General features: G+C 35.4%; 4 protein-coding genes and 1 long non-coding RNA gene across 5 annotated transcripts in view; 2 read left to right on the top strand and 3 right to left on the bottom strand.

Annotated features, from left to right (window-relative positions):
• The window catches only part of LOC149796837 (uncharacterized), a 7,957-nt gene extending 1,842 nt beyond the window's left edge, over window positions 1-6,115 (top strand). Inside the window, exons 3-6 of the mRNA XM_089960654.1 lie at window positions 1-50; window positions 942-1,022; window positions 1,596-1,698; window positions 6,059-6,115. The exon at window positions 1-50 is cut by the window's left edge and continues 49 nt beyond it. Coding sequence (XP_089816780.1) covers window positions 1-50; window positions 942-1,022; window positions 1,596-1,698; window positions 6,059-6,115 — 291 coding nt within the window. The remainder of the gene's footprint in view (window positions 51-941; window positions 1,023-1,595; window positions 1,699-6,058) is intronic.
• Window positions 6,116-21,482: 15,367 nt separating this feature from the next.
• Window positions 21,483-23,883, bottom strand: LOC149796836 (uncharacterized). Its single transcript, XM_089960291.1, has 4 exons — window positions 23,825-23,883; window positions 22,738-23,007; window positions 21,878-21,953; window positions 21,483-21,571 (listed from the first exon to the last, which is right to left on the bottom strand). Exons 2-3 carry the CDS (start codon window positions 23,003-23,005, stop codon window positions 21,904-21,906), a joined length of 318 nt encoding a protein of 105 aa, XP_089816417.1. The 5' UTR covers window positions 23,006-23,007; window positions 23,825-23,883; the 3' UTR covers window positions 21,483-21,571; window positions 21,878-21,903.
• Window positions 23,884-28,450: 4,567 nt separating this feature from the next.
• On the bottom strand, window positions 28,451-30,624 carry LOC149796835 (uncharacterized). The gene is made up of 4 exons (XR_016421470.1): window positions 30,523-30,624; window positions 30,143-30,241; window positions 29,156-29,236; window positions 28,451-28,586 (listed from the first exon to the last, which is right to left on the bottom strand). It is a non-coding gene; the product is annotated as an uncharacterized LOC149796835 (long non-coding RNA).
• A 47,544-nt stretch (window positions 30,625-78,168) lies between these two features.
• LOC149796834 (large ribosomal subunit protein eL31-like) lies at window positions 78,169-93,732 on the top strand. Its single transcript, XM_089961480.1, has 5 exons — window positions 78,169-78,208; window positions 84,186-84,297; window positions 85,102-85,227; window positions 92,180-92,292; window positions 93,670-93,732. Exons 2-5 carry the CDS (start codon window positions 84,191-84,193, stop codon window positions 93,699-93,701), a joined length of 378 nt encoding a protein of 125 aa, XP_089817606.1. The 5' UTR covers window positions 78,169-78,208; window positions 84,186-84,190; the 3' UTR covers window positions 93,702-93,732.
• Window positions 93,733-112,520: 18,788 nt separating this feature from the next.
• LOC149796833 (uncharacterized) lies at window positions 112,521-116,037 on the bottom strand. Its single transcript, XM_089961479.1, has one exon. It carries the CDS (start codon window positions 115,825-115,827, stop codon window positions 113,836-113,838), a length of 1,992 nt encoding a protein of 663 aa, XP_089817605.1. The 5' UTR covers window positions 115,828-116,037; the 3' UTR covers window positions 112,521-113,835.
• Between the last annotated feature and the right edge of the window lie 28,142 nt (window positions 116,038-144,179).

Here is a 144,179-nt window from a genome sequence, read left to right as displayed (position 1 = left end):
CGGCATGGTATCCGGCTTCATTGGGGGAGGTGGTCAGAGCGGTTTCGGAAGTGAGTGCCTTATCATTAACTTTCAACTCTGCTGAGAAGTTTCATGCATTTATATTAATACCCGTACTATTATTATACATTTCTTCTGACAATAATTCATTTGTTAGGCAGTAGCAATGCTTCATAAGCATGAGTAAATTATGTCTGCTCTTCTACTACCCCATGACTGAGAGAGAGATCTAACGGAATATAACATGATATTTTGTCTTGATTATTTATTACATGGTGTGATATTATTCACAGTAAGTAATATTCTACATTAATAAAGTTTCAGTCTTGTAGGCAAGAGGCACTGAATATGAATGTTGCCTGTCAGATTATAACATTTTGGTCACTTTAAATGGGAATCTAATTATCTCTATTTTTCTTGCCAGGAGAAATACTAATTAGCAATGTAAACTGATGATCTTAAAATGAATGACGATTTAAATTACTTGATTTTGTTTGAACCCTAACACCAAAGACATGTAAAATTCAGTCACCCACATTATCATATCTAAGAGTGATTTCATTTTCTCTTTCATTTGTTTCAGATCTTAATATTCGATTTACTTGTTTCGTTTCTTAATGATCTTCAATCTTAAACAGCAAACTAATAACAAGACGTTTAGCAACAGGTCAGCATCGATTTAAATCATCGCAATTTAAAATGTTGGTAAATGGATTACTAAATACGATTATCGTCCCTTTATCTGGTAGAAATGTAGTATCATAAACTACTTTGCATAGACATTACGCAAACGTCGATATTAAATAAATTTCGGGGATACGTACGAAGCAATATTTGGAATAAGTTGTGAAAATAGCCGAAATAGCTTAGGTTCTGTAAAGTTTAACACCTTTCAGACCCGCTATATTCACTTTGTTATTGCTGCCTCTTTCTCATTGCAGTTATCTTCCTGATTATTATCCTCATAATATTTATGCAAGGCTCTCATCTTGGAAAATAGAAAGCAGACATGGAAGATGTGGGTAAGCATGTTTCGTGTATATAAACTACGAAGCGTTTGCTATGAATATAATCACAATTTCCCGTAAACGTACATAAAAGAGAACATCTAGAACTCGCAATCATTTGTCTTTTTAGTCTCCAAACCTCTGATGTTTTAAAATGGTGATTACTTTGTGTCATTGCCTGTGATTTTGACATTGGGGTCTTTAGAAGCAAGTGTCCGAAGTCCATGAATACATCTATGTTCTTCCGCTAATGGCATTTCTACATCAAACATTTACAATAGCATAGTTAAGCTTCCTGTTTTTAGGTTATACAGAGACGTTGAGATAATACAAACAATACCTATCCTTTGTCTAGCATTAAATTGTAATCGTAAATGAGATACACGTACATTTTAGTGCTTTTACAACCACCATATAAATGAAGGTAAAGAAGAACGTGGTCTTATATTAACATGCATTTTATACACATGCATTGTCTCGTCTAAGTAAATTAATCTAAATATAGAACTTGTAACGGGGTGTATGTAAATAGAAAAAGGATTACATCTTATACTATGATGGCTAATAAATGACTTTCAATCTTTGCAGGAATACCATGTTTCATAACTGGAATCGGCATGAAAATTGGAACCTTTATAAGCAGAACTTCCAGACGTACAACAAAGACAGACTGTTTCACGTATATTCAAATGTACAATTTGTAATAAATTACTTTGGATTTGGAATATTATTGTTCTTTAGATTATTTTAGAAATGTCATAGAATTAATTGAGATGATTGCACAATGAAAATGTTTCTTTCTCCCTCTACCTGTCATATAGTTATTTAACGTTGTACTTTCCTATGGACTAACATTTATCTACCGTCCTTCCGTTTCGCTGCTTAGTCATATTACGGCCTCTACTGAACTTAAATTTGTTCTCTTTATAGTTCGACTTGTCGTGAATCGGATTTTGCGTATATATTGCCAACATAAAAACTATTTTGCCACTGTTATGAATTCGCTATATAAAATGGTAACGATTCTCAGGTTATTAAATATATCTTGTTACTATTTTAGTTTCGTCTTCACCAATCCTCCATTCACGTAAACTCTTGACTCAGATTACATTCTATGGAATAAACAGTAGTACTTGATAAGGAAATTGGCGTAGTATGTACAAATATATCGGTATCTCTATGTTTTGTGCAGAATGAGTTACCATTGATAAACATAAGAATAGAACAGGACCCAATTCATAGCTTTCAAGAATTCACATGCTTTAATTAATTTTCAAAATCCAACTTGTGAATATAAGACACCATGCATGTTTATGGGGACATTTAATAGAACAAACGATCTAAAACTAAAAAGGTATATCAATTGCCATTAATGATACGGTATTTGATGTTTTTGATGTTCTGGTTTTTAAATACCTAATATGTGATTTCCAGAATACTTGAATAAATTATTCTGCAAAATGTCTTATTCCTATAATCTAAGATCTAATTTTAGCAGCAATTTAGAATTACCAAATGCCTTGCATAGAACAAAGGAAGTCTACATATTCTGATTCTAAAACATGGAACTAACTTCATGCTTACGTTAGATCTGCTAATTCAATTAAATCATTTAAAAAGAATAAAAATATTTCGATTTACCGCGAAACTCTTTTCTAATTTATCACTTGTTTCTTTTTCAGATTTTATATTAGTAAATTTATAAACGTATGTATAAAATATCCTTTACATACACTCATTATGAACGTCACTATACCGTTGTACTTAATAATTTCTAACAGAAAAGTGTAATACAAATGCTAGCGGTACTAAATGCCACCTTTGTTGAACAACCCTAAAAAATTTTCTACGGGAAGTGATCACTAAGTGCAATATATACATGAATTTCTTGCTTAACGTCACTTCAAAAGATGCTTATTAGAGTGGTGACGTAACAATTCATAAGGGCAGTTGCAACCGACCTTCACAATCCACTATGGTATATATTTGACAACGTGGCAACTTGTATACAATCATTTTCATGCCAAACCAACGAATACGAAAATTCTCGTGTTACATTTGAGGTGTCCAGTCGATGGATTTAAGGATATTATTTGTATTTAACTGATTGAGATACATTGATTAAATCAGGATATATTCATCTTCTTCTTCGTATTATTATTATTATTATTATTATTATTATTATTATTATTATTATTATTATTATTCAATTCGAAACAAATCTCACACAGAAAAAGTAACAGAAAAGGATAACAAATATAATAAAACAAACTTGAATTTCTGTATTGAATGTGCTGATGTGCGGGTAGTCTTGGATGAGATGATGTGCAAACATTTTGGATTTATCACAATCATATAATCCAGAATGTCCTTGAATGAATTTACAATAATACCAAAATAGAAAGTTAGTCCGAAATGTAAATAAGCACTATACAATTCAAATAAATAATTTTAAATACATCATTTGTCTCCTATAGGTTAAGAAAATTTAGAGCTGATCGTAAAGTTAAAATGAATGAACCTTATATAAAAATCCAAGTGACATAAACATGACGAAGAAGAGGGTTAAAAGTTCGATTTCAGCCCCTCGAAATTCAAACATCTGTCAACAAACTATTTATAACTTACAAACAAGGCACGATATGCCTTCTAGAATATTCTAAGATCAAAATGACATTTCAACATGTTTACAGTATCCTGACGACGATCCTAAATTGATCTATCCAAATCGATTGACAATTCTTTTATTTCAATTTAGTAATATGTTATACATTTCTCATTGATAACAAAAGTCGCAACTGTTTGCAAGTTTTGTTAACAATTAAACACCTAAGACAATAAAGACAACACCAGATCCGTGCAACTCTGGACATAATTCAGTATTACTGTCAGTACTCTTTTTGATCGAAACAAACATATTTTACAGCATTTACACGAAATTCGAATTATTTTGAATGTTGATACCAAAGAGGTGGACCAGACATCAGATAGTTCTCTGAACATCCAGTGTAGCGATGAGCGTCATCAACGCATTTAGTCAGAATCATTTTATATTACTTTTTCTTATTCCCATAATATTATATAAAGCATATATATATATATATATATATATATATATATATATATATATATATATATATATATATATATATATATATATATATATATATATATATATATATATATATATATTTCACTGAACATTTAATGTATCGATGAGTATCATCAACGTATTAAGACTGAAATATGTGATATTGCCTGCTTTATTCCCAAAATGTTTAATTTTCCGCACTGTATTTGCCTAGATGTATATATACAGGAGAACATTATATGGGGAGCCTAGATATTGTTTTCAATACACTATTTGTATATCAGCCTAATAAGAGCCTTGTGCATTACAAAGAACACATCATTTTATGTTCTATTATCATGTTTTATTTTATTTATCATCTGTTTTTTTAAAGTGAAACAAAATTCACAATGTTATCATTAAATGGTGATGCAAATACGTAAAATGATTTTGTAACGTCGTTAAGACGATGTAATCCAGTAATTGTTTTTTAATACTTCATACCTATCTGCTGCTCAAAGCAGCGTCCTCTCATGATCCCTGCCAAATCGTTATATCCAACTGGGTGTAATCTAGTTGCTTTGCATGCAAAAACAATTATGGAAGAGATAGTTATTGGCAAGAAATGTGTCTTAATTTTGAACATATACAGGTTATGTTTCTCCTGTTTATATATATATATATATATATATATATATATATATATATATATATATATATATATATAGAGAGAGAGAGAGAGAGAGAGAGAGAGAGAGAGAGAGAGAGAGAGAGAGAAAGAGATAGATAGATAGATAGATAGATAGATATATAGCTCAAAACAGGAGAAACATAGCCTGCATGTAGGCATTCTTTGAATTGTCCATTAACACATAATGTCAGATCCAAAGCCAATATCCTGATGGCACTGACATAAAATCTTAATGATACGGAAGGATATTGTATAGTTTCTAATGTAACCTTTTTAGCGTTGGGCATAAACTTACTGAAATACTGAAATATCTTACACTTATAAAGAACGATATATACAAGTGTAAGAGATTTCAGTATTTCAATAAGTGAATACCCAACGTTAAAAGGTTAGAAACTATACAATATCCATCCGTAGATATCATTAAGATTTAATGTCAATGCCATCAGGATATTGGTCTTTTATCTGACATTATGTGTTAATGGACGATTCAAAGAATGCTTCTGTAAATCATTAATTTACAAGTATTCTGAATGACTCAATACTGATTCATTAGCGAGATAATCAAATTAACGCTTTGATATGAATCCATATAAAACAATTTTCCTCAGCTAATAAGGTCGCTCAAACTGTCCTAAAACCATTGGCACTAACAGTTGGCGTCATTTGAGTCATCTTTGTGTTTATATGATTTATATTTTCTTAATTCCAGGTGTATTTAGTAAATATCTCTCCTTCTTTAGTGAATATTTCCTTGGACATAGCTCTCACTCCTTTCATATTTTCCTTCAAATATTTTCTAATGTTTTACTTTTGTCTTCAAGTATTGTTGTTCCGTTCGAACTGTCTGTATTGTCTAAAATGATTATATCTGCACTTATTTAATCTTCTTACTACTGTTGCGTTTTAGTCTTTAAATAAACCAGACAGTATTTCATCCAACCACAGCATAATTATGCAGTAAATATATCAATAAAATCCGACTCAAAACGAAATTTGTTTACGTAATCTGGACAGTCTACTGTTCCAAATCAAATACTTCAAATACCTGCTCCAAACTGTGTTGCAGTAAATATGGGAAACTCTGCAATCATTAAGCCTCTTTTCATAATAATATCTCAAAAATGTAATGTAGTGAAAGTGACATTTACGGTTAAGATGGATCATGTATTCTAGGTCTTCTCAAACCATTACTGTGTGTACCACAGCAAACAATGTGACATCACATTCATTGGACACCTATGCTGAAAAATGATTTTGTCTTTATAAAATGTTCTGTTCATTTTTCAGATGGGTGCTTGGTATTCCATTTATAATTTGTTAACAAGGATAATCGACTTTTACTAGTTCAACTTTGTTTGAGACTATTTTCTACGCACAATATATGAAAGGTTCACCGTACGTTAGAATTAACGAAATAATTCAGTGTTCGATTATTATTCAATGAAATATGTTCTGTCATAACTGGATATGAAATGGTTCTGATGTCAATATTACACTGATAATTTTTATATATCGTGTAGTCACCGTTTACTATGTATTTTAACTGCATATCATGTGAAACATGTAAGTATTCTTCAAAATACGAGATATATACATCGATTGTGTCGTGTTATACTAGTATTTCAGAGGTTCAGCAACTTCTGGAGACATCAATTATATACACTTAATGATAATTCTTAAATGTTTCTAAACATTATGCACATATCACTTATACAATTTATTATTTTGCACACATTTATATTAATCCTATTTAAATAGTTTATGGTTAGAGAATCAATTTACATTTGATTGACAATTTCATTTTATTAATGAAAGCAAGAATTATTATTATTATTATTATTATTATTATTAGCATACATTTGATTTGTCTCTCCGTGGTCTGAACACTCTTCTGTTTCACTCAGAGGAAAATGTATAAATAGGTGTTGAAAACAAGTTCACCTACAAACGAATTATACTGACTAAAATGAGCTTAATGCCCAAGCGAGCTGCGTCAAGAAGCTGTCCTCTTTACGGATAGCTCCCTGAACAACTATCTCCTGTAAGGAACAATACCTTACAGCGGGTTCTGACCAATCAAACCAGGTATTGATTATATGTTGAGAAATACACATACCAATAACCAAACGAGTAAAATCAAATTTTGTATAAATAATAGTGTTATAGACCTACTCAGAATTGATTATGAATACCATAGCGACATTTATAGCTTGGTTATTCAAAACGTAAGGTAGATAACTCACGCTGGAGACAATTTCTACGGCTATTTCAGATGCCTGGGCTAAACATCGTCAGAAGCAGATGTGGATCAGATAATGGCTTTGGGAATTGTATATGAATGGCCAATTGGCAGCGGCAATATATTATGTTTTAGCTCACTTTTGTGGAGTACAAAATGCATCGTCCCTTGTTATAAGCGATATGATATAAGCATCTGCAAACTGTATTCTAAAATTTCTCCAATGACTACATGGGAACATTATTACCGAAAGCTGTAAGGGATTATGAGGTAAGATAGTTGATACATATGGAATATATATACAAAGGGCTATCTTTTGATTATAATCTCAAGGATCTCTTGTGGATGTGATGTTAATGATATCAACTGTAACACACTTAATTAATGCGCTGAAATAATGACTGATATTGACAAAATTACAGCAAAATAAAATGAAAACAGTAAATAGAAATCAACGCCTATTTGAGATATCTCCAGGAAAACTTGTTAAAGACCAGTCATGATTCAGCAGAGAATGTATAGTCGCTGAAAGCAACGCCTTGAGACTTTAACAAACAGTTCATAATACAATGCACAACAGAATTACTTTAACAGTGTAAACTCTGTTGAAATATGTATATATCTTCTGAAAGAAGGAAGCAAAAACAACAGGAATTCGAAACAAAGATGGTTTTTTATAGACACGATGCTGTTAAAATAACCATAATAATTAAAAATATATATGTATTGGCATGATTCTCTTAAAATATGTTATGGTGCATTGTAGAGGGTCGGAGTATTTGTACACAAATCAGCATTGACTCCAGTAGTAAAACATGCTCAATAGGCTCAATACAAATATTTTTTGTATTATTATTATTAATATTATTATTATTATTATACTTATTGTTATTATTATTATCATTATTATTTCTGAAGTAAATTGCCATTATATTGTTCAAATAAATCATAATTAGTAAAGGTCCTACATTACCCCAATTCGCCTGTGTTCAACACAAATGATCGTATGAAGTAGTTTTACAATCCATTGACATCAATGACCCTTTTCTTACCTCTCCAGTCAGAACAATTGACCAATATAGAAACATTACAAACCTCAACATTCCTTTCAAAACGTTTTCATGTAAGGCCTCAATACATAACATAGCCATAATCCTCAAGAAAGCAAGACTTTTCTTTTTGAAACGGATTGGAAATCAAGCATACCACTATGTGGGATGGATTGATTCTCATCAAATAGATAATTCAATTGGTCGCCTTATTCACCACTTGAACACGAATGCTGGAAATGATGGGTAACATCGGCTTTACATCAAATACGCATCAATAAGTTCATGACATATTTCACCCATCAGTGTGATTAGTCATGTCTGAAAGAGTAAAATCAAATATTATGACTTTTATCCCATCGTATAAATATTTCACAAGGGAGATTCACTAATTTCTTGAAATTTCTCCCTTTCTTTCCTTTTCTTGTTCTTGAATCTGAGTCAGTGTCTATATATTATTATGTTCATTTTCCAGCACACTAACGTTCATATTCGTATCCAATTATGCATGCGAAAAATTGTTTCTTACAGAATAGAGAACAAAACTTCAAGTTTCTTGAACACAGTAAATGCGTCAAATAATATCAACGTTATGTCGTACGAGGTATCACCATAGAGCAACATACACGAGAGGTAGACAGATACAAATCACACCAAAAGACAAACAGAGAAGAAGTGACACATTGGGAGACAGAGAAACCTAGCATGTGCAAGCACAGTTTGATGGCCGGATACGTCATGCGACGTATGTTGATCTACAACTAATAATGTCTTTATAAATATATATGACAACATGAAACTCGGATATAATACATGTAATTAAGTGATATTTAATTATTAATGGAGTCTGGTTACTTTTCAGCTATGTTAAAAGATTATACTTTGTGAACGTGATCGATCATTTATTGCGAAAATAATTGATCCCCTAATCCATTCATTCAAAAAATCAATAAATTAATTTACCTTTTTTAAGTATATTTCAAAATGTAAAAAATGAACAGAATGCAATGAGTGCTTCTTGTGATCTTACAACTTGCACTCTTGGTTTAGTAGTTTGTTCATCATTTCCTTCTGATCTGTCAATTTCCATTTCTGAATGTTCATATGTTCATATACTGTACCGCGTATGCATTCATTCGGTCTTCTCTTATTACCAATAGCCATTTAATTGCACCTACGCATGTTTCTTACTTTGGATATATGTGCGAAAACTTAATTGAATCGGGTATTAATCGCTTTCGCAAAATAATTACCTTTTAAAAAATGTCAGAAAAGTCTCAAAACGCATAGTATTCAATACCTAGGCGAAGACATGTTTGACAAATTGCCGACGTTTGTTTCAATTTTGTTTCCGTGGGATTTAAAGTTCCTTAGGGACGTATAGGAAACCAAACGTTTATTTTATGTTATTTTGGATATTATTCTCTCTCTCTCTCTCTCTCTCTCTCTCTCCCTACAAAAAATGACTAAAAATGAATCCTTCGTTCCAATGGTTGCTCAATTAAACTAAAATTTCAAACATCCTCCTACATAGCACTCTGTCTCTGACAGTTTCTTTCTTGCTACAATACAATCGCTTTAAAGGGACGGTGGATATCTATCCCTCTAAGAGTTTGTATAAGAGCCATATTTTTTTAATTATCTGTACATGTTGCTAATAAATGTGCAGAATCATAGATGTAGAATTTATGGTTTCTCAAAATCATATATTAATAGTTTTTTAATCGTTAAAACATTGATGATATCAATTGCAAGAAAGATAGAAGAGATATGGAGATCGAGAGAGACATACTAATAGCGTCTTCTAAAACAATTTGTCTTATAAAGAATGAGAGTCTATATATTGCAAATAACTTGATTCCTTTCCATCCATCTGGCAAAAATAGCCTGTCACCTTCAAACATTTTCATACGAGTGTCTTATCAGTCTTTGCAAGATGAGACCAAATATAGTTACATTCAGTCGACATTACATTAAACTCACATCCAATCAAAGAAATATATTGCGGATAATATGAGCATCCACACTTTAACTTCATTCTAATACAATCCAAAATATCATATTTTGTTCTGAAATATTAAAATAGATTTATCCTGTTCCATCGACCCATTAGAATGATTTAGGGAGTAAGTACAAATTGTTCGAACCCGCGTTTAGTTAATATATTGATTCTCTTTTAAATATATAAATATGGGAATAGATGGAATCTATCTTAGCGTGAACTTTGTAGGTTTTTTTTAAGATACATATGTGCCCACGTCAGGAGACTGATACGTCTGTTTATATTGAAATGTGCAATGATGTCGAATAATTTAAAGCTTTTGGAAACGAACAATATAGATTTTCGTGCCTTAAAAACATTCCGTTTGTTATAGAAGTTATCACATTTAAATGTTCTGATTTGTCTCTGTCTTTCCACCTCTACGTTTATATTTCTTTTCACTGATTGACAGCGCTGAAATGTTTTATGACGTTATCTTATTAAGAAATTGTTAGTTCTAAGTTTATGTATCTTAAAATGATATAGTAGCAACATACAGAGCTATTTGGATGTTTTTAATACATTGGCCTACTCTCATACTGGATGTGCAACGTTCATATAACTTCATTAACCATGGAAGAAGAAAACAGCTATTTCTCTGTATTAAGATATGTGGATCACTTTTTCTTTGTAATCACACACACAGTCAAACAAACACGCACTAAACCATATATCCTTGGTCATATTTATGATCCATGGAGCAGATGTTTCCTCAGCTAGAATTCCTTTTAAAATTTAAATAGTTTTAGAACACTTTCTGGTTTCAAATTATAGAACCACCTGTTCGACTGTAATTACTTAATTTTTTAGATTGCCTTTCCAGTCGAATGTATGATATAAGAGCAGATCTCCTTGAGTGTACGTAATAGAGGAGAAGTCAGAACTGCAGATGTATGCATTTTTATCCCATTTCTATTTGTTCGAATGTGTATTGGATGTCAACGGTGTTTTTAGGATCTTTGAGACTTGACACTTCCCTTTGACAGACTGTCACTCATCCACACTTCCGCCTGATGAATGAGCAAAGTTTAAAATATTGCATATCTGATTACACCAATTCTCCAGGGGATAGATTGATGTGTTTGGCTGTTTTTGGTACGTGTTGCGGAAATGACTATAAGTTTGGTGTGACTACGTTATTATGTAATCCTTATGGCGTGTAATTTCTATATAAACTTAAGTAAGTAATACTTTCCAAATTCAGTTCTAATCAGGAACGATAAGAACACGTCTCGAACCATGGCAGGTAAGTAAAACATAGGTTAAATACTTACTTTGAACGTTATTTACATGAGACATTAGCCTGTTTACCAATTATTAGTAAATTGTATTAGATGCTTTAACATTAAGAAATATGTCAATCATATGATTAATAACCGTTTATATTTGTGTATAGTCATTCAAATTCTCACAATTATCATATCTGTTTAAAGCATCAACCAGCCAGAAATTTTCATTTAATACCATTTTCCGATGAATTCGATAGCTTACAATGTCATTGAAACAAATTTTTTCCTCCTTTATATTAATTTAAGTTAGAACCTTTAGCCAGGGTATTTATTTATATATTTTGCTACTTTCATAGGCATAAACACGTTGTTAGTCCTCTGCATACTTGCGTTGCTTTCAACCGTCGGCATGGTATCCGGCTTCATTGGGGGAGGCGGTCAGAGCGGTTTCGGAAGTGAGTGCCTCGTCATTATCTTTCAACTTCACTGACACGTTTCATACACTTATGTTAATACACGTACTAATACTATACATTTCTTCAGCCAATATTTCATTTGTTCGGCAGTAGCAATGCTTCATATGTCTGCTCTTCTACTACACCTTGAGAGAGTGAGATATTTAATGAGATTTAACTTGATAATTTGTCTTCATTGTTGTACATGGGATTAAATTATTCACAGTAAGAAATGTTCTAAATTGAATAAAAATGTAGTCTCTGCGATTGTAATATTTTGGTCAGTTTACATGAGGGTAGTATTGTCTCGTTTCTATTTCAAGGAACAATACTTAGCACTGTACAATGATGCTTTGAATAGGAATAATGATTTAAAGTACTTCATTTTCTTTTAACCCTTCACCAATGACATTTGAACTTCAGTCACCTACATAAGATCAAAGAGTGAGTTCATTTTCTCTGTCACTTCGTTCAAATAGTAACAATCAAATTACTTGTAAATTGTTTTGTTTGTTAATGAGATTTGTTCTCAAACAGGAATAAACAACAAGAGGTAGTTTAGCCACCAAGTCAGCATCAATTTACATGATGGAAATTGAACGCGTGTGTATTTGAATTTCTGAATATGAGTATTGTCCCTTTTTCTGGCAGTAATGTAACATGTTAGAAGCACATTCCACTGACATGACAAGGAAATTGATATTTAATAAACTTTGGAGAAACGTGTGAAAAAATATTTGAAATAATTTGTGAAGCATAACGACACTAATTTTGGCTCTTGACTACTTAAACACTTTTTCACACAATTAGTATTCACTTTGTTATCGCTGCCTTTTTTCCTTGCAGTTATCTTCCTGATTATTATTCTCATAATATTTATGCAAGGATCTCATCTTGGAAAATAGAAAACAGATATGGAAAATGATGGTAAGCATGTTTCACATTTGTAAAATATGCAGCATTTGCTGTGAATCAGATCAAAATTAAACTTAAATAGAGGTAACATCGTCCACTTGAACTATAACGTCTTTTTAGTCTCAAGAACTACCAACGTTTGAAATGAGTGATTACTTTGGTTCGTATCCTTTTTCGTCTGTCTGCCATTAAATGGTAATCGTAAATGAGATACACATAATACATTTCCGTGCTGTGAGAACCACCATATGAATAAAGGTAAAACATGCATGTTCTCATATTAATACACATTCGGATTTGATACAACTGTTAAGTCTTTTCTAAGTAATTTAATATAATCATCGGATTTTTATCGCGATGTATGAAAATAGAAAAAGGTTTGTATCTTACATCGTGTTGGCTAATAAATGACTTTCAATCATTGCAGGAATACGATGTTTCATAATTAGGATTGGCATGATATTGGATCCTTTGTAAGCAGAGCTTCCAGTCATAAAATAAACTCAGACGGTTTTAAGAATATTCAAAATGTAAATGTAAATTATGCAATAAAATACTTTGGATTTCAAAATAGTATTGTCCTTTACTCTATTTGAAATTGTCATATGTGTAATTGATGTCTAGGTATTGTCATATGTTATGTTTAGATGATTGCACAAGGAAACTGTCTCTTTCTCAGTCTCTCGCTCTTTCTTCCTGACAAATTAATTTTCTTCGCATAAATAATGTATCAAATTCAGAAACAGCTAGAAAAACAAGAACTTTTATATTTATATGTTTGCATTTTCTAGATGTATGTATCTAGATAAAAATGTATATCTACGATGCTACATATCTATATACATACCTCCATACTAACATGCATCTACCTTGATACCATGTTGCTTTTTTACCATATTATGGCTTCTTACTTGTCATCTTCATGTTTCGGCCTGAGGTGTATTGGGTTGCTTATATATTGCCAATTCAAAGCCTATTTCACCACTGTTATGAGTTCGTTATTCGCCATTCCTTATAAACGTATTCACTAGTCTATTCCAAATAAGATGATAACAACTTTCATGCTATTAAACTAAATCCAAATGTGTTGTACATTTATAAATCCAAGGGGTATATGTCCAGATTTCAACAATAAATGTATATGACATGTTGTTGTTCCCAAAGAACTAGTTTATTACTTTGTATGGTACTAAATTAGAACTCTTCACAGATTCCAATAACTGTGTACGTCAAATGTCACTAGTTCACTTCTCGAGAAAGATACATTCAAAAGAAAATGAACAATATTGACATATATCAACAATTTATCGCATAATGTATACGCCGTATATGAAGTTTGTGCAGTTTAATATTTGTGATTTATAATCATATTAACATATCAGTTTATGCTACTCTGAATGGCCAAATAAAAGTCATGAAATTATTCTGCAACATTTTAATTACTGATCGGCTGCGACTTTTCTTGCCCTGCATTGAGGAATTTACACTTTAAGTATTACAAATCAACAATTTCACGAAAAGTTTCCAAGTGGGATTGGGAAAAAGGTATAATTTTAACATATAAATTCTTGAAGGCTCTCTATTGGATACAAACCTCTTCTTTTATCTATCAGTGATTGTTCATTCTGTACTCCACATACATATGCTTTAATATTTGCATATTTTACGACAATTTCTTTATTAAGTAGCAAATTCTATGCATGGAATGTAAACTAAGTTTAGACTTTACATGAATTGAGGTTTGATCAAAAAGAAACTAGTAGTGTAATAAGTAGATATAAGAATACATGCATACCAAACAGGCATTGGGGTGGAACCCTCAATGCAAGCAGAGAAGTGGACGACCAAGAAACACCTGGCTACGCGACCTTGAGGCTAACATCACCAAGATGGGTTACACCTAGAGTCAGCTCGAGGGGATGGCAGAGAACAGAAGCCTCTGGCGATCTTTTGTGGGCGGCCTATACCCCGGCAGGGCTGACGGGCAAAACTGCATTTATTATAACTTGAACAAAATAAGAACATATATCAATTGCCATTATTGATACGGCAGTTGAAATTCTGGTTTATAAATGTTTCAAAGATTTTCAGTGTAAATGTCTAAATCATGCTGCAAAAGTGTTATCCCTATAATCTAACAAGGAATGTGAACCACAATTTAGAATTACCAAATCTTTTCATTTAACAAAAGCAATCTACATTTTCAGATGGTAAATTATGGAACTTCATAATTAATTTGATATGCTAATTCAATTAAATCCTGTACACAAATGTATGCGCACTGCGATTTATCCTAAAACCTCTTTTCTGCATTATCGATTCCTTGTTTTTTATAGGTTATATTCGTATATTTGTAAAAATATGTATACAATGTCTTTAAAAAAAACACATAATATGAACGTCGATATACTATTGTACCTAATAATGTTTAATGGTTATGTGTAATACAGATGCAAACGTTGCTAAATGCCACATTTGTGCAAAAATCCTAAATATTTATCTAAGCGAAGCGATCACCAACTACAATATATATCTCGTTTAAAGTCACTTCAAACATAGTTATTAGAGGAATGACACAAACATTCATCAAGGCAGTTATGACCGCCTTTCACAACATATTATAAGATTTATTTGAAAATGTGTCTACATTTGAACAATAATTTGCATGACCCAAAAATGTATAAAACTTATGTGAAGTTACTTGTTTTATACCTTAAGATTTTAATCGACAGCTTCAAGGAAATGAGTTGTGTTTAACTGATTCGCTCTGATTAAATTAGAATATTTTCTTCTTTTTTTCTTCTTTTTTATTGTTCTCGTTCATGTTCTTCTTTATCAATTAGAAAAGCTTTCGCACACTAAAGATGTAACAGAAAAACAAAACAACGCCCAAGGTAGTAAAATTCAAAACTTGGTACATTTCCCTAGGATACAAAGTGAACATCTGAAAGGAACATACAGTATTGTAATTAAATTCATATAATTATAAGGGGTTATGCACAAGTACAATATAATAGAGTATTGCAAATGAACTCCAGTATTGATTGCGCTGATGTGTCAATAGGCTTATATATATATAATGTCTCTGAATGAATTTACAAAAAACCTACATAGTGATTTAGTCAAAATGTCAATTAGCACTGTGCAATTCAAATGAATGCTCTTCAATGCACCATTTCTCCCCCATACGTTAAGAAAATTCATAGCTGAACATAAAGTAGAAATGAATGAATTCTGTTGATCAGAACCTTATATAAAAATGTAAGAGACACTAAAATGGCGAAGAGGTTAAAACTTGCATTCCAACTTATCGGTATTCAAATATCATTAACCAAATTATTTATAATTTACAAACAAGGTAAAGATCAAAGTGCCATTTCAGTATACGTACAGTATCTTGACGACAATTCTAAAATGATCTATCCAAATGGATTGATAAATATTTTTTTTCATTGGGGTAATGTTTTATACATTTCTCATGGATAATTAATGTCGCAATTGTTTACATCTTTCTTGACAACTTTAAACCAAAGACAATAAACACAGTAATACCCAAATTACGATAAATTCTTTACACTAATTACTGTCCGTAACATTTTTGATCCAAACAAATATACTTTATGGCATTAACACGAAATCCAGAACGTTTTGAATGTTGATACCAAAGAGATAAGGCAGATATCAGAGAGTTCTCTAAACAGTAAACGTGACGACGAGTATCATTAACGTATTAAAACAGAAACATGTTATATTACTTGCGTTTATTCCCATAATATTTTATTGTTTAAATCTTATGTGCTTGGATGCATACAAACGTGCAGAAAAACTATATGGGGGGGTCTATATCTTGTTTTCAATACACTATTTTGATATCAGCCTAATAAGATTGATGTCCCTTACGATCGCGCATCATTTGTGTTTTACTAAAGTGTTTTATTAAATTTCTCAGCTGTTCTTTAAATGTAAGAAAAAATTCACATTGTTATCAATCAATGGTAATTTAAATGCGTAGAATGATTCTGCAACAGAAGAAGAAGTAATCCAGTATTTAATTTTTTTCTTTCCTATTTGTTCCACAATGCGTCCTCCTTTTATGCTCCCTGTTAGAACCTCAACTTTTTACTGGGTGTAATACAGTTTTTTTTACATCTAAAAGCAATCATGCAATATATATTTGTACTCGAGAAATGTATCATCAGCTTTAAACATACTGTGTAGGGTTTTTTGAGACCGCAATAACGAATACCTGGTACTTTATACAATGTCGTCTGTGTATATTACATCCATATATGAATCCGTCATCCATCTCACAAATGCGTAAACAACATAGTATTGTATCTATTGTACGAATAGTTTATTAATAAGAGCAAACCATCATTTACCTTCATTCTTATGTTGGTTAACCCAACATCCAAGTGAACTATATATGTCTATTATTACTTTTGTACAACCTTCTGCTCAAAAGGAAGTGACCGCTCTTGTGGCATAGTGGTTAAAGCGTCACACTCGGATGAGGGAGGTCGTGTGTTCGATCCCAGACCGAGTCATACCACAGACGTACAAAAATGGTACATACATCTGCCTATAAAGAAAGTCTTTTGTCCAGATGTTATTCACTTGTTCTCTTCCCCTAAACTACACACTTAGTGAGACTATTTGTACATTATATGACTCACAGTACTAATTCAGTTCCCATGTAAACCTATACAAACACCATGCTATTAAACACTCAATAACAATAAATTTCCGAGTGCTCATCTTCAAACCTGTATTCATAATCCTGGATGAAAGCTTCTGTCTAAAGAAAAGGATATAAGATGCAGCATGTTTTGTCCTGTCTTGTGTTTGAAACATGTACGTTCAATTAACCACCCATGAGTTAGTTCCTAATTTCAGTAATGAGTATTATAACCTCAAAAATAATGTCTCCATATGTTTTTAGTTACAGCTAGTATAAGTTCTCATAGATTCCTTTACTAAATCTATCTTTCATTATCAAAACAAATTCTCGGGCAAACACGTATGTACTCCATTTTATCTTTAATAGATTCCAGACTGGTTCCCATTATTCAATACAATTAGTATCGTGTGTGTTCTCTAAATCGTTGATTTTACTGAACTCCTAGAAATAATAGTTACACGCAATCGTTAACCAATTTGGGCAGTTATACCTCTTTGCAATTAAATTGGTGGATATTATATTATATTGCAAGTCCATGATCACCAATAAAGAAATGTTGCATTTTATGCATTGGAGCTTTATTTACGAAAATCAGGAAAAAATATTAAATAAAACTGTCTAATGAAGAATCTCCCTTTTATTATCACAATTCATTTCCCCTCAGTTTTAGATTAGGATGTATTACCATCATTGTCATATGTGTAATTAATACGTAAAAGGTCTAGGTGTCCATCTGTATGTGCATATATTATCACAAAAAAGGAGATTTAAATGAGACAAATAACCTTAAATTCATCCAGTATACATATAATTCAAAACAAAGGTGAGGAAGGCATAGCACATTAAAATACAACATATGAAGTTTCAAAACATTCACTAAGCAAAATTAGTGGGATGCAAATTCATGAGAGGTCATCACCATTTAGCATTGTGGTAGAGGCCCAAGTGATCGTATCTGAATCATAATGTTTTAAAACACAACTAGTAAATATAGTGCTTACCACAATTACTCTGAAAATGGTAAATTGTATAAATGTTATATATTTGATTGCATAGATATTAACCAATGTGTAAAATAATCTAACCAGCATAGTCAAATCGACCCACTCTGCACAAATCACCCGCCCACCAATGTTGGCAATAGTTGATATATCTGAATATGAATTTACTATCCCACTCAAAGTCCCTTTTTTGGTTTAAAAAAGGTACTAATTCTACCTGTTATACACATATAGAACCATATAATTGCATTTACAGTAAAGTTAACTGCACATGCATATGTTGGGTTAGTGTATCGCTGTAGATCTTTATAGGACTCATGGTATGAATGTAATTCCACTTGCACCTGTGCAAACACCATGATATTACAAATTCAATAACTTTAAATTTTTGAGTACTCATGATCAATTCTATATTTATCGGTATACCTGCATCGTGGATAAAAGCTTCAGTGAAGAGACAATGATATGAGCATTTTCTGGACGTACGTATGTTTGAAACAGGTGCTTTCAATTCCACACTGAAGAGTCAGCTGCTAATTTCAGTAATGAGTGTTACAAGCCTAGGACTACTAAGCGACTCTAAATTTCATCAATAAACAATGCTCTCAGTTACAACTAGGACAAGCTCTCAAAACTTATTTTCACTAAAATTATATTTCAGTACTAAACAATCATTTCCAGCCAAACCAATACCCACCATACTTTAATTTCACCCAGTTCTGGACTGGTTCCCATTTTTACATACAATTAGTACCGTGTGTCCTATAAAGTTGTTCTTATTATCCTGATGTATATCATAGCGGTTTATATCATGTCTCTTCTTGTTGCTGTTTTGCAGAATGGGAATATTATACATGCACATGCGATGTTGTAGCGCGGTCACTACTTTCTGAATACGGCATCTGTCTGATTTGATGAGTGATATTCTTGTAGATTTGCCAGTGCAGCTCGATGTTATTGTCCACACATTTTAACAGCTCTCTATTTAATTTCATAAGCTGTGTTGTACTTCTTGTTGTCCTATGGTCCCATTAATGACCTCAGCATGATTTGAAAAGGTGTTTTCAATTTCTAAAATGTCCTGCATAATACAATATAATTCATAGTCATTTGAATGAATTTTGTATGCATTTTGAACTGAGTCTGAGAAGGTAACATGAAAGATAATAATCTGTTTTTGACAATCTAGCATAGATGATGCTGCTAAGGTCTGCACTATTTGAATGTTGTCACTTGCGTAAAATTTTATCTTTACCGTGGTCTGACACGTGATGCGATCAGATGCTGCTTTCTGACCTTGTGGGTAAATCTTGAGATATTTCTACATGCTCAGAGATCAAATGATATGCTACCGTAATGTTCCACCCGATATCATCTTCGTCCTTGTAATCCAGAGCGTTGCTTTTTATATCCTAAACACCCTGTCACGACACTTTGCATTAACATGTACGAAGCAGCTATATTTAGTTTGATCTATTAACATATCTGCCTATCGAAATGAAAGATGTAAGAAGGTTCTTAGAGATAAACAATAAAAATCATCAAATACTCTGAGGAAAAGGCTCTTTCCTGAGAAATATATTACGAACAATTGTATTTAGTCATATACGTTCTTGAGACCGGAATTTGAATACTAACTATGCATGTGTACTATGCATATTACTTGGAATGGTGATCATAAGAATCATAATATGTAATGTTAGATATCTTTACGTCGTAAAAGGACAATATTATTATTGTTATTATTATAATTATTATTCTCACACAGATATAATTATATAAAGTAGCAGAATACTTTGATCCAAATCTCTAAATCTAAGCATCTTGTGAACGACGGTTAATGTGAATAGATTATGAATGTGTATTCGAATCCTTATTTCAACATTTTGTTTAATTGTTCGACTGCCTCTGAACATTTGCCGATTGTGTTTCTGACAGAACTTGTATGAAGAATTCTTGCCGTAAAATAATTAAGTTAATTGAAATATGGATGAAGATAAAGTATATCGCTTTACTTTAAGTGACGATTAATACGTAGCTGACGCATATCTAATCAAGGGCGGGATAAATATGATTAATGGACTCGTTTTCCAGCTTTAACACTTCTTGTTCTGCTTGGCATTTATGTATCAATTGTTGTAATAAATTTGAGTAAGAATGGTTACTGTCAAGACTTCGTTCCATCTTTTGCGGGAGAACGATAGTTTTCATTGGTTCCTGGGTGCAGGGAGGGTGACGGGTGCACTGATTATATATACAGAGACAATGGATAAGAAACATATTACTTGTATACCTACGGTATTGGAACTGATATCTGATATGTGATATAGAGCACATTAGAAAGTATTTATATCGATCTGAGAAGTTTACGTATAAGAAGATTGTATATATGTTTTGAATTAGATGTATTAAAATCCACGGCATGATGCATAACTACGTCCCAAATAGATATATAACATTTATGGTATAGAGAGTGTGTAAATAGAAGTACACGTCTGTATTTTGAGATCAAATAACAAACAGGAAGAGAAGTGGAATGGGTCTAGGATATGAATCTTAAAATTAATAAGACAAGGCATATATGTCAATTTCCTGAGAATGTTCTGATCTAAGACAAGGCATATATGTCAATTTCCTGAGGATGTTCTGATCTAAGACAAGGCATATATGTCAATTTCCTGAGGATGTTCTGATCTAAGACAAGGCATATATGTCAATTTCCTGAGGATGTTCTGATCTAAGACAAGGCATATATGTCAATTTCCTGAGGATGTTCTGATCTAAGACAAGGCATATATGTCAATTTCCTGAGGATGTTCTGATCTAAGACAAGGCATATATGTCAATTTCCTGAGGATGTTCTGATCTAAGACAAGGCATATATGTCAATTTGCTGAGGATGTTCTGATCCTTAACATAAAAAGGGGTGTATTTCGCCAGTTCTACTTACTTTAATATGAACGGTTGATTGAAATGACAGGGTAACAAGAGAAAGGAGTGAACTTGTTAAGGAATTTATTGGTTTGATTATTATTAATAGGTTTAGTGAGAGTCGTTTGTTTATTTGTATTCCAATTTTATAAACTACTCTGATGACGAGAGAAAAAGAGACTCTTTATTTATATATTTCACAATCATAATAAACATCTGATTTAAACACCGACGTTGTTCATTTCCTTTGGTCTCGCGCCTGCAAAAATGAAAAATAATGTTCTCTTAAACGAGACACAAACACGTTTATAATTATTTTCCGACTACTATTTATATTATTATCTTCTTCAAAACATGAAATCTAATACAGATTGAAAGGCTCACATATATTTATTATGAAGATGGAATAATATGGGTATCAAAACCACTTAAACATTAAACCATCTTCATCTTTCGTTTATCTTCGCAATGAATTTATTATTATTAGTGTTATTATTATTATTATTATTATTATTATTATTATTATTATTTATAAAGATTACAAAATACATGGGAATCGACTTACCTCTTTTAATATCGCTGCAGTTGCTATCACAAGAGATTTCTCAGCAACGAAAGTATGACTACGACAGCGATAAGGGCTGAAATGTGATAACAAATAGAAATTAGAAAAGAAACGTAAATTGTATGCATTCCTAAACCAATAAATGTTTATGAGTATATGTAGCATTCCTGTCTCTGCTATAACTGTGGGGTTTTCTTCTTTTTGTTTGTCCTTTTTCCTCTTCTCCATTGTGTTCATTTCTTCTATGCTACTACTTCTTCTGACTGCTGTGACAAGACCATGCTATCAAATTTTGTTCACACATTATTTAAATTAAATTACGAGCTATTTCAATGAATAGTCACAGCAGTGAACAGTATTTGCATTATGAGTGATTGACCTTTCATTGCATCAAACTGTTATTAACATGCATGGTGTGACACTTACATCTAAAGTTATCATTAAATAATCGAACAGTTTTAATTGCTTTTAACTCTGAGATAACTACAGACAGCATTCGGTAGTTCAGTAGAGTCATATTATTTAAGTATTGTTCTATAACATATAGGAAGAATAATGTAAAAGGGTTGCTATTCTTAAGTTTAGATTTATAAAGCCATATGATTTTCTTTGACGAAAATTCCTGAAAAGGGCAAATTTTGCAGTATATGTTACTTTTTTGCAGATATATCAAATCTTCAGTAAGAAAAAAATATTTTGAGTATCCATTCAATTTTGTTAAACAGTATATTTTTGTGTTGCACTTTCAGCGTTATGGTAACGCTGATTCTGCTGTTTCGTAATTATTGCAAAACCCATTTGCAATCTTCTACAGTTTATCTCACGTTTCATAAAGTATTATATCTTCGAACACAACTTACATGATATACCTCCGCCTCCAAACCCACTTCCTCCGATTACTCCTGGGAACCCTCCAAAACCATATCCCCCGATCCCTGTGCTTAACGGAGCGGGTACAGGTACAGGTACAGGCTTGTAAATGGGTACGGGCACCTGCTGGTAGTAGGCACTGCCAGAGTTAACACCCTTGTAAGATGAGCCATAGGAGCCATAGGAACTGTATGTACTACATACAAGCCCCAGGGTGCAATTAAAGGCAAAGAGATATAAGCACGCTGACTTGTTCATAGCTGAAAGTGTAATAAAAAATATTATTATTATTATTATTATTATTATTATTATTATTACTATACTATTATTATTATCATTATTATTATTATTATTATTATTATTATTGGTGTATCTATTTATGATCTTGTTGCTGTTATTTACATTCTAATTTTAATTGTTTCAGTCATCAGAAATTAAGACAAGTTTATATATTGAGTTATTTCATGTCCTCTATCAAACTTCTATGTGGTTCCTCGGAACTTAGGTTTCTCTACACACCAATTAAGGATAAATAACGCAAATATCTATGGCAAGTGAGTTCCTTCAAACATTTTGCATGAGCAATATGTTCTTGTACTAGATAATAACATCATTTATTGATTAAATTAAAATATTCAGCAGCTGTCGAGAAGACATAGCCTCCTTATCTGTTTCTATTTTCAGGAGAATGTAATAGTGACCAAACTACGGGAAAATGTTGTTAGATGTATCTCAAGAGTTATTTAAATATACTCCATTTTTATATCAATAGACTTCATATGCATAATTGCGATAATTGGTAAACGAAAGAAAAAACTTGAAATCTTGTTGATACATTCACAATTCGATAGACATTAAGTGAAAAAGAAATCAATGTATATACAGTCCAAAAATAACACCGAGATGTGAGTTTCCACGGAAAAAATGATGTAACTATGTAACTTGCATATGCATAATTATTCAAATGAAATCTATATCTGAATAAGTACACTGTTCTTTCTTTAAGTACCAATAACATAAGTGCTTATATTCATTTGCATGATATCTACAATATTTACGACAGAAATAAGTACCTACCAATTGATTTCTGGAGTTCCGTCTTTCTATTTCCTCGGTCTATGATGTTTTACACTTTGTGAGTAGTGTATAATTTGTTTAAAACGGACAGCTTTATATCGGCTCAATTCACTCCCATTTTTCAAATCAAACGGAAATCACAGACGGAAGTAAAGGGAAGTGAGTTAATCTAGAGCACACGCTTGATTCACCACTTACCACAAAGCACTCCTTTACCAATGATTAAACATACTATCATTTTTACTAACGAAGAGAAATTCTAAACATTCGGCTTGCCGTTTATATTTCTGTTTGATTTAGCGGTTCTACCGAAATTTGAATATCTCTTCTTGTGTTTTACTAGAGAATGTTTTGTTTCGCCAAACAAAGAAATAATATCAAAATTTGAACACCTGAACACCGAAATGTATACTTATGTATTTACTTTCCATCACTGAAAGATGCAGTTTTTACCGTCTCTTACATTACCGTCTGATTTTACCTTTTAGCTTTTACGACTCTGTCTTTGTTTCTCGACTAACATTGAATTGTGAAAAGTAGTTATATCTATTTTAATATATTGCCAAAGAATTCTTGCAAAAACAGAGTTATATCTTTAAATAAATATTTTTCAATGCAAAAGCTTAATACATTAGAAGAGGAGAAAGTGCTCCGTCAAAACGTGTGAAACTGAAAGAGCTCAAACTACTCAAAGTGAATAATTTCATTGCAATGAGACGTATTCTAAACGATAAGTCTTTCGAAGCTGGTTACTTTTTTCGCGTAAACTAAAATCGTAATTTCCTAGACACATAGCAATTTCCTAAACATCTATCAGGGTCCAATTATGACAGTTTTCTATAGCTAAATAATAAATAATGAAAGCTATAACGTTCAGGTAGATAATTAAATTGACATTCCTTATTAATGCTATTTGCAATTCTTATCTTTATTCTGTCTCCATATCAATGATTTGACTCATTTGAGGGACGAAGAATACATAGTTATTTCCCGAGAACCCTTCATTGGCTTTGTAGTCACACACGCATACACACACACGCACGCACACACACACACACACACACACACATATATATATATATATATATATATATATATATATATGCAGCAATCATATATGTTGGTCCATGTCCAGGCTTGACAGACCTACGTAAATGTCTGACAAAGAATTTGTGTTTGAAAATTAAAATAGTTCTACAATATTTTCTAGTCGTTTTTCGTTTAAATATTTGTAGGATTTTCAGTGTCATATAGGATATGCAAGGACGATCTCCTTGAGTGTACCTCGGAGCAGAAGTGGTAACTGCAGCAGAATACATATGTAAATCAATGCTTTCTAAATAAATGATAACTGTAGCTTCTATTACTAAAAGCTGGGCATAATTCACTCATTCTAATTTCCGCCTAATACTATTCGATGCGCAAAGTTTACAATAGTACTATCAAACTGCATATACTGTTCGTATTGCGGAAAAAAACTAAAATGTGAGTGTGATTCGAATAATATGTAATTCAACAAGTCATGTACTCCCTGTATAAATTTAAGTCACCGATAGTTTTCCCGGACAGTCATAGTTAATTACGAACCATAAGTGCAATAATCGAAGGTCGGTAAAATACCAGTATAATAAGAAATGATTGCATTATTCTTTGGAGGCATCACGACCGTATCAAGGTTATGGAGGCAGTCTAAACAGTTTCTCGTGCAAGGAACATAACATTATTTCTCATACTCGTTCATACATATCGTCCATATTTAGTACGAGCCGTACTCATATTATGTCATTCTTTAGACAATACGCCACTTTCAGGTCTTATAATATTTAATATGAATCAAGTCATATCTATACATTTTTAACCCGCACGTCTGATGACTGAGTCAGAGGTGGTAGAAGGACAGAAAGACCTAACTGGATATAATGTGAAAATATGTCTTGATTACATATTTGATCTAGCATAACTGTATTTAAATAATATTTTCATTTTAAATGACCATCAAAATAACACGAAGTTGTAAAATATTTGAAAAATTGTTGCAACATGGTGGAGCTGTGATAGAGAGGGTTCCATGTTCCATATGGCTTGTAACAATCTGGTTTTACACTGTCTATATTGTCTATGTTTCTAAGCTAAATTATTTATCATTGCAGCTAACTTCATTATTCTTATCCTCTTAATGTCTAGAAAGCATTAATTTCGGGAATTAAAAACCAGACAAAGCATATAGACAAGCATATGCGCTGAATGAAAACTAAAATCTATTTGTTGATGTAAAGGAGGGAATATCTCTAATTTGAAATAGATGTTTCTATTTGGTCTTAAATATTACTGACTTTCGAAAACAGCGTATCATTTACATCATTGTCTGTGCGTTTGCCATAGTTTTCTTAGAAACCAAGCGGAACGACTATTATATTGAATATTTCTTGAACTAAGGGTATTTCATATTTATAAATTGAGTTAGTTTAGATGGACATGCTATTTTGAGGTCATACAAGGAGACTCTGAAATAATACATTTTAAAAGGTATATGACATTAAGTATGTACCCTTCAACCGATTTCCTTTGAGGCAAATGTGTCGCTAAAATCATTCAAGGAGATACACATATTTCGCATGTGGTTTTATGATACCAATGATTGCAATGATGTTGAACAAGCTTGTTCTTATATTAATTTAAACGTTTATTTAATAAAACTTCAGTTATTTTCTAAGCCAATGTGGGCGAAGAGTCTGGCTGATACATGGGTGTATGGACATAGATGAACGTTTACATGTCCCATAATATTTGGTTTAGAAATATGTTTCATCTTTTGCAGGTTTACAGGGCTTCAAAATAAAAGTCAGGTTACAACTGGTATCATTGACACATTTGCTTTCTTTTCACTGTAATAATGTATCTAAAAGGGTAAAGTCAAAATATAATGGAAGATGTGAATCTGTCTATCAGCATCTATTTACACATCTAGTTAACGAAACATGTCCATATCTTCCGAATAATCACCTGACCTCTGACCTTTTCTGCTTAATCATATTATGACTTCCGTAAACTTCATTTCTGCACTTCACGACCTGAGATGTCATTTAGTAGATTTATCAGCAATATGTTGACCATTCAAAAATTTTTTATTAATTGTTTATGAAAGAAATGTTAAATCTACACATATTCCCGAAAGTATCTCTTAATCATTCTTACGTAGTGGTATGCCATTTTTGACATTAAAAGGTACATACAGCAGTTAGAATCTGAACTCGGTTTTTAAATTGCATAATTTTAACCTTGACAATTTGAGAATATATACAACATGCCAATTTCAGATATCATGTAAACACCAACAACGTAGAGTACTGTCAACAGTAATTAATGCCGTCAAACATGCAGGGACATTGGTTATACTAACACACTTGTGTACGGATACAATAAAACCGTAATAAATAATTAGAACAAAAAGTATAGCCAAGTGTGGACAAATCATAGAGAGCAATGTGTTTAAAAGAAGGTTAAAAATATGTCAGACACGACTGATACATAGTCGAGCAATCGAAAAGTAAGATTTACTCAAGGACAAGGTTTTTAACACCGAAGTTTTTCTAATACGAAACAAAACAATATGTTGACAATTCAGCCTGGCAGCTAGATAACTCATTCAGACCTATACACGGGAAGCCTGAAGTCTTAAATGGCTATTGGTTAATTGAAACGAGATTTATGTTTAATTATTGACAAAGGAGTGCTCTGTGGTTAGTGATGCATCGGGTTTATACTACATTTTAATCCACGTCTCCTACTTCCGTCTTTGACTTCCGCTTTAGTTTACAAGGAGTGGTTTTGATGAATATAACGAATACGGTTTCTAGAAATTACCCGATACAACCAAGCTCTAAAACATCTTAGACCGTTTGATTGGAAGAAGAAATAAAGTCCAGGAATATTCTGTCAGTTATATTTTAGTATCGTTAGTATTGTTGATGTCGTACAAATTAATATCGTTGTACCATGTATTTATTAACGTATTGATGTTATTTTGAACAAGTATGCATATTTAAGAACCAAGAACCATTGATTTGTGCGGGGAACTTCTTATCTTTATTTTATGGCTGAAGTATACGAAGCTTTTCTCTATTAGTTTCCAGTGAATTATAAAAGATGAGAAAAAAGCAAGTGTTAAATCTTATATATTTATGAGCCTGAAAGTAGTTTCCATTTGATATTTAACATACTGGTCGATAGCTTTATTCAAAATGACTAATGCAAATTCATTCCAGAGGTAAAAGAGGCGTTCAATTGGCAACATATAATCTACAATGTGAAGATCTGCAGAAGCCATAACATGACTAAGCAGCAAATAGGTAGGAAGGCAAATAAATCTTTGCCCATAGCATGTACAGAGATAAATAGCTATTTAGATATAAATAGATACCGTATGCAGATACGTACGTACCGAAAAGAAAAATAGACTAATATACAGGTTCGTGTGTTTCTAAATGTTTACCTATTTCATATATTATTGATGCAGAAACAATCAATTTGTCAGGTAGAGAGAAGGAGAGAAAAGATCAGTTTCATTGCACAATCATCTAAGCAGAACATATGCCAATTTCAAATAGTGTAAAGGACAATAATATTCTGAAATCCAAAGTAATTTATTTCAAATGTTACATTTGAATGTACTTAGAACCGTTTGATTGTGTTTCATAGCTTGAAGTTCTGCTTACAAAGGATCCATTCTGCATGCAGATCCAAATTAGGAAACATGGCATTCCTGCAAAGATTGAAACTCCTTTATTAGTATATGATTCACGATATAACCTTTTTCTATTTTCATACATTCCGATACACGTCCTACATTTAAATTAACTTACTTAGACAGGACATTGCAGTTTTTATAAAATACAAATGTGTAGTAATATAAGAACACATTTCTTATGGTTGTTGTCACAGCACCGAAACGTATTTTGTGTACCTCATTTACGATTACAATTTAATGATAGATGTAACTGGAATGTTTGTATTATCTCAACGTCTTTCAATAAAACCCAAATAATAGCATGTTCAACTAACCTACTGCAAATATGTGTCCAAAGAAATGCCTTTAAACATAATGAATGTATTGACTTGGGTCCATTGCTTCGAAATTACTCTATGCCAAAAGTACAGGCAATAAAACAGGCAATGAAATAATGCGATCACTGTCTTCAAACGTCGATTGTTCTGCTATTACGAAGACAAAAGATGTTAAGTTCAAGATGTTCCCTTTAGGCAATTCGTACATAAATTGTGATCATGTTCGCAACACATAATGTAAATTTTACATACATGAAACATGCTTACCCTCATCTTCCATGTCTGCTTTCTATTTTCCAAGATGAGAGCCTTGCATAAGTATTATGAGGATAATAATCAGGAAGATAACTGCAATGAGAAAGAGGCAGCGATAACATATTGATGATAAGTGTTTATATAATACAGAACCTACTGTGGCTATTCTCCACGAATTATTTCAAATGTTTTGCCAAATGTATTTCTGAAATTTATTAAATATTAGTTTCCTTGTGATGTCAATGGAATGTGGTTCCGTGATGTCATATTTCTGCCAGAAAAAAAACGGATAATAAAGATAGTAATTAAAATACAAACGTGCGTATTTACTATGTTGAAAATCGTTGCTGACTAGGTTGCTAAACTACCTGTTGTTGATCAACGCTGTTTGAGAACAAAGGTCTTTAAAAATGAAACAATGACAATTTACAAGTAATTTGAATATTAGGATTTGAACGAAATAATAGAGTAAATAAAATCTTATTATATAGGTAATTGACTTTCAGATGACATTGGAGTTAGGTTTACAACAAACAGAAGCAATTTCATTTATTGTTTATATTGGAACTATCATTTTACTATATTAAGTATCGTTTCTTATAAGAAATAGAGAGGACAGACATTCCCATTCAGACTGACCAAAATGTTATAACCTGACAGACACAATTTTAATTCAATGCCATTTGCACCCCACCCACCCACCCCCACACACACACACAAACTGTATTAATTTAGAATATTATGTACTGCGAATAATATAGTCCGTTGTAATAATTCCTGAAAACCAAATATGTTATATCCCGTTAGATGTCTCCCTCTCTATCAGTCTCACTCAATCAAGAGGATGGAGAAGAGCAGACAATTTACTCATGCTTATGAAGCATTTCTACAATCTGGAAAAGGGATATTGTATGAAGAAATGCATATTATTAGCTTGGGTATAAATAGAAGTGTATGAAACGTATCAGTAGAGTTGAAAGATACTGATAACACACTCACTTCCGAAACCGCTCTGACCACCTCCGCCGATGAAGCCGGATACCATGCCGACGGTAGAAAGTAACGCAATTAAGCAGAGTACTAACAACGTGTTCATGCCTAGGAAAGAAGTAAAGTACATAAATATCCTGGCTATAAAGAAGGTAGAAAGTTGTTTTCATAACATTGCAAGCTACCAGATTCATCGTAAAATAGTATTAAAAGGCTAACTGATGATTTAAGCAGATATGACAATGTTAAGAATGTAAACAAATATGCAGAGCTCAAAAGGGTTTTTAATCAGATGTTAGACGTATATTTTAATTTTAAAATGTCTTATGTAATATCCTAATAATTGTTAAACACGCTCATATATCAAATAAATAACGTGTTGTACTTACCTGCCATCGTTCTAGAGCTGTTATTATCTTCCTGATTAGACCTGACTGTCTTTGGAAAGTATTGCTAAATTAAGATTATATAGGAACTGCACAACATATTGGATTACATAATAAGGTAGTCACAGCAAAATTTTAGTCATTTCCGCAATACGTACGGAAGAACGTCAATCGGATCTATTTAACTCGGGGGTGGAATCGATGTAATCAGATATGTAATATTAGAAACTTTGCGCATGTCTGTTTATTAGACGGAAGTGATAATCTATAAAATTTTAGTGACAAGTCCCAAATATCCGAAAAACACAGTTGACTCCTTACATACTTTCGAAGAAATAGAAAATGAGTTCAAAAGTGCATTAATCTGCAGTTTGACTTCTGTTTTGATAGGTTCCCTCAAGGAGATGGAATCATATATCATAGATAAAGTTCGCAAAATGGTTTAATAAATTATGCACTTAACTGCAAATAACGGCATTGCGTAAAAGAATCGAGATATTTGCAAACGTACACTGTCGTGCTTTAAAAGAAAAGTTGTTTTATCATTCTCTCTGATTTTGTTTCTCGCTCTTCATGGTTCTCTAAATCTCTATATCTCTTCTCACTCTCTTCCAACTGATTGCGAAGGCTTTTATCGTGTTTTAATGATTAATAGATAATTTCTGGAAACCATGAGTTCTGCATATATGATTCTTAACGTTACATATTAGCGACATACACATATATATATCAAAAGATTAAGGGCCATATATAGCACAAACGGATGGATAGATACCAACCATATCTTTAAAGTGATAGTAAAGCAATAGTACTGTAGTGAGAAAGAAAGTGTCAGAGATGGGGATAGACAGTAGTTGATGAGTTTTCTCCTCAAGCCCAATCTCGCTGTTTTGCCCACCACCTCAAGGAACATGACTTTGTAAATATTTTAAATTTGCCACTGCTTGCAAACAACGGTTATTGCTAACAATGTTATAACGGTAAATCATTTTGAATGAGTATTAGTGAAAATTAACGATAGTTCAAGAAATGGAGTTGAAAAACATTAAAAGTCAAAGTGACAAGTAAAGTATGGTATAAAAGACTAGAGATTACACACTCCAAAAGATAATCAAGCACATCATAGCTATTAAAACTTCAAATTTGTCTGATATTTATATTTTATACCATAAACAACCTAAATGGAATGTAAAAATTACACTATATAAATAATATATATTTAAATCATCTATTTGTTATTTATTTATTTTTTAAAGATAATTTAATTGAAATTTTGCTGAAAATTTAACGCGTTAGCAAGCATAATGTATATATAGTAGATAATTCAATATTCATAGCTTGTGGTGAATAATATAGAGCCACAACGTTCAATAAATCAATAAATACTAATTTGTATAACCGAGTTGTCATTAGTTGCTATTGATGTCATATATTCCGTTGACCTTGTCAAATCTGATAAATTTATACCTGATAAATCTTTAGGTCAATCCGGGAATAATTATTTCTGATTTGCACAATTAAAATCCGAGGAAGTATCCAATAGGGTTTTAAAAGTGCATTTGAAGGTGATCTACTATACAATGATTGCTAAAATATCAAGTTCATCATTTGAAGAAAGAAAAGGTACTTACCAAAACCAAAATGAAAAAGACACCTTGTCGATTTTTTGTCCACCTGCAGATTGTAAAGATTAAAAAGAATATTACGAACGGAGATAACAAAGAGACAACCTATGAAGTTAAATAGCACAGTGATTGGAATAGATTAATGCAAATTAAATCAAGGATACGTATGAACCCTTTCTTGGTGCAAAATATGTTACATTTTTAGATTTACATTACATTTGGCTATTCTTGTTGTAGATTCTACAATCGCTTTTTCAACCATGTTGCTGTCACGGCTTAAACTGCTTGTAACCATTTTATCAGCACTAAATGTAAAATGTAAATCATCATCTATCTGAAAATAATTAAGGACATTAATTTCGTATTTGCAATCGAAAAATCAGCATTTGTGTTATCTTGTATGTCATTATGTTTATGTTACTCTGCAATACTGGTAGTTTTCAGTACTCTTCTGTCCTATGCAATATTCATATTACCCTTACCAATAATTAATCATGTTCTAGGTCTTCAAATTTATAAAAGAAATTAGTGAAAACAGCAATTTAAACAAATTCAGCAAATATTTTTTCTCTAGAACACAAAGTGAAAATTTAATAAAAATATATACTATTGTGAATTTTGTCTCTAATAATCCTAAAAGACGCATCACACGTCCAGATATGTAGAATATTCCAAATAAATTCAATATTATTGAAACTCCTCATGTTATACAATGATGCAATCCAGAATGACTTTGAATGATGTCAAAATAATTAGAAGCATAAATCCGAAAGCCAATGGGTACTTTAGCAATTTCAATCAAATTTTAAATCAATACTTCGTCTAGAATTATGTCTGACAGAAGTATCTTAACCTGCAATGAAATATTTGTTTATTAAATCCCTATTTTTTAAAAAAATGTTCACTTGATCTACTTCTTAATCCAATTGACTTCTTTCAATGGAAATTCTTTGTCAAACTGCAAACAATAGACTAAAGTTAGTTATGTGAACTTTATATTTACAACCTATAACCATGTTATACTACGCATGCATTAGAAATGAAATATGCATAGCATTGGTTGAACTATGTTAAAATGAAAGCATAGTTCAGTTAAAACTGAGATTTTATTATTAATAACTAAAATAATTCAAGTATTTGACACAAAATCACACACTCATTGACAATAGTCAGCTTCCTCTCATTCGGATTCACTTTGTACATGATATATGATCCACTTGGTACAAAATATGTCATACAACATATGTGAATTGATTAGAAATATGTTTGAATTACAGTTTCAAAATCAATATTTCTGACGTGTTATGTCAATTGCTTTGCCGGATTAAAGAAGACGTTTGTAAAATCTGCTTTGAATGTCATGCAAAATCTCCTCAATGCAAATAAAAAGTGCGTGAAGATCAAATTTTTCTTTTGCTTTGTAAGTGATTTTCCACTAACGAAAGGCCTCCTAACATCTACATCGTTGTTTCTCCTGACCTAATAAACAACATACTGGTTTATAGCAATTATGTCCTTCTTTCTGTTTTGTTGGGGGGGGGTGGCAGAATTAGGATATGATGATTGATGCACATGTCATAAAGTAACGAGGTCGCTACACAGGTATCGCAACATGTCTCCAGTTTTTATTGTAAGGTCCCACTAGGTTTGTCAGTGGAGCGTATCCATGTTATGTTAGCATCCGTACATGACAGAAGGGAGAATCATTCCCCTATGTATTTTACAACTTGATAACAGACGCAACCCGCCGCCTGTGCTACGAATGCCATAAAAGGAAATAACATATATTTCCATAATAGTATGCTTCTTCTATGCAACCATTTGATTTTAGGGGAGTAAAAGAATACTAATTTTAGGTCATATCTAAGGCTATACCTTTGACCGTAGCTAACAATCTTTGCCAAGCAAATGTTGCATTGAATGATGGAAACAAACCGTTGCAGTGTTGTGTTGTCTGCTAAAAGGACTTATAAAATGCAGCGCAAACGAACATCAGGAACCACACAGAGAAGGTGCGGCGCTGTTTATATGCCTTGTCTAAAAATAAATCCAGAAGACTGTTCAAAAGAAATCTTTCAGGACGCGCCAGATCTTTCTTTGGATTAGATTTATTGATAAAAAAATATATATTTTCTTTGTCGGAATACTTTGTTCCTACAAAATGTGTTCCAAAAGACTTTTCTTAAAACGTTGTTGAAATGTAAATCGTCTACACAGACGAATACAGTAAACATATATTTTATTCCTCTTACGCGCCATTAATTTAAAATAGGCTTGTCCAGTAATTCTGTTCCATTTATCTCCTCGTGTACACGACGCATTTTTCATCTCCCTGTCCACCTGTATTTTTAGTATTAAAAGTCGACTCTCATAACAGTTGCACAATCTTTTCTGAGGAACTCTTTATGCATCATTGTCAGTAATAATAGCTTATTTATTCGAACGCCGACTATTAAATAATTGCATAACATATTCTTGCCTGGAACCGGGGTAATGCACTCGAAAAGGTTTTATTCAGGTTTAGTCCAATAGGTACTTCCACATTTGGGTAACTTCGGAATCCCAATGTTTTAACTCTTTCACCGAGCCAACTATATATACTTTGTCTTAATGTTTGACAGTATCCACGACTTTTATTTTCACGTGCCGTACTTTACGTTTATCCGTTTCCTTTAGTGTTGCACTCTTTAAATTCTTGCATTCATGCATCTCTGGCAACTCATTTTATTGCCTTAAAAATAACTAAATGGAAAAGAGAAAGCTACAAACACGTGCAAAACGAGACGTTCATTGACATATTTACACACCTCTGTAATTAGCCACTGGCAACGTTTACGGTATTAGATATTGATTGTATCAAAAACCTAGTGTTAGATCAATTTTGAGATGTATTATGTTCCTGTTCTACTAATTCAGCTCCACGTGATTCATACTCTGGTTATTTAATAAGATAGAGTTCAAGTCCTGTTAAATTTCGACCATATTTAGCGAAGTTTGCACTATTATATATTGATTGCATAATAGTGTAAGCTTAATTTGAGATGCGCGTTCTTCCGGTGGGAGTTCCGGAAATACCTAGAAATTAAATGTGGTTTTAATTCGATGTTATCTAATAAGACATGTTTAACCTAATTAAAGTCAAGTCCGATATGCCTTTACAACAAAATGATTTCTAATCATGATTGATACGTACACTTCCGTTACAAAAGGAGTAAGTAGACTGCAAGAGGTGGACATTACTTTATCGAGCCGTTGACTTGTTTTGATGGTTCATTGAAAACATATTATTTTGAGTATGCATCAAATGTGGAAACGTTGATAGGAACAACTGAAATAAATTATGTTGCATTGCACAATATTGATTTGCTTCAGAACTAATTGAAAGCACCTTCTATAGTCTTCAGATTATCACTCAATTAAAATTATAACTCCAATATCCTCCTCTTTACATCCAGTTTGAACATCTTTACTACAAACGGAAACTTCGTTGCAACACAAACGGTAAATTGCATATCTATCTACACTCCGTCTCTATCTATATATCTGCTCTATCTCTCTCCCTCCCTCTCTCTCTCTCTCTCTCTCTCTCTCTCTCTCTCTCTCTCTCTCTCAACACAGCTGCTTGTTCTTGAAGTTTATATAGATATGCTTTGAATTTATGAATAACTCTTCTCTTATGAATCCTCTTTGACTGATCTGCAATCGAATACAAATCCATTTTCCTTTCTTGTTTTCTTTTTGTGCTGTTTTTATTTGGTCGTTTTTTCGGGGGTAGCGGGCATTTTTCAATTTATCATGTAATGTAAACTATAGGTATGAACTAATCAATTGACAAAGCCACGAAAAATCGTTTCATACTGTAATTGCAAACAAACTAAAAATATGTCAAATGGTGGAAGCAGTTGAAACAAAATATATAAGCAGCATAGCACTTTTGACCGTGGCAATATATGAGATTCATGGTCAAATCATTCTTTTTGTAGATTGTCCCTACTTCATGATAGCAGCCCGAATGATGACAATCACTGCCAGATGGTCTAGATGAGGTTACAACAACAGCCAGGAGCCAATTCCGGTATCTGAGAAATATTTTGACCAAATGCGTGCAAAAGAAGCCGGTTTCTCAGCAACTAGTAGTCTTAATAAAGATAAGTCACGTGATCTAAACGTGGTTATCAAGAGTATATACTCTTTGCTGACAGTGTGCGTTTGCTTAAAATTCCTGGTGATCAAACTGTATGTGGTTGCTTGAACTTCTACGTGATCATTCATTATGCGGTTGCTTGAACTATTAAGTGATCACACATTAGGCGGATAAATAAAATTCTACGTGATGAAACAGTATGCGGTTGTTTGAACTTCTATTAACAAAAGTGTAAAACACCAATCATAACCTTAGGCCTAGCAATATTCAGTGGGATTCACAACAAATTAGAAATGAATAATTACTGAAATTTTACCAGCTTTTCATATATTCAGCACAACCTTGACAATATCACAATGCAATATGTTCGTTACTTTTATTCTGAACGTATCTTCTTTCCAAACCCGTTCCATTAGGAATATAGAACGGAACAGCATGGAGGGCGAATCCAACAAGTTTTTAGGCAAACAAATGCCGAAAAAACAGCGAGGAAACACAATTGTCGCCGTCGTTGTGTGTTTTGTTGTCGTCGCCCTCCCTGCTCCTTCCTGTCTCCTTTTTTGAAAACTGATGCGCAAACCCGATCGAGGAAATAAATTAAAAATTACTATACCAAATAATGGTACACTCAGAATCATACACAGCTAGACTAGCTAGGGAGCGAGAAGAAGCACTTAAAAAATATATCCATGTAAAGGAAAAGTTTAAAAGAGATATGCAATCACGACAGGAAGCACAAGTTGAGTACGCAGCTGAAGCGGAACAATTATTTAGACCGGTCACTACGGTTACTGGAAAAGTCTTAACTGCTATTAAGGGACCTGAAGGGGAAAAGGAAGAAAGTCTTATTCAAATATTAAAACAAACCGCTGAAAATAGCTGCCGTGCAACCTGAAGGCGCTGTTGGTAAACAACTTCTTGCAAAAATAAAACTCAGAGAAAGATTTACTGAAGAGGGTATAGAAGAAATTGAAAAATATAACACGGAATCTGCCACAAGTGCAATTGCCTTTGGTGAATTTGCCGCCGAGAGTTATCGTCGTCGCAAAGATCAATGTTTAAAACCCGGATACTCTAAAAAAATAAATAGTAGTACTTGGAGCGATTGGTTGTATAAAATAAATAAAAATGTTGATTCCATAGACAAAAAAAGTTTTGATTATCCAATATATTTGCAGGCGGTAAAACAATATAATGATGATATAAAAACACAACGACAACAGCAACTGGCGGAAAAACAGGAACAGCAAAAAATAATACGAGAACAAAAACAAAAAGAGAGGGATGAAAAAAAAATAAAAAATCATCAGCAAGAACCTTCCCTTTCACTTCCTCCGCCGTTGCAACAGATAGAGAAAAAACGACGGGGAAGAAAACCAAAAGTTATCTAAAACCTGAATATGCTAGTTTCGTAAAACCTACATATTGGATTCCTGTAGTATATCTTGCTTCCAACGGCTTATTAAAATCAGAATTTGATAAAACTGATCCGGATTACATAAAATATAGAGATGATGTGAAAACCTATGAACAAGAACATTTTGGTGGTGGTCTAGGTGGTTTTACTTGCTCTGATAATATCTTCAATGACGTGTCACGGTTAGAAGTTCTCATCGGAGGAAAACGCGCTGGAAACAACTCGCCAGAAATAGTTAATGAAGCTGCTGATATCTGTCGGCGATTATTTCAAGGTGGTGTTATGGATGCTAATATATATCAAGAACTTGTCGATGAGTTTGTTGATTATTACAGCGATTAGATACATAACAACAAATAACATAATATGGTTATGTACAACAGACACTATACACCCGTGCAGGTCAGAGCAGTAAACTCACGATTACCAATTTATAGCGCAACTTACGGAGACGGACTTGGCGATGTGGTTCAGGGGTTATTTGCGGGGTAAGCACCAAAAGTGGGCCCTCTTGCAAAACAATTATCGATGAAAGCCATTAATGTTGTTGGTGAAAAAGCTCCTGGTGCAATTGTTAGTGCTGCTGGTAAGGCGCTCTCGGCAATCAAAGAAAGACTAGCGCGACTAATGCGTAGAGCTCAGCGACCAGTGAAATTACCAAGTACCGAAATTATGCCCGCGGATGTCAGTAAGGTGATAAATCAGGCTGCAAATCAAAAACTATCGTCCTTGATAAATCAGGAATCTGACGTGCGAAAACATATCACAGCAAATTTGATAGCAGGAAGCCGACTTCGTGTGCGACGAAGATAATTGCCATTTGAAAAGATACGCAGTAGTATAAAATGTTCAAGCACATATCCGACTCAGCATTTGATATAGATGCGCCGGTCCCTAGAGATAAATCGGTGCATGATTATCAATTTTATTCCTACGATGCAGTTAAACCAGATCAACGAGGGTGTCTTGAACTTCAAGTTCACGATACAAGTAGATATTTCTTGCCATCTAAGGCGTTTATTGAAGTAGAAGGCGATCTTGTAAAGTCGGATGGTACTAACTACGATCCTAATGACCGAGTTGGTTTTGTCAACAACGGGATCATGGCCTTGCTTAGCAGCGCCACATACATGATTGATGGAAAAAATATCGAATCGATTCAGAATGATGTCGATGTTCCCACAACAATAATTGGCCTAGCGAGATATTCTGACGACTTTACAAGATCATTTGGTCCATAAATGATGTTTGCCAAAGTTATTACCGACAACGCCGATCATACTATAGGAACACCAAAAAAAACCTCTAATGCTGTTCATGACGCAGATATGAGGCCGGTAGTTATGGGTGCTAACGCGACTTACAACTTGGGATTTGCAACACGCCGAGCAATGTTGTCAGGAGATACTAGAAATTTTTCGTGTGCGATTCCACTAAATCAAATCTTTGGATTTTGTAGGGATGTTAGAAGGATCATCTTTGAAGTGCTTCATAGAAAAGGTGATGATAATCTGGCGAGGGGCTGGTGTTGCTGCTGCTGGTATGGTAAGAATAACAAAACTCTCATTGTGGATGCCGGTATTAACTCCATCGGTCACAGAAGAACCGCGACTGCTCTCTTTTATGAATCAAGGCGGTAAATCATTGCTATCGTGGCTTACAGTAACTACAGACGCTATTCAAAGTTTCGTCAGAAATGTGTTTACTTGGCATACAGCATCACAACAGGGGGTTTCCGCACCGCGACACATTTTCATTGCGCTGCAAGGTATTCATCGGACGGGTAATCAGAAATAGTCTCATATGATATTTGACAAACTTGACGTTACCGAGGTTTCGTTGAGAATAAACGGACAACAAGAACCATCCGAAGATATATCATTAAGTTTTACAAATAATCATGTGGCGCGCGCATATCATCGCTGGCTGCCATTCTTGTCCGGTAACACAAATATAGACACTGGGACGCAAATATCGCAGTTTGATTTTACAAATTTGTACCCGATTTATTACTTTTCGCTGGAGCATCTTGATTTATCCAAGCAGTCTGTTGTTGATATATATTTTCGAGCTCGTGTCGGCGCCCTACCAGTTCCCGACCATGTTGGTGCGGCAGGTGTTCACGGTCCCTATAGAGCAATCGCGGTCATTCTCAGTGACAAAGCAATGTTACTTGAAGGTATTAGTGGTCGAATGAGAATCGTTGATGCACCAGTGGAAAACATGTAGATTTCCGAAAACATGTAGCTGTTACAACAATGTGTGCAGGCAATTAGATCAATCCAATTTAAATAAAAATGTCGTACAGTCACGTTAATGTCACTCTTACTCCTGGTCAGGCGAAAAAATTACAACCGAAAAACGCGAGCACATGTGGGGTAAAAATAACTTTAAAACATGATCAAATCGCTAATGGTGGTCCAAATAAACTATCGTTGACTAAAACACAACTTAATCATTTCAATAAAGCAAAACAAGCAAAAACTGGAACTCAACTTGATTTTTCTCCATCCGCGGTCAAAAACATGATTAAAACCGGTGGTATATTTCCTCTTCTTGCCGCGATACCAGCACTGATAGCTGCTGCTGCCCCAGCTGTCGCTAAGGCCGCCGCGTTAGGAGCTGTTGAAACAGCTGCTGGAATGGCATTAAAAAAGGCGACTGGAAAAGGATACAAAAAAATGGGACGCGGGTTAAGACTTCCAGGAACTCCACCATCATGGTACCCAAAACGGTTCTAGGTTTTACACCAATGTCAAATTTTGATTTATTCGATGCTGTTAAACAATTAAATATAACAAATTTTAGAGGCGTCTTTATGAGAGATCAGTTATCACAACAACCGAATAATCCAGAAACCGGAATTATTAATCTTGATAACAGTAACGGTCCAGGAACTCACTGGGTTGCTTACGCGATCGATCCACGTGGAATTATCTATTTCGATTCGTATAGGTTAGCACCGCCAGTTGAATTTCTAAAATATACAGAAGACATAACCGCGTCAAACACAGGGACAAAAGTTTGGTACTCAACGCTACCAACACAAACACTGACCGATCCTCCGATATGTGGTCGTGAAGTATTAAATGTTCTCGATGAGATATCAGCGTCAACCAAACCACCTCACAAAGTCGTGCACGAGTATACCACGGGTCGATTTAAACAGTTTCCTATCAAATAATGGTTGATATTTACGGAAGATCTCTTCTCAACAGAAAGGTAAAGCGCGCCAATATAGATTTATCAAAAGATGCGACCAAAGATGAAATCGATAATCTTTTAAGTCTGACCGGAATAGACCCAGATGAGGTTGTTATTTTTCAGGACCGACACGGAAAACTAAAAACCAGCGATATCAAATGGCATGAAATAATTCGTAGGGTTATTGGAGCTACTCCGGGTAACATCCCTGTGTTCACTGACAGCGGAAAAATCAGAGATTCGCTGATATCAATCGCGGTGCTGCGAGATGATACGCAAAAAGCTGCAGGGGAACGCGTAAAAAAGACCGGTGATACAATGACAGGTGAACTCAGCATGAACGGTAACAAAATAACTGTGTTAAGAGATCCAACATCCCCAGAAGATGCCGCGACAAAAAGTTACGTTGACACCGTTGACGGTAAATTATCCACGTTGCGGTCCGAGTATGATGTTCATGTAAACGCGTTTACAAATCTCCGTAGAAACTTTAGAAAAACCGATGAGACCACAGATAAGTTCTTTGCAACTCCTCCTGTCATCGATATGAAGCTTTCTGATATCAAAACTAACACTGACACGATCAAACAAACACAGCAAGATATCGTAAGTGGGATTCCTGAGATCGTTAACAAAACCAGTTTGATTAAAATCTCATCTGGAGTAACTGCCGGGCATATTACCAACATAGTATACACGGTGTCATCTGGATTTGCAACATGGTCTAAACAAAATAATACTATTAAGTATACAGCAACAGTCACTGGAGTGTATAGGCTGTCTGTGTTAGTGCCGCTAAATTTGAAATCTTCAAAACATACCCCTGGCGACATTCCACTGACAAGTTTCCCGGGGTTGTAACTATCATATTAAACAAGGGAACATTTATACTGGAATCCGCCGACAGGAAATTAACCGCAAGATCTTACTGGTGGTGTTTGGAATTTGTAGCTGAAACGCCTCAATTGGTTACTGCGTAAAATAATAAAATGGCGTTAAAAAAGTCAGCATCAATGACAACACTGGATGCTCAGCAATATAGGTACGATCAAGTACGCGAATGTCAATCAGAGTTAAACAATACCATTAACGAATGCACAATAAAAGTAAAAAAAATACAAGCGGCGTGTAATCATCCTAGACACAATAGTGTATTCAGTATCCGCGATAGTTGCATCTACGGGAGTATTATTATCAGCGCTAACACCAGTGACAACTGCAATCGCGGTCACAATTACAGTTTCAACATCAACGACAATTGCAGGCGTTGCTAATATTAGTGCGAAATAAATATCATCATGCGCGCTAACAAAATTGCACGAGTATGAAAAGTTAAACAATGCGGCCACGAGCGCCTACTCGAAATTATCGTCGTTGATATCATCAAGTCTCGACGATACAACAATATCAGATTCCGAATTCACGCTAATGGCAAAGATGTATGAAGACTACACCGGTCATTTGAAGCAACAAAAGATAAATAACAACAATGGCGGAATTACTTCAACAGATAGCCACAAATACAAGCCCAAAACGAACTTCTTCAATAACAGTAATCTCGACTAAACCAGAATTCAGTATTAATTTTTCAACTGCGATTCCAGTAAACGAGATCTCGTTAGCACAATTACGAGTATATCACAGTTGGCCCAATATCAGATCAAAATCGTTCGGTGGATTACCAGCAAATAATTCGTTGTGTTTGCACATAAAAATAAACCCGATGGCACACCAGACTGGAACGTCATTCGGTTACCAACCGGGTCTTATCAAATCGAAGAAATCAATGAAGAATTACAACGTCGAAAAAAAAATATCACAACAAATATCCAAAATAACAATAACTGTTCATGAGCCAACGCTGTCTTCTGCCATCGAAATAAGCACCCCAGACTACGCCGTGGATATATATAATAGTTCGATCAGAACAGTGTTAGGATGGCCTGAAACTCCACCGCCGACGACACCAATACTATCAACCTAAGAGATCTGACTATGTCACAGACAAGCAATCAGATAAATTAATTGGTTTCTCTGATGTTTATTCTAATCCGACATCTTACTTGTCGTTTTTATGTCATAAATTTAGAACTTTAGATTTTAATGCGATAAATAAATTTAGATTTTTTGACAATAATATGAACTGGGTTTTTCGAGTTGTAGATGTATTTCATGATTCTTTTTATTCATACAAGGTTGCTACTTTTACAAGAGATAATGATACTTGGTTTAATTTATCCCACATTACCGATTATTTTAATATTATTAGTCGAAATCATGAAGATACTCTGAAGATATTACGCCAGACCTTTAAAGAATATCTACTGGATATATCAGATTTTACATACAGGAGAATTATCTTTTTCTTAGAAGATTTAAATATGATTGCATCACATATGGAAAGTGTTCGTTTTAATTTAATGAATATAGTAGATAAGTTCGCTGACCATAATGATAAACAGAGAATTTTAAATAAATATTCATTAAAAACAGAGGCTGATATTTTAACATTTAAACCTCCAGGGTATATCTCCCCAGCCGAACTAAAACAATCTGTCGACAAAATCATCGATGAGTTCTTTTCTCAAATACGACAAAAACATAGAAAAACACTACCACCGGCAACTATCCTCAGCCAAAACAATGACCCCGAAGGGCAAGGTTGACATGTATCTCCGGGCATCGTAAATATAACTGAAGTGGTCGCGGTCAATCTTGTGTGTGATGTCATTGATGGCAGTTACAGCACGGACATGACAGTATCAAATCAAGCCCAGCAAGGATTTGTTCTTTATTCATTCACCCCGAAAGATGTACCACCTGGATTTCTGATTGTGCAAGAGCCGATCAATCCAGTCTATCTACGATGTCACAATCCGTGGCTGACCAGAATAAATTTTAAACTAACAGACCAGAGCGGTCACCTTCTTGATTTACGGAATGAAACACTACATATTAATTTACTTGTGAAATCGTGAAACGATTTTCAATCTTAAAAATCTACGATTTTCGGTCTTCGCCGAACAGTAAAAATATTTTATTTTATATATATCTTGTACACATCGACCAATTTCTCATTTTTGATAGGGTAATTACTAGAAAAAATCACAGAAATCGACCAATTTCTCATTTTTGATAGGGTAATTACTAGAAAAGAATCACAGAAGTCGACCAATTTCTCAATTTTGATAGGGTATTTACTAGTAAAAGTCATGCGAATTTAGTAATCTGCAGACAAATTTATTTTTTACTGAAAAATCATTTACGATTTCACAATTAATCAAGCGACTATTATATAATGTAACACCGCGTAAAATGTTTCATACAAAGCAAAGAACTTCATGATGAAGCTGTCGAAACCGGAAAAGTTACCCCGGAAAAAATAATCGTTGATGAATACGGCACTGACGATTTTATATTGACTGATACGCAACTACAAAGACTAAAAAAAGATCATATTGTGATCGCGCGTTGCAGTATACCTCAAATTTTAGAGTATATACGCGTATTTAGGTCTCGAAATATTTAAATATGTACCACCACATAAATGTTTTCGTGTATGACAAACAAGCGCTCGAGCAAGCAGTTAAAGCCGCATTTACCCAAGAAGAAATTAACGTTAAATGTATTATTGGCGAATACGGAGACGAAGATTTCTTACTAACACAGCAACAGTTAGATAGTCTCAGACGCGAGCATATTATTTCAATTGTATGTGACCGAGATCAAATTCTCAATTATGCTCACTCTTGCGTTAAATCCAATCGACTAAGGGCAATATTATCTAACTCGGACTGATACAAAGCAAAAAAAAAAGTGATATATTTTTTTTTACTTTCAATTTCATTTCCAAGTACTTGACTTCATTTCTAGGTATTTACTTCCTCGACTTCCTCAACGGACATACAATTTTTTAGCTTTCTTACACGAGTATTTATCACCTTCCTTGTTTCATATTCTTGAGCTAATTCCAATCTAATTTTTTCAATTGCACGAGACAACGAAACAAATTCATTTATTCGTGCTTCTTCTACTGTAGCCAGCGATTTATATAAATTCGTCTGGATCCTCTTTATAAATCGGTATTGAGGAGGAAGAAAATAACGCCCTGCGCATTTAGCTTCATGTAGTGATTCAAAGTCAGACATGATTGTTTCAGGATTTAGTTTATCGGATATATTAAATCCGCGCTCTTCTAATTTTTTAATAGCAACAATCACATCATTTATATTTTCGTAATTCATATGTATATAAATATTATATATTTAAAAGAAAAAATGCACACCCCATCTCCTTGAGTCTCTATGGTGTCTTATGACATCCTACCAAACTCAGGAGTGGAAACACAACCCCCATGTGAGCCCCTAACCTGTCAAATAACAGTCTAGAAAGCCCAGAGGGCGTGTTTGCGAAAGACAAAACATTCCCCATGTTGAACCTCTAGCTTACCCAAATGATATGCTAGCGGGTTCAGAGGAATACAGATATATACACATTTGTAAGCTTCTAAGGTGCCATCGCATCTTAGCAAGTTTACAGTAGGACAGCACAACATATAGTTTGTAAGCTTCTAAGGTGCCATCGCATCTAAGCAAGTTTACAGGGACAGTACAACATATAGTTTGTAAGCTTCTAAGGTGCCATCGCATCTTAGCAAGTTTACAGGGACGGCACAACATATATTAGGACAGCACAACATATAGTTTTGTAAGCTTCTAAGGTGCCAACGCATCTTAGCAAGTTTACAGGGACAGTACAACATGTATTAGGACAGTACAACATGTATTAGGACAGTACGACATGTATTTTTTAACTAAGGACAGGACAGACAGATACGGGGTTATATTCTACGCTCAACAAAATTTCACACCCTCCCCCAAAATCAATCCCGCGAGGTGTAAAATGTCACCCGTCAGGGTGATAACGCGGAAAGTTGTGCAACTTTGTTGGGTTTCGAAACCCCGTACATAATTCGGACGCTATAGTATATAAACTGACTGATACTTGGAAGTTCAAAACTAGCTCACTCGGTTTTTCGTACTTGTTTTCTTAAATATAATCGCGGAAAAAATACAGATGAACCAGAAAACCAAACGAATTCAGTAAAACAAGCATTTTATCTGTGAAAAAAATTATTATTTATTGTACACCCGCCTTTGTGATACTCTTTGATAAAATCAACGGGAAGTAATTGGAGACCCTGTTGTGATCGTAACACGGAGAACTGTTTACCCGTTTGTAGTGTATATCGCTACAGTTAACAAGTTCTACTAAACTAGATTTTAAACACTGAATTTAAATTCTGAACTGGATTCTAAATTTAAGTTGGATCTAACACAGAATTTATATTGCTTATGAAAAATAACACTTACCTGTACTGACAAACGCGGAAGTGTTATAGACTGTGACGCAGTGTGTATGCAATTGGCTGTATACCGCTCTGCCGCGCTGGATAAATTGACATCTCAAGGAGTGTTGCGCAAGGGGAGGAAACTAAATGCATGAGATATGCTTAACGGAGTTATCTCCCATTTACATTAAAAACTTCAGGATTTTAGTGAAGTAAATAATGAAAAACAATTTGTTGACTATTTTTTTGAAAGGGCAGATTTGCATATATTTTTTGCCACGGAGTGTATTGAGAATCTGTGAATATCAAAATACTTGCCAGCCTCGCACATTGAATGAAATATTATTTCTTCATTCGTATCTAAATTTCTGGATACAACTCCCTTGGCTCTTTTATTGTTACAGCCAGTATTACCAGACCTACAATTCTGGCTTTGTGTGACAGCCCTCAGATTGGATAAATTATTATTAAGTTTTTGTTCATCAATGTGATCGATCACAAGACCATCTTTTATCTCTCCGTTAAATACCTCGAACACGAAACGATGACAGAGATACCTCTTTTTCTCAGTAACACTAAACATTAAATAATCAGTATTAATAACAAAACCAACTGATTTTTTCAACTTGCAATGTCTGACTATTCCATTACGATTCGCTTCGTAATTCTTAATGATAGGATGTGGGACAAATTCTTATTCATTTTATATAATAATGTATTTGTCTAATTTATAATTTGTTTGAAAACCTAGTTAAATAATCGCGCTCACATTTTAGCCCAACATCGTTATTTATTTATTTTTGTTATAATATCTTTAAAGTTCACGGTATCTCTTTCCTGCGCAACTTGCACATAACTGTGTTTTACCCCTGACCCCAACACCACATCGCAGGCAGGGTATTGGTCCTAAACTCCCCTTTCGGACGCTTTGGGAATGTTCCCCGCAGAATTCTTTTTTGCAGGATTTATTACAAGGAGTTACAGATCCAGCTTTAAACCACTTGCACTGATTCATTATATATAATATTTCTTATTTAAATGTTTGTCTTAAATATAATATGGAGGAGCTCGAAAGATTATCTGCAATCAAGCCCTGGAAAGCTTCTAGATTCGATCTTGACAGACTAACCCTTGACTCGCGGAGACGAGCCCTGACTGATCTGTTTGATATTATCAGGAATGCCAAAAAAGAATTTCGTAATGATGGAGCATCTCACGTATGGTACACATTTAAAATTATACGCGACATTGACGAAGTCAATGTTGACTCTGTCATTGATGCTACAATGAATGATGCACGAGCGAAAACAATTATCGATTATCTCTTTGATAATCAGAAATATTTTGTCGGAATAAAATTTATTGTGCAAGATGATTCCGATACGTGGATTATCCGTGATAAAAATGACCCTGTCTTTGCTAATGAAAAAACCGTTCTGTTAAGTAAAGATTCCAAACCAGGAATGCTGACTGGGGTTGATAAACCATATTACACTCGAGTGTATCCTGTGACCGCGGTCATTTATGGAATCTATCCGATAAAAAAAAAAAAATCAGTAAACTCACCCCAATGAGATTCTCAAAGCTGAATTTTGTAGCCGAGCGAGTAATGGAACATTTCAAAAATGCGATGCGCGGAAACGGTCTAACTGATCTAAGACGTTCCAAGATAGCAGCGTGGGCTGAAAAAGTCAAGGATACAGGAGCGTCAATAAATGATGTTGCCGAGCTAGAAAAAGCATTAAGATTCCCCATAACCGTAACAACGATAATAGAAGAAGTATTATACAAATCGAAATATAATCGGAACGGAGCTCCAATAAATATCATTGATCATAACGCTCACGCTTGAACTAACTCAGTTACGATATTTCCGCGGGATCGTGCTGTGAAATATTATTCGCGAAATATATTTGATTTTATTAAACAGATAAGCAAAAACGACCCTGTGTCGATGTGGTTGTTTGAAAGTTCCGAAGATGGCGAGTATGATCAATTTGTAAGACCTAACGGTGAATTATACCGGACAGAATTTCTGCAGCAACAAATGAAAAAACTCGAAGAGAAATATTCAGAAAACACTGAGCAGTTATTAACTAATTGTTTTACAGTTCCGAAAGTTGCCGCTCACGCCGCCAGAGAAAGAAATTCATGGAAGCCAACCCGAAGTGAGTTTCTTGAAGATATACAATTGAGTTGTGTCGAGTATGGACATGGCGGTTTGTGGAATACCAAGTATGACCACAAGGATATCACTTCCGTGGACATGGTTGCATGTTATCCGGGAAGCTTTCTTGGGATGGGCGAGTGTAGTGGATATTTTAGAAGATTTGGACATCCCACGAACTCGATGACGCGAGTTCCTATAAATGGTCCTTTACCCGATTTTGACCTGACAGGATTTGCTCGTGTAACGTCGTTTGCGCTAGCTGAAAAACTTCATCCGATTTGTTATGTTTGGTTTGGCAGACATTTCTCAGAGAAACGCTGAACACCAATAGTGTTATTGCTATATATGCTTGACAGCCGAATACTGGTATCGTTGACGGTCAGTGAAGCAATTATATTATATCGACCGCAGACTTCGGTTTGGTTACCAACACCGGAGCGTATCAGTCTCGATGAAGTCATTGAGGAATATGCACGAGAGTGTCCCCATCAGACCATGGATGTCATCAACAATAACGCTCCTAATATTCTTAAAATTAAACTCAGCAATAGTGAAAAAACAGCAAAAGATCTCGGTAGAAGAATAATCGGTAAGTTTACTCAAGGTGGTGCATACGATCATAAACGACATCACTCACGATTGATTATGGATGATACTTAATTAAGTTTTATAATTGCTGATGTCGCTGCGAGAAATATATTTTGTAATCGGGAGTACGCTTTCTTGTCCGACGGAACACGGTTGGGCACAATTGTAAGTTATATTAATGGAGAATCACCTCAATACACACATTTAAGATCTTCGATGCTGGCTTATGTTTCTATAAATTTGCTATCGCAAGTAAATAGATTTCCCGACACCGCAGTTAGAGTTGCAACGGATTCATTTTATATCGATAAAAGATAATCAGAAGCACTGGCTCGTTTTACAAGCAATGATGAATCATGGAGTTCGTGGAGAATAAAAAAGGAAATGCTACATGGATATTGTGAATCCGCTGATGTTGCGATTAAAGATAATTATTGCAAATCAGAATTATCAGAAATGTCGTCGACGCCGTCTGTGAACGATCCAATCACTAGACACAAAACCGTTTATTTGAACGGACCGGGAGTTCTTTTAAGACAACTCAAGCGATTGAATTATTTCGAAATTCAGATATGATTGTGCTAACACCTACACACAGACTCGCCAGGGAGATGAAACAACGAGGAATTAATTCTTGTACTTATCACAGATTTTTCAAATACAGCGGTGGTGTGTGGACTCCAGATCGAATGGGAACAAAATATATTCCGCGCAATATTATTTGGGATGAAATAGACACAGTGTCGTTAGATATATTAAAAACATTTCTCGATTGGCAATTAACAAAAAATACTGCAGTCGTTATGTGCGGCGATCATGGTCAGCCACCACCTTTTGTTGGTCCATCTCCGCATTTGTGGTTAAAAGATTTTGTAGATTATTATGAAGAAGTGTCTGATGATTACAGATCTCTTGATGCAACGTTGAAGGAATTTACAACATTAATCAGATTACATCCGAATAAAATTCAATGTGAAATTATGCGCAAAATAATTTTAGAGACTTCAATGAGCGACTTTTGGAAAACGTGGAGACCAAACGATTTGATAGTGGCAAGTAGAAAGATAGTCAGAGACACACTTCAGATGAAATTGTTTTTACTGCAACGAGAAAAGTTCCCAATGTTGCCAGTGCCGTTATGTTATAGACCAGTTGATACGAGGTTACAGAATATAGATGTTGATATTCCTGTGAAAACAGAGAAACAGAATTTAGTATTAAATGATATTGTCACAGTTGATGTCAATGTTGTTGAAGATGCATTAAAAATGAACAAATCCCCGTGGACGCTAGGATACGCAATGACGATTCATTCATCTCAAGGACTGACTATTTCTGATACAGTTGTTTGGATTGTTGATGATCGAATCGAGTGGTCAAACTTAGTTTACTTGGCAGTGTCTCGAGTCAGAAGAATATCTCAATTGCGAAGAATTGTTTTGGAAGAGTCAATGGCTGATGATAATGAAAACAACAGTGATATAATAAGAACAAAATTAACCGGTTACAAACAGAGTGACAAAAAAAATAATCACGATTTCGACCTCGATGTTGAATTTATCGTGACACTGAAACAACAGCAGAATAATCACTGTGCGAGCTGTAATTGTATAATGTTGTGGTGTTACACTAATAAAAATCCTAAACAATTCACCGTTGACAGAAAAGATAATAGTCGCGGTCATACACGACAAAAGGTGATGCTGACCTGTTTTGAGTGTAATCGAAGTCGTGGCGCTAGTTAAGTGATTTGGGCGGTAATTGTGTGTCCTCTCGGGAATTACTTGTAATTGTTCACTTGTGAATCCACGTTGAGAAGCAGTTGAATACAGCCTGTAGATTGCTTGCCTACCAGTGGATCTAGTTATGTTAGATATCTTGTGTGTCGTGATGCTCCAGATAGGATCAGTCGCTCTTTTTTTACCACCTTCAAGTTCACCTGGTTCATATAAATATCTCACAGTGACATTGCCCAGTAATGGTTGCGCTGGAAAATCACGTCGTTGTACGGGCATATTTTTTTTTGGTAATTGCTTTAATAGGTTTCATTTTGGTTGTTCGAGTTATTTCATTATTTAATGCAGTTATCACGCTTGGTAATCTTGCAACCCATTCGCAAGATCTCTTGTCTTGAATGAATTCCTTCGCGTACTGATACCCAAATAACCGCTCAGCAAGTGTTCGATTAAATCGCTCAACAATTGCCTGATCACGATGAATCTCAGTCTGTCCTCGTCTGATGGTGACATTATGTTGTTTCATCGTTGATGATACTGCACCCTGAAATTCTTTGCCAGGATCAACTTGCAATAGATTTGGCCATCGCAGAGGTCCTCGTTGATAAATTCGTTCAAAAGCAGAAGCAACCTCAGATGCTGTTTTAGTCGTTAACGGTTCTGTATCTTTGTATTTACTTGCAACATCAACTACAGTTAACGCGTACTTGTATGTTCGACGACGAACGGTATCATGTGGTAGAAATAATATATCAGCTTGATGAACTTCATTTGGCACACTAACATTAAAATGTGCAAAATTAATTTTTCTAGGACGCGGTAGATAAATTTGCCATATTGCCTGTTTGGATAACCAATTCTTAGCAGTATCACGTGTGACTTTTGCTGCACTGGCAAGTTTACTAATTGCTGCGCTACCCCTCCAGTATCCTCTTGGGGAATAATAAATCGACTCCATTATAATTAATTACCTGCGCCTAGCGCTAATTTACCTTTCATCGCGGACTTTATTAACCAACTGGCTAACCTTTCTTTGAGAGAATTTTTCAGTAATAGAATTTAGCGCGTAAATTAATTTCACATCCGCGAGATGCCTATCTTGTAGATTTTTACTTTTATAAGCCACATCATGCGCATGACACGCTTTATCGATAGCATTTATTGGTTCTTCTCTGGGTTTTGGTCGATCTTGGTCATCAAGTCTGATATCAAGTCGGGTTCCAGGACCACAGTAATTATATCCTGGGAGATGTTTTTCTCCTGGGTATTTTGCCCACGGAGCCCCTGGTAATTTTGCTAACTTGGAGGCAATATCACCTCCTTTTATTTTTACTTGACTTTGGTTTTGGCTTTGGTTTTGGCGCTGACTTTGGTTTTGGCGCCGATTTGCCACTGAAGATAAATTTAAACTTTTTTGTACCGCATCGCTCACACTTGCCCGAAACAGAAGATCTGTTTTGTTTTTTTTGTTGTTGTTGTAATGGTTGTTAGATCACTTGTTGGGATACGTGCTCTACATTTCACACAATATAAATCCATATCTATATTATATTATTCTAATGGAAATCACTGACTTTTCTGCTACAAGAAAACGAGAACCAGTTAAGCATCACGCAGCGCTACCAAATTCTGTTCGTATGATTATAATTGGACCATCTGGGAGTGGTAAAGCACAGTTGTTGTTAAATTTAATAATGAAATGGATGAAGTGGGACAAGTTGTATTTGGTAGCACCAAGTGTAGACGATCAACGATGCTACGAAGTGTTAAAAGATTGTAATGAAAGCGCAAAATCATTAAATGAAAACGGTGATGATGTTGTTGAATTTATAACTGACATTAATGAAGCACCATCTGTAGAAGATATTGATGGATTTATTAATAATTTAGTTGTGTACGATGATGTGATGTTGGATAAACAATCAAATCCTGCCAGGATATTTTCCAGAGGCAGGCACAAAAACACTGATGTGATTTATGTAACCCAACGATATACTCAAATTCCTAAAGTGATCAGGGATAACTGTAATATTCTTGCTGCGTTTAACGGAGTTGATACACACACGTTACGAAATATACATCAGACTTGGTGCAGCGGTGACATGGACATAATTAAGTTTAGAAATTTATTTAGTCAGGCTCAGTCAACTCCGCACGGATTTATAACAATAAATTTACATGATCCTCGAACACGGTATCGAGTCGGGTTAGATACGATTTTTGGATAAATTGGTTTCATAGAGAGCAGCAGGGAGGGCGACGACAACAAAACGCAGCAACGACGGCGACAATTGTGTTTACTCGCGGTTTTTTCGGCATTTATTTTGCCTAAAAACTTGTAGGATTCGCCCTCCCTGCTGCTAAAGGACTGTTGTACAATATCTGCCGCTATTATGTGCAACTGCATACATTTCGGTATTAAGGTTTCTATAAACAACACCAACGAATTCGAAACGGTTTGGGGTTGTCGGGTGTAGACACTTGCAATCCAGTGAAAAATACGGCACAATATGAAGTATTCGCTCCACTCCATTTGCAGGCAATAGTCCAAACATAAATCACGCATGCGTGGCTCTTAAGCTTAGTGATATATTATGTCATCTCTAAATTCAGTTTGTACACTTTAAACTTTATCATGTTTTAAGTGAAAGACACCACTGTAACACCTAATTTGCATCATTCAGTGCCTCGTTGGCTTTACAGAGTTTCACACTGCGCCCCAAAGTAGAGACTTACATATAACTCACGTTTTATTCACTAACAAAACGACTATTTTGTTCCCACCTCTCATGTGAGATACCATGCAAATATCTGGATATGGGATGTGGTCAGTCATCTCGTTTGTATATGTGTATCTGTAAGTATGTCATATGCATATATGTAGCTATGTATTTTGAATGAAGGACACCAGTCGTTGAGGAATATATACACTGAGTAATGCTATTAGTTTGATCATTGCTAGCACCATGTGAAGGTAAATGTTTGACAAACACCAGCATTATATCAATGGTCATTATATCAGTTCAAATATCGTCTAATATTCTAATACTTCCATATACGTATTTATTTTCTTCTACTTTTATTGAAATTCCATTTTGTAATTGCATCAACAAACGCAGCATTTGTTTTGGGGGGACTTGCATTAAATTTAATTGTCAGTTGTTTCTCAGGTTCATTAATTGCGCTGAAAGTGGCAAACATGGGGTTATCTATGCATGCATACAATAAGGGCTGCATACATTTCGAGATACAGCAAATGTGTTTGATTGTTTTTATGTCTCCCTACAGCAAATGTGTTTGATTGTTTTTATGTCTCCCTTTACATCAAAGGTTACTTCCACGTTCGTAAGTATGTACTATTCAAGAAAAGTTCTTTCCTACAAGATACAAATCCCATTGATAAATATTCCCGTCAATCACGGCTACTATCGATTACTGCTACCCTATGTGTAAATTTATCTCTTGTGATATTTCCCTAAATATCCCCATCGCAATTTCGAAGATTTAGGATTTGAAATGAATGAATATTTTATCCACACTTTTCATATATATATATATATATATATATATATATATATATATATATATATATATATATATATATATATATATATATATATATATATATATATATATATATATTTATAACGCTATAAGAATCGCTAGATTAGTAATGCCAAATATATTCCAAACACGCTGGAAGAATTTGTATACTATTATATTTGTAACATTAATTATTTTGCGAGAGAAGCCACGCAGACATATGTTATTATTTCGATTACTAAAGTCAGTAAAAGACGAATGTACTCGATACCAACTGTGATACTTCTAAAGATATTTATGTATTTTTTCATATGTAAATGTTCCTTAGTTTAAATACGTTAGGGCAAGCGGCAATCTTCTTTTAGTTTATAATGGTATTCATTCTTGTTTTTTAAAGATAGTGGAAATATTCGGAGCTTAAATAAGTCTGCAGTAGTCTATGTGTAATAGAAAATAAAGTCAGTTCATCGGTCCGCTAAATAGTTAGAGTGAGTTTAAATTGGTAATTTCCCATGCTCATGATAGTGGAAGAGAAAATTATGTCAGAGAAAGGGAGAACCACTAAGGAGAGAGAGTGGGTTAGATGGAGAGAATGTGAGTTGGAGCCTTGAACATAATACTCCGTGAGTAATATACCGAATACAATATTTTCTAACATTACCAAAACAGCATTAGTAATGTAAGTATAATTTATTATCATATATATATATATATCAATATGAATATATATGAATGTATTGTAATAAATAATTATGTATCTCAGCTACAATTCGCCCATCCAATTTGGTGTCATAGGTTAAAATTCTGTTACCAAAATTAAACAATACAAAAACTTCAGCCAAATGAAAGTCGTCTGGTATTCCTGGAAAGGAAAAGCAAACCATTATGGCAAATATAACTGGCCTATATGTTCATATTTACATATAAACAGACTTTGTGGTTTTGTCGAAAATGTCTGTGCATCAATCTAAGAAGTAGATTTCTCATTCTCATTGACTTCGATTATTCTTATATGGATCTAACAAGAATTTATATATCTGCCTGTCTATCTATATATCTATGCACTAGAGGAATGTAAGTCAGTTACATAACAAAGTCCCTGGAATATCCAAAATATTTTATGTCCACGTCTCCTGGTGTACACACAAAATATATAAATTGTCTCATATTTACAAAGCGATGCATCTGGCAGCAAGAATTTGTGATTTTATCCAGTCGTTCTGGTTGATTCCAAGCACGTTATGTACCCATTTTCGCTAATGAATTGTTTTGTTCATACCGTAGTACGTTTCGAAAAGTAAGGGAATAAATGAAAGTCTAGTTCTGTCCTGTCAAGAATGATACGATACATTCTGATATATAACCGTTGGAAATTATGAAATATATATAATATGCATGTAGAATGTATATATATATGTTCATAACAAAAGCCAAAGGAAGAAAGAAACGTTCAGTTTACGTACTTACCATAGTTTTATGGTCTGCTAACTACTTTCCAAAACTAGAGCCTTGCATGAAAATTATGAGGATAATAATCAGGAAGATAACTGCAAAAAGATTAAGCAATGTGGATGTTAACGTTGAAATGGTACAGAACTCACATTGTCTTATAATAATATGTCTAATAATATGTCAAAGTTTACAAAATTAGTCCAAATTGTAGGTTTGTTTTCATATATATATATATATATATATATATATATATATATATATATATATATATATATATATATATATATATATAAGCTTATGTTTCTACTGCATTCGAGAAGAGTATTGTAAATGACAATATTTATAAAATAAACCATGGGGTAGCACAAATGAAACAATATCGTCACCAAATGCAATGCAATATTCAATCCCCGAGGATCATAAAGAGAAATAAAGGACGATATGAGTACGGTCCATGTTTCAAACAGTTATACGTTTCGTACGACATGAAAATACGTATGTGCTACTCACATGAAAACCCGCTACCTCCTCCTCCTCCATAACCTCCGTAACCGCCGTAGGGGCTTCCGATGAGGTATCCGGAAGCCATACCGATGGTTGAAATTAATGCAATTATGCAGAGTACTAACAGGGTGTTCATGGCTACAAAATAAAGAAATAACTAAATAAAAAACATGTCACGGCTAAACATACGATTCGTATATGGATTCAGCAAATCACAATAGCGGGGACCGTGATATGAATCTGAGTTCAAATAAGCCTATTTCGTACTGAAGAAACATATATTTAAATACTTTTTATATGGTTTATGCCGTCCAAAAGAGATGGAATATCACGATTAATGATTAATTTCCGGAGGATACAAATGACCACACTTGCAATTTACTTACCTGTTTTTGTTCCAGAAGTGTACTTAGAACAGGCATTCGTGTGCAGCATATAGGTGACTTCAGTTTATATAGCAGGAAAATGATAAATTTCTAACATAGCCTTAAAATTACACGTAATTTCTTGTTATTTCCGCAACACGAACCGGAAACACGTGATTCGAAAATATATATATCTTGCACTAGGGCTATTAAATTTGTCTAGTACGTAATAATGTAAACTGTGCCCTTGAGTGATCATGACTCGGAAATGTAAAAACATTTTCAAAGAACAGTACCACTTTAAAATGTTGGTACCATACACGTGGATATTTATTGTTTTGTTTTGTTTTTTTTTTGAAATAATAAAACAGAGGTCAAAGATTTAAACATATACGGCTACCACTCCTCATACCAGGAAAGACAAATTAATTAAATGCGCAATTAATTATGTACTAAGTTAGTAAAAAATTTCAAAATTGTTTAAAACAAAAACAAAACTATTACCAAGAGGCCTAGATTTCAATAAATATGATAAAGGGCTTTTTTATAAGATATTTGATTTAAGGAACATATGGGTAAGGGACTATTGGGTATGTATAGATATATGTTACGTTTGTGTGTATTATTCACATTGGAGGGGAAGTTATATAACATATTAATGGGGATGACTTTATCTGCATATTTGTCCACAAAAGACAAAGCACAAAATTGAACGAATAAAAAATCTCCCATATAGTTTAGGCAAGGTAGGCATATATAAATTCTGAATTTCAAAAGCATGCCTTCACATTGCGTCCTGAGTAAATGTGTGCCTCTAAGTCTATTCAGATAGTTCTTGGCGAAGACAGTTTATGATATCATTTGTAATACGCAAATCAAACCAAAATACTGTTATTGGGAGCTTAATTTATTTTTGCTCCACACCTGTTTATTTACTATTTGAAGCTATAATCATAAAAAAATGAGATGCAAGGTACTTAGAGAAATAAATGGATTCAGAAAAATTTTAGCACATGCTTTGGCTCGTTTTCTACTACATTCATCGGAAAATCAAGATAAACAGAAAGGTCCTTGAGTACGCTGAATATTAAGATACTCCTTTAAAAAGACTTTTGTTTAAAAAAAACTTTGACCCAGAAGTCATGTCAAAAGTTGGTTTTCGGGAAAGTGTTTACAAAACAATACAGTCGTATATAACCGTTTGGTTTTTTAATGTCCTTTATCCTACCTGACATTTCACGATTGCCCAACACTAAAATTTAAGAAAATGACCCAACTCGAACCCTCATGTGGATGACCCAACCCTAACCCCCTTTTCCGGCACTCATAGAAATTACAGTCTTTACTTTTACAGTTGCATCTACGTAGTTTTAACTTATCAAAATACTCATCCCACGGCACTGACGGTTCATCGGTATATCCCAATTATTCCACCTTTTTAGCCTTATTAAGGTCTTTCTTGAATAAACTATATCTATTTACAGGGATGGTTACATCATACAGATTGGAAAAAGTTCAATCAACATTAAAATTATCAAATTCAACAAATCAATCTCTGATTGTGCATATAAATTCAAGAAATATAACTGACAGATCTTGCCAAACAGACAGACTTCATATAATTAGCCGTTTTTTCACCCGATTCAGTATAAACTGTTTACTTTGTACGACTAGTAGGTAATGACATTGTGCAAGAATGAACTGAAATTTGTACTTTTATCCGTTTCGTGAGTTTATTTCGAAATCAGACTAGTACTACAATGGTTCCCTGTCTGTACGAGTATCATAACGTCAGCTGTTCGTGGGGTAACATTCAAACATAATCCTGGCATATTTTGACCAATTTAGTTCATAATTTGATTTTGTGGAATTTTTTTTCCCCATTTCGTAACAGAAATTATTAGAAATTCTTCGTATGAAATACGATAGAAGTAAATAATATTTGGGTTGAAACTAGTGAATGAACGTAAATAATAAACAGTGATTAAAATGTGTTACAACTAATTATTTTACATGACAGAGCTGAGAATAGAACCCGACACGTTAGAGTCTAAAACGAATCAACTAAAGATATATTTTTGTTGTTGTTGTTGTTGTTGTAGGGTTTAACGCCATTTTTCAGCACACGATAGGCTATACATTAATGGTGGAGGAAGAACCCGGGAAAACCCCGGGAAGAACCATCGACCCACGAGAAGCTACTGGCAAGCTTTCTCACATACCCACATTGACCGAATCGGAGACTCAGACCCACGCAGACAGAGGTGAGATGGCAATGATCCGTAACGGAGAGCGCTTTAGACCACTCGGCCATTCGAGGCCCCACTGAAGATATATGCACCGTGTTTATTCTGTCATTCATACACGGCATTAGTAATAGTCAGCGAGGAATTTGAGATTTACATGTTGGTGGATATAGCATAGTGAATAACCTTTGCTTAAAACAGTACTTTGATGATTATGCGATTATATTCAAGGACTTTGATATTGAATTCATTCAATCCAATTATGTGAAACTTTTCGAGGACTTAAGTAATATACTTCATTAACGAAATTACATTGAAATAATAACATTTGGATTAATATTTCTATTGAATTCAGTGTTGTTATCATGATAACACATAATCACTATACAAACTTCATTCAGAATACTTTAGAACAGTTTCCGGACTAATGAGAAATTTATAGCACATTATGCGGATTACATTGTAGAAATTCAAACACTGTAATTTAATTGAATTCTTTCACTTTGTTTGATCTTATATTTTATTTAATTTTGGAAATTGCAATTTATTGTTGCGTGTTATTTGATCTTGTTATTTAATTTCAAAAATGTCTAGACGTAACACAAAGCAGATTGATTTCCTTCTTTATAGTAGTGTTAGAAGCATTACAAAACGTTTCTACCTTTTGACATATGGCCTCTCTGAACCTGATATGCTCCATTCATGTTCAAACTGTAAATTCATTAGTGACATCTCAAGAATAATTGCGGCAAGTTTCAAGTTTCTGCGATATAGCATACCATTGGTTGCTTTGATGAGAAAATGCAATATGAATATTTTGTATTCCACAACTTTTTATCAGAAACACGTAAGAATTTGTCAAAGGGGATGATTAATTGCTTGCGACTTACATGTTGCCGCTATACAAGCAAAATTCAAATTAGCAAATAATAATAATGTTATGATAAGGCTTTTGTATCATAACCTTCTTATCATTTCTGGCTATGAGAAGGAATTACTCATAAGTTTAGAAATGGCTTTGTCCATGGTTTTAGAGAGGGATAATACGGCAAGCGAAGGTACGTCAGGATCGACTTCAAGGAGGGACAGTGACAGACTCTTTATGCAAGGAGAGACAGACTCTTTCTGATTCTGAACGAACGAACTTTATTTAAATAATTGATAGATATAATACAACATTCTAGAGATACATCTATACAACCTTTATATTCAAAATACACGAAAAACATATAAGATTACACTTTTCCTTCGAGCTTACCACCTTCATACATTTGTATAATTTCTGCATTTAGAATATAGTACAGATAGTTATATCTCGATTAACTTCATGACCGCCAAAGAGTATAAAGAGTATAAAGTTCAATAGTTGAACGCAAAATGTTGAAAAATATGAACTTTACCGTTAACATCTCAAATATAAAAAGTGCCTTTTTTTCAAAAAAGTTTACGGACACAGATGGTTCTAGCCTGCAAGGAGAGACAGACTCTTTCTTATTCTGAACTAATGAACTAATTTTGCGTAAGCTTGTTCTTAACTTATACGCACGTTTGAACGCATCCTCATTGACATTCGTCAAGTTGCTAGAGTTTGTTCATTTCGAATCAGAATGAGGCACCCATTTCTTTCATACTGAATAGTCCGTGTCTGAGTACGTCATTTGACAGACAATTATGCCGCATGACCTTATTCCTATCAAAAAATGCGTGGGGCTTATAACTTGCTCAGTCAAAGAGAATTTTAGGAATCCGCTAGTTCAGCAACTTACACAACTTACCGATTGTAATTTTTGCTGACTTTTTTATACAAGAGAAATGTATTGTGCAAGGGAGATTTGCATTTGCTCATAAGGGCGCAATCTTTATTAAATTAGTATATAGTTTTAATAAAAAAAATAAATGAATTAATCTCAGTATATTTTAGTAGAAATTAATTTCAATATAATTTACTGATAACTTACTTATAAGACAGTTTTTATAAAACTTCAACATTATTACTTTTATTCAAACGTTCTGTCCTAATAATAGTAATAATACATATCTGGTCTTTATGTTAGCGCTCTACAGTTATTATGTAGACTATGTACTGTCTATGTTACACAAAGCTGGTAAAGTGACTGCTTCCATGTGACCGAATGATTACCCTAAAAAAAAGTCCGAAGTACATCTACGTTAGCAGCTATTAAAATATGGAAAACAAATCTTGCCAGAGTAAGCTATATCAGCTTCTGAAAGTACAATCAATGCGGGCGAAAGATTTTTAAGCAATCTTTTCCCTGACACAAACACGACCACACTGCCCTTCCTGAAATCTAGTTCAACACCTTGGTCAGATTATCCGTTTCTTGTCTTACTTTCAAATACATTTGTGCTACCCTCGGGGTCGACTAATGTTCTGATAGGACATTGTACCTGGAAAATATGTCAGCTACTAAGTAATATTGGTTTTGTCAAAGAAATGATACTAAATTATAAAAGAAATGTAAAAAGAAGCATATGTAGTTAACACTTATGAGGTTCCAACACCATTTAAAATGTCCGATTTAACCTAGAATAAAATTAACACATGACTATATATCCAGTATGTGTATGAAGCTATAACAAACACTAGTGGTGTAGCACAAGATTTGCTCCTATAAGAAATCGATTTGTTTGTATCAAGACTCGGTTCGAAAAAAAAATTCTGTATTTTTATTTTATTTTATTAGAACATGAGGATACTTGTCTCTAAAATGGAAATTAAAACTTGCAAATCGTTTCTAGTTGAAACGTATTTAAAATTTATTTTAAGAAATACAACCTTGGTCAGTTTAGCTAGAAACGCCTGGACATTGAAACTCTACCCGAACTAAGTGTATGCATGACATACGACGATTTCAGTCTTATGGAATGTTCATTTCTCTCAGGACGAAGAGAAGATGGTTCTGAATGTAAGTAGTTCCCTCTCTTCGAATATATTATACTCAGACGAGGGCTTATAGTTTGCGAGGTCCAAAGGTCCCACGCTATCAGCGGAGCCCGGTCAGATGAGTTGCCGTCGTATGCCTATATTATATTTGTCAACTGGAGAGCGTGGCCAGGACTGCGCAAGCCCAAAGCAACCACCTTCTTCGTCTTTCACTAAGGCCGGTCCTGAATTTATACCTAAAATGGGCAAAGCATCCAATTAAGTTTAATCTATTAGACAATATTTAATCTTGTTGTGAAGAAAGTCTTCTCAAACATTTGTACTTCTTATATTATATGTTACTGCATTTGTATGGGAAAATGTGAACGAGTTTTCGGATGGATACTGCACGAACTTGTGAGTGCAGTATATCCTTCCGACAAAACGAGTTCATATTTTCCCATACAAATGCAGTAACCTTTTTATTATATGCTCATTTTTTTTATTCTACCTAAGGTTTAATTATATAAACAAAATACACTGCAAGAAACAACGTAAATGAATGAATGCCGTATTCCAAACTAAATTCACAAGCGCAGATTTGACATTACAAAATGACATCATTATTAATGCGCACATAGCTCCTCCCAGATAAATTTGAACTTAGTCGCGCGGTCGACATAACTTTCGAAAGAAAATGGCGTGTCTAGTTAAAATTGAAATTTGCAGTCATATTGTGAATGAATGCGCATTGTAATGACTTTTCCATTTGATCTGGGGTGAATATATTTTGGTATTTTGTTTCGATTCGACGAAAGTTTGTGATTTTGGACTGGATTCATCTGTGCAAATTATACATGAAATACATCGGATTGAAGTGGCGCGGGAGAAGCGTGTTTACGTCTGCAAATGTGTTTCTGTTTCTGGCATTGAATGTTTGAAATAATAACGTGGGAAAAATATTAAGTCTTTCAATTGCAATTTTCAAAAAGACGCTATGGAACTTGATGTGTATTTCATTTTGAGTGCAGTAAGGGGGATGCAATTGCACTTATCATCGAAATTACAGCACTCTTGCGAAATGTGTAATCCAGATTGAAAACCTATGACATGGCTCATGTAATTCGGATTTGCAGAATTAAGAAAAAACATTTTGAGGAAATTCAGGATGTAAAACTGTAAGTATATTTTATTTTGAAATTCTTATCACCAGATAAAGAAGACAGTATATGCCTTGTCACTTGTATGTCATTTGTAAGGACATAATCGTCCGTCTTTTATATAATGTAGCTAGCCTAAATCCGTAACATTATATCAACGCGGAATGTGCCAAAACAGCTGGGTTTTTTTGCAGTCCACAAAACATGTTTTAGTTCATTCAGAAACAAATTTAAATAACCACAACGTAAAGAGCCTCTTACGCGAGTGTATCTGATTTGTTTACAATCAAAAGTGCTGGTGTCTGCGTCATTGTTTGTTTACAATAGAAAGTAGTTCCTTTATTCACGTGAATGCTATATGTGTATTGTCGCGCGCGTTCAGTATCGGGAAATATTGAACGATTCTGACAATGTAAAGTTAACGGGGGGAAAATGAGCATATAATAAGTTGTAATATTTGTATAAATACTTCAAAGTACAAACGAGACCCAGTGAAGACTGCATGGACTACTTGAAAACCTGATGAAATCAGACTGCAGACGTGTTTAATGTTGTGTTTAGATAATTTGAGAGGAGACATGTGGTGGGATTGTACATTAGAATTAAAAAGTGCTCATTACACAAGAACATTATTCTGAGACAGCTGTGAATTATTCAAAAGAGTTCAAGACAATGCCATTGTAATACGTACATTAGAGGATCTGAAATTCATTCGGAACATTCGATTCTTTTTTACCTGGATTGATCATTTTATGATTATTTTGTATTCGCTTCATAACGCTGTAAGTTCCTCTTACATTCATTTTGTAACTTTGATAATCAACTTATTTGTTGAGTTTTATAAAACTCCTTGGTTTTCCTTCTTAGTGTTGTATAATTTATGACCATACAGTCGTAACACCCTCTGCTAGCCACAAGATTGTCAAATGCATGCATTTCCTCGTGAGCTTATAAAGATAATGGCAGTGTTTGAACAAACTGGAGAAAGTTGATTTGTGTTTGTTTATATGAATACACCCAAATGGTTTGCTTCGTTTCAAACGTGTGGGAATGTTTACGTTACACGAATGGTGATATTGATACAGAACATAGGGTAATTCACTGGGTATTTCAAAAGACATATTCGGCTTTGAAATGGCTACAAAGAAGACGAAAAAATTATTTGCAGTTTATATATGACACACTTATGTACACTATATGTGACACTCGTACGCACCCTTTGAGTGACACTCGTATGCACCCTATGAGTGACACTCGTATGTACCCTATCAGTGACACTCGTATGCACCCTATGAGTGACACTAATATGCACCCTATCAGTGACACTCGTATGCACCCTATCAGTGACACTCGTATGCACCCTATGAGTGACACTCGTATGCACCCTATCAGTGACACTCGTATGCACCCTATGAGTGACACTCGTATGCACCCTATCAGTGACACTCGTATGCACCTATCAGTGACACTCGTATGCACCCTATGAGTGACACTCGTATGCACCCTATGACTGAACACAAATTCGATGTCCGTATATATTCATTCATTCATTCATACATACATACATACATACATACATACATACATACATACATACATACATACATACATACATACATACATACAATTCTGACTTTATTCTTATCAACAATTATTTTGCCCACGCAGCTCCTCGAAATGGGAAATGAATATTGTTTATTACTTTGTTTTTCACCATAAAACATTGTATATCTGTTAAAAGTGTCCTGATTGAACACAGATTGTAATGACCTATATATACAGTCAACACTTAGTAAGCCGACGACATATGCATTGACGGGTTGCTTCAGTTTTATTGCAGCTTCCGTCTTACAATAAATGAAATCTTAAACCCAAGCCATAAACTTGTCGATGAAATATTCCCAACGTGATAACTGTCTTCTTAAATTGAGATTTAAATAAAGAATGGACTATAAAAGGCCACGATAAACAAACGAACGTTGGGGAGGGGGTTGGGGTGTTGTAATGAAGACACTAACATGCTGATTTTAAATCAAGAGGCCCAAGCGAAGAGTCAAGGCGTTGCCATCTGTTGTAATTTTTATCGTAAAAATTATGTTAGCAGCCTGGATTTGAACTTTTCATTACACATATTGTCTAGGAAATAAATGAATGCATCTCAAAGCAAACATATAAGTTCATAACCACAAAATTATATATACAGGCAAGAAGAAAAAATTCACGCATATGTTTTGAAATAATTTGTTTATTTGTTTTTAGGGTGTAAGAGGAATTAACCTGATTGCCACAGTCAAAATCTCACAGGCATGCTTTCTACACAAATCATTAGTTTGTTTTTATTGGTATCGTCAGTGTAAAATTATTCTCATTGTTCTGCAATAGGTCATTGTCGGATGAAAATTCACCAGATAAACTGTCCAGTGAGACCTGCTCTCTTTCTCCAGACTCTTCTGCCTGATCAACCGTACCGCTGTCGTTTCTCCTGCGTGGAGCACATATGGAGCCATATTCCTCCTTTGAAATAAATGCATAATCCACAACCTACGTATTTGTCAGCCTTTTTTCTTCTGGGATCAAACAATAATCCTCAATATCGATACGTCAAATATCCTCTTATCGTTCAACAGAACTAAGGCTAGTATGGGTCCGTCCGCTACCTGACGCTGTAACTCGATCCTATTACCATGAATTTAATATCTTCCCTAGCAGGTAGCCGCATTCCTGAATGGAATATGTCTATGACATAACGTGGACACAATAAACTTTACTACGCCCCTGTGGAGTATAAATCACTATATGGACTATGTGTCGGTCAGCATGCGTCGATTGCTCAATTCAAAATAATTCGCAACTTCATTACACAGTTGAATTAATTGACTACACGTCTTGTCCCAGCCATACTGCTTGCTAACCAGTAATTCATTGGCATAATATTTCCAGACATAGTGAAGTCACTTCCTTGTGTACATGATTAAGACCGATAATTTCACAAATTCTTTACACAAAATTCCTATCAAATGCAAAGGAGTCAATTCGAATAACTCTCTCCGCATTCATATCAAGGCAATATTGTGTGACATTCTTAGAATACATAAGCCATATTACATTCAAGACAAATGAATGCAAAAGATAAAATTGATGTATATATTTAAGCAACAAATAATTACAAGCTTATATCAATGAGTAATCACATGTAATTGTGACTAACCTTGTGCTTTCCGAGACTCACTTTCTTTTCTATGAAGCCGAATCTCTCTTTCATGTAAGTCCGTGTCCCTCACCTTCCAGACACCCGTCCCTTGGACAGCTTAACTAGAAGTACTTGTTATTTCAGGAAGCTAAAAACTTCTTGGCCCTTTCAGAAACGTAGACTAAATACTGTCGCGAGGGAAATTACTTAAATCCTTTAATTTCTTCAAGGAAACACACACCCCTCATTTAGTTTAGCTAATTGGTCAGCCACTTGTAACAGTGTTCCCATTTTCCCCCAGCGTCCAGTGCCACGACATAACTCATTTCAGAAGGTGAAAATGTTAGTCTAATATTTAACATTAAGCAGATTTCATGTTAGGTGTCACTTAACCATGCTTTTGAACTTTATACCTTTTTATAACCTTCAGAGCAAAATTCATTATTTAAGTCTTAACGTATATAAGAGTTTCTACCTTTAATGTTACCGTTGGTTTTGAATACCTTTGCAGCGTGATAATATTTGATATTTCCTGTTAATTTCATCCAGTCATCTCAACGTGTCTCTTATTATTTTAATGTAAATATTTTGTTTCAGTCGATCCATAGTTCGCATAGTGTAGTCCCTCCAGTAATCGGCAGCGGTATATCGCATTGTATAATGCAAGAGATTAGCCTACTTAATACACTCTATACGATCGACACTAGAGTTGCCCGTGATTGAATGTTTTGACTGCTTTTCATAATATTCTCACAGATGCAGGGCTTTCGGGATTTTCCCGTCCCTTTGGAATTTTATGATGATTTTACGGATCTACCACTATGCTCGTGTGTTTGCTCAAATCTAAGAAATAAGATTCTTTAGCAAGCAAGAAATCATGGATAGCTTCTTTTCTGTTTCAAATAAAATCTATACATACATGCAATTTTTCCCCCTTGGAAAACATTTTAGATTACCCACGTTAGCCATCATCTGGTTTCTTATTGTGTTGTGCAGTGACCAAAATCAAATTGGACTTATTGGCAAAATCCAGCCTTCGATAAAGGTGGCCCTTATTGACGACTGACTGATAAATGCATACTGCTATACTAATATGCTGCCAATGAACCATTTGAATGCTTTTTGTATTGAAATTGTAAAAATAATATAATGATTGTGTTTTTTAACCTTCATGTTGTTCACTCGGTCTATGACTTTATCAACTTTTCAAAACATTCTCATAGCTAAAGATCATCTGGACTCGGACCCAAATTATTACATAAGAATCAGTTCCCTGCATGTAATCTCTAATATGATGATGCAAACGACATCCAAACGACAATGCCACAAAAGCTTTTTCTCTTTCAATATTATTTCTACTTACGAATGTAGTTAAATTCTTTTTTAACTATATTGTATAAATGTAAATTTTCTTTTTATTTAACTCAGATCCCAAATTTTTTTTAATATTTTAATATTATTTTCACCGTTTGAAGAAATAGTATTTCATCTCCTAACCCCTAATGTACACACAGGCACGCACGCACCCTCAAACACACCCAAGATTTGTAAGTAAATACTTGTACAATTATAGGGGAGATAACTCGTAAAGTACTAATCGGACACGGTCGAATCTTTGGAACACAAACACTGATACAAATACATGCTGAGATTTGATGAAAATATCGTAAAGGTTTTTGGAGTCATTAACAGGACAAAAATGATACAGACGGACTCAGTCGGTAATTAAAATAGAAATAACTTTCAACATGTTGATCAAATATGCATACTTTTTCAGGACACAAGCTCGAATCGTGATACAAAATCATTCAAATTTTCTCAAGATATCCAAAAGAGTTCAGTAGATAGTAAGTAAATAAAAGACTAGTTTAGTAAAGAATAGTAATATACCACTGAAAAATGAAAACAACTAAAATATTTTGCGAAGACCATGCCCACATAATACATAAATGAGGAAATTATAATTCCAGCACTCGCCAATTTTTAGACAACTCTGAAATAAGCGTGGATCAATCATATTTCAAATGGTAAACATCGCTTCCCTTGACCATTTGCTAATATTTTGATTGTGCATTGATTAGCAACTACACAGACTAAAACACAGAGAACACGAAATTTAATAAATGACGCATCTATGTGTAACTGGTCAAAATTCATTTATTTCATTAGACATTTTACAAAATAGGATTTTAATGTAAAAATATTTAGCTCAAAGAATAATAGTGATTTATTAAGACGTAAATCTTCATGCCGCATATGTTTGTTTGTTTTTTTTTGTTTTTTTTTTTTGTTGTTGTTTTTTTTTGGTTTTTTTGTTTTTTGTTTGGGAGGTTTTGTTATTGTTTTGGGGGATGTTGGGTTTTGGGGGTATTTTTATGCAATAAATGAAAACCAAAAAGATAACACTACGTTAGGAATGTAAATACCGTCTTTGTCCACTTCTAGATTACAATGTTTATTATCAATTGAATGAAATAATTATACTGCAAGCACAACACCAAATTGTATCTATTGTTAGGACAGTGTTATTAAGCAAGCTATGCATTACCTAAAACATCGGATACATGAGGAAAGGTGCATGAGAATGATCTGCTAGCATCTCAAAGTCAGCTGGTATTCTAAATTTCTTTGCATACACCACTAAATGTAAAACTCGAACACAAGTATTTTGTGCATTAACAGCTCCAAATGTAACTTGCTCAAATTATAATTTATTATATGTTCTCCAGTTTTGTTGTTCTAACCGATTCGAATACCTGTTGCATTTCATATCAAGAAAATGATGTGGTTTTTGTTGTTGTTGTTTTAGGGTTTAACGCCATTTTTCAGCACAAGATAGGCTATACATGGCGGCCAGTATTAATGGTGGAAAAAGAACCCGGGAAAACCCCGGAAAAAAACACGACCGACGAGAAGCTACTGGCAAGCTTTCTCACATACCCACCGAGACTCGAACCCACGCATACAGAGGTGAGATGGCAGTGATCCGTAACTGAGAGCGCTTTAGACCACTCGGCCACTCGGGGCCCCTAAAATGATGTGGTACTTTTACTTAAAATGTTCATCACATTAATATGTGGAGATATGTTTCACGAGCATTCTACAGACCTTGCTTACACCACTACAGGCTGAGCATCTTCTCTCACCTACATCTTAAATGATATGAAGAACCTACAATCGATATGTACAATCAATATATATGCAGTTAGCATTATTTTTGTATAGTTATGAATATCTATATCATGTATATTATTTTATAATAATAATTTTGAGGGCGTCATTTAGTTAACGAAATTTGCAATTATAAAAGCCTATTAATGAGTTTATATTTTAATGATTCGTGTCTAATGCGTTTGTAGTTTCATTCGTAAATCCCAAGAACGATGTACTAAGTTCAAGTAAAAAAACAACGTAATCCAAGGAGGATAGTTTAACTGTAGAAAGATCAGAGTGTCCAAGTTTACAACTGGTTAAAACTGGAGAAGCTTACTGACGGACAATGAGACATTCCGAAATAAGTAGATGGTTCACTGAAAGCCTGGAATCAATTTTTCAATTGGAACACAGTTTTCTATATAATCGAATCAGAAAGCGAAATTCTCAATTTTGACGTATATCAGACTTGTAACATATACACCTGGGATCTTCACGTATTTGTTAATTCAGTGATAACCAATTGTTTGAATTGTAATGCAGTGAAGAAAGATATTCAAATATTAATAGCTGAAGTGGTTATTGTTGTTTTATTCAACGAACAATTTGATAGTCTCCATAATACTCAATGAAGAATATTACTTTGAATTTTACCGTGAATTCACGTAAAGACTTAGTGACTTCTTACGCGGATTTACCACAAACGCGCATTAGAATTATCATTAGAAGTATATTCGGTTGCTTGCTTTGTTTTTCCCTTGGTTTACAAGTTTAGCCTCACTATGGGAATTGTGGAAAACAAGAATACCGTCACTGCTATAAGTAGACGATATAGAGAAAAAGCTGCCCCGGTTGTTCAAGTATACAATCATTAAACCTAGTCATTTAAATATTTCATAGCAGTACCTAAGTGTCTAAGAACTGTCCTCATTTATCTATTGGATTTTTCGTTGGTAACCTTCAATTAGATACATCGGGATAAAAAAAAAACTTGAACAGAAACCTGCATCTTATAACTGCTAGACCGTTGGCTGCAAAACTCATTATACCTATTTAGGTGTTCGATTCCGTTAATCCATTTTATCACTTTATGCGAGATTAGTTTCATCAAACTTTTTAAAACCTTTCTATCAGTTCTAATCATTTGTACTAAATCATTTACATCTATTCACATTACTTTAATTCTTTTGTCTATTTCATCAATATTAACTGGCACCAGACAGATATTTTAAACAGTTCTCTGGTGACATATGTAAGGCCTTGTTAACGGTTTCGCCTAGAACTGCAGCATTTTCTTTTTTATTTGTCTTAATTCTAAAAGCGAAACGACAGTCAACAGAACCTATAACATAGATCTCTCCAATTTATCTAGAGATAAATATGCACATCAGGCATGCGTCATCACAACAATTACCTTCATGTGAAAAGATTTATTATTTCTCCGTATTTATCTCTGAGTCTTTTAATCAATCTCTTATGTGTACACCTCTAAACTTTAAAATAAACTTTAAAAAGGCAACTTAAAGAATAGTATATGTTATCTACGATATAACGTGTAGACATGTAGGTTCCAACAATCCACAAACTGTATTACATTCCTGTGTGAATCTCAATCGGATCTCAGGGAATTCTAAAAAATACACCCCTGTTTTATGTAAAGTACAATATTTAATTCTTATAAGAAGTCATTATAAATTTTTTGTTGTATTTAAAATATTCAACACTTTCTCATTAACAGTTCAAAGCTGTAAAATTCCTTTAAAATTTAAACATTGCTTCATTTACGGCCATCGACCTAAACGAATATACTGTTTACGAGTTAATCGAAATATAGAAATACCCAGCAGCTAAATATGTTGCCTGTAATCAAATTGATACATTGCAATTTATGTTAACAATTGGATTAGTAAAGTCTCATTGAGATCACTGAATATAATCTAAATCTCCATATGCATAATAGCCAAAAGCAAGAGCTATGTTTTAGTTTGTTTTATTTTTTATTTTTTAGTATGTTATTTTCAACTTGTATCATTTCCTGTAAGTTCTCCAAGAACGCTGTATCTTTCAGTTTCGTTCTTCTCTCTTTGTGTTATGCCTCTATACTTGCTTTTCCTTACTTCAGTTATTTTTTTTGGGGGGAGGTTATTTGTTTGTTTTGTTGGGGAGGGGTGTTTGTTTGTGTTGTTCTTGTTGTTGTACAAATCCCGCTCAGCGGAGTACATATCCATAAACACCAAAATATAACACCCTAAACAGTTTCCATACCTCCCTACATTCAATTCAACACTTTAGATATTATTGTTAGTTTCGTTTAACACCACTATAGTATTCAGTCAGCTTTCTTCAAAATCAGTTTTATCTCATTCATAGTTTCCACACCCAGATCAAGAGGAGAAAGTGCGAGATTTAACTTCGTTGCACTTGATGCAGTTGTACTCATTCATCTACCAAGAAATGCTACTCGATTTCTATGATGTTCGAAGTTTGCCTTGCACACATCGACTCAGTAAATATTTTGTCACTTAAATATTAGTTTTCTACTAAGAAGTCGATAGTTATCTGGCTAGTAGAAACTGGAATTAGTACCATTACATATTCCTTAGCGTCCACTGGTGATGATGGACTAATTTTAAAAACATTAATGCAGTTTGTTTAATCGCATCCTGTAGGCAACAGTAAAAGAAATCCATACTTCGTGATAGATTGGTTTGAATATTCTTTATGTTTCAGTGGGCATTTACAAAGGCTATACTATTTAGCAATGTACCTTGCATCTTACATTTAGTTGTACAGTGTTAACATGTCTTTCCTGTCCCTATGTGCTGTTAAGTAGTTGATAGTGAACGAATGTGGTATACTTAGCTTTACGATTTCCTTAGAGACTATTGCTCATGGTGGACCTAATGAAATCTTTAAATGCAAAACAAAGTGAATCGTTAAATGTATGCCACTGTGTGAGCAGAATTAGTTTCTACATGGAAAATATAGTCTGTTTCTTTTTCTTTGGTTTTATGATTGTTTTGTTTTTGCGATCGATAACTTGGTATGTATTACCTCAAATGTTTACGTATATCTGGAATTGTTTTGTAAGAAGCTGACATGGTTGCATTTTGCTGCAGTTGTGTTGCTTGTTCGTTCTAATGTCCAACATCTTCCACAAGTCTGAGCTAAAAACTATGTGAATACATTTTTTTAGAATAAATTAACAAGATGTCCAAAAATACCTATATTACCACAGATCAGTTAAAATAGTAAGTTTGTTGAATTTACTTTTATTTATTTTCCGTATTGTGTGAATAAACCATCTTGTTGTGTTTTATAATCATTTTGTTGTTGTTTTGTTTTACAAAATTTCAGATATGGTTTTTTACCTTGCAGAGAACTTTCAACTCTACAATTATCTCTTTCCATTTGTGAAGTATCCTCATCTGATTCTTTGCTAATCTTGTTTTCGTTTTCATTTTTACTTTGTTTACCTTCTACGTTTTGGTACGAAGATTGGTAAGATAAATCAACATGAATCTAAATCTGAACAAAGCTTTATTGCAGATGGATTACATTCAATAGTGCAAATTAATTTCAGATGTAATTACGTAAATAAAGGAATGAATTTCAGGACTTGTCCAATGTGTGGAAATGTTAAATATATTTTAACTGAGTTTAAAATACATGCGTTTACTGCGCACCTTGTAGAAAAGAATATATTAGAATACATGAAAATGAAAAGTACAGAGTAAATAAACTTAAATACAATGGATGCCAAAAAAAGAAAAGAAATCAAACAAAAATCTACTATAATATTACCATTAAAAAGTAAATGAATTAAAGTCATGACAATTTCTGACTAATTAGAAATACACGAGTTAGAGTTATAAATGCATTTAAGTAAAACACTTCAGATACGGTGTTAATGATACGCGAAGTACCATCAAAACATTTTTGCTGTAAGCTTTACAATGCTTGTACGTATCAATGACGATTAGTTAGAAATAATTCATGTTATTGCATGTTCATAAATTTATTTCTCTGTCTGAAAACAGCAGACAGCTGTGTCTACTAGACAAATACAAGATATATCACAGACAGAAACATCACTTCTAAAATACAAAAAAAATGCCATCAAGGAAACAGAAGAGCAACAGAAACATTTGATTCAATCAGGATGGCGTTTATTATTATTGAAGAGATTTTAAACATTATTGTTTTGTTCCTTTCTCTATCAGACTTCATAGTGTATCATACAGAGACTCCTGTAAACCAAAATACCATAAAAACCCTTGAAAACAATCGGGATTAGAGGCACAAATGCATTAATAACTACGCAACCGTTACACATTTATTTATTACTTACTTTATTCTCTCTGTACATTTAGATTCTTTATTTTCCACTGACTCCTTCACATTAGCGGGTTTTAATTTTTTAAATCTGTATTCAAAGCAGGTGCATACAAAAGTGAATTAAATTAAGAAAAACAATTCTGGTGAAGAATCTAATTCAGTTTCACATTATTAAATTCATTTCACATTTTAGTCTTCGTAATTCTATTAAACAGGTCCACTAGATGTGCTATTTTTGTCCAAATAAGATCAAACCTATTACATGCTTTCCTTCTCCAATAGCCGAAACGTTGTTTGCTGTACAGCGCATTTTCCTCATCAAAGTGCATCTTTTCTGGACTTAGCTCTTGAATAATGTTTTGAAACAACATGCATATTATCTCGTTTCTTCGCTTTTACTTCTTCAGTTTAGGCGATTTCTATAAAATACGTGTTTGAATCCATCGCTTGTTTTTCCAATGCCTACTCATCAGAAATATCAGCCTGCCTCTGGACATCCTCGTGACTAACAGAGACCCTTTGTAGGGAAATTTTTCTTTCTGCCTATAATGTGCAATATGCAGAAATATTGTTCATTTAGCCATTCTTTCAAGTCAGTGAGGGTTATCTTCTTTATGTTCCGTTTAACGTATTCCCAAAAATTAGTTATATTTGCGTAAACAAACGAGAATCTTAGAAACATAGATATGATCTCTTAAATATTGTTATCGCTCTACAAAAGCATCCAGTGATGGGACTTTGCTGTCTCAGATGGAGGCCATTTCAAACTGTATAAAAACAAAGATAATAATATACGCTGCACAAATTTTCTCTTGGGGTTATCAACAAGAGAACAGGACATCAAGTCACAAAAAGGAACTTTTATTTTCATAATTTTGCAATGTTACTTCAACCCTTTCAAAAATGTGAATGACCTCACATTTATGTTAAATTCTGCCATGCATAAGGTTGAATCGAAACGTGCCATATTTTATCTCTGTATCTTTCCAAATTGCTAAAGATTACCTTTGTATATTTCCCGGGACCTCCAAGTTGTACTGTATATTTAACCGAAGGTAATGCAGGCTAAAGTTAATCTCTTACGCAAGGTTACTGTGACCAGAGAGAAAATCCAGCGTCTTGAATCGGCACAAGCGTTAGATCGAGCGACTTCCCAACTATGTGTTACAGCTTTGTCCAAAGATCAGAGGAACCCACGACGAACGGGGCGAGTTTTAAATCCGTCCCCAGTTGGACCGACAGCGAGAAGGACATTGTCCTAAGTTTGATTGGATCGGGTCAAAGCGACATCCAATCGGAATTGAGACGGAGGGTGTGATAACAATTTCGATCCGAATCATAGCTTCTAACGAGCAAGCGAAAATTTAGTCTCGCCTATGAAGGTTGCTGAGCAATATAGGGTTACTCCCAGAGAGCCATTCGTAATTTGGCGGTAAAACTTAGAGAGAAGATTCTAAGGAAAGACAAGGCTTCGTAAAGGTCAGTAAGTTATTTGCTCGGTTTTTGCAGAATATTACGGCATTGTAATTGTAGTTATGTGTAATATGTATACTTAATTACAATGATCGTTTAGTACGTAGAATTCCCTTTGTAGCTTTAGTTTATATGCGTATTTGAAAAAATGAGGTTGAGTATTATGTAGACAATTATGTAGATTGTTAGCTTGCGGACTGGATTAATTTTGTCATTCGCTATTACGTTACTTCGTAGTAAACTAGTGCATGTATTCATGTGATATGTTAGATTTTAAACATGTGTTAGGAGCGAATTTGGAAAATGTTTGAAGTGTGTAAGATTAGTTAATATGGATGCATGGATATTTAAATATTTGTGTAGTTTGTACGAGTTGTAATCTAAAAAAATAAATGCGTCTGATTCCCGTGATATTGTTTAGTATAATGGGATTAGGAATATGTACTGATGAGACGCAATTTAGTGATGTATGTATGAGAGGTAATTGATACCGTGCATTTATTACGACGTTGTTTTACCATACAAGAACGTATGAGTATTTCGATGTGAATGAACGCGTCGCCGAAGAAATGTAATAGCCTTTATCTGATGATAGGTTGGTGTAGTGTGAGATGAGAGGGTTAATGGAAATATTGTACCGTCCTCGTGTTTTCAGAATTAGCTTTTTCTGGGCGGGGGGGGGGGGGGGGCATGAGTTTCGGTTCAGTGAGTCCCGAGACTCTAAGATGGGAGACCTAAGTAAGTCTAGCAGAGCAGTCGGAGTCAACAAGTCTGGTTTGGGAGGAGGAGGAAACGGTGTCAAGGCGGAGAAAATGGAAAATAAGGAGGAGTATAGAGAAGTCGATGAGGAGAAGGAATTTGGAGAAAGTCAGGAGGAAGAGGAGAAGGAATTGAAGGAATATGAGAGAATAATACAAAGATGAGTAGAATACAACGACAGGTGGAAGGCTATCGCACACTACTAATCAAATGATGCAATAGGCTATCACAGGGTCGAGCGGAAGGGGAGTACATGTGAAATTTTAATCATTTGACTATTGGATTGTCATTAAATTGTTATACGTGAAATTCGCTTTTTTTTTTTTTTTGCATATACAACCATTTAACCGTCGGCATTGCTGACTGAGGGTTCAGAGCTTTACACCTATCGTTCACTAATTTAACTTCCAAACAAAATCGAGCCCAGGTGGGACTTCTATAAAAAAAAGTTTAATAAAATATTGGAAGCAACGCACTCCACACCTACAGCAGTGACGGCATAACAACCCGTCACGCTACAAATGATTTATTAAGAGGTCTAGATTATGTCATAGTCTAGGTATGGATGCTGAATAGATGTCATGGAGATATATTAATGTTCTGTACTAGGGTTTGTGTATCAGCTGTCAGGCCGCGAAATGACACATATTAGCCTTGGTTTCTGTTGAAATACGATATGACGATATCAAATGTAACAAGAAAGGGGATAATATTCGATCCCAGATATAAAATACTGACAAATATTTAGGTTGTCTGTAATTAATTTTCAAAGTGAAATAGCTACGTATATGCACATACACAGTGGGAAAAGGAAGGAGACAACCCAGTTACGTATGATGACCCGAAATGAGGCGAGAGAGAGAGAGAGAGAGAGAGAGAGAGAGAGCAGACAAAAGGATTATGTCGACTCTAAACTGCCACCAGCATTGAATTTTGAAAGGATCGGTAAGTAACTATGTTAAACAATTATGACGGACAATTGATTTCAATCGTTCGCACGATTCCATGATGAAATTTGTCTTATCGGTATAAACAGAACGGCTAAATGCATTTTTTTCAAACTTGGTCATTGTTTTTTAAGAGAAATGTGTCCTTCAAAGTTCATGTTCAACATTTTATATACAGAGGCTGGTGAAGTTCTGTTTTGTACTTCTGGTTAGATCTCCATATATTCCATTTATAAATTTTATATTTTATTATTTACTCGACCTGAGTAATAACACCGTGCTCGATCATCCTCTAGATAACGATAACGAAATCACCACGTAACAGCTATCATGCAGAACACATAAAGTATTGCCATGAGAAATGGGATCCCGATTGCCGAGTGGTCTAAAGCGCTCTCCGTTACGGATCACTGCCATCTCACCTCTGTCTGCGTAGGTTCGAGTCTCGGATTCGGCCAATGTGGGCATGTGAGAAAGCTTGCCAGTAGCTTCTCGAGGGTCGGTGGTTCTTTCCGGGAATTTCCCGGGTTCTTCCTCCACCATTAATACTGGCCGCCATGTATAGCCTATCGTGTGCTGAAAAATGGCGTTAAACCCAACAACAGTAACAACAACCATGAGAAATAGACTCTAAACTGCTGTGAAGTCTTAACTGATAGAACAAGCTAAATTTGCAACATAAAGGAGCATGCTTTAGTAGTAGTAGTAGTAGTAGTAGTAGTAGCAATGGTGATGGTGGTGTACCACCGAAGTCTTTTAGAAATGAATGAACCCGTGATATTTATTTTCATCACATGAACTCAGTGATACCTTTGTACACATTTCTTCACACTTATCCTTTGTAAATCCTGTTATCAGTAGTTTGAATTGATTGTCATTGCAGAGACAAATCTGGCAATATTACAGTGGGGATTGGGGGTGGGGATCGAAGCTAGTAGACGAAGGGTATGTGGAACAAAATCCCCGCGTGGGCAATCGAGTAAAGCTCCTTCAAACTCCGACATTTTTTGGCGTTTATATGGGACAATAAAGTCTCGTGCCTAGGGTAAAGTTCTGATCCTAACAGTGGATTTTCCTATCCTACACCTTTGCGTATGAAGGATTCCATTAATATTTCGATTTGTTCAGTGTACAAAATGCACAAACTGTCTATTAAACTGCCAATCATGTCATGCATGAATTTTTTACAAGAAAATCATTATCAAAACACTAAAAGACTGTTCCCAGGAAGTCTGAAAGGTTCGCTGCTGTTTTTGGACAAAGCTGGGGAACTTAGCAAGGCCTCGATATGCATCAAACGTCTTCCTGGACTGAGAAACACTAAAGGGGCATTAACTCCATTTGTCTTATCATATTGTCGGGTTTTCTTTACCATTGCCTCCCTTGTGATATTCCCAGCATTCCTCGATCACTTCCTTTTACTTCCGGTTTCCAACGTTGAGTGAGTTGAATTTTTCACACCACTTTTTCAATCACTATTCATCACATTATTTTTTAGAAAATAAACCTTATCAAGCATTCATCAATAGGAAGATTGTCCATCGTTGCAGTTTTTATCCAGAAATTATTGGTATACTTTTCCAAATTGTCAGTAATCTTTTCAAGAATTGGCAGACATCACGTTATTGTGTTGATGGTTGTTTATATTTCAACTTCTATCACTGGTTTTTGAAATAATAAAATAATGGGCAGAACTTATGCATAAAGCATTAAATATAGAGGTTATATGTTGCACATGATGAAATTAAACAGCAACATCACCGCTACTTTATCGGTACCCCTTGTAAAGATGGCGTGTAATTTCAAAGCAACTTGAAAGGTGAACGGTGTGATCAAAGGGTTCCAAATTGTGTCTTTGAATTTACGTTTAAATAATATATGTACTTTAAATAAAATGACATGGGACGACACCTCGAAACGAACTTGTACGTACTCTGAAAATGACGCATCTGACCAGTATGAAATGAGGGTGGGGGTAGCTTATTGCCTAGGTATTGTATCCGCGCCAGATGAACTGGAGGCCAGTTGTCAAAAATAATGTTTTAGTTAGCAGCCCATACTGACACTGTTGCAGAACTTCAAGTTACGATATGGGCAGTCTTTCGCAGCTATGGAATTTGGAATTTGACCCCGTTTTACTGGCGACATGGACAGACTGGAGCTATGAAGAGTTTTCTTAGTCCTACAGTGTAAGACTGCACCAATATTTGTGTTTGGGTTGATGTCTTGCCTAACTAATTAGCATATAGCATGTTGCCAGGTTTTATGGCTCATAAATGAGGGGCAGAACTTTTGAGGAATACCTTAAACACTTGGCAGCCCATATCAACATTTCCACAAAATAAGTTCTGATTACTTTGGTTGGACTATACTTCGATGAATTTTTTACTATAGTCTGATAATACAAACCCGTTTGTTTGTACCCCCTACCAATTTAAATAACGGAAACCTTTAATGTGACAAAAAGTGCAAGGAACTTTGTCAATTCATTCATTGATTTATATTTTCTAACCTGACTCTGAGTAGAGTGGCCCTAACACCGTCATCTTACGCGTGTTTCATGCTTAATATAAGTTTTCAGTGCAATAGACGGACATGCTCGGATCCATTTCCATTTTCTGGACAAGGTCATTTTTAGCAAAGGGGTGTATCACAACTACAGCTGTACATGGGGCCCCGAGTGGCTGAGTGGTCTAAAGCGCTCTTCGTTACGGATCACTGCTATCTCACCTCTGTCTGCGGCGGTTCGAGTCTAAGATTCAGCCAATGTGGGCATTTGAGAAAGCTTGCCAGTAGCTTTTCGTGGGTCGGTGGTTCTTTCCGGGGTTTTCCGGGTTCTTCCTCCACCATTAATACTGGCCGCCATGTATAGCCTATCGTGCTGAAAAATGGCGTTAAACCCCACAACAACAACAACAACAGCTGTACATACATAAGTCATCTGCTTCTGATATTTACAATGTCAAATCAAACAAAGGAAAATGGGAACTACGCTTTTCATGTGGATTTACAAGCAGCTTAATTTCTATGTTCATGTATGCAGAGGGATATAATTCCAAACTCTCAACGTTATGTAATTTACACAATTGTTCAGCATTTGCTGAACATGATGAACTACATCATTATGTCATCTGATGGAAATAAACTAGCCTATAGTGTACGCAATATGGCACCGTGTCAGTATGGAAAGTCCATTAAGCATGAAATGGTGCAGGGGATGCCATCATTAGTGCCATTCTGGTCACAGTCAGGTTAGAAATTATAAATCAGTGATTCAATTGACTTAGTTCTGTGCACTTTTTATTACATTAAACGTTCTCGTTTTTGAAATCAGTAGAGGGTACAAACAAACGGGGATGTAGAGTCAGACTATAATGTGTTCAAATTTTGACAAGCAAATAATAGACATTTTTCAAATGTGATGATATTCACTTCATTTGGTTAAAATGACTTCATTTGGTTCAAAGTGATGTGAGCCAAGGAATGCTAAAGTCGGTCAAGTTCAAGACAAAATGATTAAGATATACAGTAAAAACTTATGAGTGAACACCTGTCATTTCTGACCACAGTCGTAATGCACATATCAGTTTATAAAAACGCTGTCTTGAGTTACCACCTGCTGAACACGACTACGATGTCTTGGCAAAAAATTTCATTTCAGCAAAAACAATATTAAATTCTGCCGACCGTTATTTAATTCTTGCAATGAGCGCTTACACAGTTCTACCACCCCCAACACCACCACCCCAAAAAAAGAAAAGAAACCCAGACCCATAAATAGACTGGCTACCATTATTAAAATAGTTCAGATATGTTTCTAGTATTTATAATTTCAATTGTACATCAGACAAGTTGATGTGGATTAGCACTTAGCCTGGTTCCCAGCCTTTTTGTTGCTAACACTTGTATGTACGTCCAAGACCCAGTATCCCTCTGAACAACCATATCGAAGGAAGAGAGATACCACTGATCTGTATGTAATCTATTGTAATGAGGACTGCTTGAAGATTTTCTGATAAAAACAAACACAAAAAGAAAGAAACAACAGTCTGGCTTCCAGTTTGTATATAGTGAGAGAGTGTGTAAACCAGGCTAATGTATATGTCGTGGATTGCCATTGTGGAGCCGAAATTAAAGTAGCGGTCACATATGTTGTTTTGTGTTTAGAGTTCATATTGCCTGGGGGTGAATAAGGTCTTTGTCTATTAAACCAGCAAGTGAGAATCATTTACGGGTTCAGTTGATAGTGTTAAAGGCTTGTGATGTTTGGGGGGGGGGGGATGTCGATACAGTGATTACATCCCAATCACCGAGCTGTTGTCTATTCAGGTTGATGCGACTGGGTTACACACACTGTTTACTAGGGCATAACCGACTTTTGATCCGGAAATCGGATTCCACCGGATAGTATGAACTTCCGATTAATCGGAGTCGGACAAGGCAGGAACAACCGATTCAGATAATAAAAATAATAAAGTTGAATTTCTATAGTACCATGTCTAACACTGCGTGTCATTCGATAGTGCGTTAATAAAGTTAAATAAGAAGTCAGAAAAGTCCAGTATGGTCAACACAACAGGGGGAAACGATAATACTAGAGTTAGACCGAAAGATTTAAATTTATTAAAATATATAATACAGTCCTACCCGTTTATGTCAACATCCTCAATAATGAAGGCATAATATTGAATACATTGACACATGCTAATGAGGTATTAAAAGAAAATGATTCCGCAAGAGGCCAACTTTATAGGACCAAACAAAAGCCTGTTTTATTTTTATTTGACCGCGACATTAAAGCATGGCGGCAAGATCAACTAATTGTTGAATAAAGTACAGGATGTAACTGGCCGCTTGCCGACATAAATGGTTAAGGCGGGAAAATAAAAGCCTGGCGGCAAGATCAACTAATTGTTGAACAAAGAATGGGTCGAAACTGGCAAAAAAATAAAAAATTTCATGGATTCTTTGTGGCTTTGAACTTCGTTGCATTTTGCTATAGTCCTGCCATATCCTTCCCCTTGTGACATCGGTGTGATATGCAAAACGTGTGTAACACGGTTTAAAAAGTTAATTTGAAAAACCTTTTAATTTAGCATTTCCGATTAATTGAATCGTATCCGGAATCGGAAAAATTTCATGCCCAAAATCCGGAATCGGAAATCAGTAGAAAAATGCTAATCGGTTATGCCCTACTGTTTACAGAGCTAATTCCTTTATGTTTTTTTTTTAATTAAGCCATTCATTGACTTTTGTCTCCTAGTAAATAGCTGTTTCTTTTTATTTCATTAATTAGATATGCAAGGTACATGTATAGATTTTTCATATTTCCCCAAATCCTAGACAAAACCATCTTAACAGTCGATATTACAACTGAGCACAAATCATGTTAACCCCTAGTACCTTAATAACAATGGATGTACCTCAAACTAAAAAGAGACAAATTTTAAAGTGGGAGAAAATAATCATTGTAACTGAAAGAAGTGAAAAAGATCTGACAATATTTTAGAACTATTAGTAAAGAATATATGTGCAGTGATTGCATATATTTTTTTTTAAAACGTTCTGAAACTGGACCATGGAAATTGGTCTTTTTGTACATACCTGTTATGAGAGTCCTCCTGTCTTTAGAGACTGTTGTTTGTTAGCAGTAGGGGCTGTAACAGGTTTTACTATACTAATATTGAAGATAATGATTAGATAGTTTTTTCATTAAAGATGCATTATCCCTTTAACTGATATCAGCATTCCTGGCTTCCATCACATTCAATGTCATTGAGTTGAAGCTTATACAAAATAAAAGACAAATTTGATAGAAACTTCATTCAGTTTGAAAGTGTTTTTGTGATGATAATAAATAATAGTGTATAAAACTTGCATATTGCTTTTGCCTGTATAATAATTATTTTTTTATCCCACCACAGGGCTGAGCAAAATTGTTTTTACCACTAGTCCAGGACAAGTGGTTTCAGAAAATTCACTAGTCCCACCGTTCTCTTCACTAGTCCCACATTAGTTTTCACTGGTCCCAAAATGGTAATCACTTGCCGAGATTTGATGAGACATATGTACTTAATCCATAGAAGAAGAAAAAATAATATACAACATAATTATTAATTAAAAGAATTTAATTTTTAAAAACATTGATTGTTATACATTTGGCTTCTTCAGGTTCATGTATATATGTTTTAGCTGATGGATTTGAAAATATGCCTATGTATGTGTCTGCCACCTGCACCAGCACGGCAGTTGGTAGCTATGTCTGGGTTGAAATCCTCAAGCTCTGGTCCATTTGCAGAAATGTTCATTAGCATTTGGAAACTCTTTTGGTTTAAGGAATTCCTTTAAAAAAAGTCTTGATTAAGTTCATTGAACTAAATCCTCGTTCACACTCAGAATAAGCTACCGCACACTCAGTGTCCGTCTTACATTTTATCCTCCCATTTTCAAACAAATTTACCTTCGCCAAATCGCCATTATTACCTTCCTTGCGAAAATAATTTAGCAAACTCATTTTATCCACAGAGTAACTATCAACTACTTCTAAAGTGATCATAACATCAATGTTATCTTTTAAATATGAACTGAAACAGCTCATTAATTAGCGTAATTGTTTCACTTCAAACACAATATCGCATGTGGAAGTTAATCATCTGTATAATCAATTATAAATTAAAGAGTCATTACTGTCATTTAATCAGTTCATAAAGGAAACCAACACTGATGTCGGTAAAGCACCTTTCATTAATTTAATTACACTGACTCGCTGGATTAAAAAATCATAGTGAGCCGCTCATTACGATCTAGATTGAGTAAACTCATTGCAACAAAACCGCTTACAACACTGTTAATTGATCATGATACTGGCTTTCTTTTGTTTGACGTATTTTGATATGCTGATAATTTGGTCGCTTAGCCCAATATGCAGTCAAGCGGTAACAGGATGTATATGTATACACGAAGAGGGTAGGATCAAGTATTCAGTATGCCCAGAGGGCATGATTGGCCAAATTATGGTAGATATAGTGATTAAAGCATGAAAATAAGGACTAGCCCGACTTTTTTAAAAATCACTTGTCCCGGACTAGCGACTTGGAAAATTTTACTTGTCCGACTTCAAAAATGACTAGTCCCGGACATCGGGCTATGAGATTTGCTCAGCCCTGCGCCAATAAACTCCATGTTCTTACCTGGACCCCTTTTCTTACCCCATTTGAACTGTAATATTTACAGACTGCACATCCACTTCTGCAGTGTCAAAGGTCTACAAACAGTTCACTACATCTTGCACAAGTCGATGAATAAGTATCGAGAACTCCACCCATGATGGGAAATTGTCAAATGCCTTTGTTTCCCAGTTTAATTTATGTTCATGTACATGGGCATATTAATGTTTATTTTTCCTTTTTTTTCTTCAGACAAAATGGCACCTCGAAAGGCTAAAGAAAAGGGTGACAAGAAGAAAAATGCTATGAATGAGGTTATCACCAAGGAATGCACCATCAACATTCATAAGCGCATTCATGGCATGTAAGTCTGGTATGAGAGAGTGCTTAAAATATGTTTGCAAATCAGAGACCTTGGGTGAAAGGTATAGAGTTTGTTTACCTCATTTGAAAAGAGCCTTTTCCAATTGTTTTACACATAGACACATGGCTGTAATTGCGCAGCAAGTTCTAGCTTGTTCACAATTGAAGCCAAAGGCCACATTTCAACAAAACATTTATATGCCAATAAAATAAAAGAAATTCAAAACCTGTCAAGTCTAAATTACTGTCATTGAAATTTTTAGACCTGCTGGACTCGGATTTGACACTTGCATTATTTGTAAGTTAGAACTGAATGTTGTGTTAAATCTGTATCTCCCTCCTATAAAACGTGATTTTCAGGCATTGTATCAAGAAATTGACTATATTTGACTTGGTAAAAAAAAATTATGAAGAACAAAACTTTGAGTATAAAAGTATTTAAATTGAGACCCTCGACCAGAACAAAAATCTTGAGGTCCATAAGACAAGGACTAAAGAGTTGCACAATATAATAAAAATCGGGGGGATAAATGCAAGGCCACAGATAAAGTTGTCAGATATCTTCGACCCTACTGTCAAGTACCATGGACTTCATAAATTACTAAAGGCTATGATGTACATTTGACTTTTAAATGTTGCCAACAGGTTCCTTTATTTAAGCAGCAGACATTAAATCTGATTTATTTTCGTCTTAAATTTATACCATAAATTGTTGAGACGAATATATTTGCAGGAAATCTTATGCAGTACTTGCAAAAATATTTACAAATCAAGCACTACCTATATATTTTTTTCTTGCTTGCAGGGGTTTCAAGAAGAGGGCCCCAAGGGCTGTGAGGGAAATCAAGAAATTTGCTGAAAAGATGATGGGCACCCCAGATGTCAGAATTGACCAGAGACTGAACAAGCATGTTTGGTCACAGGGAATCAGGTGAAAATATGATTCATACATGTGCCAGGAGAGAATGTTTCAGTTTTAAACAAATCACACTGAAATATTTTAATTTGGGTCTTTATACAAGCTGTATGGTGCATTTTTCTGGCCTAAATGCAGGACAAGCTAATGAAATTGACAGTTGTCTTGTATAAACGGCAATCAGGCTTTCAGTGGCCTGAGGTTCCACATCAGAATGAGCTTAGTTTTGTATGTTGTGTTCATACATGATTTTTCACAATTTTAAAGCAGAATTCTGCTTTTCTTCTGACGAAAATCAGATTTTTCTTGATATGGTCGGTTTTTTATTTCATCTATGATGCAGTTTTTTAAAAACAGTCTTTCCAGTCTCATTTTGCAATGACCCTTGTAAATTATTCGTTCCATATATTAGTTATCACCTGACTCTCATAAAGAGTATTCTGATTGGTCAAAGGTTTAAATTCATCCAGTGAATCTTGGTGTAATGGAAACTGATGGTAATGGAAAAAGTGTGCTTGCAAAACATTGCATCCCATGTTGTAGAGAGAGAGCATGACACAAAAAGTTTACATAAAGGTTTTAAAAACGTATAGGATGGCTGGAGTGAAAAGTTGACGGAAATTTAGTTTATAAAGAATACTGAATGCCAGAGGGCTGGCATTTTGTGACCTCTGCAAGAAAGATCAGAATTAAAGTAGTCGCAGTTGGAAGAGTTTGGAACAGCACCTGCAAAAGAAGCTGCACATGGAAAAATCGAAGCTCGGAATGCATCTGGAAAAAGTGCAGTTAATTATTATAAGAAGGAAGATTTGCAAGAGAGAACAGATGTAGCCCTCTGTCAGAATATGCGCACTACATGTTGCCAACACAAGCTCCAGCTTGAATGGAAAAAGGCTGTCATTGAGAAGGAAAAGAAACGATTGCACATTGAGCCAAAAACGTCAGTGATGACAAAATCGAAGGCTAAATAAATCTTTGCCAAAGCCGCAAAAAGAGCTTGACTGGCATATCAACAGGTTGTGTCCATTGGAGAAAAAGACAAGTGAATGTTTGGGATTTGTATATAGTTGATGTACTAGGGTGTTTATTTTACAGATTTGTTATGAAAAGAGAGAAGTAATATATAATTGCCAGAAAAATTGGCAAATTGTGACTTGATTACGATGTAAACACTGACATGTACATCAAAATATTTCAGCATCAATAGTATTGGAGAATAATTTCATGTGACTATAAATATTGTGAAATTATTTAAAGTTGGTCAGTTTTGGTAAGTTTATTAATATTTCAAATGATGATTTTGGTTTATTTTATGATCATAAGTTGTGCTGGGAGCAGAATTTTATGAGTGTAAAATGTGTTTTTGGCCAGCCCCTGGTCCTCCAGTTTGTGACCCCCAAACACCACTTAAAATTTTTTCAGCTTTTTTTTTAATGGAAGACCAAAATCGTGTCTGTGTATTGTTCTTTTTATTTGTATATCCCTGTGAAGTGCCATATTTTTTTAGTTTTGTACTTATGCAAATAAAGTGCTGTACATATTTGATCTTAGCCAACAAAGAAATTTTCCAGCGCTGAGGTGGATTCTAATCACTGATCACTGAGACAACAGATATTCATCCTCATCACCACTATTTTCAACACTTGTCAAACTGCTTCATTGGACTAGTGGTTAGAGCATCTGGATGCGGAAGGTCATGGGTATGATCCCTGGCGAAGTCATACCAAAGACTTTAAAAAATGGTACTAACAGCTGCCTCACTTGGCGCTCAGCATTAAGAGGTTAGTATTAGGACTGGTCATCCTGGTGTCAGGATAATGTGACTGGGTGGGACATCATGCTACATGTCTGCGGCATGATTCCTCAGTGCTAGACGTCACTATAAACTGCCACACTGCAGACATCGTAGCGATATGACTTAAAAAATTTTTAAAGCTCCATTAAAAATTCAAATCACACACACAACACTTGGCAACTACATTTCTACAACAAAGCCACTGACATGGACACAATGATAGCTTGATACCAAAATGAGTCCAGACTATTGAAATATTATGTTCCAATTGGAGACTGTACAAAAACGTGTTTCTTTAGATATTTAAAAAGAAACAAGGTTTGTAACTCATAATTTTATTTTTGTACATAGCCTTCGATTTTGTAATGTTTTGGAGGCTTTTATTTAGTAATCATGGTGTCATTTCAATGTGGGAACATTTTGCATTTTGGCGAACTGTCACGTGTCTTGTAATGTAAATGTGTGTGAAAAAAAGGGCTTGAAAATGTCAGCATTGTGATTTTTCATCTGGTTAAACAGTATTGCATTCTATTCAGGTCATGTGTATTTTCAAGACTGCACAGCAAAATGAGATACATTGTCATGTCGAAACTAAGATGCCAGCAGACTATTAACTTGCATTTGAAAGAATTCCATGTGTCTGAGCAATTTTCACTAACTTCTTTACTTTACAGTTTCAATCAAACCTCCGTTTCTAGAAGTACTAACATGTCCAGATGTGTTAGATCGTTGAAAAGGAATATTTCTCCACATTAAGACAATGTAAATACAAATATCATTAAGAAATTATGGTTTTGGTGTGAAACTGATTTCTCAGTTTACAATTCAGTCTTTGTATCTTGTACATTTTTATGAGGGGCCATGTATGATTAATAAATTTATATAGTCCTCTTAACTGGTGATATTTTCATGATTTGGACATATTTTGGTATGAAATTTGTGTCGGTACCCGAGTAAAACACAAAGCTGGTTTCCTTTTCAAAATGTTCCAGACTGACGAGTAGTCAAAATAGACAAAAGTAATTGATAATTGACCCATGATTCATTGACCAGGGTATTAAACAGACATATTTATTCTCAGTGTGAAAGTCTAGAATGTTTGAGAGACAACAACCGAACATTGACATCTTCCATGCTGTTGGAGCGTGATTGAAGGCATCACGGTGGAGAATCCGAAACTAAAAATGATTATTTGTTATTTTGTGCACACAAAAAATAAACAATTAAACAGACCGTGTAAATGATATCTCCTTCTATTATGATTGTCCCTTTACGATGACATCATTAGCCCACTATATGCAATGAAAATAATGGCTACTAAGAATTTGACATGGGCCACTACTATTTCTTCTTGTGGCTGTTGTTTACATGAAGATTGGAAAAAAATAAATTCCTTTTTTAAAAATGCACATCTCATACAATCAGTCCTTTCACAGTAACAAGTTTTTGCATATAACACAAGCATTTTTTTTTTTTTGTAGTCCTTTGCCTTTGTTGAAGTAGGGGTAAATTTAGATCAGTTACCAGGACGATCTTTTTGGTAGTCATCATCATTGATGATCTCAGTACTTAGGAGATGTGTATTGTTAATGTATCCTGGTTTCCTCAGGAGTCTGCTTAAATTTTCTGTGAAATAGAAATGACCTTTCCTTGTCTGCATTGTATTGTGGCAACTTTAATACACCTTTTTTAAATCCACCAAAAAACTATAAATTATGTCTTGCCTGCCAGAACTAATTAAGATTAGTGCTGTGAAAATGTAAGAAACAGGAGGGGTACAAGACATACCCTGTATACCTTTTGTATAATAAATAAAAAAAATTAAGAACTTAATTTTGATGATGTCTATAAATTGCAATTTATGTTAATTGTTCCAAGGTTTACCCCTATGGATTAAGCTTCAAAAATAATTTGGATTATTTAGGATTTACTACAGAGAACTACTGAATCAGCAAATTATTACACGTCTTGGTGTTTCTTTCCAGGGAAGCAAACTATTTCAAATATAGGTAGAATGGATAAGAGTGATACTGGTTTTAAGAACCATTTCTTCTCTTGGTTAAAAAAAATAGATAATTATGTATTTTGTCATAAAAGAAATTAAATTTATTTCTGGATGAATTTGTTTATGTTGCTGAACTGTCATTTCTATTGCTATACTACTGCCAGTGGTTGAAAACTATAGACAGACTGCTTTTGGACTTCTGATTGAACAGGGAAAGGGTAAGCAGTTCTGTGTTTGAAGTGAAACTTGCATGTTAATAAAGACATACATGTATCTACATTCAACAATAAATGTATTGTTATCACTTTACAAGTAGATGCCAGATGGTGATATTCACTATGTGGATAAAATGAGTTTACAGACTTGTTTTCGCAAGGATGGTAATGATGGATTTTCAGGGTAGAAAAACTTGCATGGAAATGAAGGGATAAAAGAAGTCTGAGGTAACTATTTTTCCAAAGATACATACACCAGAATATGTAGTGGCAAGAAATTCCAAATATACAAATAGCAGACAGATATTATCAGCTTTATTTTGTTGATAATCGTCATGGTATTAATTTATAGACTCTCAAGGAAAGATGTTTGGTAGTAATTGAAAACAACATCGAAATTGGCTTGGGTTGGAAATCAAACCAATGTTTTTGTTCATAGAAATTGCAGATTTGATCCAGTCTCCTGACATTATTTGCAGCACAGTATGCACATGTCATTATCAAGCATGTGCAAGAAGTCCTGAAGTGAGAGCTTCTGACACTCCACTAAGATGGAAATGAATAAAAGGAATGAGAGCTTTAACATGGCCTAGCCCAGTATGGAAAACCATTTTAAGATATGGTAATGTTGTGTGTATCACAGGGGAAGGACAGTGGATCGTGGTGCTAGATATGAGAACAGACTCAAAGAATAGAGACATTGTTCTGTCAGTTGATCAAGTCTCGAGAAGTATTTGGTGAAGGATTGAATTTCACTAAATTCCTGTCCATTCTTGCTGATGGAAGTATTGTGCTGTAATATCACTGCAAGTTATAGTGTATACCATCTCGTCAGATCTAGTCAAGAGATTGAAAGTTTTGGACAAGTGAAAAGATAGGTGGAAGAAGGGACTTTGCTGAAATCATTTGTAGCAGACAAGCGCATGACAAAAATAATGTTAACCCAGACATCAATTTCAAGCAATGGGTGTGGTTATATATGTTACATGAACACATTTCTAGTATTCCTTTTTTTATTTTCCTGTGTGTCTTCATACCTTTAATTTTTATATATATATATATATATATATATATATATATATATATATATATATATATATATATATATCATCTGCGAGTCAGACTGGCACTCCAGCCCCACCCAAAATCAGAGAATTTCTGATGGTGAAGCAGGTGGAGATGGCTTGTATACTGTATCTTATAACTGCACAAGGCACTTCACATATTTCTTTGCATAGGAAACTGGAACACATTTTAATTACAAAGATCCACAGTACAGTAACTTGCATAGCTACAGATTTTACATATAAATAAGTGGACTAAATAGATCTATAGACTTTACACAAGAGACATATTTTGAGATCCACTAGTTTGAATAATTTATGCCAGAACAAGAAAATGCAAGAGGGCAAAGTATAATTGTTGATACAATGTGTTTTTCTTTCGTAGGAAAATTGAAATCTGAAAATCTTCAGTTTAACTATCGTATGGAGGGAGAGAGGGATTATTTTTTGAGTCATGACAGTTTTCCACAGTATTGTTCATTCCAGCAATTTAATTTATTTTAATCGCAGTTACATCTGCTGTTAATTGCAAGGTTATTTTACTGATGTTAAATTTGACAACCCAAGTCTTAAATTTAACAAATGGCAACAACTTCTTAAGAACAGATTATTCAGTTTTCAGAGGGTACAGGATTAAGATTCTTTTTAAAACCATCAAAATAGATTTAGTTAGGGGAAAGGACTATGCTCTATACATAATTTTGCTTAGAATTTATGTATTGAAGGAAAGAAAAATATCCTATTCAGAAAGAAAATCCGGATGATTAGTTGTATCCAGTTGTAAATCACACCGGTGTCTATCTTTCAGTGGGTGGGCTTCATGCATGGGCTATTCAAACATTGATGAGCCCCCTCCATAGTGGTGAAATACATTTCTGCAAAGTCACTCTGGTGATCGTGAGTTATTTACCCTCCATCACATAGAGCATGGAGGGAATTGAATGCCACACAGCAACGCTTGGAGCTGTCCTATATATTCATCTTTGAGGATGCTACTTGCCTTGGGAGGAAAATCAGTCACACTGACCTATTTTTCATGCTCCAGTGCCCTTGATGAATTTTTTGCCTCTGGTTTAATTGAGGCTTTAGTACAGTTCTGAAAGTGAATTACTGTGATGACTTAGCAGTTTGTACACTAATGACAAGTGACATTATGTAATGTATATGTTTTTGTTTGTGTGTGTTTAAAATTATTCTTTGAACAATTAACATTAAGGATGTTCTGGTAAAATATAATTGGTCCTTAAGGAAGGCACTTTTAATATGTGGTAGTCACCCTTGAATGCAATTTAGAACTTTATTACTTTCATATGATCTCTAAATGATCAGAGTACTCTATCATACATTTTTAACAAAGCATCTTCTCTGGGTACCAAGAATGCTTAAATGGAACTGCTCTTAATTGTAATTTGCTGATATCAATAAGTTCTTCATTTTGTATTATATAACAGTACTGATATAAACCCCACTTTGCTAGGAGAACTTTCCTCTATAAATGGTGGGGTTTGTCTCCCACCCCTGCAGTTTTTCTTTGAAATCTGATGCATACTCAAAATTATTATTAAATAAATTCCAAAAAAGATTTTTTTGCAAACTAATCAAGCACATTGCATCTACAAGATACAGATAGTTTGAGAATTGTATATCAAACTTGATTAAAAAATTTTACTGCAGCAAATGCCACTGCTATAAAAAAATGATTTTGTTTAATACAAAATACTGTAGATAATTTTCAGAAAAGCAAAAGTCACACGCCTGATTGCTTTATAAGCCCAAAATTTAGCTATTCGCACATAACATACCAGTAGATTTGTCTTGTCATTTGGTTGGAATTTTGAGAAGAGCAGATCAAATTTATCAATGCAGTTTTTTCCCTCCATTTTTCCAGGAATGTCCCATACAGAGTGAGAGTCCGGCTAGCTCGTAAGCGCAATGAAGATGAAGACTCTACACACAGGCTTTTCACACTTGTAACTTATGTGCCCTGTCCATCATTCAAAAGTAAGTGTATAAAGTACATCTTGATATGCCTGCTGTCAGTGGAGAATATTTTGTTATGTCTTGTCAATCTGTCTTATCAATTTCATTCTCTACCAGATACAGTTTGCAAACTTTTTGGATGTCTTGCACATTGAATAAATTAATAAAGGAAATAGTCATTTTCGTGTCAGATGTCAAGGTCACTGACTGAACAAAGAAAAATAGTTTGCAAAATGACGTTCTACATCACAGACTTTGATAAGGCTGCCTGGATGGCTTGTACTTGGATACAGCATATTGAATTTGGGTTAAAAAAAACTTTGAAATCGAGGTCACTGCAGATGAAAGAAGCAAAATAGCTTTAACAAAAAAAAACATAATTTTGCATCATAAACCTGAACTAAACTTTTGTCAATGGCTTACATTTTGGGTAAAGAAGAAGCCTATCAAAGTGCGAGGCGGGGTGGCAAATATCATGGTTGCTGACTGAAAATGGTTTCTACAAAAAATATCAGTTCTTGACCATGTGCCTTTGCCAAATGTTGTGGTTGACTTTAAACTATGAATAAGAAAAGAGCCAATTGATTTTAGTGTTGAAAAGGTCAGTGTCACTGACTGAAATGGTTGTTGTTAATAATTTTACTTCTATTCCACATGCCTTGATCATTTTAGAAGGATTTGATTTAAGTATGGAAGAAATGTATTGATTTGAGGGTCCAGAAGTCAAGGTTTTTGTGACAGAGTTTTCAGAATAACTTGTTATAGATTAAATTACTTGACTTTGTAAATGTCTTGCACTTGAGGTAATAAAGAAACCTTTAGAATATAATATAATAGGAAAATGGTTTGTTCACTGAAGGTTTACTTCAAGACTCAACCAGAAGTTCCCAATTATTAGGACCTGTTTGTTCAGTACTTTTCACTGATCTCCAGTCAACTATGCCCTTCTAGCATTTACATAAAGGACTATTCAGCATGGGGTGGGTGTATAATACACCCTATGTGGCAGACTTGCACGCTATGTTTAGAACCCAGATAACAGTTGGCTCCTCCTGTTTGTTTTTCAAAGGCATGTTGGTGGGTGGAGGTGGGTATCTTTACGGCTAGGGCAAACCTAACCTGAAAGCAGAAAGAGTTTTATGATGATCATAGAGTTCTTACTGTCTTTAATGTTTTTCAAAGCTTGTAAGTAAAATGCTCCCATTCACACATGAATATATTTTACATCAGACTTGTGCTAAGGTTTCAACAAGCCTGCTTACGACTGGACTTGATTCTACACCAACAAGATAATGAATGTATGAATCCAAATCAGATTGCTCTGTACAAAATTGTAGCTTTTTTTATTGTGTCCAAGGAAGTCCGGGTTTGAAAGTTTTCTCCCATTTTTCTTTTCAGATACACATACCATAAATGTGGATAATGAGTGAAGAATACAGTCAATAAACCATTGAAGAGGAACCTTGATCTTTGCCCTTTTTTTATTTCCTTTCTATACTTATGTTTGCAATCTTTTTTGTTTTTGCTAACATCATTACTCTCAAGTTGTTATCAGTGTATTCTATTTTTAGCTCCTCTGGTCATAGGCGAGAAGAGTTTATGGGATGATCTTTGATCAGTTGTCCGTCTATCAAGTAGAACAGGTTGTCACTATTCCTCCTAAACTGCTTGGAGGATTGCCATGAAACTATATACACACACATTCATTGCATGTTCTATTGGCCATTATTGAAAATGGTGCTGTTTGGACTTGAGTATGGCTGCCACAGTAGCCATCTTAAAAGTTTTTTGCTACTCCTCCTACATTGATTGTCATATCAACATGGGGTTTGTACTGAAAGACTTTGTTATCTAGTGCTCAGGGGAAACATGCTGCTTGGGTGTAGCATAGCTGCCAACCCTCACGAATTTGGTGTGAATTTCACAACTTTTTCAGCGATTCACGCCACAAGCCAAAAATTCACGAATTCTACAATCCTCAATTATTTTAAATCTTTAATAGAATAACCGATTTCCCATTAAGCACTAGTCGTGATCTTCGCAGTTGCCAAAACAGTCCAGTTCTGCTGGTCGCGATATTAGATCTACAGCCGATTAGTACAGTTGGCCCAGTAGCAAGCATTTTAGCCTATTTTAATCCCCGTTTTACAAATGCTTTAGAGAGAAACTGGGGCCAAACCGGAATTTCACTCCGTGCATGCGTCACCAACACTGATTTGAGTTGGGTTCAGCATCGCATGTACGAGTTTGAAAATGTCTTTACCACCAAGGAAAAAGAAATGTATTACTCAAAAAGTGGAGTTTAATTTGGAATATGTCAAAAATTGGCAGTGCATTCTGCCATTAAACATTGATATTCGTCATGCTTTTTGCACTCAGTGTCCCATCGCAGAGACGATGTTAGGAAGTACATTGGTTGCAAAAAACATGTAGAAGTTTGGAAAATTAAGAATTTGCAGATTTCAGCTCTGGAATATTTTAAACAATTGGCAGAAGAAATGCAGGCTACCAACACTGAAGCATTATTTGTGAGTTTTCTTGTCGAACACAATCTACCTTTATCAGCTGGAGACCATGCTAAACATTTGTTCTGACAAATGTTGCAGCACTCAAAAATCGATTCCAAATTTTCCTGTGGAAGGACCAAACGTGCTGCAGCTCCTGTGCATTCCTCACAGCAACAGTGCAAGCGAAAGTGTATTTTGTCTAGTGAGGAAACATAAGACTTTAGGGCCTCCTTAGCTGCAGAAAATTTGTCAGCAATTTTAGTCACCAAGATCAACCAGCCGGCATGAAGTCTGAACTGTTTAGAAAACAAATTTATGATCAAGCAGTTGAGGACGTTCAAGTCTGCCACACTATCATGTCTTGATAAATAAATATTTCTGCTTATATGTAGTGTTTTAGTTTAATATTGCGAACTTGATATAGTGTGGTATTGACGGTCAGAGTGGATGAAGTTATTGTCATGGTATTTTTCACGACTTTTTATCCCTATTTTCACTAGTGGCCACGTGGTCTAAGGTGCTTGCTTTAAAGGTCTCTATCTCACCTCTGTCCATGTGGATTCATATTTCAGCTTGGCCAACAGCGCATTTGAAAAGCTTGTCAGTAGCTTCATGTGTGTCAGCAGCTTTTCCTAGTTTCTTCTAACATGAAATATATTGGCTGCTCTGTGTCATCTGTCATCCTGAAAAATGGCATTAAGCCCACTTCAAAAAAATCACTTCAGCCCTTGAATGGATAGTTGTGTCAACTTGGGATTTTCACTGAAAGACTTTTATCATGTTGGTTGGTATTTAGCTGGAAGACTTCTTATGATGTCTAGTTGATCCTACATGAAAATGGTGCTGATCTGATGTCTAATATGGCTGCCATCTTGAAAATCTTGCTAATGACACTCTCCCAGAATGAATGATTATATCAAGATGGAGTGTTCAATCAAAAGCTTGTGATTTCTAGTTGGTCCTTAATGAAATGGTGCTGATCTCTGTTCCAGTATGGCTGCTGGAGCAGCCATCATGAAAATGTTATTGCTACTCCTGAACAAAAAGTCCCATTGTCATGGGAGTTTTCACAAAAAGACTTTCATTGAAGATCAGCTGTTTAGAAATGACCTCCAATATGGCTATCTTTAAAAAAATTTTGTAACTACTCCTAGACGACATGCCATATCGAGATTGCAATTTCACCAATTGAGTCATTGTATGGTTCATCTTAACTGTAAATGGTGCACGTCTGATATCAAATATGGCCACCACTGCAGCCATCTTGAAAATCTTCTACTCAAAAACAAAGTCATGTTGACTAGAATTTTAATAAGGTCTTGTTGGTGTTACATTAAAAGTGTGATGATTTAAAGTACAATATGTCCAAGATGCATTATATAGGCCATGTTGAAAATCTTGTAGCTTCTCTCAAATTGAATTTCTTTTTGGTATGTGGTTTATATTGGAAGAATTTTTGTGGTGCTGGGGTCTCGGACTCAAATCAATATCAGGACTAGTCCATTGGCTCAAGGGCTGCATCATTGAAATCTTTTCATACATCGAAAGTGGATTGTATAAAAGGTGGCCAAATGAAATGTTAGAAACAGTATAACAAAGTTTATAAAAACTGAGGCTGTGGAGAAAAACTTGAATTATTTTACCAATTCCTGTTGTCATGGGCTGCAGGAAATTATGAACTGCACCTATTCGAGACCCTTGGTGTAGTTGGTCCTCGATGAAAATGATGCAAACTGACCTTAAGTTTAGTCACTATGGTGGGCATCTTGAAAAAAATGTTATATATACTGCTTCCAAATGGATGGCTATCAAAAATAGGGTTTTCTCCTGTAGACTTTTGATTATACATGATATGAAAAGAAGAAAATGGTGCTGATCATAACATCCAACATGCATCCACAATGGCGGTTGTGAAAAAGTTGATACATAATTAATGGTCATATTGACCTGGTGTTTTCACTATGTCTGCTTGGTTCTAAATGAAAATGTTGCCAGTGTCCACCACAGCAATTAATTTGGAAATATTGCTAACAAATATCTGAGATGGTTTCAACACGATGCAGTTGAAAAATAATAAATGATCTTGTATTGAATTCATGGAAATTGTTTTCACCACGTAACGGTTCAGTACATTTGAGGAACTCGTAGTTTTGGCCAGGAAAGTTATACAGTAACCAGTATAGTTCTGCAACCACTGCACATCTACATTTTGATAGGTGAATTGTGTTATAAATAGATATACATTTTAATGGTTTTGCCACTTGCAGTCCAATTTGGTCATTGCCCTTGTTCAGTCTGTATTAAGTCTAATAACCAACATTACTCAAAAACCATTTAAAACATTCAGAGGCAATTTGGTATGCATATTAAGCACGTAGATTTGCATTTTATGTGGATTGTGTTGTCAACTTTACTTTGAAAAGAGTTATGGCCCTTGTCATATACCATGATCTTTAGAAGGGATGTAGCTTTTAACTGGCATTGCTCAAGAATCATTTGACATTCTGACAGTTTGGTATGAAAACTATTAGACTGGCATGTGTTTTTTATGGGTTTAGTCTTGTTTGTGTGAGTTGAGACTTAAACAGTTTGGTATGAAACTATTCGACTTGCATGTGTTTTGTATGGGTTTAGTCTTGGTTGTATGAGTTAGACTTGCATATCAAGCACTCCATGTCACAGAGAAGATTTATGTCCCCTGAATGCCGATCTACTCCAAACGGATTTTCCATCAGCAGTTATGTTGCTTACAGTCCTGCCCAAGCATAATTCAATAACAGACCCATAGCAATGAACCCACCACTAATAAATCCAGTTGCCATATTGAAGAAATGTAAAAGCTTGAACTTGGGTGTTGAAGGAATATACTTGTACATTTCCATGAATGATGAAAGACCAGATCAATATGTTCTAAATATACAAATATTTGAACTTTTAATGAAGTTGCTTAGATTGTTTATGAGCACAGTTATGCAAGCATTATGTATGCAAACTGCGAAACGAATACTATCCAAGCTTAAAATAATTTATTTATTATCTACATATGTGTTCATTAGAGATGCTTAGTATACCATTAGTATTTTAACAGGGTCAGAGGTCACTAATGTTATGGACACTGATGTTTGCTGAAGAATATTCTATATTAATGACAATAAAATTATAACTTGAAATGTTTCCGATTTTCTCCACATATTTTTTAAAATTGATATGGAACATGTTACACCTATCCCTCGATAACTCGCGCACAACGGGGTTCACGAACATAGACCGCGCTATAAGCGAAGCGCGGGTCACCGAGGGACCTCCAAAAATTGAGAAATAAATCGCTTTGATATCGAGAAAACCGGGTGGGGGAGGGAAGCGGCGTTAGGGAACTGGGCTGCTTAATGACTGAATCCTCATTTTACAATCCCGTCGGTAATGCTTTTTAATATCGCGCTTTTTCTAATGAAGTTGTACGTTATTCTGTTTAAATAACATTTATTTTCAAAATGTCCAACGTATGAAAGATTGTTCCAACTGGTTTCAACAACCATCATGTGTGCGCGAAAAATCTGTATTACGTCATTGCATTTTGTTTTCTTGATGAGTCGGGTCCCCGTAGTGGTGTTTAGTAGTATCCTGCAAAATCAGGAATCCCCATTGCAGGGAACTAGACTAACTTTGATACACCACCAAACAAGATTCCTTTTCTGCAATAACACGCGACATTTATTTCGTGACACAATCATCTACGTCGAAACTCAATTTTTATATTGTTCAATTAGTACAATACTGATTTCGTGATTTCATCGGAAGCAGTAATGAAACTTCTTATCATCAATGAGAATATATCTAAGTGCCAGTTCAAGAATTCTCTGAAACTCGCTTGCCCACAAGGGTCCGTGTCTGAAATCAAACTCTTTATTTTCCGATGTATTAATTCCGCTTGGAGGATACTAATTTCTTAAGGAACAAAAACGAAAGACTTCGGAGGATAATAATTTAAGTGATGTTTAAAAAACGAGAGGACAAGCTAATGGGTACATTTGTTAATCAGAGTATGGCTAAAATAGCAAAAACTAGATAAAAACAAAATTTTAAAATAATGCGTAACAAAAGAAGACAGCAAAACCAGAAGAAATTCAGAATCAAGCGAATAGCAAAATTTTAGCATCGAGAAAAAGAATTGACTTACAACATTTTAGGATAGTATAATAAGCACTGCTCATAAACCCTGGTTTAGTTCGGCTAGTTATTTTTAATGTGAATGCCTCTATATTGAAATAAACATTAAAGGGAATACTTATATATTGAAATAAACTTTGACGACAATACCTGTATACTGAAATAAACTTGAACCTGAATGTCTGTATATTGAAATAGAACTTAAAAGGAACACCTGTATATTGAATGAACTTTAGGCATATATTCTTAAATATATTGAATTCGAAACTGAAGTTGTAGATTTAAAAAATCAGAGTCTTTGATATTTGTAATTATTTCAAATCGAACATGGAAGAAGACAATGGGCAACTTCGGGTAAGTTAAATACATTCTGTCTGTATCACTGTCTAAATGTATGAATGTCATTCCTTACTGCCGTTAACCGCATTTCCGTGTGGTTAGCAATATTAATTCGGATAAAAAATGAAGTATTAACGATAATTTAAATTTGAAATATTAACGATAATTTAAATAGACTATGGATTAGCAGCTTCAATTTTTTTTTCTAATCGATATTAAAGGTTGCATGCTGTATCTCCTTAGAAAAAACCAAAAACAGTTGGGATTATGGTAAGCGCCTTAATTTTAATTTGCCTCAGCATTGTCGTCCACGATTTATCTCCTCTTGTTCGTGGTATGCTCCATATGCGTATTTTGTTTATATGACGCATTTAATATTTATATATATCAATGTCTGCTTATAGAGAGGGTTGTTTTAAACGTGGACTAGTTCTTTAAGATTTTATTATGTGCATATTGTTTTTCTTCTCTATTAACTTTACATTGTTAGAAATGTGCAGGATTTTTCCATTCTGCACTGCTTCAAACTTCACGACAGTTCTGTTTGAAAATAGATTGCCTATTAGGAACTACTTTTGATTGTAAACAAACAATAAATGTTCATGTAACACACGGTGGAGCTTTTGATTTATTAGAATTGTCTGTGGATGAACTAAACAAGCTTTTTGGTCGATTTAAAAGTAGAGATTATAAAGCTGACGATGTGGATGAGTTCAATGAGTCAGAAAAGAAACTTTCAACCAAGTCAATGACTGACTGGTGACCACAATGTCCACAACAACCGTGAGACACGCAGTATTCAAAATACCATTATATCATTTAAACAGTAATTTAGGAGAAATGTTCATAACTATTCGCAAATAGAATGGTTGAGACTATGAGCCGTGCTCTCAAAGGTCTTTAAAAAATAGCATAAAAAGGCATGTTAGGCCAAGGGTTATCCTGTCTTCCTAGTAGATTGTCCCATTTGTCAAGTAAGACCAAGCTCAAAATTCGGGGGAAAAATGCAACTGAAGAAAGCGGGTTTTGGTAGAAAACAAAAATCTTCAGAGTCATTAAGCCACGACGACGAAGTCTTGTTTTCGCTGGCGAAATGGACTGTCAAATCGCAGCGGTTTGCAATTTTAACCGTTTTACGTATTTGAGAAAATGTTTGGATTTACAGTAGACCAGCGATACAATTCATACAGGTGGCGTAAATAGCTAGGATCCCTCCATCAAAGAGCATACAAGTGACAGGACATAAATAGGTCGTCTTTATACTATATAAATTTCCAACAGAAATCACGTTCTCCTTACTGCACTCAGAAACGAAATGAATGTGATATTTCCTAGGAAACAATATATAATCATGCGTCCTTTTGAAAATGTCCTAATTTATGATTCCAAACAATGAATGGCAAAACAGAAAGAAGTGTGTAGCTGCATCAAAGCCATTCCCTAGGGTCAGATGTACATGTGCGGAATATATCCAGTCCATCACAAGTATAAAAGCAGAATATAGATGGATTGACAGAAGAAAGAAACAAAATATCTCCATTCCAGACCTACCAGAAAAGTTTCAATGTGCATTCATTCACAATACGATTGAAATTTCAACTGTAAGTACTAAAACGATATTTCTTTCTGAAACAAACGATTGAGCACGCGATACGCTACCAAATTCAAAGACCGCTGAGCGGTGCTCTGTGTCAATTAATACTGTTGACGGTGTATTGTTGAACATACAGTTGTGTATTTACTTTGGAATCCACCATAAACGCAATTACTTCGTTTCTTGTAGTGTATTCTTTTTATTATTCACCGTTACGTAGAAAAGCAGAATGTGTATATAATATTTTTAAAAAGATTTGTATATTTGATGGAAAAATATGAACTCTATTTTTTCTGAGTAAAACTGCCCTCATAACATCATGCAGTATTGCTCAGAAAAACTCTTTATTTTCCTATGTAAATGCAGTAACCTAAAAATACTGTGGAGAATTCTTCTTGGCCATTATTTTCTTACTTTTATATCATTGATATCATTATCTCATAAGATTCATACATTTTACATTCCAAGGGTCTAACTTTTTTCTTCTTTTTTTTCCAGCAAATTCAACTATATATTTAATTTAAGTAAGACCCTACATTTTTGTTTAATTGAGTTCTAATATTGAGCCTCTACATAACAAACTGGTTTGTAAAAATAAATTTTAAGTATTTTCTCCCCAGAGTGCAGAAAGATAAATATTAGTGTTAAACAAGTCTGAAGAATTCTGTCGAACTTTGAGTTCATTAAACTTGTTGATCAAAGGTATCTTGGACAAAGTTGGTAAATCAAACTTAACATATGTTTGTTCTGGTATGGTTTAGTATTTTACGGCATAGCAACGCAGGTTAAATATTCAGCGCTGAGAAAATTGGAGTGAAGTGTGTTATTCAGGACACAAAGGTAGCTGAACCAGGTTAAGCTGATTTTATGGTAGGATTCGAGCCCGTACCATAGAGCTGGGTAGAACGACAAGTTTTGTACCGCCGTATTTCTGAACATACCGCCATACTTACCATGGTATACCGCAGTTATGTTTGGGACTGTTACGACTTTATGCTGTTAAATTAGCTGACAGAAAGAAGCAAAACCAACAAGCTTATTAAAATTACCAAATTTATTTCTCTATGCTACAAATTGAAAATTTAAGAGGAACATACAGTATTGTGAATAATCCTAAAAGATTTATCACACGTCCAAAGGTTTAGTGTTCCGAATGAATTTCGAAATTGTATGAGCTGATGTAACTACAGTCTTGGTTTATCTCAATGATATAATCAAGAATGTCTTTGAATGAATTCACAATAATCCAAAGTAATGTTTTTGTCCAAATTGTCAATGCTCACTTTGTAATTCCAATTAATAATTTTTAGTAAATAATTCCTCTCAAGTTATATGTGAACACAACAGTACAACATACTGAATTTACAGTATGAATGTAACAAATTTGCTTACCTCAGCCTTAAATAAAAAATCTAAAATACAATACAATGACAAGGATATTGGTCAAAATAAGGTTAGACCAACAATTTATAGTTCAAGGCCCATTTGTTAAAAAAAAAAAAAAAAAAACGTCTATCGATAGCTGGGACAAATTTCTTGCTCCGATTTATTGCATGATAAAACCATATTAGAGCTGTTATATTATATCACTTAGAAAAAAGAAATCCTGAGAAATAGAAACATCTCACATCAAAAGATAATCGCATCCCACACACCCCACCCTTGAAAAAAATAAAACGATAAGTACCCTATAGTAGATGAATTAACTATATGTGTGATAATTTTTTATAAATTGTAATTTAAAAAATGTAACTAAATTGGGATGATTAAGCTTGCACTATAGCTGGCACACTGAGAAAAACACTGCAAACATTTGAGAGCTTCTTGATAAAAACAAGATTTCGGCACTGAAGCCCAGTTTTCTAGACACACTATTACTATGACAGGCTGCAGTGCCGGATTACCAAAATAGGCAGAGCAGGCACCGGCCTCGTGGAGATAACATGCGCGGGGGGTGGGGGGGGGCAAGATTTCTACTGCCTTAGGGCCTAAGGGCCTACACAGTGTTTAATCCGGCACTGATAGGCTGGAAAACTTTGAGTGGGATGCTAACACTCGAACAAGATATTTATCATAAAGGGTCAATAACTACAAAGCACACCGACTCAACAAACGACAAAATGTTTAGTGGACTTGACAAATATTGTAAAATTCGTACCGAAGCAACTGCTGTCTTGAAAATCTTAAGATGATTCGCTGTCCTACAAAGGAATACGAACATTTAACAAATTAGCATACGCTAGTAAACAACTAACCACTGACATGTTTTTTTGTTATGTTTGGAAAGCTTTAATCTGTATTATCCTAGTAGCTGGAGTTGGCCCGAATGTCTTACGCAACTTGCCATTTGGCCACCACGTTGGTAGAATTTTTTAAACCTGCTATTAATTTCATTAAATTTGTAACAGTATTACTCGGGAATTTCGGTACATTCCTTACTCACGGAAACTACAGAAATACGGATACAGTGAAAAGATGTCGAGGTACGTAGCACCGGAGGTGGGTGGGAAAAAACACGCAGTAAACCGGCATACCGGAAATTATTGCACCTCCACCGTACCAGCTTGAATGGAAAAAGGCTTTCATTGAGAAGGAAAAGAAACGATTGCACATTGAGCCAAAAAAGTCAGTATCGTAACCAATGACCAACCGCGGCTCTTTGGTCACCTGATACAGCACATCGGCCCTATTCTACAAACCCTAGCCAACAGGAAATTCTAACGTGTCAACGATACTGATGAACCGCTGGTGAATATTCATGCAAGCGGAACTGAAGGTATACATAAAAACCTTCATCTAGCTATACAAATTATAGGCCTAACTGTACAAAATATAAATGTTGACATTCTGACTATTCACAATATAACTGTACAAATTATCACCACACAAATTATAACTGTACAAATTATCACTACACAAATTATAACTGTACAAATTTAAATCTTTATAAAATCTCTTTTTGTCACATTTTTTAAATCAATCGAAAGTTTCTTTCTAAGGGATCATATTAAAGCTACTGGATGTCCCAGCAATGGTTATATAACAAACGTTGTATCAAAGAGGATTTCCTGAATAAATTGGAACATGCGCAATCTATCAGTTGTTTACAGATGTAAAGATGTAACACATGCGCAGTCTATCAGTTGTTTACAGATGTAAAGATGTAGCCAGGAAGGACGCAAATCTGTCAGAGCCCAATTTCCTGAAAAATGTCAGCAGTTTTGGTAAGACTACATCGAAAAACAATGAACATCTCTTGTTTGTAAGGTGCATGCTACTCCATTGATCATCATAAAAGCTCCTGTCGAACGTATTATATCCGCATTGGTCTTGATTGCGAAATAAACTCAGTGTATCCTCCGATGTTTGAAGAGTATAGGTGATACGCCGATTGTGAGACACGTCTTGAAAGGTTACTCTTGGAATTTCATTCTATGGTAGCCAATATGGACCAAAATTGACAAAAAGTTACTTATGATCATACTAATCATACATAAATAGGAAAGCAACAACAGTTAAACTTATTAATCATCAATCTTTCAATAATAATAATAATAATAAATTATTTACTTTAGTTCTATTTCCTTGCCTACAATAAATTTAAACTTCTCGTACAGGTAAATCTTTTATATTTGTACTTTTGTTTATTCATGGATTTCAACTTTAATTACATTTTTGTGTTCGATTTAATCATTCGATCCTTTCGTTTAGGGGAAAATATTCAGCCAGTGCAAATGTGAACCCTCTTTCTGACAGATGGGTTGCAATTTTTATATTTATTATAATACGTACGATCTACCGTATGTAAGTTAGGCAACTCCTGCGTCAGTAAATGATGTTCCCTCATGGTACTTTAATCAAGGTCATTCATTATTGCTATTTTATTTACGCGTTTCGATTAACAGATTTATTTTATAGAAATTGATGGAAGGAAAGTCATAAAAACTTTACAAATTCTAATCATGTAGTGATAGCAAAACGGTTTTAATATCTGCCGTTAACTATGAATACAGCGATACTAAGCGTTCCAGGCTACGTTAGACTTGGTAACCATTGCTGGTCGGCGCTTTGATGGAAACTAAACACCAGACATATGCACGACTGTCACTTGGTTAATTTACTGTATCAATCTTACTGCACTCATGATACCCGCAACAATTGTCACTCTTGCTAAAAAAATGTAACTAAACTGTTAAAAGTAAGTAAAAACATATTCCCCATGGGGATCAAAGCCCAGGTGAGAAACTACGAAACTGTCTTGTAACTTACTGCTTAATATTTTCTTTTTTAAATAAAAAAACAACAAAAAAAAAACAATCCCAAGTATCGCTAAAAATATCTTGTTTCCTCATTCCGTGAACAAAAGAAAACATAATCTTTAAGTACGAAATTTAAATAAATTGATCAATTAGGACATTACATTAAGTAACTTATATGGAATGGAGAAAATAATTCAGTTGGTTTAATCCATTCGTGGAATTACTTGTTGGATTGAAACCAATTATAAGTGATTCACATTCGTCCCATTTTTGCTTTTTGTATAGACACACTAATCTCTTTCAGTGAGGTTGGTAAATTTACAACAGAGCAAGTGTACATTTTGTTAATCAGTAATTATTGGCGTTTAATTGGTAGCAGATATGTTCTGATGAAAAGGAAGGAGCAAATAAATTTAAAAAATTTAACTATTGTACCAGGGTGACATATCTGCAAATATTTCACAGATTATTTTGTTGTTTATTTGTGTGATTTTTGTTTCGCTTTCTTTCTTGGTTTTATTTTTGTTTATGTTTGGGGATTTTTTTTTCTTTCTTGTTTTGTCTTTTTCTTTTCGAGGTCTTTTTTAAATCTATTTCTGCCGCTGATTTTTATCATAGAAATCTTTGGTTAAATTATTCATGCGAATGTTTCGTTGGTGAAATACACTCATGCTGCGATGGAACTGAATACTGGAGGGGGGGTTGGGGGGTATCTTTTACGTTAGGATTAACAATCTCAACGTTAACAGCTATCTTGATGACTTTTAAGCACATTAATTTAAAAATGAAAGGTGAATTTTTTTTTAGAAAATCGGTATGTAATTACTTCAGAAAGTCCATTACAATAAATAGTCCATTTTAGAAAATCAGGATGTAATTACTCCAGAAAGTCCATAACTATAAATAGTCCATTGTAGAAAATCAGGTTGTAATTACTCCAGAAAGTCCATAACTATAAATAGTATTTTAGATATTTGAAAATACAAATAAATCTTCTGCAATGTTTAAATTATCTTCCAAAAAATTTGATTAACTATTTTGGAAGACAAGGTAATTCCGTTGCAAAATGAATGGAAGGCACTGGGGGAAACATGCAAGAAAGATGCTAAAAGAGATAAAACTTGTAAAACAACTTCATAAACGTTAGCAGCTGTTTTAGAAAGGCGAGAAAATGAAAAATGTTATTGTTACTGGGAGAACTTATGTAACCGGTTTTAAAAATAGACTACAACATTTATTCCTGGATAGCTGGTGAGGATTTTGCAATAGTGATGACAAATTATTATAACTTTATATTCAAAGCAAAACAAAAAAAAATAATAAATAAGCAATTGACGGCAAAAACCATTAACGTATATTAGAAATGATAATATTAGATATAAACGAAATAACGGCAGATAAATTACCAATGGACCATGAGATTAATTTTAAGCTGATGTAAATTAATCAGATTAAGAATGATTCGTTTAAAAGATCTAACGTTATAAAGATGTTAGAATATAAGAATAAAGCAGCTTAAAAGTTTTAAACTTTGTAAAGTTTGCGATGGCAATTGTTTAGTTTCGGAAATGCACTGGTCACTAATCTTGGACGTAATATTCCTTTAGTTTTTACGGGGTTCGGTCACTGGATTATTTTACAAAACAAAAAATAAAATACAAGCTAATATACAATAAAGGTTTTAAACAACGATAAGATTGCAACCGCTTATCTAACCCAGTTAAATATTTTTGATAATAATAAGCGATAATGAAATAAGTCACAATGAATTCAATATAATAATCATTAAATCCCACCAATGGTTGGATGAATGTACCAAGGACCTAAGAACGGCTTTTGTTTGAACTCTTTCACAATGATGCTCAAATGGCAATGCCTGTGCCATTCTGTGGAAGGAAAGTCTCAGAAAGAATATATTTTTCATATCTACTTGAAAAAAAAGTTGGTACATTATGCATTTCAGTACCAAGAATAGTTTGTATTTAGTAATTACAGTAATCCAAATGATCGTAAACGTATACTTTAATATATGACTGCTAATGGCGGCAATGAAGAAAACATGACAATATATGCCAGAAACATAACTCTAAATATGTACCAACTCCGAGTGAAAATCACAGTGTCAATAACAAGATGCAACTTTAAATTAATTTGATTTTGTAATGTGAGATCAAACAATAAATATACTGATTCAGATAAAGATATTTAATTGTGATTGCATCTCATATGATATTAATAATCCACACAAACAATTGCAAACAAGTACTATAAACATATTAAATATCAGCATTAAAGATGAAGACTTGAAATTAATAGATTGTAATGGCATGCTAATTAGGTAGAACTTTAAGCGTAGGTGTTTCATCCTGACTAAATGAGCCATATATCTTTAAGAGGTTCTACTGATTTTGCTTTTTAATTTATATATAACGATGGACAAATATAAAAAGATGAATCCGTAGGTCAAACACAAAACAATGTCTTAAACTTGAAAACAACCGTATTACAATCCTAGCAGAGCCAATACTAAAATCTAATGCAGCTATTAAAGGAAAACAAAACAATGAAAGAAATTGATACGGTGTAAAATATGTTGATTAGAATATGAAAGAAACACTAAAACTCTCATAACAGGAAAAACAAATAGTTGATAACAAGAAAAAGATTGCAGATGATCAAGCTATATATGCCAAGAAACTAATTGTTCTATCAGCTGCTATACAAGCTTATTAGCTATGAAAGAGAAATCAAACTTAAAAAGTGAAGAAAATATATTAATAGTATTACAACAAATTGAACCAAGGGAAAATGCCGAAATATTATACTTAAAGAATGATGAGGAGGAATTAAAGAAGTAGCTAATGATTATAATCCATTATAATCAAACAGTTACAGAAAAAATGAAACAATGAGAAGAAAGACAGTGATGAAGGTGCCGGTTTAAAAAGGCTGAAAGATTGAGTGCCATCTGTATTCTTTTGCTTGAGTTAAATTAAAAGCAGCAGCATTGCATTGATCTGTCGGCACACTAATAAGCTGGAATTTGAAAACAACTAGGCTGGTTGTTTCCTTCGCTGTTGAACATGCTAGTTTATTTGTCTTGACATTACTATGTTTGTTATTTACATTTTTGTTTTTCAAGCAAGTAGTAAACCAAGCATCTAACATAACCTGAGGTCCATAGACTATTTGAAAAGTAAACTAGTAAAGCTTCTGCAACCATTGTTAGCAGTAAAATTTATTTATTTCATGGTCAATATTGTTTTTTGATGTTTCTAAATTTCATTGTATCTTTCTTACATCCAAAAACCGCACAAATAGATCTGAGAGCAGGACATTCATAATTCTCTATTTACTCGTTCCTAGCAACCACAATTTCTTGTTCTACTGTCACAGATAGCCTATCAACTTTGGAATGCCATACTTTACTACAATAATATTAATGTAACTGTATTTCTAAGGAACGTTTTACTACTGCAAAATAATGTTGTATCAAGCCATACTGTATATTTTTTAATCATGTCACGTGATGATACAAACATACCATTACCATCAGCAGCATAGCCTAATTTCATCAATTTTGCAATGTAGTTAATTACCCATCTAGGCACTGTCTATAGCGTCGTCACCACAGGAAGTTTTTCATTTATACCAGTTTTATATTTATTTCTTTTGTTTTGGATGCACTTCCTTTTTTCATTTTGGTTTCGTAATCTTCACAACAATGTGTATTGTACATGTTCGAACATATTCACTCTTCAATGTACTGTTGTTGCTGCTTTTTTATCTACTTATTTTGTATTGGGGAGGTCACAGCTGTCACATCTATGAACTTGTTATCTTTAAAATAAATTATCTCCCCTTGATACTGTTGTTTACCTATTATGGTACATTCGTCACCGATGGTGGTGTTGTGTGTTTCAATGGCATGATGTCTTCATGTGGTTGTCAGATATTTATCGTATCTTTCTGATTAACAAGTACATGCTTTTCACCGTTTATTATTTTGGTCTTCAAAATCCTTTGCGCTCTGTATATAATTTTGTTTGTCCAATAAAGATAAAGCTAATTGTAAAAACATGCCATTTATATCCAATTATTCCAAATTTCCCAGTATGTAAACAACCCGATCACTTAAAATTAATTGTCTGATTTTAAATTTTTCTTAAGCAAAATTATAATGATATCCCTATTCAAAACTTTTCTCGTATCTTGAAATTATGTTGCAGAGATTTTAAATTGAATCGTTCGAAGTTTGTCAGCCTTTTAGCAACTCAAAGGTTGATCTATAATCTTCGTCGGTTTTCTTATATGCTTGTTATGACTGGATTCATCTTTATTGACCTGTGATGAATGTTATGGTATCCCAGAATTAGCGTCAATCCATTTTTAGGTTTCATTTTTAGTGAAATACTTTCTCATTCTAGTCTTTAGAGTTTTTTCCCCTTCCGCTAAACATGCTTTTTGGTCTGAGTAAGTTGAGAAGCATTCGGTCTTTTTCTTTTCTAGCAAATCATTAATTTTATTGTTTGTAAACTCTCATTCCGGCAACAACTTGTATGCTTAATTTGTATCGTATTCTTGACCTTTCTCGATAATTGAGGGTAGAAGTTTCTCTGCCTCCTCTCATGTTTGTCTTGTTCCTAGGCTATTAAAAGTTTATTTGCTTGGGTTTGCGTTCAAGACCTAAACTTAATTTTATCCTTAGGATCTTCAACAAACGCATTTATTTACAGTTTATGATAAGCTTCCCTTTAAGATGCTGGAGATTTTTATAGAAAAGGTTATTGCGACATTTGGGGATATAATTTGGGGATTGCAAAAGTAATAAATTATTCTTTTCTATATTAACATCTGCCTAGTAAAATCACGTTTAGTGGTGTTCAGTTATTATTCGAGAAGAATTATTTGTTTAAATTATTCATTGGAATTACAAAGTGCTTATTGGCTTTTAGGACTACAAAATTAATGTTATTTTATTGTTAATTTAATCAAAGACGTGCTAGATTATACAATCGTGATACATCATGACTATTGGTCCATCGGCACATTCAAGGTAGTTGTTACATTCAGGACCTGTAATTTGTTCAGAACACTCAATGATTTTGCAAGTGTGATAGAATTTTTAGAATTATGTTTGGATTTAAATCACAATACTGTAAGCTCCTTTTAATTTGTCACTTTGAACTCGTGGGAAATAAATTCTTTGTTGTATTTTAATAAACACTGGTTTTAATTCTCTAAAGATTTCTCTAAAAGCATCTTATTTGCCACCCACCCCTTTTTCTTTTTGTCATGTTTTCATTCCAAGAGTATTTTCAAATATCAAATATCTTGTGTAACTGGTGTATTTTCATATTCTTGCATGCCAGTTATATCTGCCTGCCACTGGTTATCCAAGTGACTGACATGGTATATATTAATGGGAAATCTCTAGCTTGCGAGTGCGCACAGTAGGTAGACTGATAGGTTTACCATTCATTTTAATTGCGTATATTGTATTTTCTCTTACCTTTTGACTTTGTTGCCATAATTATATATTAATATGTGTGCAGTTAATTGGAGTTTGTATGTTGATAATTTTACAAGCAACAGGTAAAGATCGAATTAAACATGTCTTAAATACAGTTGCTTGTCGATAATTCAAAACTGTAAACGAACATTAAAACAGTAATTTATCCCTGAAAGATTTTCCTTTATTTATTAGCATCAAACCGGCAGAAATACCTTGTAAAGCACGTAATTTTAGAGAGAGTGATGGAAGTAGAATTTCCAGACATATCAACTACGTTTTTATGTATGTATATTTCTTGCTATGTACCAAAACACTCTGTATTTTCCTACTCAAAAATACATCAGCGGTCATTATTCTACTGGAATTTCACGTGTGCAATTACTGGTTGACATCATATCGCAGACTGACGTTTTGCGAAAGAAAGCATCTGCGAGGTAAAATCAGAATGTTACAATAAAGACTTCATAACATTTGATATGTGATTATATTGTCTTCATATTTTTAATGTATTATTTTCCCGTTTTCAAATTCATCACAAGGAATGTTTTTGACTCGATTTTGTATTGTAATGATAGATTGTGTTTATTGGCACACGGGTATGTTGAGTACAATTTAAGTTACATAATTATGAAATGATCGATACTCAAACTTTCCTTACCATAAAGTTTACACGGACAATTTTTTGTTCATATCACGCGTATATTTGTAGTCAGGGAAAATTCAAGGAAGACTCGGTCTCCTGGTCATAAGTGTATTATGGAAAATTCAAGGAAAAGAAGACTCGCTGTCCAAGTCACAAGTTTATTTGTGGTCAGGGATATTCAAGGAATGAAGACTCACGGAATCATGCTGTCACCCGACGAAAACCAAGGCCATTAAACACGGTGCAGGTTGTGTCGCAAATTCAATCATTACAAGTAAGTGACTTCAAGGCTGAAAAATTGATGAACCCTTCTAACTTGGTTCGTATCCTACCACTGGAACAGCCCCGGTCAGCTACTGTGGTATGCCCTTGAACAAGACACGTGACTTTTCCTGCCTTGTAATACATAACCTACTTGTGCTTGTGTTTTTGTGTCGTAAAACATGAAACTGAAACCAAAGCAGTACTATCCTAATTTTCGGTACATATACACGAATGTTTATCCATTATTCATAACAGTTTATGAAAGTCATGCGTGGTGCGCGAGCTGATCTTAGAATGCTAAAGCCAACACATTTTAATCCACTTTGACTTTGCGAAATCACCAAAGTACCTCACTGCAAGCTATGAACTTCAGCTGTTTAAAAATTGAAATTCCATTATGTAGATATATTTTCGCACAATATATTTAACATATAGATTTATTTTACTACAAAATTTATTCAATCGATATTCGCATGTATCAAAGTGTTACGGCTTCGTTATCGAAACTGTATGACTATCTCTAGTTCAGGTAACGTAGAGTAATCTAACATCATTGTGAATTTAAAGTGCTTTCTGGTGGATTGAACGTCAACAGTCCGGTAGTGAAACAAACATGTAAAGGCACAAACTTTTCAATGGCGCTAATGACTCTCCTTATAAGGCGGTTCCAAAGATAACACATTTGGCTATTTTCTTTCGAAACGTGTTGACGGCCTTCAAATTTTTTTTAGAACTTTTCCATTATTTAGAACTATTTGAATTCTAAAACTGAAATGTTACACATTTCATCAGTTAGAAGATTATATCATATAATAGGTGACACGAGCATATTGTAACCTCGCGGACCCAAAATTATGTATGGGTAGCCAGATTTTGTAGTCCCTGAAGCTACAAGAAAAATCGACTGACTCAAGCCATTTGGATGATAAACAATATTTAGAGGTAGATACAAATCCAGACATTTTGATTCAATAGCTGTACTTATGTATTTTGTCAGAATGATAATTAGAATGACAATAAATAATAAACCTGGTATTATGGTATCTCAAATAATTATCCTATAAATTATACTTTTTCCACACATTTTATGACGTCACTGTTGTATGAATTACGTTATGACTAACCAACTGGTAAACATTTATTTACTAGTTACCGGCCTATTTATTACCTTGCCATTTTAGGCCGGATAGCAGCCAACCGTTAACAGCGGTTAATTTTCAATACGGTGCACAGGTAAAATGTTTCTCAATAAACAAGTGTCATTCAAAAACAAAATACTCAAACATTTGTATTATCGTAACAATGATAATAAGAAATAAATGACAGCATCAGACTTATTAATCCTGTCCACAGTTTGTCAAATATGAATCGTATCATTACATTTTAAACTAAGATACACGAATATGGTAAGAACTGATAATGTGATTTTAACATTTTACCTAAACACAGGCGCAAACAAATTAAACGCAATTTAAATACAATCCATTAACGTTAGCAATCAAAATGAAGACAAACGCTGACATATGCTATTGTTTTCTATGGAAGATGGTTGAAAGACGTTGACACATACAATAGTTTTCCAGTGAAGCTCGCTGAAAGACATTGATACGTGCTATATTTTTTATTGAAGCTAGTTGAAAGACATTGACACATGCTATAGTTTTTATTGAAGCTCGTTGAAAGACGTTGATACATGCTATAGTTTTCCATTAAGGCTCGTTGAAAGACATTGACACATGCTATATTTTTATAGAAACTTGCTGAAAGACATTGACACATGCTATAATTTTCCTTGAAGGTTCGTATCGTGCATTAGTGGCATGAAATTGTGGCCAAAACTGACACACGGTCAGAAGCAAAGCGCTGATGTGTGTGGATTCCAATCTATTGACCAATTAAAAACGTTACATTATACTCTCTAAATGTATTTTGAAAAAGGTTAAGAAGAATGAGGCAAGCGACAAATTGCTTGAAACATTAACACATATAATTTTCTACGCTTATATTAAAAGGATTCAGCAATAAACTAATTCTACATTCACGTGTTTCAGGCATCGTGAACACTGACGTGTGTGCACCTTTTTGACTTTCATAATTTTAGTTCAATAAGTACTCGAGAACTGTCCTCTGTTGAGCAGTCAAAAGTAAACAACAACGAATTCAAGCTATACATTACACATAAAGGAAGTTGTGCTTTGCCTGTTTGAGTCATTTTTGTATTGTCTAGATGTTTAAGCCATTTCATATCCGTATTCAAATATATGTTTTACATGTAATCAATTTTCCGGTCTCTTAGCATAGTTGAACACTCGAACCGTTGCATTTCCATCACCTACCCACAGGTTACAGCCAGGATCCAACGCTATTGCGTTCGGCTTGAATAGTCCATCTTTCCTACTCAGAATAAATCCCACAAACTGCGAATCCATGTCCAAAAGGTGAACACAGTGATTCCCCCAGTCTGAGATCAGTATATTTCCGTATTTGTCACAGCACACCCCTAGTGGATTAAATGGTTGCTTCATTTTAATATCCTTTGGGCCAGTATAGGTGTCCTTGATCCTGCCTTCCGTGTCAACAAGCATCACTCTTAATTTATTGTCTTCGCGGTCTGTAACGACAAGATCCCGATTTACGTTCTCAGCCACGCGGTACGGTGCACCAAAGATCGGTTTCTGACCATCGTCATCTATTTCATCTACTGGGAATCCGTATTGCGTCATCTTCATCAAAACTCGACGGGAATGCTCTGTCCGTTTTGTCGTGTAACTATCCACAGCACATACATACAGTTCCTTTCGCCTGTTCATCGTCATTCCTCCAGGGTAAAGATGAGGAGTTGAGAAATCTACCACATTGTGATTTTTATCAATCTTCTTGATGTACTTGTCCTCGTAGCTCGACACCAGAACCTCTCCATCTGGTGTAACACACATGTGATCCACCTGAATGTCCAATCCAACTGTTTTTATTTTTTGTCCATCTCTCGAAAAGAGATGCACTTCTTTTGCACCCCAACCGCAGCAGACCCAGGCCTCCTTTTCAGAGATAGGCGCAATAGCATGAATGGTTTCTGGTACCTCCTTACATTTAAAGCCCGAAATAGATCTAATTTCAAATTGACGAGCCACTCGAAGACCCCATGGAATAGGGACCTTTGGCAAATTCAGATCTCCTTTGGTGCACTGCCCAAACATGGCGGACAGACCCAAAGCTTTAAGTCCTCCTGGAACAAAACCAACAGTTTCTATCTTGTCCTGATCTGCAATAGGAAGTTCCTCCTCGAGTTGCAGAAATCGCTTCTGAATCTTGACGCTTGTTTCTAGTATTGTATCATTACTTGCGTAGCTAATGATTCGTTCCGCAGATACTGTAATAGAAGACATTGACTGGTAACTTTTGGCCACTTTTTTCAGATGGACTTCGATCTTTTCCACTTCCTTTTTATGGCGTTCTTTCGCCTCAGTTATAAGAGCTTTACTGATTTTTTCGATCTCTTTTTGTAGAAATCTTGATCTGCTCTCTATATCCTTGATGGCATTGCATAGATCTGAATCCAGCTCACTCTTTCGCTGTTTGATTTTCTTGTAGTACTCTTCAAACTCGGGGAGATATTCTTTGACCGTTCCAACAAAAGGCGCCAACAAGTCTCGCATAATTTTGGATACTTCTGTTGCATCCTCAACAGGATGTTCTTTGTGAGATGATCCTTTGCAAATATCGCATATACCTATATTGCAAGGCTTGCAATACATGCTCACTCTTTGACCATTATGCTTCGTGCAAAGACTAAGATGTGATAACTGCATGGATGGGCGGGATCCAGGTACTGCTTTTGGATCAGGAGGCATGCTTAGAAATTCCAGAAAGTGATGTAAACGTTCATTTTCTGACTCTGTGTGTTTCAATTTACAACCCTCGCACATGTTCACATCACATTCCAGACACCGACACTTGGCAAAGTTGTAATTACTGCACTTCTCGCACTCAGAGGTAAGTTTTAACTTCCCAGCCGCAAGTTTTGCCCTGACGAAGAAATCTTCTTGTATGTATTTTATTCCATCTTTTGGAATCCCAGTCTCTTTCTGGCATAGAGGACATAGCAGAGACTTCTTCCAGCCATTCTTATTCACATACCCATTCAAACACTCAAAGCAGAAAACGTGAAAACAATTCAGTATTCTTGGGTCTTCAAAACTATTTGAACAAAGTCCACAAGTAAGCTCACTTCCCGAGTTATTATGCGCATCGTTCTTTTTACTAGCCATTTTCAGAGTTGATTAAAATCACTGAAATAAGCACAATTCTACAATAACCGTAATCTATAAAACGTCACATGGATACAATTGTGGGTAGTCTTCTCGGCTGTGTAACACCTCATATATTCTACCATGATCTCTCCACGCTACTGCTTGGTGTTAATAAATACTCCAAATCTCAAGTCTTAGGCTGTATGTATATTCATTTAACTTATCATGTACGTAATGAGAGGTCAAAATCAATTTTGCATATCTTAAACAAACACAGCGGCGACGTTGTTGAGTCGTGATTGTTTGGCATTAGCTTTAATGAATATGTCGATACAAGGCTATCGACCGGAATCAAAACTAATTGTGATACAAGATTCGCGGAGCAATGCCTCTATTATGAGAAGGAACTGAACTGATAAAATTATCATATTTACCTGTTCTGTGCAAAGCTTCTGCATGAATATAACGTCTTATCTTTAATATCATAAATATTTTATCGTAAATAATGTACAATTTACTCAGAATGTTTACTGAAACTTGGTATCATTTAAAATTCAACAGCAACTTCGAGGAAGAAAATATAAAAACGCTCACAGTAATTATCTTTTTTCTTAAAACCATGTTACTCCAAAACTGCAAACATATACACAAAATGAAACATTTAAAAATTGATATGAGAAGTAAAATGTAAGAAATCGAGCTGTTTCTTCATTAGACTGGTTAGAAGGAGCTGTTGCTGCTCCATGTTGGGTGGGGGTGCGTGTGTGTCTGTGTGTGTGTGTGTGTGTGTGTGTGTGTGTGGTTGCGAAGCATGTGGAACAAAATGCTTTGCCTAAGTAAAAACAACAAGCCTAAGGGAGATCAGATACAGATAGAAATAGAAAGGACAATTATTGCGACGTACGTGGAAAACAAAATGCTATCCACCAACTTGTCATCACTCAGAAACAAAGTTCTAAAAATGATTTGCTTAGATTAAAAGAAATAAAAACAAGCCAAATTATGCTTTCCGTTTAAACGTTTGGTTTGTAATATTGTATCATAGGAGCTGTACAAGATTATTCTGACCGTATAATGAAATACTGAACTCGCCAAGAGCCGCCATAGCTTTTATATATATATATATATATATATATATATTATACATTTTATGACAATTTTAAGGTTAAACTATTTAAAGTCAAACGTTTTATGAAAATAAATCCAATCTATTCAATGACAAACTATTAAGTTACCATAATATCGCAAATAATTAGCTCGTTATTCAATACCCAACTTTTTTATCGTTATTAATAAATTTTAATTATCGTCATTATCTTCGCATAACGTGCAATATGCAAATAAAACGTACCTCGGCTATGAACATCTTTTAAGTATAACCCTATAAAACCATTATTAAAGTTGTGAATTTAAATCTGTACGTTTGAATGGCATAAATTTCAAACGATATGCGCTAGAAGATCTGGATGTGTAAATATACCTAGGCGGTTCGTTCTAAAGGAAAAACTATAACAAAACAGAGCTTAATTGTGCAATAATTCACCGTACCCATAACCGGATGTCTCAAGGAATGAAGATTGGTGGAATTTCATAAGCACATTAGATTGATACATCAGTCTATGACCTGTTAATGAAAACGACGTGGGAGAATATAGTCATATTGCATTTTAATTTACGCATGCACTCGTGCATGATATGTACACACGGATAGGTTTGAACCATTCCCTTCTAATAAAATACCGCGCGGTTACTAGGTAAGTACATACGGTAAAAATGGGGATTTAAAAAGAGCACTTAAGTGACACGTGTTCCAGACTGAACTTGTTTTGGATAACGTGTCTATTTTTTGCCGATACCCTGGCCTTTTCACATCTATCTTACCAAATCAATGGACGGATTGCGTGCTAGCACCAGGCGCGAAGATAGGAGAACGGACTGGCACACCTTATCATAACAACGTTAAAATACACCCCTGGCAACCCTTACCCACTACTGATATCTGATGTCAAAGATTGTGTTATATCTAGTTATGAATGTGTTGACTTATTCATCTCCAAATTTGTTTTAAAAAATTATTGTCCTTTATTTGTTTTTGATTTTTTTTTGTTCGCGGGTAGGGTAAAAATGATTGAACTATCACTGAAGCTTTAGTGATAGGGAAGTACTGGATCATTTGCCTCACATCCTCCTCCTACTACTACTTCTCTCTCTCTCTCTCTCTCTCTCTCTCTCTCTCTCTCTCTCTCTCTCTACACGGCGGATAACCCCAATATTTCGGATATATCGACTACGCCCAGAATTGAAGAACATCGGTTCACCGATTTTCAAATATAAGCTTTAGCAACGGAAAGTCTTAAGCGCTCACCTGTAGGTCTTCTGATCACTGTCATCTCATCTCTCTCCACGTGGGTTCGAGTCTCAGACTCGACCAAAGTGTTTATTTGAGAAAGCTTGCCTGTAGCTTCCCTTAGGTAGGTGGTTCTTCATGGGGTTTTCCCGGGTTCTCGCTCGACCTGTTATCCTGTCCACCTTGGATAGCATATTTTGTGTTTAAATTGACTTTATGCTCAACACAACAACACCTTTTAAGCTATAAGCATTGCCGAAGCATTGTATCCAGCGGATCACTACAGGAAATCTGGTCTCAAAGACTGAGATTCTGATAAATAATACGTTCTAATATTTAGAAAGACGTTCACACACTATGCCTGGTATAGGCAAGAAAATCACTCGAATCTCGTATGTCATCGACCTCTACCTTCATATACATCAATAACTGTAACGATTATTTAAAGTTAGCGAAGATCAGAAAAAGTATCATGGGCGCCCGCACATACAGGCGGGGGGGGGGGCATTTTCCCGGCCCCACCCCTACCCATCCCGTATTTCACCTCTAGACATGTTTTGCCCTACATCCGAAAAAACGTAACAGCTGACCACTGTTTGTTGCCCACCACCACCCCAAAAAAATATTGCGGGCATCCCTGAAGAGTATTTGCATAATGCGCCTGCAGATATTTGTTAATGCGGTGTGTTAGGAGTAATCAGTAGAACAAATAACATAAACCATAATCTGCCGTGGCAAATTGGTCCAGTATATCACTGTCTTTTTTATTTAACCCGACTTATAAGCAAGTACGTACAGTAAGTTCAACAGGTCATCATGGTACTGCGATCAGATAGCGATTTATTGGGTTTTCTTGTGCCTCACGCGCTCTTTAAATCTTTCAGAATTATAGATTAGCTCTTTTTAACTTTTGAGCATTTGTTGTTGATAAATGGTATTCATTTGTAAGATCTCTTGTATATACTATGACAAAGAAATACTTATTTTGGCTGCATTGGATGAAATTGCACAACATTCAGAGTTCTCCATAAAAGCATGTAACATGAGCAATAACTCTGACAAAGAGAACACCAAGGAAACAAAATAGAAAGAAAATAGCTATTTTGTGTTAACGAAAAACACCAAGTACAAGAACTTCAGATGGTACCGATATCAGTGCAATACGCAGACGGGGAAATGGAAACCGACTTGTCAAATGAGGGAGGTCTTCTTAGAGCTATTTTGAAAATGTTTCAGAGAGAAGGACTGATGTGTGTTTGTTATAAGGAGACGTATTTTCTTACCCTCTCGAAACAAGTCATTAGCGATACAATCATATCACGATATTCGAGTGGCGATATAATCCATATCACGATATTCGAGTGGCGATACAATACATAACATGATATGAATCATTCATTTTGTAGACTATATAATACGTATTAATATACAGGAGAGAGGCTCCTATCTTGTCTGATTGTCTCTGCATATAATGCCTGATGCTGTGTTCGCTTTGTAAATGTGTGGCGCAATTATAAGTACATGTGTGTTACACAGATATATAGCATGACCGTTTTTCAGTTTCTGCTTATGGTTTTGCTAATAGCTGTAAAGTGCCTTTTGTTATATTGCCCGTATAACTCATAAAAAAGCCAGATAGAAACCTTCAACACAACCGAGTCGTTTATCCTTAAGATTTTTTCTGCCATTTTTGATCTAGCAGAGCGTTGCGGGGTCAGAATTTACCTTGTTGTATTGAAATTAAATCTATAAACTATCTGTCATACCTGGGTTTGTAAAACCAAATATATAAATGTTTAAATTATGAACAATTTATAATTTTGCAAAACCATATCAAGCTGAAGTAATGCTTTTGACGTTTCTCACAAAGACTGGCTTTATTCTCTTGCTAAGTAGGGGAATCGGTATAATACTTACGTTTTAACAGATACAATATAAAATACAAAGAAAGAACAGCGGTGAAAACTTTTCTTGTCTTCTAAATTTAAATGTATGTATATCGTATTGTATCATCTTTAAGCATTATTTCATCAGCGAATTGTCACACTATGTTTTGGGACCGTCGACAATAGCACATGCATCTTCGATGCAATATATCGACGCAGAAATGATCTCGATGCCAGTTCGCTTCGTTGAATCGTTACAGCTTTAGGATGTATCATAAATAACATAAGTAACTGGAACTTTAGAGACAAGAATGTCACCATAGTGTTTCCGTGAACTTCAAATATTTAATAAGAAAACAATAGAATTTTATATGTATGACCATTTCGCCAAGTTTTCAACATGTATTCTGAGCATAATGTGAGCATATTCTGCACGCAGTCATTCCATGTAATGTCTACAATTCTCTCTCTCTCTCTCTCTCTCTCTCTCTCTCTCCTGAAACAATCTACATAAACACCAAGTCAATAATGAAATTACGTGATATGAACTGTTTTCCAAACTTCTACACACAAAAAAAACAATAGCACAAAAATAAGTGCGTACAATTTCAAACGACGTGACACTGTATCCAATGTGATTATAATAACTTAACATTCTGATTATTAGTCATGTTTTGTACCCTTAGTTTTATATCATGATTTAAACGTTTGATTTCCGTTATACTGGCAGATCTGATAAAATGTATTTACGAGAAAAACTTTTTTAAAAAGGGATCTTTCAATGGGTCGAGTAATGTTTCCACAAAAATCGATCTCTAGAAGTAATTGACATTCTGTCAGGTTAATCTGATACACTGTTGATTAAGGTCTGATACTGCGATAAAATTCCGATAAAACTTTTCGTGTAACTATCAAATAATTCGTTCAATGATATTGTGAGACAAATAAAACTAGACCCATAAAAAACAGGACCAAAAAATATTGCAGGATAAATATTATATTTGTCTAAGGTTTTTATACTTTCATTCCTGAATGCCTAATAATATGAACAGTTTATGTTTATGTGGTTGCTTCCATATATTATGTGGTTGCTTCCTTATATTATGTGGTTGCTTCCATATATTATGTGGTTGCTTCCATATATTATGTGGTTGCTTCCTTATATTATGTGGTTGCTTCCATATATTATGTGGTTGCTTCCATATATTATGTTACTAAAGTACCTACATTTACATAAACCCGTTTCAGTTTACACCAGTTTACAAAAGAAGTCATATTCCTGGAAATTACTGCAGTAAAGTACTTGAAACATTTCTCTCTCTCTCTCTCTCTCTCTCTCTCTCTCTCTCTCTCTCTCTCTCTCTCTCTCTCTCATGTATATTGAATGATCCTACAGAATGGTTGATAATGTTAACATACATTTTAAATACGAATAAAAGTATTGTCACAAATGTTAGAGAAGTTTAATTCGTACTCTACGGAGATTCGAACTCGGAGCAGACACATCCGCATGTTGACACAGTAATTGTATTTCCTATGTGAGTAAAAATTCACTCCGGATTCCTACAATAGGTAATAAGGCAAGGTAAACAGACAAGGCTACATGCAATGTAACCACGAACTTGAGTTCAGACCTCTGTACAGTACTAATTTAAATTCTTCACCTCTGGTGCATATTTGTAATTATTTGTGATAACCACTTTATACCTTGATTTTTGTCGTAAGAATCTGGTGTATCTGTTTACTTAGATGAAAATTATTTACTGTGTCGATATCTATGTGTGCCTGCTACGCACGAATGCCTATACTATCGACTTTGTGGCGTCAGTTTTTGGTCATATGTATATGATCAAGATGGTGCTGGAATAGGTGCACACATAGAAAGTGATGGGAGCCATAACCAGCAGACCTGGATTCGAATCTCCGTAGAGTACGAATTAAAATTTCTCACCCGTGTATTATTGGTATTTATTCGTGGGTATATGTGTGTGCATAGCATAAATCCAAGTCAGTCCTTCCTATTTCTGGTGATTTTACGGGATCTTAAACAATGTCAGTATTTGACCCAACCTTCTGGCATACTGCTATCACATAGGTACATATAAATGTATGTCCCATTTTCTGATCAATAGCTGGCAAGATGATTGGACCCATATGTATATATCTGCTTTATTCGACTGCGGGAAGCATCCACAGTATAACTTGTTTATTGAGATGTTATACAGAGTCAAATTCACCTAATAAAGAGTCACATGATTCCCCATTATCAGGCCAGCATCGTCTACCTTTCTTGAAGAGTCTGATGGCATGGTCTGTCTTTCTTGAAGAGTCTGATGGCATACCCTACCTCTCTTGAAGAGTCTGATGGCATATCCTACCTTTCTTGAAGAGTCTGAAGCATTGCCTGCATGGCCTGTCTTTCTCGAAGGGTCTGATAGTATGGCCAACAAGACCATGTGAATGGTTAGAGTGTGACTGTCCAAGTTCAAACATCTAATTGTATGCTTCAGTTACTTCTCTCTCTCTCTCTCTCTCTCTCTCTCTCTCTCTCTCTCTCACACACACACACACACACACACACACAGAGTCACACGTGAAAATAAACACACACAATATAGCATGTGTACTATTTATCTGACGTGCTGTTAAAGCCATTGGAGTAACACAAGCTAACAGACACGTAACCCTGACGGACAACGGCTCTCAACGCGGGCAGAACCATTCAACTCCGATATGAAGATGATAAACAATCATTGACATTTTCTGAGTACAGTACACACTTGAGTTATGAAACATGATATTGGACGACCGTATGCATGTGCCAATATCTATATTTCACAGCTCAATAAATCAATGTTTGTAAGAGAAACAAAAACCCGTCGAGATTTTGATATTTGAATACCGTATTCTAAAAAATATCATTTCGCGAGCATAACGTTTTGCTTTGTGAAGCTGAAATCACTGTAAAGAATACCAAACGTCCCAAAAGATGTGGTTTTTTTTCGACTGCGTGCGACCGATTCAGCCAACCAAATTCTGAATATTTGTTTCATAAAAGTAATTAAAGATAAAACATATATTGAACGTGTTCTGTTCGAATATTCATTGAATGAATGCGAGTAGGATTTAAATATACGTCAATATTAATAAAGATATCAAATCCATCCTGCTTTCTTCGTCTTTTGTTATTGGTGGTGTTGTTGTTGGTGTTGTTATTGTTGGTGGTGTTGTTGTTGTTGGTTTTCTTTTTTACATCATTCCCCTTTTCCAAAACTGAGATTGTAATCTTCTGTCTTTTCATACGAAAGTAGTATTCAAAAATGATAAATAATTATTTCAACTGAAACCCATATACGGGTATTGACCTCGTTTAATACTATACTGCAATATGTGTTAAATGTCCTTATGACTTCTGCAAACAGTAACATCTACATTGGCCATGTACCTGGAAACATCTTCACTACCTCAACCAAGTTTGGGATCACGCCGTTCGGTTTCACGCGTATGAAGGGATTCCCAACAAATAGTTAAGTCATTTTGGAAACGACATAAGAAAGAAAAGGGAAATTATTCTTTACATGACTGGAATATGCGTCACTAACTCACGGCTTTGTGCTAATACAGAGCAAACTTACAGTGGCAAGTTTGTTTTTTTTTAACAGCAAACTCGGGACTCCACGACTTAAATGATTGTTTTACAAAGTTATGCCATCTGGTACATGGACATTATATTGATACGAATCTCACACACACACACACACACACACACACAGATATATATATATATATATATATATATATATATATATATATATATATATATATATATATATATATATATATATATATATATATATATATATATATATATATATATATATATATATATATGAATAGTGTCTGATTCTGGCATAATATAAATTCCATAGCTGTGTAATGACTAAAAAATTTAATAAAAGACCAAATGCGGAACAATAGACTACTGGAGTTAACTTTCCGAGGTAAGATTATCGGGGGTGGGGATAGGTAATGGATTGCTGGATTAACTACATTTACTCCTAACAGAAAGAATGTGCGATAACAATTCACATATTTTTTCGGAGCGCTGGTTGACTGACACGCAAAACATATGATGAATTTGATATGACCGCTATTCTATGTCATGCTCTTCGTCTGCTTGCCGTATTATACGTGTAATGAATAGCAATAGGGACGTAGCCAGAAATGTGACGATTCACAATATTTACATTTAATTACCATGTGAGTCGAAATTTGAATTTAATGTGATTTAGCGGGTTTTAAGTTGCTCCGTTGTAAACTTATTAATTCAGTGTTACATAGTTTACATTTCATCTTCATTGCTTATTTTACAAAACGCTGCTAAACTAACTGGGTAAAGATATGAATACTCGAAATAAAGAAGTGTCATAACTATTGTTATGAGCTTTGTTGCAGCTCTAAAAGTAGCAATCAACACATATTGGCTTGTATTGAGTTCAATACATTGTTTAATTGAGCTGTGAAATATATTACCTGGCACTGATGATAGCAAATGCGAAGCGTAGGTTCATATCCATAGTTCGCAGATCAAATAAAACAATATAATAAATTCAACAAAAAGCCCAACACCTGCCTAGAAAGTCTGCCACAATCAGCCAGTATCATGACTGTCCACTTAGGTTCTACTGTTCTTCAGTTTTGATGGTCCTCAAATCGTAAACAGTATCATATCAAATCAAATCAAGATCATGTTAGTCGAAGTATGAACCTTATTACTGTGTACCAGAAACAAACCAAAAGAGACCAAAAATTAAACGTGATAGATGGATAGACGGATGAACAAGGGCAATACTCTATATCTCTTCTGTATGCAGGGTTCGATATAATAGCGGGACATAGTACTATACAATAGATCCATAGAGTATTTCATGCATTTACTTGCTCTGAACTGACTCAAGATTGCGTATTTGTACATAAAATTCACAATCCTCTTGAACAAAATTTGGGTTTGTTTTCACAGGTGACATCTGTCATTGTTTGCACAGCATAATTTCATATCCATGATCAAAGGGCTGCGAAAAGCAATAAGAATACTCGAAAGTGGCTATTTATCCCTCAAGAATGGCTATTTTTCCAAATGTGAATCCCACAGAAAAATTACTTCTTAAGCACAGAAAAACTCGAACAAGTGCACTGCGGTTACTTTTCATTATAAACAAATGCAAAGCAAAACATGTACGCTGCGGCAGTGATTTAGTTGAAATCGATCTTTTTTTACTTAGACTCAACCAAGGCCAATTTTCTAATACCGTCTGTACTCGCTTACAAGTCCAGTTAAACTAGAAAAAATCAAAGATCCTGATCAGCCGTAAAATAATGTGCCTGCAGATCAGACTCTCTCTCTTCTTTGTTCTACTGATTACTCCTAACAAACTGCACAGAACCAGAGCCAGATTCACTACGCAATTTAAAGTTTATACATACAAACTTCGTAATTTTAAAATGTAAGGAACTCTTATGCTACTTCTTGACTTTGTTTCACAAAGATATCCGTAGGAACATTTCGTACGTCTAAGAACACTTTTAATAATACGGTAAAATAAAATAGGGCACCTGCAAGACACCTACAAAGGAAGGCGACGAAGATCGTGACAAGAACAACAATAACACAATAATAATAAAACGACCCCGAAAATATCGGGCAAAACATGAATTTATCTATTTGTCATACTTAACGATATATATAGGCATTTTGTCTGTGTGTGTGTGTGTGTGTGTCTGTGTGTGTGTGTGTGTGTGTGTGTGTGTGTGTGTGTCTGTTTGTGTGTGATATTGACATACCCAGGCACAAAGCTGCCACTGCCAAAGTTTTTGCACTCCTTCTCCTATCAAAAGTAAAGCCTTAAAAGAAGACCCTTTTAAGACCTTCACGTCTTTAAATAATCTACACATTTTAACATTTGTATACAGCTTTTTTACATGGTAACCATACTACAATAAATACCAGAGGAAGAGTAAAGGATTACCAAAATATTTTACGCTATCAAATTATGTCTGTAGATGAAAACTCTGTGCGATGTGTACTGTGTTAACTAGTGACTAAAAAATTTCGATTCATTGCTGCAGCACGATCAGTTCTGTGCAAATAGGTACACTTAATACCTCAGTCAAAAGAAAGACATTGCTGTGAATGTCTAGTTTAGAAGTTTACATTCAGAATCTACCTCTGGAACTAAGAGAATGAATTTACCGAGAGTTGTTCAAAATACAAGTCCATTGCAAAGAACAATTGCACCCGTTACGTCATCGATATTTTAATCACTGGTACCACAATGGGATAAAAGGACTGATTCAATTGAAAACGTTCTATTGGTCAGACATTGTTCAACTGGACGAGGACCAGACGACTTTGCTGGCTACTCATCCTACTACTTACAAGGTGGTCATACTATATCGAATTCCAACGGAATCTTTTACGTTATCAAATTTTGTCTCTACAGAAAAGTCTGTGCGGTGTTTGATGTGTGAACTAGTGACTAAACGATTTGAATACGACGACGGAGTACGATCAGTTTTGTGCAAAAAGCACACTTATTACCTCTGACTTATTACAAGCATTGTGTCCCATGAATTTGGGTCGTGTTGTGTCTCAGTGACTTGCTTTCTGAGATTTCGTTTACCAGCCGATTCCTTGTGGGCTCTGTACGATCTGTACAGTGAGGTACCGCAAAAAAAAAAAAAACCATGAAAGTGGTACCTTTAAATGTCCATGAGTGACTCGTTTTGTTAAAAGCCTTGCGCTTTCATTTGGATACTTCGCGACCTCTGCGGGTAAAAGATTCGTCAACTTTTAGGTACTGAAGATGTGTACGACGATGTGTGTGTAGCTTATAACGTACACCCTCACTGGACAGATGTACGTGACTGGAAAAGTTGGGGTTTCGAGGCTTGGACCAAAGAAGTGGCTAATTATGCTCAAGAGTTGTGATCCCGACCTCAAACTTCCAGTGAAAAAAGTAATTTTTAACCCTGTGTTAGTCACAGTGTCAGAAGAAGAACCCATCACCAAGGTCTGTACCCAATGTAGAGACTGTAAGAACATTACACACTGTCCCCATGGCACCTTTCTTACTAAAATATGTTGTAGGGAGACTTGTTTATATCCCACCTTGATCTTCTGATGTGTATTTTAATGATGTACTTAACCATTTGGATTTTATGTATTTTGTCTTTCGTGTTGTTCCATTTATTAAAAATCAATAAACGTGTCTTGAAGAAATTATATAAAAAAAATTTCGTGTCAAAAGTGTCATTCCCTACACTGCTTTCTCTGCTCCCTCTTCTCCACTTTCAAAGTCATCGACGAACACTTAGATCGCGCTAGTTTGGGAGGCTTTGTATCTTCATCATCCCTTTAGCATGTTAATTATCGGACCCAGCATTTCAGAAAAAACCGAATTTATCAAACATTTGATCGAACATAAACATCATTCGATCAATCGAACACTTCAACATATCGTGTGGTGTTATAAAAAGAGAGCTATCGGCGTACAGTCTCTTGCAAGAAAGTTAAGGCGATTCCATCGTGTTTGTGGAAGTCATTCCTGGCGAAGAAGACGGAATTGTTTCTGACCCCAGTCAAACACATCTGGTTATCTTCGACGACATGTTAGGAGAAGAAGAAGAAGAAATTAAACTGTCGTTTACGCGCAAATTGCATCAAAATTTGTTTCAACAAAGTAAAGCCGCTCCCACCATCAGTCTCAATGCTCAATACGTGTTGTTGTTTAAAAGCCCTAGAGATAAATCGCAAGCGCAAGTATTAGCCAAACAGTTAGGAACGCTTTGGCTGTATCATGGGTACGACGATGCCACTCAAACATCAAGCGTCTATTTACTCGTGGATTTAAAACCTACCACCACCGATTATTTGTGATTTCATACCTATATGTTTCACCACTGGTGCCAAGACGGAGGGCTTGTCGTTTACACGTCCACGTCGATTTAACAAAAGCTCTATAAAAAAAACTCTGACACTTTGATCTGTCTCATACAGCGTCAACATGACGTCTCTTCAGTCCCATCTTCCCGTCAAATTGATTCTTGCCTTGTACGGCATCAGTCGCGAAAAAATTCCACCAATACGTGTTCCTGTCTTAGAAGCCAGTCTCAAAGAAGTCTTACGATGGTTTACGGTAATAGCACATCAACTACTGCAAGGCATCAGTCACATTCCATTTCAAACAAAATGATTTTTTGACAGAAACAAAATGCAAATTACTTTTAAACCTGGAGGTAGCGGTTCTCTAGGAGGTGTCATCATTCGCTCCCTCTTAAAATGGGATCACAATGCCCAAAAAGTCCTCATCAAGAAAAAAACATTCCCCGACGTACCCAGAAGAAGAAGAAAAAAGTAACGGTGTCAAGACCAGGTCACATCCTTAGAAAAAGAAACGTCCCCAGAAAGACACAAGAAAACAGCTTCTACCCGCAAGAGAGGCACTTCGGCCAGAACGCAATCTTATATTCGCAAACCACAACCTGTAGCAACGGTGACTACGTCTCGAGTAGCCTCAGGTTCTCCCACTTTTTCGTTGCTGGTGATGCCACAAACCAAATTAGACACCCATTCTTCCTCATTTGATGAAACAATAGAAACCCGCGTCTCCAAGAACTTCTCCACCGGTGACACCCGCTTCCTCTTTAGCTGTAGTGGAAGCTGCTCACAAAGTACCTGCCCCAAAAATCAAAATCCAAGAGAGATCGGATATGGTACAGAGTTTATTGGATTTATCCAAGCAAGATCTGTCCCGATTTATTCCTTTGCGAACCCCTTCATGACGTGTGATGTCTGTCATCAAGTTGATATGCCGTAAAGACAATCAGTGGCGACGCATTCCAGGATAGAAAGACCTGAGGCCAACGATGAGAATCAGTGTTTTTTGTGCTCCTGAACGTCCAAAGATGCCTCCTCAAAGAAGTTCACTCCGTCACCATCGTTGTTCTCCTGACCAAAAAGGAAAAGGAAAAAGACAACAACAGTCTCGTCATCCGACCCAATTCTTAGCCAAGCATCGAAATCACCCTCAGAAAAGACCATATCGTCCAAAGAAAAGGAGAAGCCAGCAAATGGGAGGAATTTTTTGCATAGAACATATGGTCAATCAGTTTAAACAAAACCTTGAAAAAAAAGCTTTTATCCAAAAAGAGATAAAAGGATGCGTGTCAAGTCATGGACTTCGGTGTATTTTTATGTGTGCTCCTGAACGCCCAAAGATGTCCCCTCTAAGAAGTGTACACCGTCACCATCGTCGTTCTGCTGTCAAAAAAAGGAAAAGGAAAAAAGAAAAGGACAATCTCGTCATCCGAACAAAACGCGTAGCCAAGCATCTATTTCACCCACAGAAAGGTCACAGTCGTCCAAAGAAAAAGAGGAGCAAACAAAGAGAAGAATTCTTTGGCGATTTTGGAAAACACATCTTCACTTTTTTGACGATAGTTCAAGAATAGATAAAAGGGCGTGTCTAAGTCATCGACGTCATTATATTTTTGGTGTGTGCCCCAGAAAAAACAAACATTGATGTCACACATCCCCCCCAAAACATCCTTCTTCACTCCCCAAAGATAAAAATGGAAAAGACTACCTCCTCCTTTAGTCAAACATGGGAACAAGTTGTCCGTCCTATCCAAAGCTTCTCCACCCCCACCCCCCCAGGAAAAAGGCTCATTCAAACAGCCTCTAAAGGCGTCATTGATACCGTGAGCAAATGTTATCTGAATGTCTTGAAAGGCACGATATCTTTGTCTTCACATCAGCAAAAAGCTTAGCCAAACATCGACACTTTCTTCGCCAAATGGTCCAAACTTAAATCCCCATTCGTTAAAAGAAAACGATGTTGGTCCAATGCGGACGATGTTTACCCCTGTTAGCACGTTTTGCCAAGGCAATAGTAGGGTCCGCGTTGGGACTCCTGGGAGGTATTTTACCCATGCTTCCAGGAAGATAAAAGGGACACCTGGAGCTAAAAGTTCTCAGACTTGACCATTGAAATCTGATGGAAGGACTGAAAATGACTTAAGTGAATTACAAACGATGGATGAATTACCATCGTTGGTAAGAACAACGGACATCGCATTTACCTCCCAATCCTCATTTGAACGAGATGTCCCAGTTACAACACGGATTTCAATCGTTGTTGTATCTCAGCGATTTGTCAGAAATGGAAAAATTTCAACAATACGGTCAAGTGTTGCAACGACTGAAAATCTTGCGCCAGAAAGATATAGACGAAACAGCTCAACCGACTCTGAAAGGTTTTAAGACCCTGATGACAAGACCATCACCACTATCTTCAGTGAACAAGACAGGAAAAGGAAAAGAGGAAGGGTTTCAAACTCCACCAGAAAATATATGCAAGTTAACAACAACATCCGAGAAAGTATGCAAGTTAACAACAACACCTACATCCGCTGAAAAGAAAAGGAAGGTGAAGACAGAAGTGAAACAAGAACCGATTACCCCTGTTCAGACATCCTCCTCCTCGACACATATTGCTCACCGGACACAAAAAGCATTACAATCCAAGAAAATACCACACGAACAAAAGTAGCATCAGTGAAGAATGGGTGACTTATTAACAAAAATGGAGAAGGTGTTAGCCAGCATTAACTACGATCCAGCCCATCCTGTGGGATACGAAGGAGTTCAGAAATTGTAGCATGCTGCCAAAACACGACTGAAAATTCTCCGCTTACCTGAAGTGTAACGACGATTGCAAGAGCAAGCCACGTACACTTTACACATGCTCATTCGACGAACATTTTCCACACATCGCACCTGAGTGGAGGACATCGATCATCAGTGGCAAGCCGATTTAGAAGATGTCTCTAATTTTGGCCACCTTCAATCGTGGCTACAAATATTTGTTTTGTGTCATTGACGTCTTTTATAAATTTACCTGGGTCGTGCCATTGATTTCCAAATCAAACAATGAGTTAATGCGAGCCTTAAAATAGGTGTTGAAACAGAGTGGTCGTCACCCTCTTCGATGGCAAACCGACAAAGGCACCAAATTTATGAAGCAAGCTTTACAAAAAGAATTAAAGAAACATGACATTCATTTTTTCACCACCGAGAATTCCGAAACCAAAGCCAACATTGTTGAACTTTTTCAAAGCACCTTGAAACAACGCATATGGAAATAGTTTACGCATCAACACATTCTCAAGTACATCGACGTCTTACCGCACTTGATCCAACCGTACAACCAATCTTACCCTCTGAGCATCGGATGTGCCCCCCCCCCCCCCAAGAAGTGATTCCCGACAAAAAATTGACCATAATTGAGCATCTGTTTGGTACATCTCCGACGGCTGCTGTCCCCACGAAAGGTGGAGTATTGTCAACAGGAGACACGGTGCGCATTGGCTAAACCAAACTCACTTTCGACAAAGGTTACCTACCCAACTGGACCACTGAATTTTTTCGTGACACTGGACCAGTGCGTTACCGTCATCCCGCCGTCTATAAATTGGAAGATAGGAATGGGAAAGTGTTAAAGAACGTTTTACTTGCCTGAGTTACAACGCGTAACCTAAACGAGGACCGAAAAGTGGGAAAACGTCGTGTCAAAGAAATCAAAGTACGTTGGAAAGGATATCATCCTAGTTTTGATTCTTGGATCGATGCTTCGCAATTCATCAACTGTAAAAAGAAGTAACCATCATGTCATTCAACATTTCAACTGTGACCACTCCTTCACCCAGTTCTTCTCTGCTAGATCTACAAAAGCAACCCTTGTGTGTGTGGTGTGGAGACCGTGTGCCTAAAATGCAAATCGTCCTTTTCTGTCAAGTCTTTGTGATGTATTGTGTCATCGGTGCTGCATTTCCAATTTGAGTTTGCAACAAGGAGACAAACAATTGTGGACCATTTTAATAAGCAGTTGCATCGGTTACCTTCTTCCCAATCCTTTCCTGAAATACTCCTCAAACGAGAACAACGGGAGTCATGCGTCCAACGTCTGTCACCCTAACAACAGCAATCACCACTCCAACAACAACAATCATCTTTCAGACACTCCTCTCACGTCGAGTGACCCCTCGGACAGCAGAACTCTGGAATTATGAACATCAATAGCCAATTTTACTATGCATTACCCAGTGACATTTCAATGGATACGTTTCCCAAAAACACGTTATGCTGTTACACGGCTAAATGACCTCAGATCATCCAATTGGATCACGACGCCCATTTGGAAGTGGCTTTGGTGGAAATGATTCACCCTACAAAACTCAGAAGCATCACTGAACATCAAAATAAATTTCAGGTCGACGTTTATGACGAACTAGTGCAAAATTACTTGAACAATCACCCATCTGTTATAACTGCAGCTATCGCTAAGACAGATTCACCGAACGACAAATTTAAATGGTACAGATATGGGTTGCATATTTGTGCAGGTTATTATTTTAGCGGTCAACATCAGGTGAAAGCGATTGATACCAGGTTCGAGGTACCGTTTGGCAGAGCCTTGGACAAAATGCATGTCACCCTTGAGTACTATAAAAAAAAGCTCGTCGCCTGCTGATCAAATTTCTATAGGACAAAATGATAAGTATTAGATTTTGTCCTGAATTGTATGACAGTTTGGAGACGGCAAGATACTTAATAGTTGACCCATATCAACCGTTTTCGGCAACCTGGAGTTTGCAAAATATTTTCGTTCCCCGGAAGAATTGAACCAAGGATTAAATTTGATCATTGTTTACTCCGATGTGGTGGATTACAATGTGGTGGGACACATCTCTGTACCGTTACTGCGTGTCATTCATTTCAAAGTCGTTTTTGCCATGAACTCTGACGAGGAAAGTGGAAACACCTATCATGTTCACCGCACATTTGCACACCCATCAGTAAGTCGTATTTTGACACTCTCAGCATTACTATAAAAGGAAATCTGGGGCAAAATAGTCCATTCACCAAATGGAAAGTTACAGTGAAACTCCATTTTCGAGAACGATTATCTAACTTATAAGTCATGTACCCAGTGTACCGAGGAGCCGCTCGACACCGAGGACATAGATTAGGAGATATGTTGAAATCGGCATTTCGTTCTGTGACGTCCTTGTTGAAACCATTGGTGACATGAGGATTGCACGCCTTGAAAGATTCCGCGTTGACACACGGCAGAGAATTTCTCCAAAATGTTATCATCGACAAACAAAACCCCAAGAAATCTTTCTTGAGAGCAGGCAAAAATCTCTTGGTTCAAACGGGCAAAGAGATTTTGGGCCAACGAGAAAATCCTATAAATGTCCTGGACGCTACCGAGTTAGTCATTCCTGTTTCCTGACATCACATCAAAGACAAGGCAGATAGAGACGACGAAGACCCCCTTAGAGAACCATTCTCAACTAAAGACCAAGAAAAGAAGAACAGTCCGAGACTTAGACGTTTATGATTATTAAAACACACAGATAGAAAAAAGAAGAAGAAATGATGCACCGAGAGTATTGAGCATGTTCCCAGTCGGAACTGGATCTGGTTGCCACGCCACCCACTATGATGACGATGCAAGGATCCCAATTGGTCGCATCTCATCCCATCTCCTCGAAATCAAAGGACAGCCAGAAGATTACATCGATCTGAATAGCAGTTACTTGTACTTGAAAGCGAAAGTGGAAGACACATGGACGGACGGTGCCAAACTAAAGGAAACGTATAATGTAGCCCCCGATAACAAGTTCACGTATTCCGTGCTAAGTGAAGTGGATTTGTACTTGAATAACAAACAGATCAGCAGTAGCATGGATACTTACCCTTAACGAGCGTACCTGGAAAATCTCTTGACGTATGGAAAAGAAGTCATGAACACCCATGTGGATGCGTGCGTGGTATGGAAACCTGACACGAATGGCAAATTCAACGACAATGTGGGGTATGTGGTGTTTAAAGACCTTAAAGAGAAAATCAAAGCATGTCGCAGTGTAGAAATGATGGATCGCTTGCATTTAGACATGTGGTTGCAAGAAAAGTATTTGCTGAACAGTGTGGATGTCCGCCTGAGATTGAAGCAGTGTTCCATCAATAGTATAAAGACCTGCGTTATCACATCGAAGCTCTCTTGGCTCAGAGTGGCAAGACGAGGCGAAGACACGGTTACATGCGTGGACATTTTTGTGTGGATTTTCTTCATCAACGCAGTCTTGGATATTCTTTAGAACATTTAGTGACTTATTTTGATCGTGACTCTTCTAGAAACGATAAAAACGTAGATCGATGGTTTTGTAATCATTATGACTATATTTTGTCGCTAGCGAGGAAACGTATTATACATGATAGGCCCATTGACTTCCATCAGTGGACATCTAGCTTCACTTCGCAACGTTGTCAAACTTGTTAAAAATAGTTGTTAGTTGTTCGAATAAAAATATTGTGTTTTGAAACAAAATGTGTCTGTCGTTTGTTTTAAATTTTTATCATTATAAATGCTCTTTGGCTTCTCTCTATCTCTCACCTTAAGATAAAGACTATAGTATTCCGACCCAACAAAAATCGTAGGGATGTTTTCTATCTACGCGCTTGAACCATATAAAGCGAAGTATTCTCTAGTTTGAGCATCCATTGTTGACTCGTCAACCTATGAAGATGCCTTCTAATTTAGCTTAAATAAACGAAGCCTACGTGCATTTGCATCGTGTCAAGTAAAGCCTGATACCCAAACCTGAAGAGATAGAGATTGTCAGGATGCTGCAATTGGTCAAAGACCTGACAGAAGAGGTCTGCAGAGAAGAAACCAAGGATAAAGAAGAATGGGCGGAGAAGTACAGACTTCAGTAGCAACGAGAGCAGAGAGATCATCAGCAACAACAGGAGCAGGAACAGACAGAGGTTTTGTCGACTGCCGTGTAGATATGAAAGAGTTTTCCTTCTCTTTCCCAGAAATCAGACTTTATCCTGTGGGAAAACCCTGCAGCCAGACGGGGACGCAATTTGCGAGGATAAAATATTGCCGTAACTCACCGTCCACAAAAACAACCCTTTTCAGGGTCTAGAAAAGAGATACATGTACTAGTGCAATTGCCAAAATGTGTGTAATTATGTTTGTATATACGTAATAAAATACAAGTGTGTCTATAAGAACTTCTTTTCTTTCTTTATGTCCAAACAATAGAAGTGTGTCTAGAAGCACTTCGTTTCTCTAGCTTGTCAAAAAGTCTGTGTTAGTGATTGTAGGTAAAATAAAGTGAATAAGTGTTTATTTTAGGTCAGCGCGTTCCATAAAAAGCGAAAGTGTTCGTCAGTATGGTTAACCAACATTCACTCGTTAACATGAGCAAAATAGTGAAATTGATAGAACTTCAGATGCACCTGGAGTATGCCAGGCGGCTCCTGGATGAGCTAGCCATGGAAGCAATACAGGATGAAGCCAGGCTTGAGGAAGAGAATGAGAAGAAGAAAAAGAAGGTACAGACTGAAGAGAGGATCTTGCCTCATAAGATGATTAGACAACACATCTACTACAACCAACACAGCCACTACCTCATCCACAACCAGTACCACCAGCGCAGAGACCAGTGGTCCTCCAGAAGGAAAGCTGGGAGAAGGAGTTACGTCAGTAGGAGGTAAGGGGAACACAGCATCCACCGGTGTGGAATAGGAGAAGGAGACAAGAAGAAGTCTTCAGAATCCCACAAACGGAGGATTGGGGTGCTGAAACCAATCAAGCATACTCTGTGCCTCCAAGAGCAAGACTGAACTGGGAGCAGGACTGGAGTAGACGTTGCGTGTGTGGGGCCAGATCTAGAATGAGCACACATTAAAAGGTGCATCTAAAGTTTAAACATCAGCACTTTTCAGGGCTAACCAAATGCCTAGAAAAGAAACTATTCAAGTTGCCAATTTGTGTGAATGTGGAGTAGTGTGACTATAAACACTCACTTCTTTGCTGATGTGTGTGTGTGTGTGTGTGTGTGTGTGTGTGTGTGCGTGTGTGTACGTTGTGTGGATAGTAGATTTTGGATTTGCTTTTTCTCCTTCCCGTGTGTGGATAGTATATCTGGGGGTTTTGATAGTATATTGGTTTTGTACCCTTCCCTTTTTGAGTGGATAGTATATATGTGAAGTTGGTGTAAGAAATGTTTTCTTTCACGTCCGTGCTTGAGACGAGTAAAGTCAAGCGTTCATCAGTCGCGTCATTCTACACGGAATAAAACGAAGATGGCCAGGAACATGGAGAAGATGATGAAACTGCAGGAGGTGCTAGATACACTAGTGCTGTTGGAGGAAATGTTGGTGAGGGTTGAATATGTGTGTGTTAGCCTACATCGTATGAAGATGGAGTTAAATAAGCTGAAGGAAGGCAAAGAAATAGTAAAGAAGATGATTACAAAAGAAAAGGAGGAAAATGAAAATATAGAGAAGAAAGAACAGATGACAGCATGAAATTGAAAAAGAAGAGGAGAATGAAAATAGAAACAAAGAGGAAATAATGGACAAGGAATAAGTGGAGGAGGATAAAATGGAGAAGAAAGGGAAGAATGTGATTGGGAAGATAAGTTGCTGGTGGCAAAGAAAAAGTCAAGGCGAAAATTAGAAGAAGAAAACAACTACGGGTCTTTTCAAGGCCATTTATATGTCTCAAAAAGATTAGCGCTCTTGCCTAACAATTTTTTAGTCAGTTTTATAATTTATGTATTCTGTATGTATGTATGCATGCATGTATGTATGTATGTATGTATGTATTTATGTATGTATGTATGTATGTATGTATGTATGTATGTATGTATGTCTGTATGTATGTATGCATGTATGTATGTGTGTGTAAGTATGTATGTATTTATGTGTATGTGTGTGCGTGCGTGCGTGTATGTTTGTATGTATGTATGTATGTATGTATGTATGTATGTATGTTTGTGGTGTAAGGGGTGCTCATGGAGGGGTAGTACCTCTGGTAAGGGTAGCAGTCGTACTCCCTTTGGGGTAACTAGTCCACCATTAGTCTCCACTTGGCACTCAGCTCTCACCTGTAGCTCCATGAAGCTGTAGATGCGCAGCGGCCACACTATGGGCAACGGTTTCGACTGGCCGGAGTAACCAGGTTGATGGTAACCGACGGGTCTCAAACCCCCGGTGAGTCATGGATTGTCACCCATTGCATGTGAAGACTGGAACCGGTGGACTGCGCGGAGGAACCAGCAGCTGCCCAACGGGCAGGAAGGCGGACCCAGCAAAGTGATGTGGAGTGCTAAGAGCACGGCAAGACACGTAGAACGCCTTGGTCGTCCACTGCATCTAGTCTCCATTCCAGCCGTCTTGACTACGTCTTGCAACTGGACAAAGTGGAGCCTGGACAAGAGAGTGAGGCTGACGCAGCGCAACTCTTCCTCACTTTAATCCAACTCACGCGCAAGTCATTTATGTCATCACCCGTGCCCAAGTCCTGCGGCGATGGGCGAGCTGCGACGCGGCAGGTGTGGATGCACTGGCAGCCGAAGTGTCGGACCAGCACGCAGGCGGCTCAGACCATATGGTCGTCTTCCATTGATCTGAAGCAGAAATAGATGTCGGCAGCCTCTTCAGGATAGCTCTGCTTACCTGCTTCATCTACCCCTACCAGCTTAACGCGGCTGGAGGGAATCCCAGTCTTGCGGTCGAAATACAAAGAAAGCCCAAAAGGTTCCACTCACTCTTGGTGCGTGGAACATACGCACTCTACTGGATCGTGCAGAGGCTGACAGACCAGAGAAAAGAACTGCCCAGATTGCAAGAGAACTTGCTTGCTACAAGATAGAGATAGCAGCCCTAAGTGAAACTCGCTTGGCCGACTAGGGCCAACTGACTGAAGTTGGAACTGGTTACACCTTTTTCTGTAGTAGACGTGGCACCGATGAACATCGTGAGTCTGGAGTTGGATTCGCTGTCAGGTCGAGTTTGGTGAATAAGCTCTCCATCTTACCAAAGGGAATTAATGACCGGCTTATAATGCTGAAGCTACACTTACATGGAAAAAAGTAAGTCACACTCATTAGTCTTATGCATCAACCATGACCTACTCGGAGGAAGCCAAATACAAGTTCTACCAGGATCTGGAAACTCTGATTGCTTCGGTACCAAAGTCAAGCTGATAATTCTTGGTGATTTTAACACCAGAGTTGGCGCGCACCACGTCTCGTGGAATGGAATGGAATTGGCAACTGCAACAGTAATGGACATCTCCTCTTGAGAATGTGCGCAACATATGATCTCCTGATCACAAACACCATCTTCCGTCTGCCTAACCGTAATAAAACAAGTCCGATCTTTTGCCTTGTTTTATCTCTCCATACAAGACCTTCTTAGGTAGGCGTTCTACCGGCATGCGGACAACTTGGCCAGCCCATCGGAGTTGTGCCTTGCACAGCATGGTGTGGATGCTTGTCATGAAAAGCTTAGTGAGCTCCTCTGTGTTTGGTACCTTGTCCTACCATTTGATTTTCAGTAATTTCCTCAAGGAGCTCATATGGAAGTGATTCAGTTATTTAACATAGCGGCTTTACACAGTCCTTGTCTCGCAAGCATAGAGGAGGATGGGGAGAACAGCCACTGCGTAGACTTTGGGTTTGGTGGCAAGCTTGATGCATCTCCTATCCCATACATTTGAGCTATGCTGGATTTGGCAATCCTAGTGTTGACCTAATCGTCTATGTGGACTGCTTGTGAGAGGGTGCTTCTGAGGTATGTGAACCTGTCAACATTTTTGAGCTTATGGCCTTTTACAGTGATGGATGGTTCCAGGTAATCTTCTCCAGAAGCTGGCTGATGCCTGGGGTAGGCGGTTGATCGCTTCATCGTTGATGGAAGAGGGTCTGTTGAGGATACCGACAAAGTGTTCCGACCAGCGATCCAGTATCTTCTTCTGCTCGGTTATGAGAGTGCTGCCATCTGAGCTCAAGAGTGGGGCTATGCCTGATGTTACTGGGCCATAAACATCACGAAGAGCACTATAGAAATTCTTCATGTCGTTTTTGTCGGCATAGGACTGATCAACCATCTCCGGACCCACCCCAGTGAATCGATGACATTAAATGGTCCTCATCGACACCGATGGACAAACATCATCATCATCATTTATGTATGTATGTATGTATGTATGTATGTATGTATGTATGTATGTATGAATATACGTATGGTGTGTATGTACGTATGTATGCATGTATGCATATATGCATGTAAGCATGTATGTATGTATGTATGTATGTATGTATGTATGTATGTATGTATGTATGTATGTATGTATGTATGTATGTATGGATGTATGTATGTATGTATGTATGTCTACATGTCTATGTCTATGTATATGTCTATGTCTGTCCAGTTATATGCCCGTCCCTCCAGGCGTTCTGGCCTTCTTTTTCCAGCTGTTTGGTCCGTTTGAGGTCAGCCCTTTGCCACATTTGTCCCAATGACCAGTACCATGGCTTCAATTCCAGTTGACGCTTAACAGGCCCTTACCACTGTCTCTATACTGTACCAAAATTTGTTGTCGCTCTATAGGCCCGCCCATGTTAAATTTCCCCATGTTAAATTCCCCATGTCGTTATCTTTGCCCACGACCTTTTTCACTGTGATTGGCATTGTCGCTAAAGTGCCCCACTACACTACTAACGATTGAACCATATTTTTTTAGTTATCTGTATCAAAATGGTTATCTAAGCACTTCACTCTTTTTAGTTACTTTTAATTCCTTAAAATACGTGACTGTACTTGAAAGTCCTCATGCTATTTTTTCCAAAGACAATACAGCATAGTCCACTACTATAGACGACCTTTTATGCAGTTATTTGTGTCACCTATTGCCTTCCACACTTATTTGATATTTATTGCCATACTAAGAACAAAGCTGCATTTGTTATGTTTTGTTTTTGTTTTTTTTAAATTTTTAATTTCACTTATGCTTCAGTTATTTGCATTGTCAGATCAAAATATGAAGCAAAACATTCATTCCTGATTTAACACCCCCTCCATGTTTATACGATCGTTAAAACTTGTAATAAAATTATATTGTATTTATGGATACGTGATGTAGATCCATTTCGTGAAATCATGGGATCGTGTCAGATCAGATCTCTCTCTCTCTCTCTCTCTCTCTCTCTCAATCAGCTAGTGGGGTAGTAACTATGCATGAACAATTTATTCTGCCACAAAGAGTTACTTCCCTGGATACGAAGGCGATATGTTTGCCTTGCCAGTATCATGTACTTTTTGGCCGAATTAGCATCACTACGGCCTAGGCGGAATGGTGTTTAGTGATGTAAAATATTTGTGATTTTGAGCTTGATATATATTTTTGGAATTTACCTTTCAATGTGATTGCAGGTTAAAGAAACCTGTTAACCAATTTGACATCGACGTCGACAAACTAATTAGTACCGACAAATGTAAACAAATAAAGGAACAAAGAAATAAAAGATAGCAAGAAAATATCAAAGTAACACAAACTGTTATATCGGCAGTATAGGGACAACAGTATTTCCAGTGAACGAATGTGCGAGAGGCACTTGGAGACAATGGGAGTTTAACGTGAGAATGGTATCTGAGGTACGCTGGAAATGTAACATGGGTGACTTTATGGTACAGGACACTACGGATAAATGGCAAGTGTTATAAGTGGCTGACATAAATCGTTAAGTGAATTAGTAACAGTGTTCGAGTTGACCTCAATACGCCCTACTGTAGGTACGTATGAAAAGGCTACGTGAAAAGCTTAAAGTGACAAAGGGTTTATAGAGAAAGAAGGGTTTATAGGGGCGAAAGGGTTTATTAAGACGAAAGAGTTTTATAGGGACAAGACGGTTAATGGGAACAAACAAAATATACATAAATAAATTCTTACACAACACCAATAAAAACACTTTGTCAAGAGTAGAAGAGTATAACATTTCAAGACATGGGAAAAACAAACGAAAACAAAAACACAAACACAAACAAAACACAAACACAAACACCAAAGCCCAAACACGAACACCGTAAAACAAAAACCGAAACATAAGACCATATCCAAAAAATACACAATGGCAACCAAAGACAACAGCATTCCAAAAATAAAATATACATTAGCAAAGGCAGGCACAACTACAATCTGCATAAAGCAATACACTAGCAACGGTCGACGAAGACACAAGCAACGGCAGACAAAGACATAAAGTCAATACACTAGCAACGGTAGACAAAGATACAGAACAACACACTAGCAATGGCAGGCAAACACACAACCTACGGGAGACAAAGATATAAAGCAATACACCAACACCAAGAGGCAAATACATAAACAACGGCAGACAAATATACTAGCAAAGCAGAGAAAGACAAAACGACAAACAAAGTCACAGGGCAATACACAAGCAATGGCAGACAAAAGCACGAACAACGACAGACAAAGACATGATCCACACATGTTGGTCACTTTTAGTTTTGTCCACGAGGGTACACAAACCAAACCCAAAGACCTAACGAAACAAACAAACACTAAAACCAGGAGCAACGGGGGGACAAAACAATCATAAATACAGAAATCAAACTCAAACATAAATTTAAAACCAACAAATCCGAAAACCAAACACCGAAAACCAAATCCTCCAAAAACCAAACACTAGTAACATATCCAAATTCTAAACACTAAGACTGAAACCAAAACAGCGGAATAAAAAACCAAACACAAACACTGAAAACAAGAACAAAACACAAACTCAGAAACAAAAAAAAACAAAAACAAACACCTAAAACAGAAACCAAACACAGATAATGAAACCAAACACAGCGAAAACAAAAACACAAACACTGAAAACAACTAAAGAAACCCCCAAACACAATGGCAGCCAAAGACACAATGGTCGCGACACAATAGACTAGGAACGACAAAGACACAATACAGTTGCAAAGACAGACAAAGACACATGACAGTACACTAGCAACGACAGAGAAAAAACACAAGAACCAAATCCGAAAACCAAATACGAATACAAAATAACATTCCGAAAGTCAAACACAAAGCCAAGAAAAAACAGTTCCAAAAAGCAAACACAAAAGCAAAATCTAGAAACACCGAAAATAAAAACCAATTACAAACACAGAAACCAAAAGCCAAAGACAAACCCTAACAACCAAATCAATAATCCAAAACTCCAAACATATTGTGCACAACCAGTACACTAGCACTGACAGGCAAATACAGAAATAGCGGCTGACAATACACTAGCAACGGCAGGCAAAGGCACAAATAACGGCAGACAAAGACACAAAAAGTAACACTAGCAATGGCATGCAAGGACTCAAGTAACAGCAGACAAAGGAACAACAAAATATACTATGCGTGTGTCTTTACCTGCCAATGTTAGTATTTTGTGTTTTTGTCTGCCGTTGCTAATGTATGTTTTATCGTTCGAACCCTATTGCTGGTGTCTTTGGCTGCCATTGTGCTCGGTGTTTGTGATTGTTTTTTTAAATCTGTTATTTTGTGTTTGTTTTGGGGGGTTGTTTGTTTTTCGGTGTCTGTGTTTGGTTTGCGGTGTTTGTGTTCCAAAGCGTTTGTGTTCGGTTTTCTGATTTTGGTGTTTATGGATTTAGTTTTTCGGTTTAGGTTTTTGATTTGGGTTTTGTAGCTGGTGGGGGGTGTTTTTTTTCGGCAGCTGATGTTCCGTTTATTTATCGGTGCTTGCTGCTGGTTTGCTTTTAAAGACCTCCACTTTTGCGTGAAACAATAATGCACAATGCAATGTGCCACTGAACAAAAATGGGAAAACAAATACAATGTACTGATGACTGACCTTAAAATAATTCAGTTTGCCATATAGGGCATGTGTTAGGACAGATGAGGTAAACAAAACGAAGCAAAAACTGTCAGTTTCATACTACTTAGGAAATCAAGTTTACGACTTTTGCCTCTTATTCATTTAAACATTTGTCCGTATTATAATGTACAATCTTTGTGACTCAGCAGAGAAACAGACTTGACCGCGGTACATACCATCGCTTTAGTACTTGTGCTAACTGATAGTGTTAAGTGTCAGTGGCACAATAGATTATTAAGAGAAAGGTCACTGAACTACTAAGAGAACGGTCATCTGAATATTTAGAGAACGATTATCAACACACTCAGATATTCGTCACGTGTTTTAATTAGGGACAATATTTATTTCAGTTGTAGTAGCACTACCTAAAACTGTAAGACGCGGCGTGTTTACTGTTCCCTTTGAAATATGATTTATTGTGTTATTTGTAAAAGACATTGGCATAAAAAGGTCTGACTACTCATTTATTATATATAATGACTGACCTTCATATTTCATATTTACTATCATTTTTCTTATCGTGCAATGTTTGTTAATATCGCATTCATAGTTGGCTTTTTGTCGAAGTATCATTCTACTTTCAGTCATCAGAAACATAGAATAGTCGTATGTTGGTAGTAATAACGAAGACATCAAGAAATCAACAGGGTCAAGCTTGTAAATGTTTCATACAGAAAGGCCTAAATTCCTCATAAATATCGCAAGGTAGAAATGTATCTGCCCTTGGGTAATAGTCGTGCAGATCTCGAAGTGTGTTCACTTCAAATTGTTTCAGGTATAACTATATAATCAAAAGAGGAATAAATAAAGTAAGTAGTTTTTAACTGGTATTGACTGATTTTAATTTTACCACTGAACCTTCATCCGACATATCTATAAAAGTACACACGAATACACACTCACATATCTTTTTATTGTTGTTGTAGTGTTAAATGCCATTTTCAGCACAGGATAAGCTATACATGGAGGCCAGATTAACTGGCGGAGGAAGAACCATGGAAAACCCGGGATGAACTATCGACCCTCTGATAAAAAATGAGCTCCGGGTTGAGGAGCCGAGTGGTCTATAGTGCCCGCACTTACCCATCAATGCCACCTCATCTGGTGGGTGCCAGTCACGCGCTCGGCCAATGTGGATATTTTTTGAAAAGGTTTGCCAGTATCTTCCCGTGTGTCGGTGATTCTTACCGGGATTTTCCCAAGTTCTTCCTTCACCAGTTATACAGGTCGCCATGTGTAGCCTAGCTTGCTCTGCGAAATGGTGTTAAACTCAAAACAACACCAACAACATGCCAAACATCCGTATT

Source organism: Sinohyriopsis cumingii, chromosome 6 (assembly GCF_028554795.1).
Source record: "Sinohyriopsis cumingii isolate HCF-2022 chromosome 6, ASM2855479v2, whole genome shotgun sequence".
Classification (NCBI taxonomy): Eukaryota; Metazoa; Mollusca; class Bivalvia; order Unionida; family Unionidae; genus Sinohyriopsis; species Sinohyriopsis cumingii.
This window is presented reverse-complemented; position numbering and strand designations above follow the sequence as displayed.

What these genes read in the sequence shown, in the direction of transcription:
- LOC149796833 (XM_089961479.1), bottom strand. Translation starts at nt 115,827, where the DNA reads ATGGCTAGTAAAAAGAACGATGCGCATAATAACTCGGGAAGTGAGCTT.
- LOC149796836 (XM_089960291.1), bottom strand. Translation starts at nt 23,005, where the DNA reads ATGAACAAGTCAGCGTGCTTATATCTCTTTGCCTTTAATTGCACCCTG. An exon ending in TGGAGGCGGAGGTATATCAT is followed by an intron (nt 21,954 to 22,737) that starts GTAAGTTGTGTT and finishes ATCACATTTCAG; the next exon opens with CCCTTATCGCTGTCGTAGTC.
- LOC149796834 (XM_089961480.1), top strand. Translation starts at nt 84,191, where the DNA reads ATGGCACCTCGAAAGGCTAAAGAAAAGGGTGACAAGAAGAAAAATGCT. An exon ending in CATAAGCGCATTCATGGCAT is followed by an intron (nt 84,298 to 85,101) that starts GTAAGTCTGGTA and finishes TCTTGCTTGCAG; the next exon opens with GGGTTTCAAGAAGAGGGCCC. An exon ending in GCCCTGTCCATCATTCAAAA is followed by an intron (nt 92,293 to 93,669) that starts GTAAGTGTATAA and finishes TTTTCTTTTCAG; the next exon opens with ATACACATACCATAAATGTG.